Source organism: Lolium perenne, chromosome 1 (genome assembly GCF_019359855.2).
Source record: "Lolium perenne isolate Kyuss_39 chromosome 1, Kyuss_2.0, whole genome shotgun sequence".
NCBI lineage: Eukaryota > Viridiplantae > Streptophyta > Magnoliopsida > Poales > Poaceae > Lolium > Lolium perenne.
In genome coordinates this window covers 19757361-19901539 of record NC_067244.2, presented here as the reverse complement: position 1 = coordinate 19901539, position 144179 = coordinate 19757361, and the positions used below count along the sequence as shown (strand labels likewise).

At 44.5% G+C, this 144179-nt stretch overlaps 2 protein-coding genes, 3 long non-coding RNA genes and 1 pseudogene across 13 annotated transcripts; 3 read left to right on the top strand and 3 right to left on the bottom strand.

The window, feature by feature from the left end:
- Window positions 1-62103: 62103 nt before the first annotated feature.
- Window positions 62104-76841, top strand: LOC127343542 (uncharacterized). The gene is made up of 7 exons (XM_071820959.1): window positions 62104-62180; window positions 73438-74089; window positions 74207-74409; window positions 74503-74576; window positions 74661-74736; window positions 75205-75289; window positions 76613-76841. The coding sequence occupies exons 1-3, from the start codon at window positions 62104-62106 to the stop codon at window positions 74387-74389; spliced, it is 912 nt and encodes a 303-aa protein (XP_071677060.1). The 3' UTR covers window positions 74390-74409; window positions 74503-74576; window positions 74661-74736; window positions 75205-75289; window positions 76613-76841.
- Window positions 76842-86683: 9842 nt separating this feature from the next.
- LOC127343531 (isoflavone reductase homolog) lies at window positions 86684-91605 on the bottom strand. Its single transcript, XM_051369658.1, has 5 exons — window positions 91574-91605; window positions 90714-91152; window positions 89953-90193; window positions 88059-88262; window positions 86684-87105 (listed from the first exon to the last, which is right to left on the bottom strand). Exons 1-5 carry the CDS (start codon window positions 91588-91590, stop codon window positions 86945-86947), a joined length of 1062 nt encoding a protein of 353 aa, XP_051225618.1. The 5' UTR covers window positions 91591-91605; the 3' UTR covers window positions 86684-86944.
- Window positions 91606-95648: 4043 nt separating this feature from the next.
- LOC139836101 (uncharacterized) lies at window positions 95649-97254 on the bottom strand. Its single transcript, XR_011752174.1, has 2 exons — window positions 97209-97254; window positions 95649-96075 (listed from the first exon to the last, which is right to left on the bottom strand). It is a non-coding gene; the product is annotated as an uncharacterized lncRNA (long non-coding RNA).
- A 4490-nt stretch (window positions 97255-101744) lies between these two features.
- Window positions 101745-105831, top strand: LOC127328904 (uncharacterized; annotated as a pseudogene).
- Window positions 105832-110484: 4653 nt separating this feature from the next.
- LOC127343446 (uncharacterized) lies at window positions 110485-114141 on the bottom strand. Of its 5 annotated transcripts, XR_007877254.2 has the most exons (7): window positions 113667-114141; window positions 113230-113388; window positions 112478-112571; window positions 112105-112273; window positions 111308-111877; window positions 110931-111021; window positions 110485-110729 (listed from the first exon to the last, which is right to left on the bottom strand). It is a non-coding gene; the product is annotated as an uncharacterized lncRNA (long non-coding RNA). The 5 variants fall into 5 exon arrangements; XR_011752162.1 differs by having other exon boundaries at window positions 110931-111877; XR_011752163.1 differs by having other exon boundaries at window positions 110485-111084.
- Window positions 114142-124347: 10206 nt separating this feature from the next.
- On the top strand, window positions 124348-135902 carry LOC127343508 (uncharacterized). Of its 5 annotated transcripts, XR_011752155.1 has the most exons (13): window positions 124348-124537; window positions 124929-125119; window positions 125898-126016; window positions 126630-126744; window positions 126817-126986; window positions 127258-127439; window positions 128609-128749; window positions 131027-131210; window positions 133575-133691; window positions 133758-133916; window positions 134003-134236; window positions 134859-134971; window positions 135134-135902. It is a non-coding gene; the product is annotated as an uncharacterized lncRNA (long non-coding RNA). The 5 variants fall into 5 exon arrangements; XR_007877304.2 differs by having other exon boundaries at window positions 133823-133916; window positions 134859-135902; XR_011752157.1 differs by having other exon boundaries at window positions 133823-133936; window positions 134859-135902.
- Window positions 135903-144179: the final 8277 nt, after the last annotated feature.

Here is a 144179-nt window from a genome sequence, read left to right as displayed (position 1 = left end):
AAGAAGAGTATTTATGCCCCCGAAGGGATCCTGCCATTGGAGAGGTCTGACCGGTAGTACGGGCCAGGTTGGGCCGGTACTACCGGCCGGTGTTGATTGGGTGCGTGAGTCAGAGGCGGCCACATGGCCTGGCTGGCGTTGGAGCCGCGGGCCGGGAGGGGGAGGCCGGAGCCTCCGGCCGTGGTACCGGCCGGGGTACCGCCGAGCTCCCCAAGAGCCCTGGAACATCACTGCCTCTCTCGGCTATTTTTCGATACCACGGGCTGTACCATGCCCGGAGCCTCCGGCCGTGGGCAGGCCCGGTGGTGCCGCCCGAACCTCCGGCGGCAGCCCTCCTCCTCTCCTTTTCTTCTTTTCTCTACTTCTTCCTTTCTCTTCTTTCTTCTTTTCTTTTTTTTTTTCTTTTCTCTCTTCCATTCTTTCTTCCAACTCAGTCCAACGAGGAAAATCATTTCATTATCCGAAATAAACTCTTCACGCTCTTCAACTTTTCGGCACAACAATCATCCCTATATCCTTCAATTCTTATACAACAAAATTAGTCGGATATAATTATTGTCATCAACACCAAAACCACTTACTAAAGGAGATATGTTCTTTCAATCTCCCTCTTTTTGGTTTCTTGATGACAACATAAGATTTGCATAAGAATTGAGTATTTGAGCAACGAATTATAAGAGGATATAATAAGCACCCTCTAGACATGTGCATCCAATTAACATTGCATTTGAATAAGAAGCACATCATCTAGGATCAAAAAACACTAGCATTTAATAGATTAACCAACAAGTGCAAGTTGTAAAGGGTAAGCAAACAAATTCATCACTTGCACTTGAGAAGAGACAAAGCATATGTGTGTAAAGACATGTGTTGAGTCATGATGCTCTTCTGGTGGCACCGAGCTTTCTTCTCGGCCACATAGGAGTCATACATACGCTCCTGAATATCCAGCTGGAGACAGAAGGTCTTCTTCACCTTGATCTTGATCTTGGTGTACCAAGATGGCTCGAGTAGAGAGTCATATATGGAGTTGGGATTTGCCCCAAGTCCCATATAAACAGTAAATTCATCGATCTTAGGAGCGGGAGGACTTGGAGGACCTGTTGTAGGTGCTGCTGTGGCTGTGGCACAATCTGGGAGCCCATGATCTTTGATAAGGAGGTTCTTGCGAGGATGCTTGGTAAGGGGTAAAATTGGTTCAAGAATTGCACCATCAAATTTCTGATGCCACACCTCAGAAATGAGCTTCATGATAAATGGAGCAAATGAAGGAGACCTCTTTTCCACCATACGCAGATAAATCTGGTTCCACAAGAAATCCATAACATCCAACTGCACACCCTTGCCCCTCCGGAGGTGTGTCTCAAGCAGCAAGTCAATGACAAAAGAGTGAATCTCATCAACGTTACCTACTTTGAAGGCAACGGTCTCACGGTAGATGCGAAGCATGATATCATATACGGGATGAAGACCGGAAGTGAACCCAAGCTTGCATCTGCCAGGCATATAGAGGGGCTCAAGAGCATCCTTAGTGCTTGCATTAGTGTTTTGGTGAAACCTCCAACCACTAGTTTCGTCCTCACAGTTTTCCGGAATGGGATAGCCAAGAATCTATCCAAAGTTGATCCAAGTGGTAGTGAGATCACGAGTCATCCATGCAATGGAGCGAGCTTTATCATCATGAAAATAGACCGTGGCATAAAACTGAGTCACAAGGTAAGCATCATAGTTGCATTGGAAAGACATAATGGGAAGCAGACCAAACTCCTGGTAAATCCCGAGTGCTTCAGAAAGTATGCATCCTTCCTCAAACGGTCAATGTTGATATACCGTTGATCAACCACTTTTACCTTGGGAGGATAGACTTCATTGAATATCTGCTCTTGAACTTCAGTGTAGAAGTGACGATTGCGGACTCGAGAAGCCCGTGGCCCCGCATAGGGGTTAATGGAGCGAAGAGCCATGTACTCATGAAGACGTACCTTGCTATAGGATGCAATAGCCTTCTTCCCCTTCTTCTTATTGGCCAAAGATGCACCACAAGCAGTAGTGGCACGGGGCAAAACTTCATCGTGTTCGACAATCTCGTCCTCAACAGACAGAACCCCTCTTCTCTTCCGCGATATCGCCGAACCCGATCCACTAGCACCTGTGAAATAGACGAACATCGTAGAGGGACATATGGGATAAGTGCACAAGCTCATTTATATGAAAAACAAAAATGTCTTGACCCAAAAAACTGCATGATGATGATAATTTTTTTTGCCACACATCAGAGGTTAAGGGTACTACATACTAGAGGAGACATTGATCAACAAGTGATACAAGCTCTAGTGCAAGATTTAGCCAAAAATTGGAGCAAATAGTACCTAGAACCAAAAAAACGTATGAACCTAAAATATGGCCAAAATACACGGGGAGAGGGACTAATACCGGAGGCCATGGGGTAGGTGAGGATGGGGAAGGCTCCCACGGAGCCGATCAAGTAACAAAATCTCGCTACATCAAGAGGCTTCGTGAATATATTCGCAAGTTGGTCATGGGTACCAATGAATGACAACTCAATATCACCCCGGGAGACATGATCTTGAATGAAGTGATTGCGAATATCAATATGCTTCATTCTTGCGTGTTGTACGGGGTTGTATGCAATTTTGATGGCACGTTGGTTGTCACATAAAAGAGGCACTTTGTCACAAGTGACACCGTAATCCTTTAAAGTTTGCCTCATCCATAAGAGCTGTGTGCACCCACTAGAGGCCACCACGTACTCGGATTCGGCGGTAGAGAGAGGTATGCAATTTTGCTTCTTAGAAGAGCAACACACCAAGGACCTACCAAGAAATTGGAATGCCCCGGAGGTTGATTTCCTATCATCCTTATCTCCCTGCCCAATCCGAATCCGTATAGCAAGCAAGTGAGAATCCATAACCCTTTGGGTTCCATAATCCAAGTCTTGGGGAATGAACCAAATATCTAAAGATTCTTTTGACCGCCACTAAGAGCAAGTCCAACAGCTCCCCAATATTTCTCCCCCTATATCTTCCTGTAGGGACTTCCCCTATAAAGATTCTTCCCCTAAATTTTGTTCATCTCCAACAGCTCCCCTATACTATCTTCCCTATACCACATTCACCTATATTTTAAGAATATTTTGTACCTAACTTCACAAATAATAGAGCATCAATGATCTAAGTAGGCACTAACTCTATTATTACTTGTATAGGGGAGGCTTCCACCACCCCAATGTATAGGGAAGAAGGAGGGGTGGGTTGGGGATGTAGATTTATTGGGGGCATGTGTAGGGAGTCTGTTGGAGGGTGTTTTCTCCTATTTCTCCCTTATATTTAGGATTGGGGAGGCTATAGGGTGCCTCTTGGACTTGCTCTAAGTGGCTTTCTTTAGGAGAGGCTTGATACCTTGCACATACACCTATACTCAACACAATATCCGGTCTAGATGCGCAAAGGTAAAGCAAGGAGCCTATCATGGAGCGATATACCTTTGGATCCACGTCCTTACCATCGGGATCAATAGCAAGATGGCAATTGGTTACCATAGGAGCCTGATACGTCCAATTTGCATCACTATTTTATATCATAATTTGCTGTTATTCATTGATATATTTCATATTGGGACACAATACTTATGTTATTTCATCTATTTTGCATGTTTCATCATTATTGGAGGATCAAGCACTGGAGCCAGGATTCTGCTGGAAAAAGCGCCGTCAGAACGCAATATTTCGGAAGATCAACTGTGGAAGGAAATTATACCAAAAATCCTATTTTTCAAGATGACGAAGGAAGCCAGAAGGAGGAGCCAGGAGGACCCAGGGTGGGCCCACACCATAGGGCGGCGCGGCCCATGGCCTGGCCGCGCCACCATGTGGTGTGGGGGCCCCACAGCCCCTTTCGCCTCCTTTTCTTCGCGAAACCCTTCGTCCCGAAAACCTAAGCCACAGAGGGTACCTCGCGAAGAGTTACAGCCGCCTCTGCGGGGCGGAGAACACCAGAGAGAAAAGAGCTCTCCGGCGGGCAGGAATCCGCCGGGGAAATTCCCTCCCGGAGGGGGAAATCGACGCCATCGTCACCATCATCGAGCTGGACATCATCTCCTTCACCATCATCATCATCTCCACCATCATCACCGCCGTCTCCACCGCTGGACACCGTCACCGCCGTAGCAATTTGGGTTTGATCTTGATTGTTTGATAGGGGAAACTCTCCCGGTATCGATCTCTACTTGTTGTTGATGCTATTGAGTGAAACCATTGAACCAAGTTTATGTTCAGATTGTTATTCAGCATCATATCACCTCTGATCATGTTCCATATGATGTCTCATGAGTAGTTCGTTTAGTTCTTGAGGACATGGGTGAAGTCTAAATGTTAGTAGTGAACTATGGTTGAGTAATATTCAATGGTATGATATTTAAGTTGTGGTGTTATTCTTCTAGTGGTGTCATGTGAACGTCAACTACATGACACTTCACCATTTATGGGCCTAGGGGAATGCATCTTGTATTCGTTTGCCAATTGCGGGGTTGCCGGAGTGACAGAAACCTAAACCCCCGTTGGTATATCGATGCAGGAGGGATCGCAGGATCTCAGAGTTTAAGGCTATGGTTAGATTTATTCTTAATTACTTTCTTGTAGTTGCGGATGCTTGCAAGGGGTATAATCACAAGTATGTATTAGTCCTAGGAAGGGCGGTACATTAGCATAGGTTCACCCACACAACACTTATCATAACAATGAAGATTATTTAGCCGTATGTAGCGAAAGCACTAGACTAAAATCCCGTGTGTCCTCGAGAACGTTTGGTCATTATAAGTAAACAAACCGGCTTGTCCTTTGTGCTAAAAAGGATTGGGCCACTCGCTGCAATTGTTACTCTCGCACTTTACTTACTCGTACTTTATTCAACTGTTGCATCAAAAACCCCTGAATACTTGTCTGTGAGCATTTACAGTGAATCCTTCATCGAAACTGCTTGTCAACACCTTCTGCTCCTCGTTGGGATCGACATTCTTACTTATCGAAAATACTACGATACACCCCCTATACTTGTGGGTCATCAAGACTATTTTCTGGCGCCGTTGCCGGGGAGTGAAGCACTATTGGTAAGTGGAATTGGTAAGGAAAACCTTTACTGTTTGTGCTGATTTTATTTCTGCCTGCTGCTATAAGTCATTATGGAGAGATCTTCTATTCAATTTTTATTTGGGAAATCTACTACTACTGCAACGGTAGTGGATGAGGCGCCAGGTGAGGAAGTGATACCATATAAAATACCTATGAAAATTATTGAACGTGTTATGGATAACCGCTATGAAGGGGATGGAACTGTCCACCCTGGAGATCATTTATTGTTCTTACATGAATTATGCGGTTTATTCAAGTGTGCAGGTATTGCTATGGATGAAGTGAGGAAGAAACTATTCTCTTTATCGCTGTCTGGTAAAGCGGCGCATTGGTATAAATTACTGGATAATGGGGACTCTCTTGAATGGAATGATATTGTGCCCCGGTTTTATTCTAAGTTCTATCCTCCAAGTGAAATTCACAAGGATCGGAATCGCATATATAATTTTTGGCCTCATGATGGAGAGAGTATTGCCCAAGCTTGGGGGAGATTGAAGTCTTTAATGCTCAAATGCCCCATTCATGAGCTTCCTGGTAATGTTATTATTGATAATTTCTATGCAAGACTTTCTTTTCAAGACAAGACCTTGCTGGATACTTCTTGTTCTGGATCATTTACACGTAACAAAGAAGAGTTTAAAAGGTACCTTCTTGATCGGATCCAAGAAAATACTGAAGGTTGGGAGAACGACAAGGATAGAGAATCAGGTATAATTTATGATTATAAATGCATTGAAGCTTTTATGGATACTGATAAATTTCGTAATATGAGTGCTACATATGGTCTTGATTCTCAAATTGCTGCAAATCTTTTTAAAGCTTTTGCCTCTCATTATGAATTGCCAAAGAAGAATTTTGATAAGTATCATGAACCGTATAAAGATAAAATTGATTCATCTATTAATAAATGCGTTGTAGTTGAAACTGCTAATCATGTTATTCCTGAAGCTTATATTGAAAAAACTCCTTTCCCTGCTAAAATGAAGGAGTACTCTGTTATAAATAGTGCGGTTCATAAAAGTGAAAAGAAACCTGTAGAACCTGAAGAACAAATAAAAGTTGAACCTGCTGTTGCAATAGTTAAAGATCTTGTGACTGAAAATGTGGAGGATGGTCATATTATTTTCTATGAAGATGCATCTAATATTGTTTCACATCCTAATAAACCCAAACAAGTTAGTGTTCCTATGCTATCTGTTAGAATTGGTGATCATTGCTATTATGGTTTATGTGATATTGGTGCAAGCGTTAGTGCTATTCCTTATGAGCTTTACACGGAGATTATGCACGAAATTGATTCTTGTGAACTTGAAGATATTGATGTGGTTATTCAGCTGGCTAATAGAGAAACTATTTCTCCAATTGGTATTGTTTGAGATGTGGAAGTTTTATGCAGTAAGATTAAATATCCTGCTGACTTTTTGGTACTTGGTTCTGCTGCTAGTGATTATTGTCCTATTATTTTTGGCAGACCTTTTCTAAATACTTGTGGAGCTATTATAGATTGCAAGAAAGAGAAAATTTTGACTAAATTTGTTGGTGAATCTTATGAGTTTAACTTCTCTAAATTTACCAAAACTCCTTATAAAGCTGATTTGCCTAGTGATGATTTTAAAATGGAACAGTGTGCATCTATTGTTCTTGTTCCTAACAATCCTTTGCAGCAACATTTGGAGGATAGAGAGAGTGAAGTTTTTAGGAAAGAAAGAGATGAGCTTGAGGAAATTTTTCTTCGCCAACCTATTCTCAAGCATGATTTACCGGTGGAAGATTTGGGTACAACACCGCCACCAAAGGAAGATCCTGTTTTTGAATTAAAGCCTTTGCCTGATAATCTTAAATATGCTCATATTGATGATAAGAAAATATATCCTGTTATTATTAGTTCTAAGCTTTCAGAGATTGAGGAAGAAAGGTTATTGGAAATATTGAAGAAGCACCGAGGAGCTATTGGCTACACTCTTGATGATTTGAAAGGGATTTCTCCTTCTATTTGCCAACATGCTATTAATATGGAAGATGATGCAAAGCCTGTTGTTGAACATCAGCGTCGTCTAATTCCGAAGATGAAGGAAGTGGTAAGGAATGAGGTATTAAGACTTCTTGAAGCTGGTATTATATATCCTATTGCTGATAGTAGATGGGTTAGTCCTGTGCATTGCGTTCCCAAGAAAGGAGGAATGACTGTTGTGCCTAATGATAATGATGAGCTCATCCCTCAAAGAGTAGTTGTAGGGTATAGAATGTGCATTAATTTTCGAAAAGTTAATAAAGTTACTAAGAAAGATCATTACCCTTGTAACGGCCCAGGGTAGCACCCCCTATTAGATTTGTTTGTGTTTTTATTTTGTGCATCATCATGGCATCATGCATGCATCACATCCATGTTTTAACAAAATAAAATTATTTTATTAAACCCTAACTCTTTATTTTCCTCTCATATGGTTTTAATAAAACCTCCCCTTGTCTTTTCATTTAAGAAAAACCCTAAAGCAAAACTATTTTATTTGCAAAAATAAAATGTTGGCAAAGTTTTGTATTTGTCTTATCTCTATCTCCCCCCCTCTTCTCCTGAACCATCCACCGCTCGGCCCACCTCCCTTCTCCTTCTGGCCACTTGGCCCAGCCATCCTGGCAGCTCACCTCGGCCCAAGGCCACCGTACCCGTTCGCAAGCGGAGACGCTCCTCTCTTCGTCTTTTTCCCCAAGCACACACGCAGCGAGCGTGAGCTTCACGCGGTCGACGTCACAGCGCACCACCTCCACCAGCCTGGCTCTCACCTGCCCCTCCTTATCTCCTCGCGCTGGACCACGCCTCCCTCTCCACGCCTCTCTGTTTCTTTTCTTCCACTCCACGAAAGAAACCAGGAGGAGAAACCCCATCCCCGGCCACCGTGAGCTCCTCGCCGGCACTCCGCCGATTCCGGCCGCCCCGCGCCAAACCAAGGCCACCACGAGCTTCGCCTCCCTCTCCTCGTTCACCTCCTGCAAGGAATTGTGGCCGGACGCTCCCAGTCGCCCTCAAACTCGCCGTTCCCCCACCACGGCCTCCTTCTTCCGGCGGCGATTCTGGCAACCTCCGTCACCATCTCTCCATTCTGAGCACAGGTTGAGCACCAGGGCGTCTGCGCACCCCCTGGACCCCTTCTCCTCCTCCCTCTCTTCCTGTTTCTTCTTCTCACAAAGTTGCCGGCCGCTATCCCCACAGATCCTCGCCGCCGGCAGAGTTCCGGCGACCCCCTGCAAGCGGCGCCGCCACCTTCTGGTCGAGCTCGACGAGACGCGTCGAACGGTACCCCGCACGCATCCAGGGACCCTCTACATCGGCCGCGCGCGCGACGTCTGCCGCCGGTGACCACCGCGTCTGGAACGCGCGCGGCACGCACAGCGCCGAACACCCTCCGTGCAGCAGCACAAGCTTTGCCAGCTCAGCGCCACGTCGTCTGCCCTGGCCCCCACCCGTCAGCCGCTCGGGCTAGACCCCGCCACGGTGAGAAAACCCCCCTCCAGATCCAGATCTATCCGTTTTTCAGATAGGCCCCTGCACTTCTTTTTCCATCAACCCGCAGCCCCTGCCCCTAACAGTTTTCATCAAAACCCCCTGCAGCTTTTCAAAATAAACCCGGGGTCCTCCCCTGACCTAGTATTTGTTTTCTGGTCCTTTTTCTATTTAAAATAAATCTGTTTTCTATATTTACACACTAAAAACTATTCTGCTAATAACTTTTAAATGGTAATTCAAAATAAAAAGTGTTATATATGAAAGTTGATCAGAAAAATACGAGGATCATGAATATGCCATCCATGCTTGCTGTTGCATCATGCATCATATAATTTCGTGCTAGTTCGCATTATCACCTAATATGTAACATATGGAATATGTGGGATATTGTATAAATGTTGTCCCGGTTCCATTTAACTTTGATGTAGCTCACCCCTGCCATGTTTGCTATGCTAATCCACCCTTAAATTTGACGATAGAAAATGCAACTCCAACCTAATTTATGTGTCCGGGGTTTCGACTCCGATTAATTTGGATAAGTTGCATCGCCGGATCATGTTTGCCATGCCATGCATATCATATCATGATCATGCAGATTCTTTTGCCGTAGTAGTAAGATGTGCATCTGTTGCTTGTTGTAGCGCTTTGATTCTTCCCGGATAGGATCACGAAGTGGTGCGGTGAGATACGCCAAGTTCTCCGGATGTCCCTCGGCAAGCTCTAACAGGCAAGCATTTCCCCTATACTCCTGCCCCTGCAGAAGTCGCTCACCTATTTTATTTTTGCCTTCTCCCTTATGCTATCCTTGAGTTGCGTTCTTGTCACGTGTCCCTTCCACTCTTTACCTCAAGCAGCCTATATTGCCTCCACCAACCACCTACAGCTATTGTTTGGTTATCGGGTCCGCCTTGCGAGTCGTAGTGCATGCTAGCGCTGTTTATATCGTGTTACCATTACTGCTATCTTATCGGGTTATCTGTTGGGGAACATGACACATGGTTTATGGATATATATGTTAAGGATATCATGGTTACTTGTTAATAGTTGCTAGCGGAGGCATCGGTGGGTCAGTTGCTCGTTTTATGACGGCTCACTTGTGTTTCCATGAAATCTAGGACCCCGAGTTCTTGTTATCTGTTCCGAGACTGAGCGCTCTAACCACACGTGGGTATGCTTCTGGGTCTCCCCTCGACCACTGCCGGAATCTACAGCTTTGTCCAGTGGCCACAACTAGTTTGCAATGTTTTACCATTTGTTGTTGCGTGCATGCCAGCCTGTTACTTATTTATTTTGGGAAGCCCCTGGGTGCCTTGTATCCCTTGTTTCTGGTATGCACGTATAGGTCGCGGAGCCGCTGCGAAGTGGTTTATCGCCCCAGTGTGTGTTTAAACCACCTAGTACGCTGTCGCAAACAGCTAGGCCCGCTTCGGAGATACGGCCGGACTTCGACACGGGTTTAACTTAGTTAGGTGGCTTCCTGGACATTGTTGTCGTGAAGGAGAGTGCGAGTCGTGATATCCACCTGTCGCAAGTGGGTTGATCGTGCGTGTGGGTACATTTGGGCAACCCCTGCAGGGTGTACATCTTATCGATAAGCCGTGTCCGCGGTTATGTACGACTTGGAGTTGTATGACTCGACCATAGACAACTTACACCTGCTGTTTCAATCATAATAACTTGTGTAGTAAGCTAGCACAACTCTAATAATAAATGGTTAAAACTTGACAACCGTGTGAGTGCCTTTGCAAGTACTTCTTGGCGAAGGGGGAACACATCGGCTGTGTTATGTTTGCAGAGTATAGATCTGTTAGTTATGCGCTCTCTCACCTTCTCTGATAGACGAATGTTGTAGAGTGTCTCTATAGGTTTTTAGTGCTTGCGCGCTGCCGCTTAACCCCACCATATTGCCTATGACGTTCCTCTTGCGTCCTCTAAGTCCCCTGCGTGCCTCAAGTACAAAGGACGACTGGTTGACGAACGCTTATACGTCTTGAAGTCTTGTTAAGTACGAACCCGTACTTATTGCTGCTTCTACGGGATATAACCGGGCAGGTATGAAGATATGTTCGATGAAGACGACGCTAGCAAGGTTACCCTTCCGGCTTGGCCTGGGCAGGGTTATGGACGCCACTGGTTATCTTCAGGACTCTTAGTCCAAATTTGTATCTTGTCCGTACTCGGATGTATTTGATCTTCTGTATGATTTGGATCTTATGTTGTATATTTGTATCTTGACTCGTTGGAGTTGTTGTTGTAATATATCTGTTTCTTGTGGGCTCTATTGTAATCCTATTGTAATGTTACTGCTCGTGATTGATCCCACCCGCATCGCGTGCATGCTTCGGCGTGTACGAGGCGCTTGGTGGTGCGTCTCCTAGAATCGATATCGTGCGGATTTCGGCGGATTCGCTGGGATCCTCATGGTACCGGTTTTGGGGCGTCACAAGTTGGTATCAGAGCATCAGGTTATCGATACCCCACTAGTCCAGCCTGTAGGATAACCTTGCCAACGGACGTTGTTGTGTCTAGTGTCAAAACTATTTTCTAAAATTCGTTGGATAGTTCTGATTAGCTCTGATTTTCTCCTTACCTAAATTCTTTCTCTCTTATCTTTGCGAGTTTTGATTCTTCTCTCTTATCTGAGCTTCTGAGTCTTAGGTTACGACGTGGGTTGGACGATCTATGCCTTCACCTAATAGGTCCGATCTTCGGAGGTCCCGATGAAAGCGCATCATCGACATCGGAACAACGACTTCTTGTTAGTGGTGTCGACCGACCAGCATGGAGCAAGAATTCTTGTTAGTGGTGTCGAGAAGATTAACACTTCGCCAGAAGAAGGTTCCACCTTGAGGTCGGGTGATTGTCAACATGGTACAAGAAGACTCGATAGTTTAATCAACTCCCCCTTGGCTTGACGTGGAACCTCGGGGCGAGGTTCCTTGTTAGTGGTGTCGATTGTAACGGCCCAGGGTAGCACCCCCTATTAGATTTGTTTGTGTTTTTATTTTGTGCATCATCATGGCATCATGCATGCATCACATCCATGTTTTAACAAAATAAAATTATTTTATTAAACCCTAACTCTTTATTTTCCTCTCATATGGTTTTAATAAAACCTCCCCTTGTCTTTTCATTTAAGAAAAACCCTAAAGCAAAACTATTTTATTTGCAAAAATAAAATGTTGGCAAAGTTTTGTATTTGTCTTATCTCTATCTCCCCCCTCTTCTCCTGAACCATCCACCGCTCGGCCCACCTCCCTTCTCCTTCTGGCCACTTGGCCCAGCCATCCTGGCAGCTCACCTCGGCCCAAGGCCACCGTACCCGTTCGCAAGCGGAGACGCTCCTCTCTGCGTCTTGATCCCCACGCACACACGCAGCGAGCGTGAGCTTCACGCGGTCGACGTCACAGCGCACCACCTCCACCAGCCTGGCTCTCACCTGCCCCTCCTTATCTCCTCGCGCTGGACCACGCCTCCCTCTCCACGCCTCTCTGTTTCTTTTCTTCCACTCCACGAAAGAAACCAGGAGGAGAAACCCCATCCCCGGCCACCGTGAGCTCCTCGCCGGCACTCCGCCGATTCCGGCCGCCCGCGCCAAACCAAGGCCACCACGAGCTTCGCCTCCCTCTCCTCGTTCACCTCCTGCAAGGAATTGTGGCCGGACGCTCCTGGGCCGCCCTCAAACTCGCCGTTCCCCCACCACGGCCTCCTTCTTCCGGCGGCGATTCCGGCAACCTCCGTCACCATCTCTCCATTCTCGAGCACAGGTTGAGCACCGGGGCGTTTCGCGCACCCCCTGGACCCCTTCTCCTCCTCCCTCTCTTCCCGTTTCTTCTTCTCACAAAGTTGCCGGCCGCTATCCCCACAGATCCTCGCCGCCGGCAGAGTTCCGCGACCCCCGCAAGCGGCGCCGCCACCTTCTGGTCGAGCTCGACGAGACGCGTCGAACGGTACCCCGCACGCATCCAGGGACCCTCTACATCGGCCGCACGCGCGACGTCTGCCGCCGGTGACCACCGCGTCTGGAACGCGCGCGGCACGCACAGCGCCGAACACCCTCCGTGCAGCAGCACAAGCTTTGCCAGCTCAGCGCCACGTCGTCTGCCCTGGCCCCCACCCGTCAGCCGCTCGGGCTAGACCCCGCCACGGTGAGAAAACCCCCTCCGGATCCGGATCTATCCGTTTTTCAGATAGGCCCCTGCACTTCTTTTTCCATCAACCCGCAGCCCCTGCCCCTAACAGTTTTCATCAAAACCCCCGCAGCTTTTCAAAATAAACCCGGGGTCCTCCCCTGACCTAGTATTTGTTTTCTGGTCCTTTTTCTATTTAAAATAAATCTGTTTTCTATATTTACACACTAAAAACTATTCTGCTAATAACTTTTAAATGGTAATTCAAAATAAAAAGTGTTATATATGAAAGTTGATCAGAAAAATACGAGGATCATGAATATGCCATCCATGCTTGCTGTTGCATCATGCATCATATAATTTCGTGCTAGTTCGCATTATCACCTAATATGTAACATATGGAATATGTGGGATATTGTATAAATGTTGTCCCGGTTCCATTTAACTTTGATGTAGCTCACCCCTGCCATGTTTGCTATGCTAATCCACCCTTAAATTTGACGATAGAAAATGCAACTCCAACCTAATTTATGTGTCCGGGGTTTCGACTCCGATTAATTTGGATAAGTTGCATCGCCGGATCATGTTTGCCATGCCATGCATATCATATCATGATAATGCATTTTCTTTTCCCGTAGTAGTAAGATGAGCATCTCTAGCTATTTGTAGCGCTTTGATTCTTCCCTGATAGGATCACGAAGTGGTGCGGTGAGATACGCCAAGTTCTCCGGATGTCCCTCGGCAAGCTCTAACAGCAAGCATTTCCCTATACTCGCCCTGCAGAAGTCGCTCACCTATTTTATTTTTGCCTTCTCCCTTATGCTATCCTTGAGTTGCGTTCTTGTCACGTGTCCCTTCCACTCTTTACCTCAAGCAGCCTATATTGCCTCCACCAACCACCTACAGCTATTGTTTGGTTATCGGGTCCGCCTTGCGAGTCGTAGTGCATGCTAGCGCTGTTTATATCGTGTTACCATTACTGCTATCTTATCGGGTTATCTGTTGGGGAACATGACACATGGTTTATGGATATATATGTTAAGGATATCATGGTTACTTGTTAATAGTTGCTAGCGGAGGCATCGGTGGGTCAGTTGCTCGTTTTATGACGGCTCACTTGTGTTTCCATGAAATCTAGGACCCCGAGTTCTTGTTATCTGTTCCGAGACTGAGCGCTCTAACCACACGTGGGTATGCTTCTGGGTCTCCCCTCGACCACTGCCGGAATCTACAGCTTTGTCCAGTGGCCACAACTAGTTTGCAATGTTTTACCATTTGTTGTTGCGTGCATGCCACCTGTTACTTATTTATTTTGGGAAGCCCACAGGTGCCTTGTATCCCTTGTTTCTGGTATGCACGTATAGGTCGCGGAGCCGCTGCGAAGTGGTTTATCGCCCCAGTGTGTGTTTAAACCACCTAGTACGCTGTCGCAAACAGCTAGGTCCGCTTCGGAGATACGGCCGGACTTCGACACGGGTTTAACTTAGTTAGGTGGCTTCCTGGACATTGTTGTCGTGAAGGAGAGTGCGAGTCGTGATATCCACCTGTCGCAAGTGGGTTGATCGTGCGTGTGGGTACATTTGGGCAACCCCTGCAGGGTGTACATCTTATCGATAAGCCGTGTCCGCGGTTATGGACGACTTGGAGTTGTATGACTCGACCATAGACAACTTACACCTGCTGTTTCAATCATAATAACTTGTGTAGTAAGCTAGCACAACTCTAATAATAAATGGTTAAAACTTGACAACCGTGTGAGTGCCTTTGCAAGTACTTCTTGGCGAAGGGGGAACACATCGGCTGTGTTATGTTTGCAGAGTATAGATCTGTTAGTTATGCGCTCTCTCACCTTCTCTGATAGACGAATGTTGTAGAGTGTCTCTATAGGTTTTTAGTGCTTGCGCGCTGCCGCTTAACCCCACCATATTGCCTATGACGTTCCTCTTGCGTCCTCTAAGTCCCCTGCGTGCCTCAAGTACAAAGGACGACTGGTTGACGGACGCTTATACGTCTTGAAGTCTTGTTAAGTACGAACCCGTACTTATTGCTGCTTCTACGGGATATAACCGGGCAGGTATGAAGATATGTTCGATGAAGACGACGCTAGCAAGGTTACCCTTCCGGCTTGGCCTGGGCAGGGTTATGGACGCCACTGGTTATCTTCAGGACTCTTAGTCCAAATTTGTATCTTGTCCGTACTCGGATGTATTTGATCTTCTGTATGATTTGGATCTTATGTTGTATATTTGTATCTTGACTCGTTGGAGTTGTTGTTGTAATATATCTGTTTCTTGTGGGCTCTATTGTAATCCTATTGTAATGTTACTGCTCGTGATTGATCCCACCCGCATCGCGTGCATGCTTCGGCGTGTACGAGGCGCTTGGTGGTGCGTCTCCTAGAATCGATATCGTGCGGATTTCGGCGGATTCGCTGGGATCCTCATGGTACCGGTTTTGGGGCGTCACAACCCTTTACCATTTATTGATCAAATGCTAGAAAGATTGTCTAAAAATACTCATTTTTGCTTTCTTGATGGTTATTCTGGATTTTCACAAATTGCTGTTAAAACTAAAGATCAAGAGAAAACCACTTTCACTTGTCCCTATGGAACTTATGCTTATAGACGTATGCCTTTTGGTTTATGTAATGCTCCTGCTACTTTTCAAAGATGCATGCCCGCTATTTTTCATGGTTTTTGTGAGAGTATTGTAGAGGTATTCATGGATGATTTTTCCGTCTATGGGAATTCTTTTGATAGTTGCTTGCGAAACCTTGATAAAGTTTTGCAGAGATGTGAAGAAACTAACCTTGTTCTTAATTGGGAGAAATGCCACTTTATGGTCAATGAAGGAATTGTATTGGGACATAAAATTTCTGAGAGAGGTATTGAAGTTGATAGAGCTAAAGTTGAAGCAATTGAGAAGATGCCCTATCCAAGGGATGTTAAAGGTATTCGTAGTGTTCTTGGTCATGCTGGGTTTTATAGGAGATTTATTAAAGATTTCTCCAAGATTTCAAAACCTCTTACTAATCTTCTTCAAAAAGATGTACCATTTGTTTTTGATGATGATTGTAAGGAAGCTTTTGAAACTCTAAAGAAAGCCTTAACACCTGCTCCTATAGTTGAACCTCCTGATTGGAACTTACCATTTGAAATTATGTGTGATGCTAGTGATTTTGCTGTAGGCGCTGTTCTTGGACAGCGAGTAGATAAAAAATTGAATGTTATTCATTATGCTAGTAAAACTCTTGATGCTGCTCAAAGAAATTATGCTACTACTGAAAAAGAATTATTAGCTGTAGTCTTTGCTTGTGATAAATTTAGATCTTATATTGTTGATTCAAAAGTTACTATTCATACTGATCATGCTGCAATTAGATACCTTATGACAAAGAAAGATGCTAAGCCGAGGCTTATTAGATGGGTACTTCTTTTGCAAGAATTTGATTTACATATTGCAGATAGGAAAGGTGCTGATAATCCTGTTGCTGATAATTTGTCTAGATTGGAAAATATTGCTTATGATCTTGTTCCTGTTAATGATAGTTTTCCAAATGAACAATTGGCTGTGATAAAGGTGAGCTCGCGAGACAGTCCTTGGTATGCTGATTATGCTAACTTTATTGTTTCCAAGTACTTGCCTCCAACCTTTTCAGCTCAGCAAAGGAGGAAATTCTTTTATGACTTGAGGCATTATTTCTGGGATGACCCACACTTATATAAAGAAGGAGTGGATGGTATTATGCGAAGGTGTGTTCCTGAATATGAACAACAAGAGATATTGAGTAAATGTCATGGTAGTGCTTATGGAGGACATCACGCCAGAGAAAGAACCGCGCAAAAGGTTCTACAATCAGGTTTTTATTGGCCAACTCTCTTCAAAGATGCGAGAAAGTTTATTTTATCTTGTGATGAATGCCAAAGGGTTGGTAATATCTCCAGACGTAATGAAATGCCTATGAATTATACTCTTGTCATTGAACCGTTTGATTGTTGGGGATTTGACTTCATGGGACCTTTTCCGTCTTCAGAAGGTAACACTCACATACTTGTTGCTGTTGATTATGTTACTAAATGGGTGGAAGCTATACCTACAAAAAGTGCTGATGGTGAGACCTCTTTAAGAATGCTTTTAGACATTATTTTTCCTAGATTTGGAGTGCCTAGATATATTATGACTGATGGAGGTTCTCATTTTATTCATGGAGGTTTTAGAAAAACTCTTGCTAAGTATGGTATTAATCATAGAATTGCTTCCGCTTATCATCCTCAAACTAGTGGTCAAGTGGAATTATCAAATAGAGAAATTAAATCTATTTTGGGAAAGACTGTTAATAAAACTAGAAAGAATTGGGCTAGTAAATTGAAGGATGCACTATGGGCTTATAGAACTGCTTATAAAAATCCCATGGGAATGTCACCTTATAAAATGGTTTATGGGAAAGCTTGTCATTTACCTTTAGAACTAGAGCACAAAGCTTATTGGGCTGTTAGAGAATTAAATAAAGATCCTAAACTTGCTGGTGATAAGAGGTTGTTGCAATTAAGTTCTCTAGATGAATGGAGAAGTGAAGCTTATGAAAATGCTAAACTCTTTAAAGAGAAAGTTAAAAAATGGCATGATAGGAGGATTATCAAAAGAGAATTTAATATTGGGGATAAAGTCCTATTGTATCGGTCTCGTCTCAGATTCTTTGCAGGGAAATTACTCTCGAAATGGGAAGGACCATATGTTGTCGAGGAGGTGTATCGTTCAGGAGCAATCAAAATTAGCTCTCTCCAAGGCAATGCTACGCAAGTGGTGAATGGACAAAGACTCGAGCATTATATCTCAGGTGATTCTTATAATGTTGATGTTGATATTATTCAAGTGGAAACACCGGAGGCTTTCATCAAAGGGCAAATTGACAGTCCGCCAGAACTCGACTTTGAATAGGTAATAAAGATCGGTAATGAAAAGTACGCAATTTACTTTCCGAACAATATTTTTGCTGTTTTTGGAAAATATGAAAAATTACGAGTTCGAAACGGAGTGGAAAGGACGCACGAGGGGGTGCCACCATAGGGCGGCGCGGCCTGACCTGGGCCCGCGCCGACCTATGGTCTGGCCGCCCCGTCGCCCCTTTCCGACTCTAGTTCGATCTGGTACTTTTCGTTTGTCGTGAAAATTTTTGCTATATAATCCCCCGGACCCCTGGAGGTCCGTATATCGTTTTCTCGACGTGTTTTATTTCGAGCTGTTTCTGCCAGGATTTGCTTCAGATCTAGAGCCATCATGTCTTCGTCGGAAACTCCGAAGGACAGCTCCTGCAAGGATGTTGGCAACTTGTACATGGAGGAGCTGAGGATGCACCCCAAGGAGTTGCTGCTTGTTGAAGGAGAACTGCAGGTCAAGGATGTCCAGGGTCCTAAAGGAGAAGGAAGCTTGGAAGATAGGATGGAGAAGTTAGAACAGGAGGTTTTCAAATACAAGAAGATGGCTGAGCGTGAGGTGGATATCTTCCACAGGATTGTGTCTGAACTCATTGCTGAACATGAGAAGGAAACTGCAAAACTTTGGGGCGACATCCTCTCACTTCACGACACTGATGTCTACGTTCCCCCTCCTTTCCTGTAGACAGTGTTGGGCCTCCAAGAGCAGAGGTTTGTAGAACAGCAGCAAGTTTTCCCTTAAGTGGATACCCAAGGTTTATCGAACTCAGGGAGGAAGAGGTCAAAGATATCCCTCTCATGCAACCCTGCAACCACAAAGCAAGAAGTCTCTTGTGTCCCCAACACACCTAATAGGTGCACTAGTTCGGCGAAGAGATAGTGAAATACAGGTGGTATGAATATATATGAGCAGTAGCAACGGTGCGTAAAAATAGCTTGCCGGGCGTGTAGTTGATGGTGGTAGTATTGCAGCAGAGTAACGCAAAGAAACAAGAAACAAGCAGTAGTAACGCAGCAGTATTTAGGAACAAGGCCTAGGGATTAGACTTTCACTAGTGGACACTCTCAACATTGATCACGTAACAGAATAGATAAATGCATACTCTACACTTTTGTTGGATGATGAACACATTGCGTAGGATTACACGAACCCTCAATGCTGGAGTTAACAAGCTCCACAATAATGCTCATGTTTAAGTAACCTTATAGTGTAAGATAGATCAATAGACTAAACCAAGTACTAACATAGCATGCACACTGTCACCTTCATGCATATGTAGGAGGAATAGATCACATCAATATTATCATAGCAATAGTTAACTTCGCAATCTACAAGAGATCATGATCATAGCATAAACCAAGTACTAGCACGGTGCACACACTGTCACCTTTACACACGTGCAGGAGGAATATAACTACTTTAATAACATTGCTAGAGTAGCACATAGATGAATAGTGATACAAAACTCATATGAATCTCAATCATGTAAAGCAGCTCATGAGATTATTGTATTGAGGTACATGGGAGAGATGAACCACATAGCTACCGGTACAGCCCCGAGCCTCGATGGAGAACTACTCCCTCCTCATGGGAGCAGCAGCGGTGATGAAGATGGCGGTGAAGATGGCAGCGGTGTCGATGGAGAAGCCTTCCGGGGGCACTTCCCCGTTCCGGCAGCGTGCCGGAACAGAGACTCCTGTCCCCCAGATCTTGGCTTCGCGATGGCGGCGGCTCTGGAAGGTTTCTATGGTTTTCGTCGAACGCCTCAGGGTTTTCGATCCAGGGGCTTTATATAGGCGAAGAGGCGGCGCAGGAGGGCTGAAGGGCTGGCCAAACCATAGGGGGGCGCGGGCCCCCCTAGGCCGCGCCAGGGTATGGTGTGGTGGGCCTGTGCCCCCCCTCTGGCCCCTCTCGTGTGTTCTGGATGCTTCCGGGGATTCTAAGATCTTTGGCGTTGATTTCGTCCGATTCCGAGAATATTTCGTTACTAGGATTTCTGAAACCACAAACAGCAGAAAACAGGAACTGGCACTGTGGCATCTTGTTAATAGGTTAGTTCCGGAAAATGCATGAAAATGATATAAAGTGTGAACAAAACATGTTGGTATTGTCATAAAACAAGCATGGAACATCGGAAATTATAGATACGTTGGAGACGTATCAGCATCCCCAAGCTTAGTTCCTACTCGTCCTCGAGTAGGTAAACGATAAAAGATAATTTCTGAGGTGACATGCTACCAACATAATCTTAATCATACCATTGTAAAGCATATGAGATGAATGCAGCGATTCGAAACAATGTAAATGCAATGAGTAAACAAGTGAATCATATAGCAAAGACTTTTCATGAATAGTACTTTCGAGACAAGCATCAATAAGTCTTGCATAAGAGTTACTCACAAAGCAATAAATTCATAGTAGAGACATTGAAGCAACACAATGGAAGATTAAGTTTCAGCGGTTGCTTTCAACTTGTAACATGTATATCTCATGGATAGTTGTCAATGCAAAGCAATATAACAAATGCAATAAGCAAGTATATAAGAATCAATGCACAGTTCACACAAATGTTTGCTTCTTGAGGTGGAGAAAGATAGGTGAACTGACTCAACAATAAAAGTAAAAGAATGGTCCTTCAAAGAGGAAAGCATCGATTGCTATATTTGTGCTAGAGCTTTTATTTTGAAAACATGAAACAATTTTGTCAACGGTAGTAATAAAGCATATGTATCATGTAAATTATATCTTACAAGTTGCAAGCCTCATGCATAGTATACTAATAGTGCCCGCACCTTGTCCTAATTAGCTTGGACTACCGGATTATCACAATGCACATGTTTTAACCAAGTGTCACAAAGGGGTACCTCTATGCCGCCTGTACAAAGGTCTAAGGAGAAAGCTCGCATTGGATTTCTCGCTATTGATTATTCTCAACTTAGATATCCATACCGGGACAACATAGACAACAGATAATGGACTCCTCTTTTATGCATAAGCATGTAACAACAATTAATAATTTTCTCATATGAGATTGAGGATATTGTCCAAAACTGAAACTTCCACCATGGATCATGGCTTTAGTTAGCGGCCCAATGTTCTTCTCTAACAATATGCATGCTTAACCATAAGGTGGTAGATCTCTCTTACTTCAGACAAGACGAACATGCATAGCAACTCACATGAAATTCAACAAAGAGTAGTTGATGGCGTCCCCAGAAACATGGTTATCGCACAACAAGCAACTTAATAAGAGATAAAGTGCATAATTACATATTCAATACCACAATAGTTTTTAAGCTATTTGTCCCATGAGCTATATATTGCAAAGGTGAATGATGGAATTTTAAAGGTAGCACTCAAGCAATTTACTTTGGAATGGCGGAAAATACCATGTAGTAGGTAGGTATGGTGGACACAAATGGCATAGTGGTTGGCTCAAGTATTTTGGATGCATGAGAAGTATTCCCTCTCGATACAAGGTTTAGGCTAGCAAGGCTTATTTGAAACAAACACAAGGATGAACCGGTGCAGCAAAACTCACATAAAAGACATATTGAAAACATTATAAGACTCTACACCGTCTTCCTTGTTGTTCAAACTCAATACTAGAAATTATCTAGACCTTAGAGAAACCAAATATGCAAACCAAATTTTAGCATGCTCTATGTATTTCTTCATTAATGGGTGCAAAGCATATGATGCAAGAGCTTAATCATGAGCACAACAATTGCCAAGTATCACATTACCCAAGACATTAATAGCAATTACTACATGTATCATTTTCCAATTCCAACCATATAACAATTTAACGAAGGAGAAACTTCGCCATGAATACTATGAGTAGAAACCAAGGACATACTTGTCCATATGCTACAGCGGAGCGTGTCTCTCTCCCACACAAGCATGATGTAATCCAATTTATTCAAACACAAACAAAAACAAAAACAAACAGACGCTCCAAGTAAAGTACATAAGATGTGACGGAATAAAAATATAGTTTCAGGGGAGGAACCTGATAATGTTTTCGATGAAGAAGGGGATGCCTTGGGCATCCCCAAGCTTAGACGCTTGAGTCTTCTTAATATATGCAGGGGTGAACCACCGGGGCATCCCCAAGCTTAGAGCTTTCACTCTCCTTGATCATGTTGCATCATACTCCTCTCTTGATCCTTGAAAACTTCCTCCACACCAAACTCGAAACAACTCATTAGAGGGTTAGTGCACAATATAAATTTGACATATTCAGAGGTGACACAATCATTCTTAACACTTCTGGACATTGCATAATGCTACTGGACATTAGTGGATCAAAGAAATTCATCCAACATAGCAAAAGAGGCAATGCGAAATAAAAGGCAGAATCTGTCAAAACAGAACAGTTCGTATTGACGAATTTTAAAATGGCACCAGACTTGCTCAAATGAAAATGCTCAAATTGAATGAAAGTTGCGTACATATCTGAGGATCATGCACGTAAATTGGCTTAATTTTCTGAGCTACCTACAGGGAGGTGGACCCAGATTCGTGACAGCAAAGAAATCTGGAACTGTGCAGTAATCCAAATCTAGTACTTACTTTTCTATCAACGGCTTTACTTGGCACAACAAAACACAAAACTAAGATAAGGAGAGGTTGCTACAGTAGTAAACAACTTCCAAGACACAAATATAAAACAAAGTACTGTAGCAAAATAACACATGGGTTATCTCCCAAGAAGTTCTTTCTTTATAGCCATTAAGATGGGCTCAGTAGTTTTAATGATGCACTCGCAAGAAATTGTATTTGAAGCAAAAGAGAGCATCAAGAGGCAAGTTCAAAACACATTTAAGTCTAACATGCTTCCTATGCATAGGAATCTTGTAAATAAACAAGTTCATGAAGAGCAAAGTAAAAAGCATAGGAAGATAAAACAAGCATAGCTTCAAAAATTTCAGCACATAGAGAGGTATTTTAGTAACATGAAAATTTCTACAACCATATTTTCCTCTCTCATAATAACTTTCAGTAGCAACATGAGCAAACTCAACAATATAACTATCACATAAAGCATTCTTATCATGAGTCTCATGCATAAAATTATTACTCTCCACATAAGCATAATCAATTTTATTAGTAATAGTGGGAGCAAATTCAACAAAGTAGCTATCATTATTATTCTCATCATCAAATATAGGAGGCATATTGTATTCATAATCAAATTCATCCTCCATAACAGGTGGCAACAAAAGACTACTATCATTATAATCATCATAAATAGGAGGTAAAGAATCATCAAAGAAAATTTTCTCCTCAATGCTTGGTGGACTAAAAAGATCATGCTCATCAAAACCAGCTTCCCCAAGCTTAGAATTTTCCATATCATTAGCAACAATGGTGTTCAAAGTATTCATGCTAACATGTTCCATGGGTTTTTTAATTTTCGCATTAAACCATTCATGTCTTGACTCAGGAAATAGTACAAAGAGCTCACAGATGTTTTCCATTATGCCTAACTAGTGTAAACAAGAAACAAAAAGATGCAATTGCAGGATCTAAAGGAAATAGCTTCGAGCACAAACACAATGGCGCCAGAAAAGTACTTTACCTGGAACCTAAGTATGAGTGCCTTTTACCTTTCCTCCCCGGCAGCGGCGCCAGAAAAGTGCTTGATGTCTACATTCCCCCTCCTTTCCTGTAGACAGTGTTGGGCCTCCAAGAGCAGAGGTTTGTAGAACAGCAGCAAGTTTTCCCTTAAGTGGATACCCAAGGTTTATCGAACTCAGGGAGGAAGAGGTCAAAGATATCCCTCTCATGCAACCCTGCAACCACAAAGCAAGAAGTCTCTTGTGTCCCCAACACACCTAATAGGTGCACTAGTTCGGCGAAGAGATAGTGAAATACAGGTGGTATGAATATATATGAGCAAGAGCAACGGTGCGTAAAAATAGCTTGCTGGCGTGTAGTTGATGGTGGTAGTATTGCAGCAGTAGTAACGCAGTAAAACAGTAAACAAGCAGTAGTAACGCAGCAGTATTTAGGAACAAGGCCTAGGGATTAGACTTTCACTAGTGGACACTCTCAACATTGATCACGTAACAGAATAGATAAATGCATACTCTACACTTTTGTTGGATGATGAACACATTGCGTAGGATTACACGAACCCTCAATGCCGGAGTTAACAAGCTCCACAATAATGCTCATGTTTAAGTAACCTTATAGTGTAAGATAGATCAATAGACTAAACCAAGTACTAACATAGCATGCACACTGTCACCTTCATGCATATGTAGGAGGAATAGATCACATCAATATTATCATAGCAATAGTTAACTTCGCAATCTACAAGAGATCATGATCATAGCATAAACCAAGTACTAGCACGGTGCACACACTGTCACCTTTACACATGTGCAGGAGGAATATAACTACTTTAATAACATTGCTAGAGTAGCACATAGATGAATAGTGATACAAAACTCATATGAATCTCAATCATGTAAAGCAGCTCATGAGATTATTGTATTGAGGTACATGGGAGAGATGAACCACATAGCTACCGGTACAGCCCCGAGCCTCGATGGAGAACTACTCCCTCCTCATGGGAGCAGCAGCGGTGATGAAGATGGCGGTGAAGATGGCAGCGGTGTCGATGGAGAAGCCTTCCGGGGGCACTTCCCCGTTCCGGCAGCGTGCCGGAACAGAGACTCCTGTCCCTCAGATCTTGGCTTCGCGATGGCGGTGGCTCTGGAAGGTTTCTGTGGTTTTCGTCGAACGCCTCAGGGTTTTCGATCCAGGGGCTTTATATAGGCGAAGAGGCGGCGCAGGAGGGCTGAAGGGCTGGCCAAACCATAGGGGGGTGCGGGCCCCCCCTAGGCCGCGCCAGGGTATGGTGTGGTGGGCCTGTGCCCCCCCTCTGGTCCCTCTCGTGTGTTCTGGATGCTTCCGGGGATTCTAAGATCTTTGGCGTTGATTTCGTCCGATTCCGAGAATATTTCGTTACTAGGATTTCTGAAACCAAAAACAGCAGAAAACAGGAACTGGCACTGTGGCATCTTGTTAATAGGTTAGTTCCGGAAAATGCATGAAAATGATATAAAGTGTGAACAAAACATGTTGGTATTGTCATAAAACAAGCATGGAACATCGGAAATTATAGATACGTTGGAGACGTATCAGACACCACCAACAAGCTCCAAGCACAACTCTATGACGTTCAGAATCAGAACTGTGAGTATGAAAACAGGTTTAAATACATAAGCCGTGTTGCTAGTTTCAGGATTCCCGAGACCAAGATGTCGTTTCTTGATGGAGAGCCTCTTCCTTTGAAGTTTGATGACGGGAGTTCATCACCACCATCGCCGCAGGAGTAATTCATCATCGGTATTGGCATCCCCTTGGTTTGTTCCAAGCTTGGGGGAGTGCCGCGGTATCACATCATCACTACCTTTTACTTTTTTTGTCAAGTAGTGACATATCATGAGTAGGGAAATTATCATATAAGATTGGGTTGCAGTTTGGAAGTATCTCTCCTTTAGTTGGTTGTCTATGTATCCCTTGGTGTGAGTTATCATTATGGAATATTAATGAGAAGTCTTATCATTTACATATTGCACATCTTATTTTAGTTTGCAATCTCTACTATATGATTTACCTTGTCATTAGTATTGGTATCACTTTGGGAGCATTGAATAAATCTATTTGGTTTTGGCAAACTTAGCATTGGTCAATAGCAACAACACTTTGAGGTTTAAGTAGAAAAGAGAAATACATGTAGATGTTTCATTGTCTTTCTTTCTTGTTAGCTCATAGCTTATTATTCTGAAGTTAAAATTGTTTGTGCTTACAAGGAAGATGCATGATTGTTTCTATCACATGTATATTTGTTTGTTTCCCTCAACTCTTATGCTTGCTATTTAACCTTGCTAGCCAAAAACCTGTACTGAGAGGGAATACTTCTCGTGCATCCAAACCTTAGCCCAAACCTATGCCATTTGTGTCCACCAGACCTACCTACTACATGGTATTTTCTGCTATTCCAAGTAAATACTTCATGTGCTACCTTTAAACAATTCAAAACTTAGTATCTCTTATTTGTGTCAATGTTTTATAGCTCATGAGGAAGTATGTGGTGTTTTATCTTTCAATCTTGTTGGGCAACTTTCACCAATTGACTAGTGGCTTCATCCGCTTATCCAATAATTTTGCAAAAAGAGCCGGCAATGGGATTCCCAGTCCCAAATTAATTAAACTAAATAGACACTCCTCCATGGTATGTGATTGATGGACGGCACCCGAAGGATTCGGTTAGCCATGGCTTGTGTAAGAAAAGGTTGGGGGGAGTGTCATCATCATAATAAAACTAAAATAAAAAGGCACTCCTTCATGGTATGAGATTGTTGGCAGGCACCCGAGGATTCGGTTAGCCATGGTTTGTGAAAGAAAGGTTGGAAGGAGTGCCACACAAAATAAAAATAAAATGGGAGCCGCTCTTTGAAGGTTTGTCTGGCAAGGGGGTTAGAGTACCCGCTACCAGTCGTTGACAACAACAAACACCTCTCAAAATGTTACTTTTATTCTCTTTATATGATTGCAAAACTGAAAAAGCTCTATGATACGTCTCCGACGTATCGATAATTTCTTATGTTCCATGCCACATTATTGATGTTATCTACATGTTTTATGCACACTTTATGTCATATTCGTGCATTTTCTGGAACTAACCTATTAACAAGATGCCGAAGTGCCAGTTGCTGTTTTCTGCTGTTTTTGGTTTCAGAAATCCTAGTAAGGAAATATTCTCGGAATTGGACAAAATCAAAGCCCAGGGGCCTATTTTTCCACGAAGCTTCCAGAAGTCCGAAGACGAACGAAGAGGGGCCACGAGGTAGCCAGAGCATAGGGCGGCGCGGCCCCTGCCCTGGCCGCGCGGCCCTATGGTCTGGGCCCCCCGTGCCGCCTCTTGACCTACCCTTCCGCCTACTTAAAGCCTCCGTGACGAAACCCCCAGTACCGAGAGCCACGATACGGAAAACCTTCCAGAGACGCCGCCAACGCCGATCCCATCTCGGGGGATCCAGGAGATCGCCTCCGGCACCCTGCCGGAGAGGGGAATCATCTCCCGGAGGACTCTACGCCGCCATGGTCGCCTCCGGAGTGATGTGTGAGTAGTCTACCCCTGGACTATGGGTCCATAGCAGTAGCTAGATGGTTGTCTTCTCCCCATTGTGCTATCATTGTCGGATCTTGTGAGCTACCTAACATGATCAAGATCATCTATCTGTAATTCTATATGTTGCGTTTGTTGGGATCCGATGAATAGAGAATACTTGTTATGTTGATTATCAAAGCTATGTCTATGTGTTGTTTATGATCTTGCATGCTCTCCGTTATTAGTAGATGCTCTGGCCAAGTTGATGCTAGTAACTCCAAGAGGGAGTATTTATGCTCGATAGTGGGTTCATGTCTCCGTGAATATGGAGGGGTGACAAGAACCTCTAAGGTTATGTATGTGATGTTGCCACTATGGATAAAACATTGGTGATATGTTCAATGATGTAGTCACTAGTTACATTACGCGCAAGACTTATTGCATTTTTCTGTTTTTAGCAACTTAATACTGGAGGGGGTTCGGATGATAACCTGAAGGTGGACTTTTTAGGCATAGATGCATGCTGGATGGCGGTCTATGTACTTTGTCGTAATGCCCAATTAAATCTCACTATACTCATCATGATATGTATTTGCATGGTCATGCCCTCTTTATTTGTCAATTGCCCAACTGTAATTTGTTCACCCAACATGCTGTTTATCTTATGGGAGAGACACCTCTAGTGAACTGTGGACCCCGGTCCAATTCTCTTTACTGAAATACAATCTACTGCAATACTTGTTCTACTGTTTTCTGCAAACAATCATCTTCCACACAATACGGTTAATCCTTTGTTACAGCAAGCCGGTGAGATTGACAACCTCACTGTTTCGTTGGGGCAAAGTACTTTGGTTGTGTTGTGCAGGTTCCACGTTGGCGCCGGAATCCCTGGTGTTGCGCCGCACTACATCCCGCCGCCATCAACCTTCAACGTGCTTCTTGGCTCCTCCTGGTTCGATAAACCTTGGTTTCTTTCTGAGGGAAAACTTGCTGCTGTGCGCATCATACCTTCCTCTTGGGGTTCCCAACGAACGTGTGAGTTACACGCCATCAAGCTCTTTTTCTGGCGCCGTTGCCGGGGAGATCAAGACACGCTGCAAGGGGAGTCTCCACTTCTCAATCTCTTTACTTTGTTTTTGTCTTGCTTAGTTTTATTTACTACTTTGTTTGCTGCACTAAATCAAAATACAAAAAAATTAGTTGCTAGTTTTACTTTATTTGCTATCTTTTTTGCTATATCAAAAACACACAAAAAATTAGTTTACTTGCATTTACTTTATGTAGTTTGTTTTATTTACTGTTGCTAAAATGGCCAACGCTGAAAATACTAAGTTGTGTGACTTCACAACCACAAATAATAATGATTTCTTATGCACACCTATTGCTCCACCTGCTACTACAGCAGAATTCTTTGAAATTAAACCTGCTTTACTGAATCTTGTTATGCGAGAGCAATTTTCTGGTGTTAGTTCTGATGATGCTGCTGCCCATCTTAATAATTTTGTTGAACTATGTGAAATGCAAAAATATAAAGATGTAGATGGTGATATTATTAAACTAAAATTGTTCCCTTTCTCATTAAGAGGAAGAGCTAAAGATTGGTTGCTATCTCTGCCTAAGAATAGTATTGATTCATGGACTAAATGCAAGGATGCTTTTATTGGTAGATATTATCCCCCTGCTAAAATTATATCTTTGAGGAGTAGCATAATGAATTTTAAACAATTAGATACTGAACATGTTGCTCAAGCTTGGGAAAGAATGAAATCTCTGGTTAAAAATTGCCCAACCCATGGACTGACTACTTGGATGATCATCCAAACCTTCTATGCAGGACTAAATTTTTCTTCACGGAATTTATTGGATTCAGCTGCTGGAGGTACCTTTATGTCCATCACTCTTGGTGAAGCAACAAAGCTTCTTGATAATATGATGATCAACTACTCTGAATGGCACACGGAAAGAGCTCCACAAGGTAAGAAGGTAAATTCTGTCGAAGAAACCTCTTCCTTGAGTGATAAGATTGATGCTATTACGTCTATGCTTGTGAATGATAGGACTAATATTGATCCTAATAATGTTCCATTAGCTTCATTGGTTGCACAAGAAGAACATGTTGATGTAAACTTCATTAAAAATAATAATTTCAACAACAATGCTTACCGGAACAATTCTAGTAACAACTATAGGCCATATCCTTATAATAATGGCAACGGCTATGGTAATTCTTATGGGAATTCTTACAATAATAATAGGAACACACCCCCTGGACTTGAAGCCATGCTTAAAGAATTTATTAGTACACAAACTGCTTTTAACAAATCTGTTGAAGAAAAGCTTGGGAAAATTGATATACTTGCTTCTAAAGTCGATAGTCTTGTCAGATGTTGATCTTTTGAAATCAAAAGTTTTGCCTAATGAGAATCATCATAATAAAATTGTTACTACAGCAAATGCCATCCAAGTTAGAATTAATGAGAATATAAGATTAATGGCTGAACTGCGTGCTAGGTGGGATAGAGAAGAAAATGAAAAACTAGCTAAAGAGAAGAATGTAGCTAAAATTTGGACTATTACCACCACTAGTAATGCTAATGCTACACATGTTGCTGCACCTCCTACTAATACTAATAAAAGAATTGGTGTTAGCAATGTTTCCACTTCTAATGCAAAGCGCGAAAAACTGCCTGAAACTGCTAAAACTCATTGAAACCGCTGTGATAAAGTCGCTGAAATTTTTTCCAACATTGGGGATGATGATCCCATTGCTTTAGATTATAATGGTTTGAATTTTGATGATTGCCACATCTCTGAAGTTATAAAGTTCTTGCAAAAACTTGCTAAAAGACCTAATGCTAGTGCTATAAATTTGGCTTTCACGCATCATATTACAAATGCTCTCATAAAAGCTAGAGAAGAGAAACTAGAGCGCGAAGCCTCTATTCCTAAAAAGCTAGAGGATGGTTGGGAGCCCATCATTAAGATGAAGGTTAAAGATTTTGATTGTAATGCTTTATCTGATCTTGGTGCAAGTATTTCTGTTATGCCTAAGAAAATTTATAATATGCTTGACTTGCCACCACTGAAAAATTGTTATTTGGATGTTAATCTTGCTGATCATTCTACAAAGAAACCTTTGGGTAAAGTTGATAATGTTCGTATTACCATTAACAATAACCTTGTCCCCGTTGATTTTGTTGTCTTGGATATTGAATGCAATGCATCTTGTCCCATTATATTGGGAAGACCTTTTCTTCGAACTGTTGGTGCTATCATTGATATGAAGGAAGGTAATATAAAATATCAATTTCCTCTCAAGAAAGGTATGGAACACTTCCCTAGAAAGAGAATGAAGTTACCTTTTGATTCTATTATGAGAACAAATTATGATGTTGACACTTCGTCTCTTGATAATACTTGATACACACTTTCTGCGCCTAGCTGAAAGGCGTTAAAGAAAAGCGCTTATGGGAGACAACCCATGTTTTTACCTACAGTACTTTGTTTTTATTTTGTGTCTTGGAAGTTGTTTACTACTGTAGCAACATCTCCTTATCTTAGTTTTGTGTTTTGTTGTGCCAAGTTAAGCCGTTGATAGAAAAGTAAGTACTAGATTTGGATTACTGCGCAGTTCCAGATTTCTTTGCTGTCACGAATCTGGGTCCACCTCCCTGTAGGTAGCTCAGAAAATTAAGCCAATTTACGTGCATGATCCTCAGATATGTATGCAACTTTCATTCAATTTGAGCATTTCCATTTGAGCAAGTCTGGTGCTATTTTAAAATTCGTCAATACGAACTGTTCTGTTTTGACAGATTCTGCCTTTTATTTCGCATTGCCTCTTTTGCTATGTCGGATGAATTTCTTTGATCCACTAATGTCCAGTAGCATTATGCAATGTCCACAAGTGTTAAGAATGATTGTGTCACCTCTGAATATGTTAATTTTTATTGTGCACTAACCCTCTAATGAGTTGTTTCGAGTTTGGTGTGGAGGAAGTTTTCAAGGATCAAGAGAGGAGTATGATGCAACATGATCAAGGAGAGTGAAAGCTCTAAGCTTGGGGATGCCCCGGTGGTTCACCCCTACATATTTTAAGAAGACTCAAGCGTCTAAGCTTGGGGATGCCCAAGGCATCCCCTTCTTCATCGACAACATTATCAGGTTCCTTCCCTGAAACTATATTTTTATTCCATCACATCTTATGTGCTTTTTCTTGGAGCGTCGGTTTGTTTTTGTTTTGTTTGAATAAAATGGATCCTAGCATTCACTTTATGGGAGAGAGACACGCTCCGCTGTAGCATATGGACAAGTATGTCCTTGGTTTCTACTCATAGTATTCATGGCGAAGTTTCTCCTTCGTTAAATTGTTATATGGTTGGAATTGGAAAATGATACATGTAGTAATTGCTATAAATGTCTTGGGTAATGTGATACTTGGCAATTGTTGTGCTCATGATTAAGCTCTTGCATCATATGCTTTGCACCCATTAATGAAGAAATACATAGAGCATGCTAAAATTTGGTTTGCATATTTGGTTTCTCTAAGGTCTAGATAATTTCTAGTATTGAGTTTGAACAACAAGGAAGACGGTGTAGAGTCTTATAATGTTTTCAATATGTCTTTTATGTGAGTTTTGCTGCACCGGTTCATCCTTGTGTTTGTTTCAAATAAGCCTTGCTAGCCTAAACCTTGTATCGAGAGGGAATACTTCTCATGCATCCAAAATACTTGAGCCAACCACTATGCCATTTGTGTCCACCATACCTACCTACTACATGGTATTTTCCGCCATTCCAAAGTAAATTGCTTGAGTGCTACCTTTAAAATTCCATCATTCACCTTTGCAATATATAGCTCATGGGACAAATAGCTTAAAAACTATTGTGGTATTGAATATGTAATTATGCACTTTATCTCTTATTAAGTTGCTTGTTGTGCGATAACCATGTTCACTGGGGACGCCATCAACTATTCATTGTTGAATTTCATGTGAGTTGCTAGGCATGTCCGTCTTGTCTGAAGTAAGAGCGATCTACCACCTTATGGTTAAGCATGCATATTGTTAGAGAAGAACATTGGGCCGCTAACTAAAGCCATGATCCATGGTGGAAGTTTCAGTTTTGGACATATATCCTCAATCTCAAATGAGAAAATTATTAATTGTTGTTACATGCTTATGCATAAAAGAGGAGTCCATTATCTGTTGTCTATGTTGTCCCGGTATGGATGTCTAAGTTGAAGAATAATCAATAGCGAGAAATCCAATGCGAGCTTTCTCCTTAGACCTTTGTACAGGCGGCATAGAGGTACCCCTTTGTGACACTTGGTAAAAACATGTGCATTGTGATGATCCGGTAGTCCAAGCTAATTAGGACAAGGTGCGGGCACTATTAGTACACTATGCATGAGGCTTGCAACTTATAAGATATAATTTACATGATGCATATGCTTTATTACTACCGTTGACAAAATTGTTTCATGTTTTCAAAATCAAAGCTCTAGCACAAATATAGCAATCGATGCTTTTCCTCTATGGAGGACCATTCTTTTACTTTCAATGTTGAGTCAGTTCACCTATTTCTCTCCACCTCAAGAAGCAAACACTTGTGTGAACTGTGCATTGATTCCTACATATTTGCCTATTGCACTTATTATATTACTCTATGTTGACAATATCCATGAGATATACATGTTACAAGTTGAAAGAAACCGCTGAAACTTAATCTTCTTTTGTGTTGCTTCAATGCTTTTACTTTGAATTATTGCTTTATGAGTTAACTCTTATGCAAGACTTATTGATGCTTGTCTTGAAGTGCTATTCATGAAAAGTCTTTGCTTTATGATTCACTTGTTTACTCATGTCATATACATTGTTTTGATCGCTGCATTCACTACATATGCTTTACAAATAGTATGATCAAGATTATGATGGCATGTCACTCCAGAAATTATCTGTGTTATCGTTTTACCTGCTCGGGACGAGCAGAACTAAGCTTGGGGATGCTGATACGTCTCCGACGTTTCGATAATTTCTTATGTTCCATGCCACATTATTGATGTTATCTACATGTTTTATGCACACTTTATGTCATATTCGTGCATTTTCTGGAACTAACCTATTAACAAGATGCCGAAGTGCCGCTTGTCTGTTTTCTGCTGTTTTTGGTTTCAGAAATCCTAGTAAGGAAATATTCTCGGAATTGGACGAAATCAAAGCCCAGGGGCCTATTTTTCCACGAAGCTTCCAGAAGTCCGAAGACGAACGAAGAGGGGCCACGAGGCAGCCAGAGCATAGGGCGGCGCGGCCCCTGCCCTGGCCGCGCGGCCCTATGGTCTGGGCCCCCCGTGCCGCCTCTTGACCTACCCTTCCGCCTACTTAAAGCCTCCGTGACGAAACCCCCAGTACCGAGAGCCACGATACGGAAAACCTTCCAGAGACGCCGCCAACGCCGATCCCATCTCGGGGGATCCAGGAGATCGCCTCCGGCACCCGGCCGGAGAGGGGAATCATCTCCCGGAGGACTCTACGCCGCCATGGTCGCCTCCGGAGTGATGTGTGAGTAGTCTACCCCTGGACTATGGGTCCATAGCAGTAGCTAGATGGTTGTCTTCTCCCCATTGTGCTATCATTGTCGGATCTTGTGAGCTGCCTAACATGATCAAGATCATCTATCTGTAATTCTATATGTTGCGTTTGTTGGGATCCGATGAATAGAGAATACTTGTTATGTTGATTATCAAAGCTATGTCTATGTGTTGTTTATGATCTTGCATGCTCTCCGTTATTAGTAGATGCTCTGGCCAAGTTGATGCTAGTAACTCCAAGAGGGAGTATTTATGCTCGATAGTGGGTTCATGTCTCCGTGAATCTGGAGGGGTGACAAGAACCTCTAAGGTTATGGATGTGCTGTTGCCACTAGGGATAAAACATTGGTGCTATGTTCAAGGATGTAGTCACTAGTTACATTACGCGCAATACTTAATGCAATTGTCTGTTGTTAGCAACTTAATACTGGAGGGGGTTCGGATGATAACCTGAAGGTGGACTTTTTAGGCATAGATGCATGCTGGATGGCGGTCTATGTACTTTGTCGTAATGCCCAATTAAATCTCACTATACTCATCATGATATGTATGTGCATGGTCATGCCCTCTTTATTTGTCAATTGCCCAACTGTAATTTGTTCACCCAACATGCTGTTTATCTTATGGGAGAGGCACCTCTAGTGAACTGTGGACCCCGGTCCAATTCTCTTTACTGAAATACAATCTACTGCAATACTTGTTCTACTGTTTTCTGCAAACAATCATCTTCCACACAATACGGTTAATCCTTTGTTACAGCAAGCCGGTGAGATTGACAACCTCACTGTTTCGTTGGGGCAAAGTACTTTGGTTGTGTTGTGCAGGTTCCACGTTGGCGCCGGAATCCCTGGTGTTGCGCCGCACTACATCCCGCCGCCATCAACCTTCAACGTGCTTCTTGGCTCCTCCTGGTTCGATAAACCTTGGTTTCTTTCTGAGGGAAAACTTGCTACTGTGCGCATCATACCTTCCTCTTGGGGTTCCCAACGAACGTGTGAGTTACACGCCATCACTCTAGCACATGATTTAATCCCTGCTTCCCTCTGCGAAGGGCCTGTCTTTTACTTTATGTTGACTCAGTAAACCTATTTCCCTCCATCTCCAGCAAGCATTTGAGTAGTTGTGATCAAACCATTATATTGTGATTTGCTTCATCATGTCTTTTATTCTTCCTTGTTTAGTACAAGTTTTATCTGAATGAATATAGCTTTGCAAGTTATCAATGACCATGAAGAGACTATTATGATTGAGTATGCAAGTTGTGCCTTATAAACTTTAACATGAGAGCGCTGCTCAATGAGATAAGTATAATCTGTTAATTGTTCTCTGACCAAGAACGAAGTTTGCCATCACCAATTATGATTTCTTATGCACCTTTATTTGTGATTACCTTATACTTGTTTCAAGTTGAGTTATAAGAGGAAGTTGACTACTATAATGTCTTGTGCGAATGAATATGATGCTTCTTGTCCGTATTTTATTTATCGACTCTTCACTCCATAAACATGTGGTCCTGTTTATCGAGCTCAGTTTCGCTTGGGGACAAGCGAAGTCTAAGCTTGGGGGGAGTTGATACGTCCAATTTGCATCACTATTTTATATCATAATTTGCTGTTATTCATTGATATATTTCATATTGGGACACAATACTTATGTTATTTCATCTATTTTGCATGTTTCATCATTATTGGAGGATCAAGCACCGGAGCCAGGATTCTGCTGGAAAAAGCGCCGTCAGAACGCAATATTTCGGAAGATCAACTGTGGAAGGAAATTATACCAAAAATCCTATTTTTCAAGATGACGATGGAAGCCAGAAGGAGGAGCCAGGAGGACCCAGGGTGGGCCCACACCATAGGGCGGCGCGGCCCATGGCCTGGCCGCGCCACCATGTGGTGTGGGGGCCCCACAGCCCCTTTCGCCTCCTTTTCTTCGCGAAACCCTTCGTCCCGAAAACCTAAGCCACAGAGGGTACCTCGCGAAGAGTTACAGCCGCCTCTGCGGGGCGGAGAACACCAGAGAGAAAAGAGCTCTCCGGCGGGCAAGAATCCGCCGGGGAAATTCCCTCCCGGAGGGGGAAATCGACGCCATCGTCACCGTCATCGAGCTGGACATCATCTCCATCACCATCATCATCATCTCCACCATCATCACCGCCGTCTCCACCGCTGGACACCGTCACCGCCGTAGCAATTTGGGTTTGATCTTGATTGTTTGATAGGGGAAACTCTCCCGGTATCGATCTCTACTTGTTGTTGATGCTATTGAGTGAAACCATTGAACCAAGTTTATGTTCAGATTGTTATTCATCATCATATCACCTCTGATCATGTTCCATATGATGTCTCGTGAGTAGTTCGTTTAGTTCTTGAGGACATGGGTGAAGTCTAAATGTTAGTAGTGAACTATGGTTGAGTAATATTCAATGGTATGATATTTAAGTTGTGGTGTTATTCTTCTAGTGGTGTCATGTGAACGTCGACTACATGAAACTTCACCATTTATGGGCCTAGGGGAATGGATCTTGTATTCGTTTGCCAATTGCGGGGTTGCCGGAGTGACAGAAACCTAAACCCCCGTTGGTATATCGATGCAGGAGGGATCGCAGGATCTCAGAGTTTAAGGCTGTGGTTAGATTTATATCACAAGTATGTATTAGTCCTAGGAAGGGCGGTACATTAGCATAGGTTCACCCACACAACACTTATCATAACAATGAAGATTATTTAGCCGTATGTAGCGAAAGCACTAGACTAAAATCCCGTGTGTCCTCGAGAACGTTTGGTCATTATAAGTAAACAAACCGGCTTGTCCTTTGTGCTAAAAAGGATTGGGCCACTCGCTGCAATTGTTACTCTCGCACTTTACTTACTCGTACTTTATTCAACTGTTGCATCAAAAACCCCTGAATACTTGTCTGTGAGCATTTACAGTGAATCCTTCATCGAAACTGCTTGTCAACACCTTCTGCTCCTCGTTGGGATCGACATTCTTACTTATCGAAAATACTACGATACACCCCCTATACTTGTGGGTCATCAGAGCCTTTGCACCATTCAAGTCCTTCATATTGAATCTCTTGAGCATGTCTTGAATGTACTTTGCTTGGCAAATGAATGTTCCTTCTCTCAATTGCTTGATCTCAAATCCAAGAAATAACCTTAATTCACCCATCATGGACATCTCGAACTTGTTGGTCATAAGCTTTGAAAATTCTTGAGCCAAAGATAATATCATCAACATATATTTGGCAAATGAAAAGCTCCCCATCAACCCTCTTAGTAAAAAGAGTGGGGTCGATTAGCCCGAATTGAAATACACGGTCTAGTAACAACTCTTTAAGGTGCTCATACCACGCACGTGGGGCTTGCTTAAGGCCATAGAGTGCCTTGTCGAGTTGATAGACATGGTTAGGCAACTCTAGATCCTCGAACCCGGGAGGTTGCTTAACAAAGACCAACTCTTTTAGAGGTCCATTAAGAAAAGCACTTTTAACATCCATTTGTTGCAATTTACTTTTAACACCCAGGATACGGATGGACTCAAGGCGAGCCACGGGAGCATAGGTTTCACCGAAATAAATTCCTTCCACTTGAGAGAAACCTTGAGCCACCAATCTTGCCTTCTTTTGAATGACAATACCATGTTCATCTTTCTTGTTCTTGAATATCCACTTCGTGTCAATAACATTGCGGCAATCTTTGGACTTATCTACTAGTCTCCATACTTTGTTGCGCTTGAAGTTATTGAGTTCTTCATGCATATCATCCAACCAATCCGGATCTTCAAGTGCATCAAAGGCTTTCTTTGGTTCCACCATGGAGATATAAGCTTGATGATCACTAAAGTTGGCTAGTTGTCTCCGGGTGGTCATTTGCTTCCTCAAGTCACCAACAACTTTGTCAATAGTGTGACCTCGAAGTTCCAAAGTTCTTGCAACTCTTATTTTGCGATGGGCTTCAATGTCTTCAAAACACCTTTGAGACATCACTTGGTCTTCTTGACTATTTTGATCCCCGTCTTGACCATCAATTTGAGCTTGCTCAACTTCTTGAGTTTGCTCTTTATCATGAGGTTGATCATGGGCATCAGTTGGAGTTGCACCATTATCATTGGGTTGTTCTTGTTCAACACTTGGTGCTTCTCCATCAATCTCATTAGGTTGATCTTGTCCTTGATCTTGCTCATGAGCGGGAGGGTCTTGAGCTTGTTCTTTGGTTGTTGTAACATTGTCCACAAGATCCGGAACTTGTTGAGCTTGTGAGGATGAGGGCTCCACTTGAGTAGAGCATAGTCCTTCCCGAGGCGCCACACCGTGTCCCTCAATGGGTAGGTGAATTCCCGTCCCCATTCTTACTATGGCGTCTTGAGGTATTTCATCATATGCACAAACATCAACTTGCCCCACTTGGGAGCCATCATTTTCTTCGAATGTCACACTACAAGATTCAACGACAATAGCCGAGACTTTGTCAAAGACTCTATAAGTGTGATATTCGGCACCGTAACCAACAAAAATACCCTCCAAAGCTTTAGGTGCAAATTTAGACAAACAAACTCCCTTGATTTTATAGAAACACTTAGAACCAAAAACATGATAGTAGGAGATATTGGGCTTGTTTCCGGTGAGGATTTCATAAGGAGTCTTTGAAAGGATACGGATGTCGCCTAGAGGGGGGGGTGAATAGGCGGTTTAAAACTTTTCCGAGATGGGATTAACAAATGCGGAATAAAACTAGCGTTTACCTTGTCAAGCCCAAAGCCTATATACTATGGTTCACCTATGTGCATCAACAACTTATTCTAAGCAAAGGTTCACCTATGTGCACCAACAACTTATGCTAAGCAATACAAGCAAGTATGTGATAGCAAGATATATATAACTTCAAGCACGATGGCTATCACAAGGTAAAGTGCATAAGTAAAGAGCTCGGGTATAGAGATAACCGTGGCACACGGGAGACGAAGATTTATCCCGAAGTTCACACTCTTGCGAGTGCTAATCTCCGTTGGAGAGGTGCGGTGGCTTAGTGCTCCCGAACGCCACAACAGGCTCACCTTGAGGTGTGGTTGCTCGATGCACACCAACGCCACAAAGGCCTCACCCCAAGATGCGGTACTCACACCACACACCGAACGCCACGAAGGCGCCTCACCTAAATCTCCGGTGACCCTCGCCACAAAGGCCTAGGTCACGGTTCCACTAAGGGATTTCCTTCGAGGCGGAAACCGGGCCTTACACAAAGATTGGGGCACACATCCACAACTTAATTGGAGGCTCCCAACAAACCGCCACAAAGGCCTAGAATCCGTCTAGGGTTCCAAGAACCCAAGAGTAACAACCTTCTTGCTTTCACCACCACGAATCACCATGGAGAACTCAAACCGATCCACCAAATGCAATGGCAAGAACACCACAAAGATGCTCAAGTCCTTCTCTCTCAAATTCCAACAAAGCTACAAAAGCTATTGGGGGGAATAAGAGAGGAAGAACAAAGGAATTCACAAAGAACACCAAGATCAAGATCTAGAGAGTTCCACTCACAAAGAGATGGATTTGATTGGTAGAAATGTAGATCTAGATCTCCTCTCTCTTTTCCCTCAAATGGGGGCAAGAATCATGGAGGGATTGAGAGATAGAGCAAGCTTCTCTAGTTCAACAATGGAGGAGAGAGAGAGAGAGAAGCTACAGCCCAAGGAGGAAGAAGGGGAGTATTTATACCCCCCAAGAAAATCGAGCCGTTGGGCAAAACCAGGGCCGGATAATCCGGCCTAAGTAAGGGCCGGATAATCCGGCCTAAGTAAGGGCCGGATTATCCGGGGGGCGGATTATCCGGCCTCAGGGACAAAACCTGGTCAAAATCCGGCCAAAAATCTGGCCCCTATCCAGAGCTGCTTTTCTTCCAGTCCTTAGCCGATTTGGGGGGGGGGGGGGGATATTTCCGAAATATCCGGTCCGGATAATCCGGCCCGGATATTTCTGAAAAATCCGGCCTGGCAAAACTGCAGAAACACCAAAACTAAAACGGGCATAACTTTAGCATCCGGACTCCGATTTTGATGATCTTGGGCTTGTTTTGAAGCTAGGAACAAGCTCTACAAGATCATGCAGGAAACCATCATAGTCCAACAAGGGAGGATAGAGACAAATGATGAAAGGTTTGACCTATCTAAAAAAGACATACCGGTAAAACCTCCAATCTCGAAAATGCAACAAGTTGCCCGTGCAAAAACCATTCTTGATGAACTAGAGCTTGTCATGAGAATAAGCACAAGCTCTAAATCATCACATGGATAAGATACAAATAACAACCAAGAAAGATGATGAATCAAACTCGAAAACGCAACAAGTGATCTATGTGAAATCCGTTTTCGATGAACTAGAGTTTGTCATGAGAATAAGCACAAGCTCTAAAACATCACATGGATAAGGTCCAAATAACAACCAAGAAAGATGATGCAAGGATGCAAAGGTTTGAGCTCTCTCCGAACGATACAATCGAGTTACTCACTCGAGAGCCCTCTTGATAGTACGGCAACTAAACTATAAACCGATCTCCAACTACACTATGAGACCGGTGAGAAAGAAACCCTATCAAGAGCAAACCTTATACTTGCGCATTCCACTTGAGCTCGATGACGACGATCTTGACCTCAACAAGATGGAACGCCTTTCTTGCTTGTGCTTGCTTGACGAAGTCTTGTGGATTGCTCCCCCATAATCCACCATGGAAGAGCTTCTTCTTCGGCGCATCTTCACATAACCATGAACACCATGTGGATTGCTCCCCCATAATCCACCATGGGAGAGCTTCTTCTTCGGCGCATCTTCACATATCCATGATCACCATATGGATGGCAAGACTCAAGCAAAGGATCTCTTCGAGATGGCTCATCTTGAACTTGCACTTCATTCTTCATCATATTGATGTCTTGAAGTAACTTGAGGGCTCACTTCATCTTCATCTTCAAGACATACTTGACACTTGATATCCTTCATCAAATTCTTCTTATTGCAACCTTGAAGCCAACATATGGTTCAAGAATTGCCTATGGACAACTCCTACAAATATAACTCAAATGCAAACATTAGTCCATAGGGATTGTCATTAATTACCAAAACCACACATGGGGGCTCCATGCACTTTCAATCTCCCCCATTTTGGTAATTGATGACAATCTCTTTGAGAGGGTTTATATAAGGAATTTAAGTAACAATAAGTTGAATATATAGAGCAAACTCCCCCATAATATATGCATGCGTGAATGATCTTGACTTTCATTGCATATATTGGCATTCAAAGCCTAGTGGATTTTCCTCTAAATATTCAACTATGCAAAGCAACAAGATGCAATGCAATAAAGGCACATGCCTAAGCACAAAGCAAAGACATAACACATGCTTAAGCACAAAGCAAAGACATAACCAAATTCCCTTAAACCCTCCAAACTTCTCCCCCATTGGCACCAATTGCCGAAATGGGTGAAAAATTTAGAAGGTCAATATAGTGAGAGTTCCTCCATAGCGTGTGCATTTTTCATAATTTGAGTGGAATCAAATGCACATATCCAATGACGAATATTCAGAAGGAATCACACTATAGATAGGATCAAAGATTGCAAAGAGATAACAAAGTCAAGAAGCTTCAACAAATGAAGCAAGCAACCAAATGAACCACAAGGAAGATACCAAAAGAAAGATAGATATTATGATAAGATCAAGAAGATTGCTCTAAATAATATGAGGAAGCTCCCCAAGGTTTGTGCACAAAACTAGACAATTTGCATTGGAGTATAAAGTGCACAAACATGGAATCATCACTCCCACAATATCATTCAAAAACAAAAGATACCAAGTGAATCAAACTCTAATGATCACCAAAAGATAGTGCTCTAAATCAAATGAGGAAGCTCCCCAAGGTACATGCATAAATTAAAATATTGCATTTGAATACAATATGCATAACATGGAATCCTCACTCCCTCATTACCATTTAAAACACAAACATTTGCAATAGATCATAGATAGAAAAATAAGCTTAACACTTGCAACAAACAAATAGTTGAGCAACAAGTAAGAGGCACCATAATAAAAAGGTTCAACCAAGAGGATATGTGAAAGGCATGATAAAGCATATTATAAGACTATTACAAGGATGAGCAAAAAGCATCATCATAGTCTTCAATGAATTATATGTTTAGCATGACCAATCAACACACAATAAATAAATAAGATATCAAAAGGTGATGTATCATCTCTTATGTGTATAAGTTTCTCTAAGTGGGCAATATCACAAAGATATTTATCCACAAAGAAACATGCACACACAAAATAGATACGCAAAAAAAATTAGTATGATATCCAAGACGAAGTCATGCAATATACCAATAAGAATTTTTGCTTAATAGCATGGCCCAAGGCTCAATTTTATCTTATTGTACATTCATGAACTTCAACCACAAACAACTAAAATACATCACAAATATCAACAAGGGAAAGAAGATAGTTGGGATGCATTTGAGAAAGGCAACAAGTATCACAAACGAGGATACCAAAAGAAGTAACTAAATTTGCACTTTCATCTATATTGCACATGTGAGAGCCTTGAGGAATTGATATGCAATAAAATTGCTAGATAGGCATAGTTGGGATGGATGAATCATGAGCCTGATTTAAAATACTTCCCAACAAATGCACTCATCTCAAATTACTCACATTCACAATAAAGAGGTTTCATTAAGACTTTTGCAAGAAGCACAACATTTGCAAATCAAGAGATTCATGCCAAGATGCAACCACATGGTTGGATGCTAGAAAAATATGCATGAGAGGATACTTGTTACCAAGATAGCATTGGTGTGGATGTAGTAGATATGTGTTCGTTGACCATCCTAGCTTGCCTCAAGTTACCATTGAGTCACCACTTCTTTCCAAGAGTGAGACAAGCATCCAATGCATATCCATTGTACCTAACACAAAGGTGAGTACAAAATGGTCCCCAAAATAATTGGGTCCGAAGTAGTTAGACACACTACAACATATAGGACAAACTCCACAATTCTATGTGCATATAGATATGAAATTGAATTTCATGCACATCTTCCAAATAAGGATTTGATGGAGTTTACCCTATATATTGGATCAATGAAAGTGACACATGCCATAAGATATACATATATTAAATATGCATGCACAATACTTTCAAGGACCAAAGGAAGATACAATTTGGACAAAACACCAAATAAATCAAGAGACAATGGTTGCCCAAATTATGTCAAAGAATCAAATCAACACAAGATTGACTCCAAAGACTTATCTCATTATAAGAAGCTAATTAAGCCTAAGCACAAAGGAATGAGATAACCAACTCCCAAGAGAGCAAGGTTCCAACAAATAAACCAAACCCTCGACATTTTTTTTTATGACGGTACAAAGTACCAAAAAGAAAATTTATGTCTCCCAAAACCAAATTTTCGATAATGATCAAGAGAAGTTTAAACATTATAACAAATATAGGAGAGCTCCCCCAAGATTAGTGCATTATCTAGGATTTAGAATATGGATACAAAATGCACAAAACTAGGATCATCACGCTACCTATATGTACTAAAAATGCTAAGAAATTTTGAATAGACAAATTAGATCCATAAGATGCAAAGAAGACACATGGGAGTCAAAGCACAACAAATTCATGGCAATAAATAAGGCAATTTTAAACACAAGAGCCAATGTAGATATGATCAATAAACATCTACCTCATCATTGATTACCACTTGTCCTAGGACAAGAGGTATTAGGAAATATTTCCCGGTGGTAGTTTGTAAGTATACATAAGATCATATTTACAACGAACAAAGCATATGGTAAAAGATAAGATTTAACCATCATGCAAAGATAGCTTCTTGATAGCTTCATTTAGTCATACCAACATGCAAGGCAATTAATAGTATTCATACCAACATGCAAAGCAATTAATAGTATTCATACCAACATGCAAAGCAATTAATAGTATGACTTGAAGCACATGGTTTTCCAAAAATGTATTGAGGGACACCTTGTGAAAACCATGCCAAGAAAAACTTTCACACATAAGATCCACAAAGATATTAGCAATGAACCTATTTAAGCAAATTGGAGCTTGTTTGAGCAAACATGCCACATAGGGGAGAGATAATTTACGGTATAAATTCTATGTGACACAACCTCAAATGTTCACATTTTCTAGGCTTGTAATATGCACAAAGCTTATTACTCCCCCATAATGTGATAAGGAAATTATTTTCACAAGAGGCAAATAAGATCGAAGAAGAGATATTAATGGACATTAGAATTTGAATTTCTCATGAAGATGACATACCACATAGCGACTAGATAATCTCGCAATATCAATTCTAAGTGATATTCCTCATGTACACACATTGTTTAGGATCATGAAATTCCCAAAGGAATATCACTCCCCAAAAATGGGATTGTCCATTAATCGCTCATAAGAGCCATATAAGATACAACAAGATGCAAAGAGGCTCCAACACAAACACAAATACATGGTGTGCAACCCGACATGCATAGACTCGATTTCTCAAGCAAAACAATTAGGAAGCACAACATATACAAACACATGTTAGGAACAAAACTAACACATGCAAAGGGGCGAGTAACTTTCAATATAAATGAGTTGAGCACATGTTACCGCAAGGAGGAACATTGATCATATGATAGAAGCAAGATAACAAAGACTTGGCTTGAGATAATATAAATGATGAAGATCCCTTAATTCTTCATGATGTAGCCAAGTCTCCAATGCCCTCCAACAAGCACCTATTGATCAAGTTTTGGATTGTTGGTCCCCAACTAAGTTGGGTCCTAAGAGGTTAGTCACAATAGGCTTGGCAACCCAAATGGTTCTTTTCTTGACACCACTTTGAGCACCAACATATTTGGCAAACACATTGCCACCCTCATCCTTACGAAGAGAATAAACATCATCAACGGTGATAGAGTTGGATGAGGTACCAATAGTGCAAAAGGAGGAGATGTGGCCCTTCTCGCGGCATATGTAGCAAGTTCTTTTCTTCTCCTTCTTCTCACTAGATTTCTCCACAATGGGAGCATTGGCTTGATTCTTCTTGGGAAGTGGCATTTCTTCAACTTGAGGTTGAATATGTGTTTGAGCTTGAGGCCGCTTCCCTTTTTGCTTCTTCTTCAAAGGGCAAGATCTAACATGGTGCCCTTCAATTTTCCACTTGAAGCAAACCATCTTGGCCGGGTCTTTGACTTGTACTTGGCCCTTCTTCTTATTGTTGTTCTTGGACTTGTTCTTGTTGTTGGAGTTGAATCCAAGTCCACTCTTGTTATTGGGGGATTGTTGCACACTTAACATCTTGTCAAGTTTGCATTTCCCTTCATGACTCTTTACCAAGTCGTTCTTCAAAGAAGAGACTTGGGCCGTGAGCTCTTTTATTTCCTCTACATGGTTAGTAACAACACAAGTACTAGAGGAAGTATAACCTTCATTGTTAGAGCAACAAGGCAAGGAAGATAATTCATCACAAGATTTAGCAATATTATGAGTGGATGAATTACTGGAACTAGCACATGGCAATATAACATTTTGAGTATTAGTGCTAGTACCCACATGACGCTCATAAGGTGTTGCCTTAGATATTATAGCCTCATGAGCTAACTTTAGCCTATCATGAGAGGCTAGAAGATCCTCATAGGAGCTAGAAAGCTTTCCATGATTTTCTTCCAATTTCCCATAATTGGTAGTTAGCAATTTAAGTTGAGCCCTTAGCTCAACATTCTCCTTCAAGATAGATGCTTCACAAGAAGTAGAGTTAGTAGCACAAGCATCATTATTAATAGAAATGGGAGAAGGCAAGTTGTCATGCTCTTTTAGATAAGAAGCTTTAAGTTGCTCATGCGACTCGGTGAGTTTGGTGAGCGCACTCTCAATAACCCTTGAGCCCTTTTTGAGTTGCTCAAAATCCTCAAGGAGTTTAGCATTAACACACACAAGCTTATCATTTTTTAGCTTTAGTTCATTTGCCACCTCAAGAACTTTATCATGGGTTTCCTTTTCTCTAGACAATTCTAGAGCAAAGGTTTCCTCAAGAGCTTCCTTGGTGGTTTGTTCTTCTTCAAGTTCATCCTTTAGAGATGCCACATCATTGGCGTACTCACGTTCAAGAGCATCCATTTTATCAATGGTGTTCTCATGCATCCAAATAAGTTTTTGGCTCTCAATAGCGGTAGTCAAGATTTCAAAGAAGTGAGTGCTAGCAATTTTATCTTTGCAAAGAACCTTGAATACACTCTTACCCTTATCGCGTAGAGAGAGAACCCAATCCTCTTCTTCATATTCATCCTCATCCTTATCACCACGAGACCTATTAGGTTCCATGGTAGGAGGTACCGTGGAACCCTTGGCCATAAGGCAAACATGAGGACCGTGAGATAAAGATGAGGAGATACTTGAGGCTCTTTTCAAGATCTTGTCTTGACCAATAGAATCTTGTGTCTTGACACACTTTGGTGAAGTGGATGAAGATGAGAACTCATCACGGCCGGAAGTGGAAGCAATACAATCATCCTCAATAATATTGGACACATCATATTTGTCTTGAAGCTTTGTCCATAATTCATGAGAGCTCCCAAAAGGCATGATTGACGAAGTAACTACATTGCTCACAACAATGGAAAACACATGAGAAGCAAGAGCATCGAGGCAAGAGTTTTTCTCCTCCTCAAGAGATAAATTTTGAGGATCCTTAGGCGAAGAAAAACCCATGCCAAGATATCGCTCCATGTCCGGGGACATTCCCCGTAAGATTTTAAGCACATAAATTTTCCATAGATCATAATTTGTGCCATCAAATATAAACAAGTTATTGTGCGCTAATCCCCTAACCGACATCTTTACTCTCAAGGTGGTGAAGCCTAAGAATGAAAGACCTTGCTCTGATACCAATTGAAAGGATACGGATGTCGCCTAGAGGGGGGGTGAATAGGCGGTTTAAAACTTTTCCGAGATGGACTTAACAAATGCGGAATAAAACTAGCGTTTACCTTGTCAAGCCCAAAGCCTATATACTATGGTTCACCTATGTGCACCAACAACTTATTCTAAGCAAAGGTTCACCTATGTGCACCAACAACTTATGCTAAGCAATACAAGCAAGTATGTGATAGCAAGATATATATAACTTCAAGCACGATACCTATCACAAGGTAAAGTGCATAAGTAAAGAGCTCGGGTATAGAGATAACCGAGGCACGCGGGAGACGAAGATTTATCCCGAAGTTCACACTCTTGCGAGTGCTAATCTCCGTTGGAGAGGTGCGGTGGCTTAGTGCTCCCGAACGCCACAAAAGGCTCACCTTGAGGTGTGGTTGCTCGATGCACACCAACGCCACAAAGGCATCACCCCAAGATGCGGTACTCACACCACACACCGAACGCCACGAAGGCGCCTCACCTAAATCTCCGGTGACCCTCGCCACAAAGGCCTAGGTCACGGTTCCACTAAGGGATTTCCTTCGAAGCGGAAACCGGGCCTTACACAAAGATTGGGGCACACATCCACAACTTAATTGGAGGCTCCCAACAAACCGCCACAAAGGCCTAGAATCCGTCTAGGGTTCCAAGAACCCAAGAGTAACAACCTTCTTGCTTTCACCACCACGAATCACCATGGAGAACTCAAACCGATCCACCAAATGCAATGGCAAGAACACCACAAAGATGCTCAAGTCCTTCTCTCTCAAATTCCAACAAAGCTACAAAAGCTATTGGGGGAATAAGAGAGGAAGAACAAAGGAATTCACAAAGAACACCAAGATCAAGATCTAGAGAGTTCCAATCACAAAGAGATGGATTTGATTGGTAGAAATGTAGATCTAGATCTCCTCTCTCTTTTCCCTCAAATGGGGGCAAGAATCATGGAGGGATTGAGAGATAGAGCAAGCTTCTCTAGTTCAAAAATGGAGGAGAGAGAGAGTGAGAGAAGCTACAGCCCAAGGAGGAAGAAGGGGAGTATTTATAACCCCAAGAAAATCGAGCCGTTGGGCAAAACCAGGGCCGGATAATCCGGCCTAAGTAAGGGCCGGATTATCCGGGGGGCGGATTATCCGGCCTCAGGGACAAAACCTGGTCAAAATCCGGCCAAAAATCCGGCCCCTATCCAGAGTTGTTTTCTTCCGGTCCTTAGCCGATTTCGGGGGGGGGGGGGGGGGGATATTTCCGAAATATCCGGCCCGGATATTTCTGAAAAATCCGGCCTGGCAAAACTGCAGAAACACCAAAACTAAAACGGGCATAACTTTAGCATCCGGACTCCGATTTTGATGATCTTGGGCTTGTTTTGAAGCTAGGAACAAGCTCTACAAGATCATGCAGGAAACCATCATAGTCCAACAAGGGAGGATAGAGACAAATGATGAAAGGTTTGACCTATCTAAAAAAGACATACCGGTAAAACCTCCAATCTCGAAAATGCAACAAGTTGCCCGTGCAAAAACCATTCTTGATGAACTAGAGCTTGTCATGAGAATAAGCACAAGCTCTAAATCATCACATGGATAAGATCCAAATAACAACCAAGAAAGATGATGAATCAAACTCGAAAACGCAACAAGTGATCTATGTGAAATCCGTTTTCGATGAACTAGAGCTTGTCATGAGAATAAGCACAAGCTCTAAAACATCACATGGATAAGGTCCAAATAACAACCAAGAAAGATGATGCAAGGATGCAAAGGTTTGAGCTCTCTCCGAACGATACGATCGAGTTACTCACTCGAGAGCCCTCTTGATAGTACGGCAACTAAACTATAAACCGGTCTCCAACTACACTATGAGACCGGTGAGAAAGAAACCCTATCAAGAGCAAACCTTATACTTGCGCATTCCACTTGAGCTCGATGACGACGATCTTGACCTCAACAAGATGGAACGCCTTTCTTGCTTGTGTTTGCTTGACGAAGTCTTGTGGATTGCTCCCCCATAATCCACCATGGAAGAGCTTCTTCTTCGGCGCATCTTCACATAACCATGAACACCATGTGGATTGCTCCCCCATAATCCACCATGGGAGAGCTTCTTCTTCGGTGCATCTTCACATATCCATGATCACCATATGGATGGCAAGACTCAAGCAAAGGATCTCTTCGAGATGGCTCATCTTGAACTTGCACTTCATTCTTCATCATATTGATGTCTTGAAGTAACTTGAGGGCTCACTTCATCTTCATCTTCAAGACATACTTGACACTTGATATCCTTCATCAAATTCTTCTTATTGCAACCTTGAAGCCAACATATGGTTCAAGAATTGCCTATGGACAACTCCTACAAATATAACTCAAATGCAAACATTAGTCCATAGGGATTGTCATTAATTACCAAAACCACACATGGGGGCTCCATGCACTTTCAGTCTTGTTCAAGCCCTTGTGGAGATAAAGAAGGTTTGAGGAATGACATGCGGTGGAGATGGCTTCGGCCCAAAAATCATAGCGAGATTTATACTCCGACAACATAGACCTTGCCATATCCATGAGAGTCCGGTTCTTCCTCTCCGCAACACCATTTTGTTGAGGGGTGTATGCAGCGGAATATTGATGTCTTATCCCCTCATCACTAAGGAAGTCATTGAGTGTGTAGTTCTTGAACTCCGAGCCGTTGTCACTTCTTATTGCCAATATAGTGAGGTTGTGTTGACGTTGCACTTCGGTGGCAAAGTCGATGAAAATTTCTTGAGTCTCATCCTTCTTCTTGAGAAAGAAAACCCAAGTATATCTTGAATAATCATCAACAATAACCAAACAATGTTTCTTCGCACCAAGACTTGCATGAGTAGTGGGACCAAAAAGGTCCACATGAAGGAGTTCCAATATTCTCTTGGAAGAGATGATGTTCTTGCTTGGATGCGGAGAATCATGCATTTTACCTTCAACACAAGCCCTACGAACACGATCTTTGGCAAAACAAACATTGTCCTTTAGTCCCACAATATGGTTTCCCTTGTGAAGACTTTGCAAAGTCCTCATGTTGACATGGGCCAAGCGGCGATGCCACAACCAACCCACGTCCGCCTTTTCGAATAAGCACATCACATTTGTAGTGGTTTTCCCCGAAAAGTCAACCACATACAAGTTGTTTTTGACGTACCCAACAAAAGTGACTTTTAGAGTCTTGCTCCACAAGAGAACCATAGTATCAATATCAATGAAGACGGCGAAACCCATCTTGCCTAGGGCATGAACGTACAATAAATTGTAACCAAGAGCCTTGACAAGCATGATGTCCACAAGAGTAATGTCGTGTGCAACCACAACCTTGCCAAGACCCAGTACCTCGGATTTGGAATTGTCGCCGAAGGTAACGGTCCACATGTCCAAGTTAGGCCTCAACTCCGTAACGAGGTCCTTGCCGCCGGTCATATGACGTGGGCATCCACTATCAAGCACCCATTTTGATCCTCTGGCGGCATAGTCCTACATGAGATCAAGTCTTTGTTTTAGGTCCCCATTTCGCATGGGGTCCTCTTTTGTTAGTAACAAGGGTCTTAGACCCAAATAGACCAAGCAATATAACCATCATATGGACCAACATATTGAGCATAGACATCTCCATAGTAATCACAGAATAGCACATAATGAGGGTTATATTTTCCCGCAAAATTATTATGAGTGGTATTGTCCCTAGTGACATCACCACCCACAACATTTTTCTCCTTTGCTTGTGTGGGCTTGGCCTTCTTGTTCTTGTTGGTGTTTGGCTTATATCCAGTCCCATCCTTCCCATTGTTTTATCTTTGATTGCTCAAAAGATCATCCAAAATTTTCTCACCTTGGGGAGGAAAGGACATAGCAAACTTGGCCTTCAACCTAGTGTTCTCCTTAATAACATTCACATGATCACAAGAATAAGTAGAAGAACTAGGCATATGATTTTTACTTAATTGAATTTGAAGTTGCTCATGAGACTTGGTAAGGGTAGAGAATTCACTTTCCAAGGCCTTGTGAATCTTTTCAAGTTTCTCTAACTCCTTAATTAGTTTAGCATGATCAACACCAAATTCAACCTTTTCCTTTTTAAGCACATTAGATAAGGCAATAGCATGATCATGCTCTTTGGTGAGGTTGGATAAGGTTTCATTGTGAATTTTCTCAATGGAAGACAACTTTTCCTCTAGAGCTTCTCTAAGCTCTCCTTGAGATCATAGTTTTAGAAACCGGGCCGGTGACCGAACCGGAGAGGTTATCGGTTCAGGTTTTTACCGGTCGGACCACTGGTTCACCGGTTCATTGTCTGGTTTTTTAAGAGAGTAGTATATTTTACTTACAAATACTGCAGTAAATAAATAATCATCTATATAAATATATTTTGGACTTGCAATTTGGCATAATAATCCATAAACTAGGCAACAACTTACATAACTTTGCCGCCAAGCACCTAACACAGGCTCATGTATTTCAATTATTTGCATCCAGCATATAGAACACACACACACGTATGCCATGCAGCGGAAAAGACAAAGCCCCTATCGTGTGAGATCTGTATAAAAGAAACTTATGTCTTCTCTTGTCATCAAGCAGTTATTAGCTTAACTGGGGTAGGCGAGGTTAGGAGTGCTAGAGGTGTCAGGATCGAATCCTATTCATGCAGTTAATTTTTCACGCGAAGTAATGCTTCCACTGGTTGGACCGGCGATTCAATAGTCCGGTTTTCTTCCGAAACCGCCGGTTGAGCCGCGATTCATTCGGTTTTCACCGGGTCAGGTGTGCGAGCGGTCTAGTGCGCCTAAAAGACCGGTGGAGGCTCCAGTTCCGGTTTTTTCCGGTTGAACCGCCGGTCCGGTCCGGTCCGGTTTTTAAAACTATGCTTGAGATCAAGGAGATCATTGGCATGTGCAAGCCTATCCAAGATAACTTGAACATGCTTTTTGGGTTCACCTTGCAAGTTAGAGATAAATTCATCTAAGCTAATAATTTCTCTCTTTATCTTGAGACTCTCAACATCACACTCTGAAACAATAGTCTTAGAGGTGAGTTTGGATGAAGTAGTTACCTCGGAAGTCTTGGCCATGTTGAGGTTGAGTGAGAGGTCCTCATTGGGATATTTGAAGAGAGATGTCGTAGGGGTAGAGGCACTAGTGGCCTTTTCACTTAATGTGTCTTCGTGAACATCTTCTTCATCTCCAGAAGTGAGAACATGAGAGGCCTTGACCATGAGACATCTTGCATTGTTGGAGGAGTCCTCATTGGGAGATTAAGAGAGATGATGAAGGTGTAGAGGTGATAGAAATGGCGGCCACCTCACTTCTTGAGTCGTCTTTGTCATCTTCTTCTCAGGAAGAATACTCCTCACGGGCAATCAACACATACTTCGATGGCTTCTTGGTAATGTCATAGCCACTTTTCTTGACAAATGGCTTCTTGTGAGGGACCTTTGACTTGTCCTTGAGGGTGAGCTTTCCACCATGATCTTCTCTATTCTCATATGGGCACTCGGCAATGAAGTGATCTTGATTGCCACAATTGTGGCAAGTTCTAACTCTTGGGCCCTTGGCATCTCCTCTTTGGTTTTCCTTTAACTTGTACTTGGAAGGATCCCTCCAAAAGGATTTTGGGAGAAGAGCAATATGACCATGTAGATCACGTTTGAGTTCTTCGGAGTGTCCTTCATACTTAGTTTCCATCAAATCTTCATCATCCTCAACACTAACACGTGCCTTCAATGCAAGGTTTTCACTTCTCTTCATCCCAATAGCCCGGGCACGACTATCATCCGCAATTTTTGACTCAACCTTGAAAGCATCCATTTCTTGCATGACACCATTGGAGGTCATTTTCTCAAAGTTGTGCTTGTTCTTGAGAATCCTTAGATCGGCATGTTCAAAGGGCAATAGAGCATTGATGTACTTCCTCTTGATCCAATCATCATCAACATAAGTGGCACCAAGATCTCGAAAGGAGATAGCAAGAGCCTTGAGATGGCGGTACATATCCCGATGATGTTCACCATCTTCCATGTAGAATACTTCGGCTTTGTTGCTAACCTCTTGGAACTTATTTTGCCTCATGCTTGAGCTTCTAAGGAGTACTTCGGCGAGAATATCCCAAGCATCCTTGGCGGTGGTTGCTTTCTCGATGTAGGGTCTGTCATCTTTGCTAACGGCTTATTGAATCATATATAAGGCGGTGGCGTTGAGTTGACAAATCAACCACTTCCCTACAAGAAAAACCATTAGGATTGTGAGGCTTGTATCCTTCCACAACAATTCTCCATAGTTCAATAGATGAGGAATTTAAGTAAGACTTCATCTTGGTTTTCCACAAAGAAAAAGCATTAGGATTAAGTGATGGTGGATCTCCTCGTGGATTAATGCGAGGGTGAGGAATGGGAGGATCCGGAGAATACAAGAGCGGAGGAGCAACCGTCGAGTACACTCCGGTGGCATTAGGATCTAACTTGGGAGGGGACTCACCACTACCCTCTCCATCCTTGGTTTCGGCCTCCGTAGGGGCACCAAGGGAGGTTTTATCTACGACAGGAGTGACAACCTCGGTAGTGGTGGTACGAGGGATAGGAGGTTTATTAGCTTGCATAAAGCTCATCATCATCTTCCTTAATTCACTCATGGAGTCATTCATCGAGGAGATTGACGATTTCAATTCCTTGATGTCCTCCATGGATGCGGGCTCCGAACTAGAAACCCCCACTTCGGCCATACTCTCTTAGGCGGTAAAGCCCGAAAAAGAGCCGAGGCTCTGATACCAATTGAAAGGATCGTATGACACCTAGAGGGGGGGTGAATAGGTGTAATCTCAAATTTTAATTATTTTCCAAATTAGGCTTGACACAAAGGTAAATTCTCTAGATATGCAACTAAGTGAATTCACCTATATGACAAGATAGCAAGCAACAATACAAGATACAAGTAGTAAAGTTGGTGTGAGGAAAGAGGTAACCGAGGTGGAGCACATGGAGAGACGATGATATGATTCCCGTAGTTCTTTCCTTGTAAAGGGAAGTATGTCTACGTTTGGAGGGGTGTGGTGCCACGAAGGCCAACCAACACCACGAAGGCTCACCCTATTCTCCTGTGAGCAACGCCACAAAGGCCTAGCCCATGCTCCACTAAGCAGTTTCCTTGAGGTCGCAACCGGCACCTTTACACGAAGCTTGGGGCACACATCCACAACCAAATTGGAGGCTCCCAAGATGTAACCACGAAGCTTTACACGAAGAGAAGCTTTGAGGTCACCTCACAAAGATCCACTAAGAATGTTGATGAAGCACAAATCCCTTTGGTGGAAGAGTAGATCTAGGTCATCTCTAGCAAATCCTCAAATATGGTGCAGTTTGAGTGGAGGGGTAGAGAGATCTAGGCGATTGGAGCTCAGCAATGGTGGTCTCAGATTTGGGCAAAAACGCCGCCTGAACCATTGGAGAGGAAGAGTATTTATACCCCCGAAGGGATCCTGCCGTTGGAGAGGTCTGACCGGTAGTACCGGCAAGGTTGGGTCGGTCTTACCGGCCGGTGTCAATTGGGTGCGCGAGTCGGAGGCGGCCACGTGGCCTGGCTGGCGTTGGAGCCACGAGCCGGGAGGGGGAGGTCAGAGCCTCCGGCCACGGTACCGGCCGGGTTACCGCGGAGCTCCCCAAGAGCCCTGGAACAACACTGCCGCTCTCGGCTATTTTCCGGTACCACGGGCGGTACCACGCCCGGAGCCTCTGACCGTGGGCAGGCCCGGTGGTACCACCCGCACATCCATCGGCAGCCCTCCTCCTCTCCTTTTCGTCTTTTCTCTACTTCTTCCTTTCTCTTCTTTCTTCTTTTCTTTTGTTTCTTTTCTCTCCTCCATTCTTTCTTCCGACTCAGTCCAACGAGGAAAATCATTTCATTATCCAAAATAAACTCTTCAAGCTCTTCACATTTTGGCACAAAGATCATCCCTATATCCTTCAATTCTTATACAACAAAATTAGTCGGATATAATTATTGTCATCAAAACCAAAACCACTTACTAAAGGAGATATGTTCTTTCGGAGAGGACCTAGAGCACACCTTCCCATAGGGTTCAAGTTCACGACGTGGTGGTGACGAAGAGGAGAGGGCATCGGCATGCAAGGAGGCAGGGCTGGCATTAGCGTTAACATGCGGGGCGGCGTTGTCGACACGCAGGGCGGCGGCGACGTGTCGGGAGGCTAGGATTTTGGTCGGGTGGTAGTGCGGTGGCTTGTGGAGGTAGGGCTCCGACTTGTGGTGCTTTTGGCGCTCACTTGTCTTCCTTTGATATGTGGAAAAGGCTCGTGGGTCGTTCAAGACCTGCCTCCAAATTTGGGAGAGTTTCGGTAGGATTTTGCCATCTAAAACCCGCTAGAATTAGGACTATTTTGCTTATTCCAAATTTTCCTAACGGGGAAACTCCTTGAACCTCAAGGCAACGTGGGTACACCTGTTATGGAACCCCCCAAACTTTCTTAGACAGTCCGGGTTGTCCCGGACATTTCCGGAACATTCCTAATATTGCGGACCCTTCTGGTCCTTCCAAAACCTTCCATATATGCCCAAAACTATTCCGGACACTCTCGAGAACATTCCGGGAACTTCCGAGATCATACATGAACTCTTGGTGCCATTCCGTTATTACCCGAGACACTCTCGAAACCCATATCTCTTATCTTCATATAGAACTCATGTTTCTAAAATGTCGCTAAGGGTTCGGATACATGTGGACATGCCTGGAAAACATTCTGAGACAACGATTGATGTCGAACGCTTGATAACTAGATCAATCCCCACACATAACACGAACATCATTGCCGTGTGAAAATTTAGTATTACTTTCAATACATGTCGCATTGCTTCTCGATACTTTACACAAACCGAGGTGAGACTCTAGGTTATCCTCGTTACCCGACATGTACTCCTTTGCTCTTCCCACGCCATCGATGTTCCTGTGATATAACAACTTAGTCACGTGTCCGGCCAGACAATGACGAACATCATGATGGATGACTGGGCGCCCAGAGTGTATCTCTTCATCGTTGGGGTAGAAATTTCCATGATCACATAAAATGACACTACAACATATTATCCGTTATGCACGAAGACCAACTTGTCTTTTATGGATTAGGATTTTCATGGGAATCCTCCCTCGGATACTCCTACGCATGTCTCTCTTCTGTGTCTAGCGTAGAGGGAGAAACAAACAGAAGGGTGTGAAGGGAAAGCCAAGAAAGGTAAAGTTGTGGCTAGGACGGCACAGACAGTGCCCCTTAGTCCGCTGACTGGATAACGGGACTAAGACCCCAAAGCCCCCACGGGCTCCAGGATGCGGTGGACTGAGCTACATGATGAGGTGGCCCAGGGTAGATCCTGGTCCCAGGCAAAGGCTCTGGCCACTAGGGAGAAGACAAAGTAGGACAGAGAGCACCCTAGTCCTTTTTGGTATTCCCTGGTGCTATAAAAGGAGGACCATGGCCTAGCAGAGAGGGGGAGGGATAACGGGAAGAGAGCAAGAAGATATGAGGAGGACTCCAGAACTAAAAGTGAGAGTTAGGATAGCAGAGAGAGGTTCCCAGAGAATATTTTCCTTCCCGGGAATCCCGACAAGATCTTTTCCTTCATTGTAATCCCCTATTCTTCCACAACCAAATCAATACCACTCAGACATGCATGATGTAGGGCTGCTAGCCTTCGGGCGGCCTGAACATGGGTAAAATCCTTGTATGTTTTCTTGTGTTTTTGCAGCGCGATCCATAACCTATTACTTGCCGCCCCCCTCTGAATCTCTAGACGTGGGTATGTTGTATCCTTGATGTTTGAGTTCCGACCTCGACATGGTACATTGGAACATCTCAATTTCTATGTAAATGTAGTTTAGGGTTAGCATTGTTGCCTCTATTAGTACTGTCAATCAATAATCACAATTTACGCTAACTGTAGTTCTAACATCGTGCAGACATTAGTGCCACACTCGTGAATCTTCAACAAACATCCAAATGCAATAGACGTCCTACAGTTAGCAGCACAAATACAAAATTACTAAGGGATTTGAATCATTAAACAAAATCGCAAACGATATTTGAATTACTAGACTTAAAGTACTAGTAATAGCGCACTGAACGGGCTCCAGAAATGCAAAGCCTCTAGTATAAAACAAAACCTCATAAACTGCAGAACTTTAGGACGGCACAAGCAAAAAGTACATGCAAAAGGTTTTTGCTAGAGGGATGCAATTTCTCAGCGCAAACAAGAGCGATGGACATATATGTGCCATCCTACACACCTTGTAGTCCAACATGAACGCCATGTTAGGTTGGAGGAAAGCTCGACGCTCTTTAGTGTCATGGTAGATGGAATGGAGGCATTTATAGTTGTGTCACCATTTTATGCCACATCAAAAGCTAGGCCAAAACTAGAGAATGGTCAAGCATGCCCCATTGAGTTTCATCAACATCTAGCTGACAAGTGCGGCCCACTTCTGCTCTGAGTTGTGCATTGGCTTCATATGGGCCATCTGTGCAAAACCGGCATGCTTAGCTATCTGCACTTGTTCTAGAGTACACAAACATACCCTAACCATCACTCATGAGCCTGTTTCCTATATAATACATGGAACCCTCACTGCCCACTGCCCAACCCACTCTCCGTACGCCATCGCACTCACTGTTAGTCACAAACCCTAGATGGGATTATCATTTAAAAGGAGAATTAGTTGTCAGCAACTCCGATCTTTGTTACTAACTTCCCTCCCTACGACAACATTGTGGCAAGGACATGAAGCACAAATTGAAAATTCGAAGACTGTCATGTCAGGTACTATCTCTTAATCGTAACCTACGAGTCACAATCTTCCACCTATGTTCCTGACTCTAATGGTATGGTCTTATCTATTCAATAGACCGTATTGCATATTATTCTTTCAACTCCACCTTTGTTCCCAATTCTAATAGATATGTTGTCCCTTTCAGATCCAAGCGTGCGTTGATAATGGCGGGCATCTAGACATTGTCGCGGGTGTTAGGCGCGCATAGGATGACAAATATCTAGACGGCTTTTTCATTATTTGGCACGTGGAGGGTGGATGTCGTGTTGCTGCCACCGTCATAGTACCGTGCACGTTAGATGGTGCCCATGTCGCTGCTGCCGTCGTAGTGCAGTGAGCGAAGGATGACACAGAATAGAGAGGTGCTCAGGAATAGGATTTAGAGATGTTTTTCCATTTATATAAATGAAGAAATCTCTGAGAATAAGTGGAAAAACCTCTGAGAATAAGTGGATAAATCTAGGTTTTTCCATTTATCCTTAGAGAAACCTCTAAGGATAAGTGGAGAAACCTCTAAGGATAAGTGGAGAAACCTCATAGGATAAGTGGTGAAATCTAGTAAAGTAGCACCTAATGTGCTTTATTTCCTAATGGAAACAAAATTACTATCTTGAATGAAAAATATCACTCGATTATGGATTATAGATGATGATTAACTTAGATGCCATAAAAATGTACCGACGATGGCATATTTATGCGCTGCACTTATGTATTCCCTCCATCTCAGTTTACTAGTCTTCCCCGTATATCTAGGTCACCAATTTGACCTATATAATATAAATTATATAATGTAAAAATTATATCATTAGAAAATAGAACATCTAAACTTTCTAATGATATGATTTTTATAACATATAACTAATGCTAACTTGATCAAATTTGCGACCTAGGGGTACGCGCACGCCTAATAAACTGTGAGAGAGGGAGTAGTAAGTTTTGCACCATCTATTAATGTACCGAGGCATTTCAATTGTGGTGTCGCGATGCTGAGAGTACGCGCCAGATCCTAATTGTTGCTCGAAGCAATGTTGTTTCTGTGGAATCCCACTGCACTTATCCATGACAACTTTTATTTTATCGGGTCAGCACGAGTGCACTTAGCGGTGTGCCATGTCATTTAAAACTGCCAAGGCCCGCATGTGATGTTGTAGTGTTTGTTGCTTGCACCCTCTACCCTTGCGTTGCCTACACACAAGATCTCCAACCGCCCAACCGGGTCGGATCCATATCCGCACCTATATCCGCTTCACATCTACCGTGGAAGTCCTCCCAATGGCGACCGGGGTGTGGAAAGACACATTCAGAGTTTTCTCCCTTTTGTTTATGTCTATGTGTTTATGAAATGAATGAGAAAAAGCGATGACTAGATTATAATTAAGGACGCAGTTGATTCCTGGTCAACCGGGAATTAGCTTAATTCCAAGTCAACCTTGTTTCATGTGTAATTCACGTGCAACTAGGACAAAGGATATGCAATTGCACATGCATGTGAAATTACACATCCATATGTAATTCTCGTATGCACGAATCACAATGCAAATCTAACGGTCATCGAGTTGATCGGACTCTAACTTAGTTCCCGGCTAACCCGGAGTTAGCAATCCGGTATAATTAATAATAATTTCATGGACTGTGGAACTCCTTTGATGTGAGAAACGGATCCAGATTTCCCACACAAAAATTAGCAGTGTGACATGGTATTTAAAACCACCGGGGCCTGCTTGCGATGTTGTATTGTTTGTTGCTTGTGTCGCATGCCCTTGCGTTGCCCACACACAAAATCGCCAACCGCCCAACCGGGTCGGATCCGTCTCCGCACCCAGATCCATTTCACATCCACCGTGGTAGTCGTGTCAATGGCGACCGAAGCATGGAAAGACACATTCAAAGTTTCCCCCCTTTTGTTTAAGTCTATGTGTGTATGAAATGAATTTGAAAAGGCGACAACCAAATTATAATTAATAATAATCCCCTGGAATATGGAACTCCTGTGATGTGATACGTTTTTTTTTTTGAAACGAGGCAAAAGCTTTGCCTTTCATTGATATAGGAGAAAAGAGTTGACCCGTTTATGAGGAAAACTGGCCGAAAAAACCGTTACAACACGACACCACACGCCAGCCCCGAGGCTGCGCTCCACACGGGTCGACGACCATCCAGGTCGACACCACACCTCAACGCAACAGGCGGAGGCGAAAGACCGGAGCCACCGCTCCAACTACCACGCCGACCCCAAGGCCGCGCCCCGCCTGACCGAAGACGAACCCGACTCCGTCGAACCACCAAAACACTCCACAAGTCCCTCTGTCCGGTGGACATCCAAAGCGAGGCCCCAAGAGGCAAAGCGACACGAGAGCGCCGCCCACGCCCGAACCCGCGAGGGGTCTAGGGTTTCCCCCGGAGAGCCCGAGCGGAGAACAAGAAACTCCCGCTTCGACGACGCCTTCAAGAAGTATGTGGCGCCCACGGGCGTCACCATCGTCGGTCCTGGCCGACCGCCAAGACAGAGCTTTCGCCCAGCAAAGAGTTCCGGGACCTCGCGCCCGCCCAACAGGGACCGGCACAAACCCCACCTGCAACCGCTGAGCATCCTCCTGGCCAAACCTGTAGCCGCCGACGCGCAGGGGTCTCACAGCCTGAAGCCAACGGAGTAACGCCAAAGATCAAGCAATACGAAGCAAAGACTGCCCAATTGGTGAGCCCTTTCCTATATCTTGTGAGATGCAGTGGATTGGACAACACATGACATGTATGACTTAAAATTATTAGTAGCAGCCAGCGCGCTTGCTGCACGTAAGGCCCGGCCGCAAAGAGCATCACCCATACACACAACGCACCGGTTAAAACTCAGAGATCGAGATAGTATAGCTAGAGAGAAAGAGAAGGGGGGACAAAGTTGGGACGGCAGTGGGAGGGAACCGAAGGTCGAGAAAGCCGGCGACCTCGTTGGGCACGCACCATTTGCATACAAGCGGCCAATATATGCACCGAGACAAAAAAAAAAACAAGAAAACCATTTCTATGCAACAGTAGAAGAAGACCTGCTTGGTAATTCAAAGAAAACAGTGTGGAGACAGACAGACCAGTTCGAGTAACAAAAGGTGACCAAAGCATGGCAGTGGTAGCAGCTACAGTAGCTACCCACATATGTAGGTGCGTGTGTGGTTCACTTATATGGCCATGCATGTACGTACGAAGCGAAGGCACGCAGTCAGTGAGGCAGGCAGGCAGACAGGCACCGGCATCGCATGCATGTGTCGACCTATCGTGAATGGATGGATCGATGCAGGTGTGTTGTAGCGGTAGGATCTTCTGGCGATGTGACCACTCTCCTCATCATCTCTTAAATCATCTCTCTCTCATTCCTCCCTCGCTGCATTTTCCTCTCCCTCACGCTACCTTCTGCCTCCGCGGCCCTCTCACTAACAGTAGACAGAGAAGCAGGGTGATGCATGTCTCTAGAGAGAGAGAAGATACTGGCTTGTGTGTGTGTCTGCCATGGATGCAGCTAGGCAGCTGCAGGAAGCTAGTCCAGGTAGAGGAGGGCCGGATCGTCCTGGCCATGGCATGCACGCCGAGCGAGTGAGCTACATCATCAGGGCATCTCCAGCGGCACGACGCAAATTGACGCTGAGCGACCGTTTTCATCCGCCGTGACCGGAAATGCGTCTGGCACCACCTCCAGCGGGGCGACGAAAAGTGACCGGGCCGTCCGCGGAGACGCAAACCTGGCCCAAATATGCGCCAGGTTTGCGTCGCGGCGGACGCTCGGCGGACGCGCAAAGTGTCTGCTCGCTTCCCCACCGGGCCCGCCTGGCAGCGAGTCTGCATCGAGGGCATCGATTCAGGCGGTCAGCGCTTCCGCGTCTGCGCCGCAGCCTTCGCCATAGATTCAGGCGGTCAGCGCTTCCGCGTCTGCGCCGCAGCCTTCGCCATCAATGGCGCGGCTGCCTGTTCTGCGCGCGCACTGGCGGGCGGCGGCTAGGCTTCTGCGCCGCCTTCAATGGCATCGTATCCCGCGCGCGCCCGCCCATAAAAGCCCACCGGCCGCGCCGCTCCTTCGACCACACCTCCACAACCACCACCACCGCCGCAGCGCCATGGGGAAGAAGAATGACTTCGAGGCCTCCGGCAGCGGCAGCAAGAAGATCCCGCTCCCCGTCTCGGTGGGGAGGCTCATGCACGGCTAATGGATGTCGTGCGACGACGCCTGGTCCGGCGTGCAGCTGCCTGGTGGCTGGCGGCTCAGCTGCCGCCGGGTGCCTATCCCTCCAGTACCTGCGCGTGAGCCTGATCGGACCGCGGAGATCCGACGTAGGAGGCGGTATCTGCCGGCGGACCTCCGCGACGATCCGGCGTACGCCATCGACTCCGAGCTTTGGCGTACGTACCTGTCCACGGAGACGGACAGGAGACGAAGGGCAGGCTTCATGGGCGACAGGGATTACCCCTTCGGCCCTGCATCGGCGGCTCGTCGTGAGCAGGCGCCGACGCGTCGTCAGCAGGCGCGGACGCGACGTCAGCAGGCGCGGACGCGACGTCAGCAGACGCAGCACAACGACGCCGCCGACGACGACGAAGCCTACGCTGTGTACGACGACGACGACTACGTCGAGGCGCTCGCGTACCATAGCGAGGAGGCGAAGGACGACAGCGACGACTTCGTCGCTGTCGTCTTCCACGAATGGCAGCAGGCCTTGGCGGAGGGCCGGAACTTCGAGTTCCCGGAGAACATGACGGACGACGAGATGGCGAAGGTCGCCGTCCTCGTCTCCGAGCACGACGCGCCTGTGCAGCCGCCGGTGCCCCGCTACGCCATCGGCGTCATGCCGCCGGGCCTGTCGGCGGATAAAGCACTTCGACAGGCGCTCCTGGAGTCGGCGGCGCCTCCGCCACAGCCGCAGTACTGGGCGCCTCCACCGCCACAGCCGCAGTACTGGGCCCCTCCACCGCCGCCACAGCCGCAGTACTTGGCCCCTCCACCGCCGCCACAGCCGCAGCCTCCTCAACCTCCAGCACCGGCAGCGCGCCCGGCGTACGCTCCCCCGGATGCCAACTGGCCTTGGGTCGTACCGGACTTCATCGTGATCGACAGCGACGACGAGCAGCACAGCGGCGAGGAGCAGTAGGCGTTTTAGGTTTATTTTACGTATGTAAACTATGTTTCATGTTAAAAAAAAAAGGACTCGTCCTAAAAAATGCGTCGTGCCGCTAGAGCCACCCCCGACGCAAACGGACGCGCGGTCGATTTCGACCAAAAGGATCGATGCAAACGGACACGCGCGGACGCTAAAATGTGTCGTGCCGCTGAAGATGCCCTCAGTTCAATGCCCCCTGTACGTACGTGTCCCAACAGTGCGCATGGCTGCAACTCTCTGCCTCGGCCTGCGAAGAAGAGAAGAAAAAGAAGCTGGACCACGTACTTCTGAATTCTGATGACCTCTGCGTCTGCTTCTGCACGCGAGGAGAGGAGGAGATCTCGATACTTTGTCTGTCTCTCCGCCCATAAACATTCCGAGTGTTGTCATCTCGCTCGCCGCCCACACAGTAAAACTGCGTTTACAATTTGGCTTCTCCTCTGCCACCACCACCATTGACTTGCTGTGCTGCTGCACCAGCCGCCGGGCAAACAGTAGTAGTGGAGCTGTAGCAACGTATATTTAACAATTGGCTTCTTCTGTTCACATACGCGTTCCCGGCTGGCCTTTTGATTAATGAATTTGCTGGATTTTTGAGCATTGGCCTTTAGCACATGATCCATTATCAAATTCTAAAACTCACATGGTCCATTCCAAAAATCAGTGGCCGCACTAGTGGGGGCTAAAGTTTAGTCCCACATTACTAGTTGGAAGAGAGTTGGAGTGATATATAAGGTGGGTTGTTCTATTCCTAGTGAGTGAGAAGAGAGAGAGCCCTCGCGCACTCCTCTTCCTCTTTTTGCTGTTTGGAAAATTAATTGTGTAATTAATTAAGAGTCATTAACGGACATTAACACAGCCGTTTTTGTTCCGGTTTTTCTGGACCGTGAACTCGTACGTGGGCTGAGTCCCACGACCTTCCCGAACCGCACTATATAAGCGTTGACGCAAAACCCTAGCCAGTACTAGACGCATACACGACTACCTGTTTCCAGTTCATTGCACTGCCGCCGCCGCCTTTGTCTTCCTCATCCCGTCTATCGGCGTGCACCGACTACCGGGACAGTAGGCCTCCGGAACCCTGCCTCTCGTGAACCAGTACGGGTGAGGGGCAATCAGATTTTTGGGGAGCACTCCGGCGCGACTACTGGCATCACGACGTCGTCATCGGACGACGAGTTCCTCCACACCGACAACTTCTTCGCGGACCTCAGTGACTTCTTCAGCAACCTCAACATGGGCGACAACGACACTGCTACGAAGTATGTGATCTTGTCGTTTCTCTTTCAGTTTTTGTTAGAGTTTCTTCTTCTAGTTTCTGTGGTAGATGCGATCGGTTTATCTTGTTTAGATGTGATCTGTTCATCTATCTTACTAGTCTACAGGATTAGTTTATTTGTTGTTTTCATAGTCATGATTTATCAATTACTTCTACGGATTATTTCATATGAATATTTGCTTAAATATTCAACAATCCAAAAACCTGATTATAGGCAAATCAATTCAAGCAGCGTTGCTGCCGCTAATCGACCTCCCCTCTTTGATGGTATGCATTACAAGAGGTGGCGCACAAGGCAGTTCTATGATTTACAAACGTACGATGTTTTAGCGCCACAGATGCTAGACCTGAGGGGCCTCTTTCTGCAGAGGAGCAGGAAAAGTTTGAGAAGGTCGATGACATGTTTAAGGCGGCCTTGTTCAGCATTCTTGGGGACAACATTGTTGACCCGTACATAGCTTTCGACCATGGTAAAGATGCGTGGGATGCGCTCGAGGCCAAATTTGGGGTCTCGGACGCTGGCACTGAATTGTATGTCATGGAACAATACTATGACTAGATGAATGTTGAGCGCTCCGTGGTTGAGCAGGCTCATGAGATTCAGTCCCTTGCCAAAGAACTCGAGCAGTTTAAGTGTACCTTACCAGACAAATTTCTGGCCGGTGGCATTATTGCCAAGCTTTCTCCTTCGTGGAGGAACTTTGCTACTTCCTGAAACATAAGAGACAAGAGTTTTCCGTTTCGAATCACATTGGCTCGCTTCATGTGGAAGAGAAGGCGAGAGAAAATGACACACGCATTCGTAGTTTTGAGGGAGGTTCTAGTGCCAATGTGGTACGGAAGAAGAACTTCCAATCTCACAAGTCTAAGAATAAGAACAATGGAAAGGGCAAGTTTGACGAGAAGAACAAAGCCTCCAACTCAACCAACTTCAAGAGGAAGACTCCTTATACGAAGAAAGGGAATTTCCATGTTTGTGGCGCTCCTGGACATCGGGCTCCTGATTGCCCAAAACGCCATGATCGGCGTGGGAACATCGACAAGTCCGCAAATGTTGTTATTGGCGTTGGTACTGAGATGAAGGAAGTTGGGTACGGTATTTCTCCTACTGTCCTTTCAGTATGTAACTCTCCTGATTGGTGGATAGACACTGGAGCTAATACACATGTATGTTTTGATGTTTCTATGTTTTCTTCTTATCAGGTCGCAAGGACTTCCTCCGTGCTGATGGGAGACGACTCACGTGCTTCTGTTCGTGGAGTTGGCACGGTGGATCTGAAGTTTACTTTGGGAAAGACCATCCAGCTGAAGAATGTGTAGCACGTTCCCTCCATTAATAAGAATCTCGTTAGCGGATCGTTTTTATGTCGAGATGGTTTTAAGTTGGTTTTTGAGTCCAGTAAAGTTGTAATTTCCAAGTGTGGACAATTTATTGGAAAGGGTTATGTGTGCGGAGGCTTGTTTCGCTTATCTTTGTCAGACTTATGTACTCAAATTATTAATCATGTTTGCAATGATAGTGAGTCTGATATTTGGCATTCATGACTTTGTCATATTAATTTTGGGTGCATGACGCGACTAGCGAATATGAATATAATTACAAAATTTGCTATTGTCAAGAAATCCAAGTGCCAAGTATTTGTGCAAGCTAAGAAACCACGTAAGTCTCACAAGACTGCGGAGGCAAGAGACTTGGCACCGCTGGAGCTTATACATTCGGATCTTTGTGAAATGAATGGTGAATTGACAAAAGGAGGGAAAAGATACTTCATGACTTTAATTGATGACTCTACTCGATATTGTTATGTGTACCTCCTGAAATCTAAAGATGAATCTCTTAATCACTTCAAAATCTTTAAAGCTGAAGCAGAAAACCAACTTGATCGAAAGATCAAGCAGCTAAGGTCTGATCGTGGCGGAGAGTATTTTTCCAACGAGTTTGATTCTTTTTGTGCGGAACATGGTATTATCCATGAGAGGGCACCTCCCTACTCACCTCAGTCAAATGGGGTGTCCGAAAGAAACAACCGTACTCTAACTGATTTGGTTAACGTCATGTTAGATACATCGGGTCTATCCAAGGCATGGTGGGGGGAGGCGATATTGACTGCGTGTCATGTCCTAAACCGCGTGTCCCCACAAAGAACAAAACCGTTACCCCTTTTGAGGAATGGGAAAGGAAAAGGTTGAAACTCTCTTACCTACGAACTTGGGGTTGTATGGCGAAAGTAAATGTTCCGATACCCAAGAAGTGGAAGCTTGGACCAAAAACCGTGGATTGGGTTCTTTTGGGATATGCATTTCATAGCATTGGCTACAGATTTTTGATAGTAAAATCTGAGGTATCCGACATGCATGTTGGTACAATTATGGAGTAGAATGATGCGACTTTCTTTGAGGATGATGGCGTGTAACTCACACGTTCGTTGGGAACCCCAAGAGGAAGGTATGATGCGCACAGCAGCAAGTTTTCCCTCAGAAAGAAACCAAGGTTTATCGAACCAGGAGGAGCCAAGAAGCACGTTGAAGGTTGATGGCGGCGGGATGTAGTGCGGCGCAACACCAGGGATTCCGGCGCCAACGTGGAACCTGCACAACACAACCAAAGTACTTTGCCCCAACGAAACAGTGAGGTTGTCAATCTCACCGGCTTGCTGTAACAAAGGATTAACCGTATTGTGTGGAAGATGATTGTTTGCAGAAAACAGTAGAACAGTATTGCAGTAGATTGTATTTCAGTATAGAGAATTGGACCGGGGTACACAGTTCACTAGAGGTGTCTCTCCCATAAGATAAACAGCATGTTGGGTGAACAAATTACAGTTGGGCAATTGACAAATAAAGAGGGCATGACCATGCACATACATATTATGATGAGTATTGTGAGATTTAATTGGGCATTACGACAAAGTACATAGACCGCTATCCAGCATGCATCTATGCCTAAAAAGTCCACCTTCAGGTTATCATCCGAACCCCCTCCAGTATTAAGTTGCTAACAACAGACAATTGTATTAAGTATTGCGCGTAATGTAATCAGTAACTACATCCTTGAACATAGCACTAATGTTTTATCCCTAGTGGCAACAGCACATCCATAATCTTAGAGATTTCTGTCACTTCCCCAGATTCACGGAGACATGAACCCACTATCGAGTATAAATACTCCCTCTTGGAGTTACAAGCATCTACTTGGCCAGAGCATCTACTAGTAACGGAGAGCATGCAAGATCATAAACAACACATAGACATAACTTTGATAATCAACATAACAAGTATTCTCTATTCATCGGATCCTAACAAACGCAACATATAGAATTACAGATAGATGATCTTGATCATGTTAGGCAGCTCACAAGATCCGACAATGAAGCACAATGGGGAGAAGACAACCATCTAGCTACTGCTATGGACCCATAGTCCAGGGGTAGACTACTCACTCATCACTCCGGAGGCGACCATGGCGGCGTAGAGTCCTCCGGGAGATGATTCCCCTCTCCGACAGGGTGCCGGAGGCGATCTCCTGAATCCCCCGAGATGGGATCGGCGGCGGCGGTGTCTCTGGAAGGTTTTCCGTATCGTGGCTCTCGGTACTGGGGGTTTCACAACGGAGGCTTTAAGTAGGCGGAAGGGCAGGTCAGGAGGCGGCACGAGGGGCCCACACCATAGGGCCGCGCGGCCAGGGGCCAGGCCGCGCCGCCCTAGGGTGTGGCCACCTCGTGGCCCCCCTTCGTCTCCTCTTCGGTCTTCTGGAAGCTTCGTGGCAAAATAGGACCCTGGGCGTTGATTTCGTCCAATTCCGAGAATATTTCGTTACTAGGATTTCTGAAACCAAAAACAGCAGAAACAGAAGCGGCACTTCGGCATCTTGTTAATAGGTTAGTTCCAGAAAATGCACGAATATGACATAAAGTGTGCATAAAACATGTAGATAACATCAATAATGTGGCATGGAACATAAGAAATTATCGATACGTTGGAGACGTATCAGCATCCCCAAGCTTAGTTCTGCTCGTCCCGAGCAGGTAAAACGATAACAAAGATAATTTCTGGAGTGACATGCCATCATAACCTTGATCATACTATTTGTAAAGCATATGTAGTGAATGCAGCGATCAAAACAATGTATATGACATGAGTAAACAAGTGAATCATATAGCAAAGACTTTTCATAAATAGTACTTCAAGACAAGCATCAATAAGTCTTGCATAAGAGTTAACTCATAAAGCAATAAATCAAAGTAAAGGCATTGAAGCAACACAAAGGAAGATTAAGTTTCAGCGGTTGCTTTCAACTTATAACATGTATATCTCATGGATATTGTCAACATAGAGTAGTATAATAAGTGCAATATGCAAGTATGTAGGAATCAATGCACAGTTCACACAAGTGTTTGCTTCTTGAGGTGGAGAGAAATAGGTGAACTGACTCAACAATGAAAGTAAAAGAATGGTCCTCCATAGAGGAAAAGCATCGATTGCTATATTTGTGCTAGAGCTTTGATTTTGAAAACATGAAACAATTTTGTCAACGGTAGTAATAAAGCATATGTTTCATGTAAATTATATCTTACAAGTTGCAAGCCTCATGCATAGTATACTAATAGTGCCCGCACCTTGTCCTAATTAGCTTGCACTACCGGATCATCACAATGCACATGTTTTAACCAAGTGTCACAAAGGGGTACCTCTATGCACTTTGTACAAAGGTCTAAGGAGAAAGCTCGCATTGGATTTCTCGCTATTGATTATTCTCAACTTAGACATCCATACCGGGACAACATAAACAACAGATAATGGACTCCTCTTTTATGCATAAGCATGTAACAACAATTAATAATTTTCTCATATGAGATTGAGGATATATGTCCAAAACTGAAACTTCCACCATGGATCATGGCTTTAGTTAGCGGCCCAATGTTCTTCTCTAACAATATGCATGCTTAACCATAAGGTGGTAGATCTCCCTTACTTCAGACAAGACGAACATGCATAGCAACTCACATGAAATTCAACAAAGAGTAGTTGATGGCGTCCCCAGTGAACATGGTTATCGCACAACAAGCAACTTAATAAGAGATAAAGTGCATAAGTACATATTCAATACCACAATAGTTTTTAAGCTATTTGTCCCATGAGCTATATATTGCAAAGGTGAATGATGGAATTTTAAAGGTAGCACTCAAGCAATTTACTTTGGAATGGCGAAAAATACCATGTAGTAGGTAGGTATGGTGGACACAAATGGCATAGTGGTTGGCTCAAGTATTTTGGATGCATGAGAAGTATTCCCTCTCGATACAAGGTTTAGGCTAGCAAGGCTTATTTGAAACAAACACAAGGATGAACCGGTGCAGCAAAACTCACATAAAAGACATATTGAAAACATTATAAGAATCTATACCGTCTTCCTTGTTGTTCAAACTCAATACTAGAAATTATCTAGACCTTAGAGAGACCAAATATGCAAACCAAATTTTAGCATGCTCTATGTATTTCTTCATTAATAGGTGCAAAGCATATGATGCAAGAGCTTAAACATGAGCACAACAATTGCCAAGTATCACATTACCCAAGACATTATAGCAATTTACTACATGTATCATTTTCCAATTCCAACCATATAACAATTTAACGAAGAAGAAACTTCGCCATGAATACTATGAGTAGAAGCTAAGGACATACTTGTCCATATGCTACAGCGGAGCGTGTCTCTCTCCCACAAAGTGAATGCTAGGATCCATTTTATTCAAACAAAACAAAAACAAAAACAAACCGACGCTCCAAGAAAAGCACATAAGATGTGATGGAATAAAAATATAGTTTCAGGGGAGGAACCTGATAATGTTGTCGATGAAGAAGGGGATGCCTTGGGCATCCCCAAGCTTAGACGCTTGAGTCTTCTTAGAATATGCAGGGGTGAACCACCGGGGCATCCCTAAGCTTAGAGCTTTCACTCTCCTTGATCATGTTGCATCATACTCCTCTCTTGATCCTTGAAAACTTCCTCCACACCAAACTTAGACAACTCATTAGAGGGGTAGCGACAATAAAAATTAACATGTTCAGAGGTGACACAATCATTCTTAACACTTCTAGACATTGCATAAAGCTACTGGACATTAATGGATCAAAGAAATTCATCCAACATAGCAAAAGAGGCAATGCGAAATAAAAGGCAGAATCTGTCAAAACAGAACAGTTCGTATTGACGAATTTTATCGAGGCACCAGACTTGCTCAAATGAAAATGCTCAAATTGAATGAAAGTTGCGTACATATCTGTGGATCACTCACGTAAATTGGCATAATTTTCTGAGTTACCTACAGAGAAAACAGCCCAGATTCGTGACAGCAAAGAAATCTGTTTCTGCGCAGTAATCCAAATCTAGTATGAACTTTTCTATCAACGACTTTACTTGGCACAACAAAACACTAAACTAAGATAAGGAGAGGTTGCTATAGTAGTAAACAACTTCCAAGACACAAAATAAAAACAAAGTACTGTAGGTAAAAACATGGGTTGTCTCCCATAAGCGCTTTTCTTTAACGCCTTTCAGCTAGGCGCAGAAAGTGTGTATCAAGTATTATCAAGACGAAATGTCAACATCATAATTTGTTCTAATAATAGAATCAAAAGGTAACTTCATTCTCTTTCTAGGGAAGTGTTCCATACCTTTCTTGAGAGGAAATTGATATTTTATATTACCTTCCTTCATATCAATGATAGCACCAACAGTTCGAAGAAAAGGTCTTCCCAATATAATGGGACAAGATGCATTGCATTCAATATCCAAGACAACAAAATCAACGAGGACAAGGTTATTGTTAACGGTAATGCGAACATTATCAACTTTCCCCAAAGGTTTCTTTGTAGAATGATCAGCAAGATTAACATCCAAATAACAATTTTTCAGCGGTGGCAAGTCAAGCATATTATAGATTTTCTTAGGCATAACAGAAATACTTGCACCAAGATCACATAAAGCATTACAATCAAAATCTTTAACCTTCATCTTAATGATGGGCTCCCAACCATCCTCTAGCTTTCTAGGAATAGAGGCTTCGCGTTCTAGTTTCTCTTCTCTAGCTTTTATGAGAGCATTTGTAATATGTTGCGTGAAAAGCCAAATTTATAGCACTAGCATTAGGACTTTTAGCAAGTTTTTGCAAGAACTTTATAACTTCAGAGATGTGGCAATCATCAAAATTCAAACCATTATAATCTAAAGCAATGGGATCATCATCCCCAATGTTGGAAAAAATTTCAGCAGCTTTATCACGAGCGGTTTAATGAGTTTTAGCAGTTTCAGGCAGTTTTGTACGCTTTGCACTAGGAGTAGAAACATTGCCAACACCAATTATTTTACCATTAATAGTAGGAGGTGCAGCAACATGTGTAGCATTAACATTGCTTGTGGTGGTAATAGTCCAAACTTTAGCTACATTCTTCTCTTTAGCTAGTTTTTCATTTTCTTCTCTATCCCACCTAGCACGCAGTTCGGCCATTAATCTTATATTCTCATTAATTCTAACTTGAATCCATTTGCTGTAGTAGTAATTTTGTTATGATGATTTTCATTAGGCATAACTTTCGATTTCAAAAGATCAACATCAGCAGCAAGACTATCGACTTTAGAAGCAAGTATATCAATTTTCTCAAGCTTTTCTTCAACAGATTTGTTAAAAGCAGTTTGTGTACTAATAAATTCTTTAAGCATGGCTTCAAGTCCAGGGGGTGTGTTCCTATTATTGTTGTAAGAATTCCCATAAGAATTACCATAGCCGTTGCCATTATTATAAGGATATGGCCTATAGTTGTTACTATAATTGTTCCGGTAAGCATTGTTGCTGAAATTATTATTTTTAATGAAGTTTACATCAACATGTTCTTCTTGTGCAACCAATGAAGCTAACGGAACATTATTAGGATCAACATTTGTCCTATCATTCACAAGCATAGACATAATAGCATCAATCTTATCACTCAAGGAAGAGGTTTCTTCGACAGAATTTACCTTCTTACCTTGTGGAGCTCTTTCCGTGTGCCATTCAGAGTAGTTGATCATCATATTATCAAGAAGCTTTGTTGCTTCACCAAGAGTGATGGACATAAAGGTACCTCCAGCAGCTGAATCCAATAAATTCCGCGAAGAAAAATTTAGTCCTGCATAGAAGGTTTGGATGATCATCCAAGTAGTCAGTCCATGGGTTGGGCAATTTTTAACCAAAGATTTCAATCTTTCCCATGCTTGTGCAACATGCTCAATATCTAATTGTTTAAAATTCATTATGCTACTCCTCAAAGATATAATTTTAGCAGGGGGATAATATCTACCAATAAAAGCATCCTTGTATTTAGTCCATGAATCAATACTATTCTTAGGCAGAGATAGCAACCAATCTTTAGCTCTTCCTCTTAATGAGAAAGGGAACAATTTTAGTTTAATAATGTCACCATCTACATCTTTATATTTTTGCATTTCACATAGTTCAACAAAATTATTAAGATGGGCAGCAGCATCATCAGAACTAACACCAGAAAATTGCTCTCGCATAACAAGATTTAGTAAAGCAGGTTTAATTTCAAAGAATTCTGCTGTAGTAGCAGGTGGAGCAATAGGTGTGCATAAGAAATCATTATTATTTGTGGTTGTGAAGTCACAGAACTTAGTATTTTCAGGGGTAGCCATTTTAGCAACAGTAAATAAAGCAAACTAGATAAAGTAAATGCAAGTAACTAATTTTTTTGTGTTTTTGATATAGCAAACAAGATAGCAAATAAAGTAAAACTAGCAACTAATTTTTTTGTATTTTGATTTAATGCAGCAAACAAAGTAGTAAATAAAACTAAGCAAGACAAAAACAAAGTAAAGAGATTGGGAAGTGGAGACTCCCCTCGCAGCGTGTCTTGATCTCCCCGGCAACGGCGCCAGAAAAAGAGCTTGATGGCGTGTAACTCACACGTTCGTTGGGAACCCCAAGAGGAAGGTATGATGCGCACAGCAGCAAGTTTTCCCTCAGAAAGAAACCAAGGTTTATCGAACCAGGAGGAGCCAAGAAGCACGTTGAAAGTTGATGGCGGCGGGATGTAGTGCGGCGCAACACCAGAGATTCCGGCGCCAACGTGGAACCTGCACAACACAACTGTAGCGACCCAGGAAAAATCCCCATATTAGATTTGGTTGTTCTTTTTATTTTATGCATCATATCATTCATGTTTTAAATAAATAAAATTATTTTATAAATCCTAATTACTTTATTTTACCCTCTCATATGGTTTTTATAATAAACCTCCTCTTTTCTATTCATTTAACAAAACTCCAAAACCAAACATTTTTAAATCTTTCAAATTGTTTTGTTGCAATTTAGTTTGCAATGCAAACCTAAAGTCTCAAAGTTCTGGCCTTGCTGTATCTTCTATAAACGATATCTAATCTTTCTCTCTTTTCATCTCTTGCAAATTACCAAATTCTGGTAGTTAGCAAAAAAGAGTGCATGCGGCCTCTAGCCCAATCTCTCTTTTGTTCCAACGAACCAAACCATCCTCCATCCTGTTGCAACTAATCAGCAGCTCAGCCCAATAATCATTTTTGGCCCACGGCCATCTATCTCAGTGAGACCAACTTCCTGTGTTTCTTTTTCCCTGTACGGCAGAGCATCCGTGCTCCGGCACATCGCTGTCCAAGCGATGGGACGGCTGCCATGCACCACTCCCCTTGTATAAAACTCGCTGCGGCCTAGACCAAACCCTATCCCTCTAGCTGCCTTCCTCCCCGCCGCCACTCTCTTCCACCCCTCCTTTTTCTCCCGCTCGTTTCCATGCTCAACCACATCCATCGCCGCTAGACCGCAGCAGCTCACCATCCCGACCTGGACCTCCCCAGCGCCTCCGTGCAGCACCTCGTCGAGCACGTCCACCATCTTCTTCTCCGTCCCCGGCGCGCACCAGCACGTTCTGTCGCGAGCGCGTACGCCCGCGTTCTGCGCGCGCACCTGCTCACCGTCCTCGACGCCGCCCGGCTCTCCCCGGACCCCGCCGCCAAGCACGTCTCTGCCAAGATCGTCGTCCGCCTGGTTACAGCGCGTACGCCGGAGCTGCTCTTCGTCGACCTCCGCCAAGCTCTGCGACCGCCGGCGTCCGCTCGACCAAGATCCTCCCGACGTGCTCAACCGCGCGCGCGTCCTGCGCGACGTCCCGGTCCCGGCGCCTCGCCAAGGTCTCCGTCCTCGTTTCCGTCCGTGTACCTTCGGCGGCAGTGCTGCGTCTCCGTCGTCGCTCTACGACCATGTCCGCCCTCAGCAGCCGCGAGCGCTCGCTGTTTCTCTCGGCGTCTTCGTCTCCAATTCTCTCCGGTTTCTCGAGGACGTGTCGCTCCACGCCACCCCCTTCACAGTGAGCAGCTCTTGCCCAATCCAGCTTTATCCCTCCGTTTGTTTTCGTCCCGTGCATGGTCGGCATGGAAACGAGTTTGATCTCGTGTTGATGCTGCTGTTGTATTCGCGCATGCAGCAGGCCAGCAGCGTCCGCCAGAATCCAAGCCACGGCATGGCCAAGCGCAGACCGCCGTCGACGCCTCCGGCCGGCTGGCTCCGTCTGCTCCCGTCGCTCCTCCATCCGTGGGTATCGCGTGCAGCAGGAGGCAAAGAGCTGCTTTGTTGGTTCCATTTGATGCAGTACTCCACGTCAACTTGATCTGAAGCTATTCCAGCTTGGTTTGTCCCTTTGTTTTTCCTTGGAGAGATCTTTGTTCAATGTCCCACTCCGGCTGAATACTCCAGCCTTATATTCCTTTGTTTGTGTGTCAGATAACTCTTTTGGAGATGGTACAAAAGAGGCCAGCACTCCATCATGTACACAAGATCAACGAAGTAGCCATCTGGTCTGTTCTTTGTTCTGAAGCTGTATGTCGCTTGATCAAATCTGGTCATAGACAAAATACTCATATTTTATTCTTTTCCCTCAGGCCGTAGCCATCTCAGCATCTGTTGCCTGTTCATCGTCCAGTCCCCCTGGCAGCCCACCGTCAGTCATTCCTCTGGGTATAAAACGTTTACTTCATATCCCTGTTTTCCGAAAGTAAAACCATATCTTTTAATCCGTAGTTCGGAATAGAAAGTGTTTTATATGAAACTTTATCAGAAAAATGTGAGGAATAATAATAATTCATCCATATTATTGTTTGCATCTCGCATCATGTCGTGTCGTGATAGTTTGCATCACACCTAATAACTAATATGCGGAGTATTTGGGAAAATACCGGATATGGTTCCCCGCTCCGTTTAACTTTGAAGTAGCGCACCCCTGCCATGATATGCCATGCTAAACAACCCTTAACTTTGCCGGTAGAAAAATAACGTGAACCTAATAATTGTTTGTTCGGGGTTCCGATCCCGCTTAATATGGATAAGTTGCATCGCATCATAATTGGCATGTCATGCATATCATCTTGATCATGCTGGATCTTGTTTATCCGTAGTAGTAAGACTTGCATACGTTGTGTGTTTCAGCATTTGCTTCTTCCCGGATAGGATCGCGAAGTGGTGTGGTGAGATACGACAAGATCTCCGGATGTCCCTCGGCAAGCTTTAACAGGCAAGCATTTTCCCTTATACTCCACCTTTCTGAAGTCGCTCACCTATTTTATTTTGCCTTCTCCCTCATGCTATCCTTAAGTTGCGTTCTTGTCACGTGTCCCTTCCACTTGTTACCTCAAGCAGCCCATATTGCCTCCACCAACCACCTATGACTATTGTTTGGTTTCGGGTCTGCCTTGCGAGTCGTAGTGCATGCTAGTGCTGTTTATATCTCGTTACTGTTATTGCTATCTTATCGGGTTATCTGTTGGAGATCATGACACATGCTACATGGTTATATCCGTTGAGGGTATCATGGTTACTTGTTAATAGTTGTTAGTGGAGGCATCGATGGGTCAGCTGATCGTTTTGTGACGGCTCACTTGTGTTTCCTAAATATCTTAGGACCCCGAGTTCTTGTTATCTGTTCCGAGACTGAGCGCTCTAACCACACGTGGGTATGTTTCTGGGTCTCCCCTCGACCACTGCCGGAATCTACAGCTTTGTCCAGTGGCCACAACTAGTTTCGTAATGTTTTACCATTTGTTGTTGCGTGCATGCCAGCATGTTACTTATTTACTTTGGGAAGCCCCTGGGTGCCTTGTATCCCTTGTTTCTGGTATGCACGTATAGGTTGTGGAGCCTCTGCGAAGTGGTTTATCGCCCCAGTGTGTGTTTAAACCACCTAGCACGTTGACACACATAGCTAAGTCCGCTTCGGAGATACGGCCGGACTTCGATACGGGTTCAAATTAGTTATGTGGCTTCCTGTACATTGTTTTCGTGAAGGAGAGTGCGAGACGTTAAATCCAACTGAAGAAATTGGGTTGATCGTGCGTGTGGGCACATTTGGGCACCCCTGCAGGGTAAAATCTTATCGATAAGCCGCGTCCGCGGTTATGGACGACTTGGAGCTGTATGACTTGACCATAGACAACTTACACCTGTTGTTTATTAATAATAACTTGTGTAGTAAGTTAGCACAACTTTAATAATAAATGGTTAAAACTTGACAACCGTGTGAGTGCCTTTGTAAGTACTTCCTTGCGAGGGGGGAACGCATCGGCTGTGTTATGTTTGCAGAGTATAGAACTGTTAGTTTATGCGCTCTCTCACCCTCTCTGATAGACGACTGTTGTAGAGTGTCTCTATAGGTTTTCTAGTGCTTGCGCGCTGCCGCTTAACCCCACCATATTGCCTATGACGTTCCTCTTGCGTCCTCTAAGTCCCCTGCGTGCCTCAAGTACAAAGGACGACTGGTTGACGAATGCTTATACGTCTTGAAGTCTTGTTAAGTACGAACCCGTACTTATTGCTGCTTCTACGGGATATAACCGGGCAGGTATGAAGATATGTTCGATGAAGACGACGCTAGCAAGGTTACCCTTCCGGCTTGGCCTGGGCAGGGTTATGGACGCCACTGGTTTCTTCAGGACTCTTAGTCCAAATTTGTATCTTGTCCGTACTCGGATGTATTTGATCTTCTGTATGACTTGGATCTTTGTATTGTATATTTGTATCTTGACTCGTTGAAGTCGTTGTTGTAATATATATGTTTCTTGTGGGCTCTATTGTAATCCTGTTGTAATGTTACCTCTCGTGATTGATTCCACCCGCATCGCGTGCATGCTTTGGCGTGTACGAGGCGCTTGGTGGTGCGTCTCCTAAAATCGATATCGTGCGGATTTCGGCGGATTTGCTAGGATCCTCATGGTACCGGTTTTGGGGCGTCACAACAACCAAAGTACTTTGCCCCAACGAAACAGTGAGGTTGTCAATCTCATCGGCTTGCTGTAACAAAGGATTAACCGTATTGTGTGGAAGATGATTGTTTGCAGAAAACAGTAGAACAGTATTGCAGTAGATTGTATTTCAGTATAGAGAATTGGACCGGGGTCCACAGTTCACTAGAGGTGTCTCTCCCATAAGATAAACAGCATGTTGGGTGAACAAATTACAGTTGGGCAATTGACAAATAAAGAGGGCATGACCATGCACATACATATTATGATGAGTATTGTGAGATTTAATTGGGCATTACGACAAAGTACATAGACCGCTATCCAGCATGCATCTATGCCTAAAAAGTCCACCTTCAGGTTATCATCCGAACCCCCTCCAGTATTAAGTTGCTAACAACAGACAATTGCATTAAGTATTGCGCGTAATGTAATCAGTAACTACATCCTTGAACATAGCACTAATGTTTTATCCCTAGTGGCAACAGCACATCCATAATCTTAGAGATTTGTCACTTCCCAGTTCACGGAGACATGAACCCACTATCGAGCATAAATACTCCCTCTTGGAGTTACAAGCATCTACTTGGCCAGAGCATCTACTAGTAACGGAGAGCATGCAAGATCATAAACAACACATAGACATAACTTTGATAATCAACATAACAAGTATTCTCTATTCATCGGATCCCAACAAACGCAACATATAGAATTACAGATAGATGATCTTGATCATGTTAGGCAGCTCACAAGATCCGACAATGAAGCACAATGGGGAGAAGACAACCATCTAGCTACTGCTATGGACCCATAGTCCAGGGGTAGACTACACCCGCATCACTCGGAGGCGACCATGGCGGCGTAGAGTCCTCAGGAGATGATTCCCCTCTCCGGCGGTGGTGCCGGAGGCGATCTCTGAATCCCCGAGATGGGATCGGCGGCGGCGGCGTCTCTGGAAGGTTTTCCGTATCGTGGCTCTCGATGCGGGGGTTTCGCAACGGAGGCTTTAAGTAGGCGGAAGGGCGGAGTCGGGGAGGCGGCACGAGGGGCCCACACCATAGGGCCGCGGCCGGGGGCCGGCCGCGCCGCCCTAGGGTGTGGCCACCTCGTGGCCCCCTTCGTCTCCTCTTCGGTCTTGGAAGCTTCATGGAAAAATAGGACCACAGGCGTTGATTTCGTCCAATTCGAGAATATTTCGTTACTAGGATTTACGAAACCAAAAAGCAGAAACGACAAGCGGCACTTCGGCATCTTGTTAATAGGTTAGTTCCAGAAAATGCACGAATATGACATAAAGTGTGCATAAAACATGTAGATAACATCAATAATGTGGCATGGAACATAAGAAATTATCGATACGTTGGAGACGTATCAGAGGACATCTTTCCTATGAAAGAAACGTCTAGCTCATCAATTCAGGAGATGCCCAGTTCATCTACTCAGGAATTATTTCCTGAACCTACCAAAGCTATAAAACACTTTGATAATCCTGTGGAGGATGACAATGAAGCTCCCAAAAGGAGCAAGATAGAGAGGACTGCAAAGTCCTTTGGACATGATTTCATTGTGTACCTCGTGGATGACACTCACACTTCTATTTCAGAAGCCTATGCATCTCTGAATGCTGACTACTGGAAGGAAGCTGTCCGTAGCGAGATGGATTCTATCTTAGCCAATGGAACTTGGGAAATTACTGGTCGTCCTTATGGGTGCAAACCTGTAGGATGTAAATGGGTGTTTAAGAAAAAACTTAGGCATGATGGTACTATTGAAAAGTACAAGGCACGTTTTGTAGCCAAGGGTTATACCCAGAAAGAATGTGAATATTTCTTTGATACATACTCACCTGTTGCCAGATTGACCACCATTCGAGTGCTACTATCCTTGGCTGCCTCACATGATCTTCTTGTTCATCAAATGGATGTTAAGACTGCTTTCCTAAATGGAGAGATTGAAGAGGAGATTTATATGGAGCAGCCTGATGGATTTGTAGTAGATGGTCAATAAGGAAAGGTGTGTAAATTACTGAAGTCTTTATATGGGCTTAAGCAAGCGCCTAGGCAGTGACATGAGAAGTTTGAAAGAACTTTAACCGCGGAAGGCTTTGTTGTAAACGAAGCTGACAAGTGTGTATACTATCGCCATGGTGGGGCGAGGGAGTTATTCTTTGTCTCTATGCCGATGACATATTGATATTTGGGACCAACCTTACTGTGATTAAGGAGGTCAAGGAGTTCCTATCTAGTTATTTTGAGATGAAGGACTTGGGAGTAGCTGATGTGATCTTAAACATCAAGCTACTGAAGGATAACGATGGTGGGATTATATTGCTTCAGTCCTACTATGTGGAAAAGATCCTGAGTCGCTTCGGGTATAGCGACTGCAAATCTTCTCCAACGCCTTATGATCCTAGTGTGATAATTCGTAATAATAAAAGAATTTCTAGAGATCAATTGCGATATTCGCAGATCATTGGCTCGCTTATGTATTTAGCCAGCGCCACGAGGCCTGACATCTCCTTTGCTGTAAGTAATCTCAGCCATTTTGTGTCTAGACCTGGAGATGTTCATTGGTATGCTCTTGAGAGAGTTTTGCGCTATTTGAAAGGCACTTCAAGTTATGGCATTCACTATACTGGGTATCCAAGGGTACTTGAGGGTTATAGTGATGCAAATTGGATATCTGATGAGACTAAGGCCACAAGTCGTTATTTGTTTACACTTGGAGGTGGCGCTGTTTCCTGGAAGTCTTGCAAGCAGACCATCATTACGAGGTCAACTATGGAAGCAGAACTCACATCATTAGACACAGCCACTGTTGAAGCGGAGTGGCTTCGTGAGCTCTTGATGGACTTACCTGTAGTTGAGAAACCAATACCCACTATTCCTATGAACTGTGATAATCAAAATGTGATCGTCAAAGTAAACAGTTCTAAGGATAATATGAAATCATCAAGGCATGTGTAGAGGAGACTGAAAACTGTCAGGAAAATGAGAAACTCCGGAGTTATATCGTTGGATTATATCCATACGGCTAGAAACCTGGCAGACCCCTTCACAAAGGGACTATCACGGAATGTGATAGAAAATGCATCGAGGGAGATGGGTATGAGACCCACACTATGAGCTTCCCACGGTGGAAACCCACTCTATGTGATCGGAGATCCCGTGAATTAGAGCTGGGAGACAAGCTGTTGGTCAGCTGGGAGGAGAGTATATATCCCTATAGCAATTTTACCACTCCGTAAGATGCAATATTCTCCTACTCTACATGGCAGGTTGATAATTATCTTAATGTGTTCTAAGTGGCTTATTTTAGCAGAGATGTTGTCCTGCAGAACATCTTTTGAAGAACACACATATGTGAGTCTGATTGTTAAACGTCGCAATCTATGAGAGTTGAGTGCTCTCTAGTAAACTCATGAAAGGCCCTGGAGTATGACATATAAGCTCCAAACCGCGAGGAAGCCTTGCGGCAGCCTAGTATCGGTCTAGGCTTTGTATGAAGCTAGTGCGCAGAAAACTTGTAGTTCAAAGCATAGTCCACTATCCAAGTTGCAATCTAGTGTAATATGAAGTTTTAGGTGGAAGTTCAACTTAACAGTCTCCACGACATACCGGTATATAAAACAATGTTCTGGAAACTTATTGATGAGATGTGCCAATGAGAGTTTGTGGGGGATTGCTGGAATTTTGGGCATTTGGCCTTTGGCCCATGGCCCATTATCAAATTCTAAAACTCACACGGCCCATTCCAAAAATCAGTGGGAACACTAGTGGGGGCTAAAGTTTAGTTCCACATTGCTAGTTGGAAGAGAGTTGGAGTGGTATATAAGGTGTGATGTTTTAGTCCTAGTAAGTGAGTGAGAAGAGAGAGATCCCTCGCGCACTCCTCCTCCTCCGCCGCCCGCCTCGCCACGCCTCGCCTCGCCTCGTCACGACGCGTCCCGACGCACAGCAGGTTGCGGGAATCTCGCCGAGCCGAGCTTATCTTTTTGCTGTTTGCGAAATTAATTGTGTAATCAATTACGAGTCATTAACGGACGTTAACATAGCCGTTTTCGTTCCGGTTTTTCCGGATCGTGAACTCGTACGTGGGCTGAGTCCCACGACCTTCCCGAACCGCACTATATAAGCGCTGACGCAAAACCGAAGACAATACTAGACGCATACACGACTACCTGTTTTCAGTTCATTGCGCCGCCATCGCCTTCGTCTTCCTCATCCCGTCCGTCGGCGTGCACCGGCTGTCGGGACAGTAGGCCTCCGGAACCCTGCCTCTCGTGAACCTGTACAGGTGAGGGGCAATCAGGTTTTTAGGGAGCGCTCCGGCGCGACTACTGGCATCACGACATCATCATCGGACGACGAGTTCCTCCACACCGACAACTTCTTCCCGGACCTCAGCGACTTCTTCGGCAACCTCAACATGGGCGATAACGACACTGCTGCGAAGTATGTGATCTTGTCGTTTCTCTTTCAGTTTCTGTTAGAGTTTCTTTTTCTAGTTTCTGTGGTAGATGCGATCGGTTTATCTTGTTTAGATGTGATTTGTTCATCTATCTTACTTGTTTGCACGATTAGTTTATTTGTTGTTTTCATAGTCATGATTTATCAATTACTTGTACGGATTATTTCATATGAATATTTGCTTAAATATTCAACAGAATTATGATGTATTAATAACCAATGGCACTCTTCATCTGATCGAAATTACCGGGGCTAGCATCTGGAAAAGTGCAAATAATGGACTGATGAACAGACAAGTGTTAGAGGCAGAGAGAGTGCAGATTCAGACTTTCAGGGTGCCTTGCGAGTGTCGCTTGAAACCGAAACATAATCCATGGAGAAGGTAAAATTAATTGCGCCTACAAACTTCACGCAATATCAATCCTTCCATCTTTATCGAAAAAAATATCAATCCTTCCAACAAACTTTGGATGAAACCAAAACTATGTTCTAACCTCCTGGAGAAAATCATCTGAAAGGGTCGACTGCATCTTTGCTATATATTTTGCTCTCACTTCTCTCTTCCTAATAACCAAATAACACTCCATGTGAAAATCCTTGCATTCTTTTCTCGGGGCGAGGTCCAAAGGTTTCTAATTCCTCGTTTCAAAGTAAAGCATCACATATGGTGTTAGATTCACACGTATCCGTGGCACTTGTTCGGGAACGGATGGAGAACTTGAGGATTCATATGATTTATTTTTTATGAGGTTGCAAGCTTTCGACTTGACGAGATTTATGTACTATACCCAGTATTTCCTGGAAGGGTTAATGAAGTTCTAGAGTCCCTTGCATAATTGCACTCTCTGCAATGATATCATTCCATCAGAATAGTTAAAGGTGCAATAATGTACCATCAATATACAGGAATACACCCCTCATTTGATTTATGGGCTATATGTCAGAGCTTCTACTCCCTCCGTCTCGGCTTAGAGGTCTCGGCTTAGAGGGCAACATGACTAAGGCATTGTTTCATTGGATGAGGAAAACTCTCCGGAGCGTTGCCTTCTCTCTTGCTACTTTCAATACTAATGAAGTTGGTAATCGAATTACAAAGCCTGCATGGAGCCGAGAACATGCCCCCATGCAAATTTGTCCACCAGCATGCACAAGGCTGTTCCCAGCGAGTAGAAAAAGAAGAAAAGGGAAGGTGGAGACTAATTCGAGAAGGTTATAACTTCTAATTTAAATACATGCATGCCTTAGATGAGAGGTAATATGGGACACATATTTTTTCAGATTAAGCCCTGTGAACCGAGACAGAGGGAGTAATACTCACCAAGATACATGAATACATCCCCCCATTTAATTTATGTAGTATATGTAAATCATATGGTGCCGTGGTGGTACTTGTATTGCTTAAAGAGGAGATGTAGTACTTCTGTAGGGAGTCTTCAATTTCTACAATTTAGTTCAAAATTTAAACTTAACACCAACGCTACTAAAAGAACCTCTTATCCAAACACCTCAACGTAACCTTGAGATATTTATTATTGGACATACAGACAACAAATTATCACAGAAGCCTGTGCTTCACATATATGTCTCTTGGCTTCAATATGTAGAGTGGAGAGGGAAAAAAATTCGAGTGGGTGTCCACCTGTCCATTGTGGATAACAAAAGGGCTACTTTTCAGCAAAAAACTTATATGGCCCATCTCATTGGGCTTCACATTGTGCGTTGGGTTATATAGCCTCCGCTTGTGCGAGAGGGGACCTGGGTTACACTATGCACAAGAGAGAATTACTGGCAGCCCATTATGGCCCAATACTCCCTTTGATTTACATGGTATGTACTTTTTCTCTCTAAAGAATTGAGTCAACACTCTCGAAAAAGTCCTCATGTGGAGCGAGCGGGATGTTCCAGAAACTCCGGGCAGGGAGGTGCTTGTCCGTTTTGATTTTGCGTTTTAAAATATTTTTTCGGCCACGACTCTAAATTATGGACTTTTTCCGTGACTATAGCTCAACATTAGCTTCCACGTCAATAGGTGTAGTGATTTCTCAGATGCGCAAATCTACATCTTATTAGGTGTATGATACAATTGTTTGTATTTAATTTTTTTCCGATATGTTACTTAAAAATTTAAGCATTAGCTCGGCCTCTGCATAAGTAAGATGCACAAAGCTACACAAGTTCAAAAATGTCCAAACAACGAAAATCAAAGATGCATTACGAGTATTTATCATTGAATTTGTTTAGGCGGTTGTAGTGATGGCGGACAAATTCATAGTACGCCGACATCCACGTTAGGTAAAAAATGTTCCTCTTCGTATCTTTAATCATGTAGCCACCTCCATCGCGATGTTGTAGGGTGTGTGTTTATTGTGACAATATATGTGTACTTCCCATGTTCATGTGTATGTATTTTTGTGAGTATATGTGTCTACTTCCCATGTTATCCATTCCAATGTTAATGTGTACATAACGCACTCATCAAGCTCTTTTGTGGAGTCGTTTTCTTGGTCGCATTGGGGCAGGGGGCAAAGAGATTTCAGAAGCACGCTGAACAAAGAAAAGTTGTAATGGAATGGATAGTAGTGGTATCTCCCTCGGTAAGTCCTAACCTTGTATTTCATATGTTGGGGAAGCATGTGTCGACGGTGACTGAGCTCCCAAAGGCAGCTATGCTGGAGCCATGGATGTTTGTCACGGAAGAGTTCAAGGCTGGTGAATGGATCAAGGTGGAAAGGAAGAAGCGATCCAACATTCATGGTCTCCAGTTGGTGCCGGTGAATCTTTCCCGTCGCCTCCGAGGATACCTGATCTCTTCGTATGCATATTTTTGATGCAGGTACAAGAGTTGTTCCCAAATTAAAAAAATAACTACAGAAAACAGTAACAACAAAGCAAAACGTGAAGAAAAGCAGAGGACAAACAAGGAAAACTAGATGAAGAACGTAAACATCCACACAAATATAGTCCGCCCTGCCCAAAAATTTGGGAGCGGTGCTCCATATGACAGTATTATTTGTATTGTTAAAAAAACTATTTTTTGCATAACTATGTATAGTTGATCATGCGCCTGTAGAACTTCATGAGAAATGTGTTAATTCACATATCACACAGAAAAATGCATCTTTAGGGATCTAATTCATTATTATAAATCTACATATTTGATCTTTTAGATCACAAATTAATAAAAATGATACTAACAAAACTTTGTAGGTATGTAGAACCGTTCTTCAGATTGTATCTCAGATCTTTTCTTAAACTCGAAAACATACTAGGATAAAAATCACCACTTAGTGTTGACATCTTGACGTGTGTGAAGGCACTAGTAGAAAAAAAGACCTTCCGTTCGGAGCTTTAGGTTCGGCCGTTTTTGAGGCCGGGACTAATGTGAGCATTAGTCCCACGGGCACGGCCAGCTTTAGTCCCGGTTGGAAATTCCAACCGAGACTAAAGGGGTTGTGGCATGCTTCGGCTGGTGCGAGCCCATTTAGTCTCAGTTGGAGATACCAACCAGGACTAGGGTGTATCTTTAGTTCCGGAGACACCAACCGGGGCTACCGACTTTCTTGGTTTTTTTGATTTTAATCTGAATTCAACCACCTATGGTTGTTTAGCATTTTTTTATTTTTAAACTTCCAAAGGGAAATATTAAAAAAAAAACAGATTTTAGGTTTTGCGAAAAAAGGATTATTTGAAATTCAAAAAATAAGATTCAGATTTTATTTATTCAAGATTATTATTACTTCATTATTTTTGTTTATTGAAATAATTATTTAGAATTCAAACAATGAAGAAATGTGACATTGTGACCAAGAGGTTAATAGGATCGATATGATACTAAAATATAGCAATAAGGTATGCTGATGTACTTGGAAGCTTATTCGGAAGGAACTCAAAAGTTAAGCGTAGTTGGGCTGGAGTAGTTTGAGGATGGGTGACCGATCGGGAAATTTAACCATGAGTAAGTAATTTGACTAAATATTAAGATTAGTTAGAGATCACTAAATTGGTCAAATAACTCAAATATTGCGCCGGTGTAGGAGGCGCATGAGGAGGAGGGGAGGCGCGGTGTAGGTGGAGGAGAAGGAGGCCGGAGGTGGAGGAGGAGGAGGGCGACGCCGTTGGAGGAGTAGGAGCCCATCAGAGGCTACTAGAGGAGGAGGATGCCACCAAAGGAGGAGGAGAGGAGGAGGCGGAGGAGGCCATCGGTGAGGAGAAAAGAAGGAAGCGGAAGAGGAAGATGAGGGAAGAGGAGAAGTAAGTCCGTTTCCCATATATACGATAGGTTACCTCCAACGCACCACCATGCCCGTGCGCCGGCAGTATTTTTTATTTTTTGAGATTTTTTCACCAAAATCTAAAACCTCAGAAAAACTCTGTTTCGTATTTAATTTTGGGAATCTAAAAATCGCTTAACGCATGGACGGGTTGAAATCGGATGTAAAATTTTACGTACATACATTTTGATATAAACAAATTTTTCATCGAAGGTCGTACGCAACCAGAAATTCCGTTTATCAAAACATGACGCAATTTTGCATAATATATAGAAATTCATGTTTTAAAATTTTCGTTGAAACTAGAACACATAAGTTGTGGTCATCTCGGAGGATTTTATTTTTTGAATTTTTTAAACTTTTATTTTATTTTTAGCAAAATTGACAAGGTCATTCGCGGGGGGGGGGGGGGGGGGGGGGGGGGTGGGCGGTTGCATGGACAGGAACCACACCACTATGTAGGTGCGCCGGTGGTAAGTGTGGTGCACGTCCATGCACTCTCCCGAACCAGGCCTAGGCTTATGGCCGGCGTGCCAAAATGGACGTGCGCCGGCGATATGAAGTTATTACGGGCGCACCAAAAAGGTTGTGCGCCAGCGGCAAATACCACCGACATGCACTTTTTTGTGGTGCGTCGATGGTAACTCTGAGCTTATAGTGTATTTCCTAGTAGTACGTGCAAGGACATGGAAATCTAGCGAACTGGACCAATACTCTCCCAACTAGTTTGAAGATACATGGTCCCCGAGCCTAGAGAAACCGGTCTCTGGAGGCGAGGTAGACCGACTAAATTGGTTAACAATGTTGATCACAAATATAGGATAACAAGTGAAATGTGTTTATTTTGTTATTTGGTATTACGTTTCAATGGAATCTGGAGGTACTTCAACACCCATGAATTGGCTGAATTACAATTTAAGTAAGTCTGCACATATTTTCCGATAAAGGCCATTTTATTACTCATAAGATAACATCACCCGGATACAATTCATCGGATATTACACCCGACAACTACATAACAAGGATGCACAAATACAAGAGTCATGTATAGCTGGTAGAACGCCTAGGAAGTCTGCAGATGTAATAAGGTAACTGGGAAACTCATTTTCCAATGCAAAAAAAAAATCTGTTTTAGTGCATATATATGTTGCCTAGCTTGTGTTGATAAAGATGTTGAGGTTCATATATTATTTTATTACAAATAGCGTTCCATGTACTTGTCCATCAGAGTGTACTGAACCTCTGGGTAGAGTAGAGAAGCTTCTTCATCGTCCGCAATTTCAAAGTTTGTCAAGCAGCCCTCGTAGAAAATGTGGTAGACATGTCCGACTACTATCTGATAAGTATGGTCCGCACCTGCATGATGCAAGTAGAAAATTAGGTATTCAATTACGAATATCAGCATATCTATGAGCCTTGTAGAATTTTTTTTGTTTCCAAATAGTAGAAATAATTGATGGATGTGTAAAACATAATGAAAATATATTTTGTCTTACAAAAGAGGAGAGGTAGACCATTTTATTCACGGACTCGGCTTTTATTTATTTTTAGATTTCGACATCTTCTTGTGTATGGTTTTGAAGATTTGTTGTCAACAATTTTATCGTGCAATTTCATCTAGCTATCTACGTGATGCAAATATTATACCTCTATATAAGCTATCAGTATAGAAGTTTGACTGCATGATTTTGAGAACATTGCCATTGGAGAGCAAAGTCATATCATTCGTATTTTATACTGTTACCGATGGGTAGAGAAAGATCATGCATTCAGTTTAAAATTTTAAATTCCATGAGAGACACATGCAGAGTAGTAGGAAAAGCAACAACCTTCTATTAGGAATCTAGAACATCCGAAGTTGACAATAAAACATGTTATTTACAGTAGGTTATTCTTCTTGCTATGTATATGCTAAAAGTATGTGGTGACTCAAATGGGGAAATCATGTGACAAGGATTGACTTCCGGTGCAGCAGAGAATAACATGATCTCTTAGGAAGTAAGATCATTCATTGTAATTGAAATCAAGCTTATCACTCTTCAGCCTGACAAATTTTAAAGAGTGGTTTAATATAATACTGTGCTACATGCCTTAAGACATCTTTTCACAAGGATTTATTGTTACTAAAACATTGTAGGGATATTTGAAAAATGTGTTCCACAACTCTACTTTATTTGTTAAGAACATGACTTGAAAGAGCAATACAGCTTTTCCAAGAAACTCTCTGTAGCCCTTCGACCATTTTAGTGCGACTAAAAGTAACATCTTTAATAATGTGACTTCATCCAAATAGATTATTATCCTCTTACCTTCCATTGACGCCAAGAATTCATCAGACGGAATGGGAATCTTCTCAAGAACTTTTCCTGATAGCTTTTCCCATTTAGCAATCAGCTCATTTTGACTAAGGATGTTTTCTGGCGGTCTTATGTATATTGTCTTGTTCAATGACCGAGGATCATCAATGGACTTGATTACGTATGTCGCAGCATCATCCTCGTCCACGAAAATCACTGCACATTACAATAAAACTAAACAAAGTGAGATGTGATTATTGTATTTCTTCTTTTCCCATAAAGGGAATATATTAATATCAAAAGATACCAATTACACCCTTCTGCAATAACGCAATACCCTAATGGCAGTACGGATGCACACAGCCAAAAAAAAACTAAGAAACAAAAGTCTCGCTATAGCATCCTAGGCTTAGCAAAAGCAATACAACCACCACCAAGATAACACCTGAAATACAGAATCTCCAAAAACGACGACTCTAAGAAGGAAACGGTGCACCAGCGCCGTCGTCGCCCGACCAAAGACCTTAGGTTTTCACCCTGGAGATAGTCCCCGCTCTCAAAACAATGCCTCCAACAAGGTCAATGACAGGCACAACCAGTTAAGGCCAGACCTTGTGTTTTCACCCTGAAAGGTATGACTCTGAAATTCACCTGTGCTGCCGCCCCCACTTCCATACGACTGTTGCGCAGCCCGGGTCACCAAGCAAGTCCCTCAACAACGCGGAGACTTGACCCTCCCTTAGCTAGTCTTCCGACCGGCCTTCATGTTATTCCCGTTATCTGACTGCAACGTGGACCAAATGTCTCTTGATGCTAACACAGACCAGAGCTTCGCGCCGCTCCCTCCAGAACCAATCGGCCGGAATAAAAGCATGCGCACGACCGAATACCACCGATCCAGCAAACTCCAGGTAAAGAAAGCATTGTTACATTCGCCAGCGACACCATCCGAAACTCAACACTCCTGCCAGATCGAGAAGAGCAAACCTCAGGAAAGTCTTCATCTTCGCCGAAGAGAGATCCTAGGACCACCGCCTTTATTCAGGTCGGACCCCCACGCCGGCGACCATCCCAGGCTGGCCACAGCTGCCGCCGGAGACACCAAGCGCAGATCGCATTGTCCGGAGACATCGCACACGCCCTGGGCACCGCCACAGCCGAACGCCAGCCCTCCACCGGCGACATCCATCGCCAGCTTCCACACCTCTCCATCTCGCCGCCGAAACACGGTGGTAGATCGAAAGATCCACCACCAGCAACCGCAGGCCGACCCTCTCCAGCGAAGAAGAGGGCCACCACCACCGTCGAACCCAAGGCTGCTGCCCCGGGCGACCTCGTGTCGCGGGGGAAGACCGAGATCGCCTCCACGCACCGATAAGAGGCGGGGGGAAAGAGGCGCAGATCAAGGCCTGGACGCTGCCCGCCACCATCCCCTCTAGCGTGCTGTGGTGAAGATCCGGCGGAAGGTGGGGGGCGCCGTGTCTGTCCGCCGCCGCCCATCACCAATCCCGACCGGCCGCAGCGAGCGTCGAGGATCCCGGTCGCCGTCCCAGCGCGGCAGCGAGGAGAGGCCGCCGCCGCTGCCACGCCGCGGTCTTTGCCCAGCGGCGCTACCGACGGCGGCGGGGAGCGTTTAGGGTTTGGGAGGGGAGCGGGAGGAGGGGTGCGGGAGGGTGTGCTGGAGCAAGCAGCAATTACCTAGTGTGGCGGGGCCGTTGATTTCTCCGCCATTTGGGGAATGTCCTTAAAATCATGTTGCAAATTTGCAATAGTTTGAAAAATTGACATTATGTTGTTGTGGTTTAAAAAAAGATAGCTATGATTTACAGAATCTTGAACTAAATGTTAGTCTGCAAGATAGATTTGCAACAAGAAATACACAGTACAAGTAGTAATACTCGTATACCTTTGGCATTGCCATCCCCATATACGTGAACTTTCTCTTTGGGTGGGAGAAGAGTACCAATTTGAGAGAGGTTAGCAGCAAAGTAAGCCGCAAAGCAGTTAGCAGAGACATAGGTGTGAGGAATATTTGCTTCCTCTATTGCCTTTCTTATCACCATCTTGTCATCAAACGTGACCCTCCCTGGTGCAAGAGCATGCCCCATCCTTGCGGGGTCCATGCCAAATTCAGATGGTAGGAACCGCTGCATGACAAATTTAATCAGTTTATTAGTGTCATTTTCACCAACTTTAGAAGAGAACATAGAAGAGTTTTTTAGCATTATCTCGTAGTCAGTTTGTTTAGCACCAGACGTTCTGTTTAAACCTGGAAAGAATAGACTTCCTGTTGCATTTTACGGCAGACGTATCTAATCTGAAACCAGCTGTGTACCAGAAGCGTGTGTGTCTACCTCTCTTAGATACTTCCCAGCTCCAAATTATTTGAATTCCTAGCTTTGCTATGGGCCAAATTTATATGTATTTATTAAGTTAATAGAAGCACATGCTAATATCTACAACATTGACTACACGTTTTTTGATAAATTTACTCAAACTTGAAAAGTTAACTTAGCCCAAAATTAGAACCTCAAATAATTCAGAACAATGATGAACTAGCTAGTCCAAAATCGTAAAATACTCCCGTTCTGATTCTGAACGAATCTGACATATCCATATAGTCATCTGAATCAAGATCTGCTTGAGTAAACAAAGAGACCGACTAACCTGGACATTCCCAGCTTCTTTGATAGCCTCCACGAGCTTGAGCTGCTGCAGCAGGTGTGGACCGCCCATGGCGGACACGACGACGTCGACCTGCTTCACGGCGGCAACGAGGCTCCGGTGGTCGTCCATAGACGCCTCAACGAGGACTGCGCCCTGCGCCTTGAACGAAAGCAGGAGCTGGAGCTTGTCGATGTCCATGCCGACCTTTTCCAGACGCGTCAGGACGAAGGTCCGGTGGCCCTGAGCCAAACTCGCCCTCACCATCCTTCTGCCGATGTACCCCGTGCCGCCAACCACTAGGACCTTGCTCTTCTCCATGTCTGAAGCAATGGGTGCTCTTGGTGCAGGCGCGCGCGCGTGTGGGCTATATGGGCACGGAAGCTCGCTACCGATGTGTGGACGCCTGGTTGTGTTCAGCGACAGGTGTTGAGGAGTGTACCTTCGAGAAAACGAGGAGATCACTTTTGTTCAAAAAAGGCGCGCGGAGAAACGGACGTGACGGGAGAAGTGGTCGAGAAAGGCGACGTGATGATCACCAACCACTACTAGGATGTCACTCTTGACTCTTCTCCGTGCCTAAAGAAACTGTTGCGAATAGATGTTTGGGTTCTACTATCTAGGTACAGAAGTTGGATACTGATGGGTCTGAGTGCACTCGTTGTATTCAGCCAAAAGATATCCAAATGTATGTACCTCCAGGAAAAAGCACGTACGGATCAGTTTCTAATAAAAAAAACACGATATCTGGACGAGTTGTCTCGTCTGGAAGAAGCTTTTGTATACAGAAACTAATCAAGGTGCGATGGATCCATTTGCCGCGGGCGCACACGTAACTGGATCAAACTTGTCCTCAATCCTACCTTGCCGTCAAGTACATGCACCGACCTAGGTATATACAAGGCTGCTCTACTGCATGCAGCATTGCAGCCTGCTTCTTCCTCTTTCTTTCTTTCTAGAGGGGAGCTGTGACGTCCGGCTGCTTGGTTCCGGCCGGCTCTGCCGCTGGCGGTGGTGCTACTGCATGTTTCAAGTCTTGTTATGATATTCTATTCAGTAGTTGTCGAATATATATATTGTAACACAATCAACCACAAATTCTACGGTTTTTCTAGGGCGCGCGGCTGCATAACAACCACGAATTCTACGGTTTTTCCAGGGCGGCTGCGCGCGCGCATACTTTCTCTAGAATGTCAAAGCTGTGACAACAGCTAGGTGTCGTGGCTGCCACTGTTTGGGCAATCCGTAAAGCTAGGAATGTTTTCTGATCTTCCAACCAGAGCCGCCATTGTGTGCATTAGGGCAGCAGCGACGGATGGCGACGCCTGAACCTCCCACGCCCAGAATCGCCACGGACAGTTCAGGTGCCCCTTCTGGATAAAACTTGGGGCAACGTTCAGTTTTAGCCACCCAGCATCAGGTTCAGTCCCGAGACATGCACATGGGCTGCGTGCGTGTCTTCATCTAGCCACACGCTTCATTGTTAACTCGCATGTTCAAGGGCAACTCATCGCATGATCTGTCAACACATCGGCATGCTCGCTCGCTCTGGCCGATGAGCCGGTCGTTGTTCAGGTAGCGTCTCTGGCAGACCACGTCCACCAAGTCCGTGTAGCTTCTCCGAAGCCGGGTGCACGATCTTCAGACCTCGTGCCTCGCGGTACACGTACCGTACATGTTCTGTTTTACAAACAAGAGAAATCAAAAGGTCACATCAACAAATTGTATTACGTATTCTAGTAGATGCAATTACTGGTACTAGTATATGAATCTGTGTCATGTATTGCAAGTGTTGATAATCCTCCATGACAGTGCCCCAGCTCTTTCTACCACTCTTGTCTTTTACAGACTCTCTATGTCTGACATTGGGATGGACTTACAGGCCGTCGTCAACTCTAGGCTCCCGAGTGGCTCAAGCAGGCATCGTCTCATGGCATTTGAATGGAATAGCAGAGTACTGTCGAGACCACACACACAAAAAGAACAAAAGGATGAAATAAAGCAGTAATATATCCTTTAAAGCAACCATCTCGTGTCCTTCCCCTCTATTCTTCTGAGCTTTGTCAAAATCGATTTTACAAAATTGAGCATAATGACCCAGGTGCTCATAATCCAACAGAGTTCACAAACTTCTTTGACAAACCACCCTTAACTTTCCATCATCCGTCTTTACCACTAGTAGAAAACAGGCCTTATGTCTGGAGTTGCCCGAAGCTTTAACATCGGTTGGGCTACGAACCCAGACTAAAGGGTGCATTACCACCGGTTCGAGAGGCCAGGGCTTTAGCACCGGTTCGTGCGGGACCGTTAGCACCGGTTCGTGGCACGATCCAATGTTCACCTTTTTTAGCTTTGTAAAATACAAAAGAAAATGATAAAAAAAATCAAAAAATAAAATCTTTTCAGATTCCTGTATGTTATGCAACCTACTATTACAGAAAATTTTAAAAAATTGAATTTTGACTTATTTTTGCCAAAAATGTTTAGAAAAAAAGTAGTAAAACGGTTTTTCTGGTTGCATACGATGTCGGAAAAAAAGTATAATATATCAAAATGATCGTGGGAAAAAGTTAGATCCGAATTCACCCTCTGCCGTTGTGCGAGAACCAGACCCTGACCCTCCGTAACTAGCTAGGAATAGATATCCGAACTAGAAGGACCTAGCATGCTTTGCCGCGCAGCCAACTACACATGCAGATATGAAGTCTTCGGAATTGGCCAACCAAATGTGTAGATTTTGGGATTCGCATGACCAAATTTGGTAGGAATGTCAGCTGAAATTTGGCCGAGAGCACATTAGCAGAAAGAGGTGAAGTGTTCTGCAATGTGCTCCATGCCTGTCTGGCCTCCATGGCTAGATTAAAAGAATGCAAATCGCTAAACCCCAATTCACGTTCTTTCTTTGGCTTACATAGCTTCTCCTATGAAACCCAATGATTGTTTCTATGCTTATCCATGTGACTCTTAGCAGTAGCTCCCTATTATAGAGCTGAGATCATCACAGAGCGATTTTGTGATGAGAATTATTTTGCCTTTCCAGCCTTGTATCTTCTTCCACACCTTCTCTTTTTATATATTCAAATATCTTTGTTTTTTATATACCCCCCCCCCCCCCCCCCCCGCCCCTCTCGATATTTAGAAGATAACCCTTCAGCAGAGATACATAAAATGCTTCTCATCTTGTCCTTATTAAGTGGGATCATAATGGCGAAGGTGAGAGAGTTAACAATGCATACATCAATATTTGAGAGACGAAACAACCATGTTTCTTGGTCAGTTTTCATCCGATTTTTATTGGATTCCTGCGAAGCCTTGGCCTGGCCTCCCTATTTTTTGTGTGGTAGCTAACAAACTGAAAAGGAGGGAGTAGGGTTTTAAGTTGTACTATATTAGGTTTGCATGCATGGATGAGTGCACGGTTTGTAGAAGAGATTTTTAAATTATCATTCCATTGGTAATTAATTCCATCCAAACCCAAAGCAATGTTCTGCGTAGCAAATTAGAGGAAATGCCAATGTTTGATCCTTGCTATTTAATGTGTGCCTAAGATCAGAAAGTCCAATTTATTATGAGGTGCCTAACAGAATGAAAAGAAGGGAGTACCACTAGCTTTTTTCATCTCTTAGTCTATAAGATACATGTGTGTATTGCTATATTATTCTATTATCTCTTGATTACAAACTAAATGTGTAGCCTGTAGTCGAGTTACAGTGTTTGAAAGAGCAAAAGTATTGGTTTATTTTACTTTCTGTTATATGCAAACAGAGCTAAACAGAATCAGCAAACAGAGCTTTGCTCTAATGGTTAGATCCCTTGTGGCCGTCAACAGCGAGGCGCCAGTGGTGACTTTGTCAACCTCAAGATATGCCGGCTCAGTCCCTCGGAGGTGCTCATAGGGGTAGGGTGTGCGTGCGTTCATAGGGGTGTTTGTGAGCGTCTGCGTTGTACTTTGTTCTCAAAAAAAGAGTTCAACAGAATCATGTAGGGTGGACTTATTAGAACAATAATTCATTTTCTTTTTTGCTTATATAAAAATACTTGCAGGAATGGCAAAGGAAAGAGGTTTACGAAGTAATGCAAAGGCGTGTAAGTGTCGATGTGGCACAGTGAACCATCCAAAGAAGTGTCGATTCTCTGATGTGCCGAGTAGGGAGTGTCGTGGCTGTAAAAGGGAGATTCGTATATTTTCATATCTTTCCCTTGTTCTTTTCGTTTTAATTTGAGCATTGGTGATCTCTAGTCTCCAGATGGCCATTATTGCAAAGGAAGCAACTAGCGCTGTCATAAGTGTTGATATTTTTTTCTAATAAGCATTTCTTTGGTGTTGAGATGGTCATGGAGCGGGATCCAAAAGAAAGATTTGATTTTCACGGTACATTTGGACTTCCAAATCCATTTGATAATGGGTGTTGTGTGTGTACGCATATAATGATATAAGCCCTGTCTTTTAATGAAATGAGGCATATTTCTTGTTCCGCAACGTGTATTAGCAAATGTAACAAATAACAATACCCAAGATAAACTTGCTGGCTACCAACGAAATACAAAGCCTAATTTAGAATAGAAGTACTCACGATATTTTCCTTGATCCCAAACTTCACCATTCAATGAGCAGTCGTCAATTTCTATTTCTCCTAGACAAAACTTGAACCTACCTTTGAACTGCAAACAGAGGAGAAATAAATAATGGTCAAAACGCAATGCCAATTTAGCAAAAGATGGTGCAGCCATATCAATGTCGATCTCAATGAAGACCTGGTTACTGCAGACATGCTCTCCTCTGTTAAGAGCAACTTTAACAAGCCCTTCTTCATGGAAGCTTTTGCCACCGCCACCTGGGCTATAAGGAAAGCTAGAAATGATAGAAATGCCAATTAGCAAAGTCACCAGAGCAGCCTCCGAGGAGAATACCCCAGTGCAGGTTTGTGGACAGGATGATGAGCAAAAGATGTTCAAAATCCATACAAAGATTTGCCTCGCCAAGTGAGGACAATAATATATTACATATATTGCCGGCATGGAGAATTGAAAGATATCTCAATTACTAGATGGAATAGTACACAATCTATCACCAAATTTATAAAATAATAGATAGAGGAGAAGTTCCTAGGGCCGATGCATTTTGCAGTCATTGCAGCATCAAAACCACCTTAATACTTGAAATCAGTAACGTACATGAAATCCTCATCCACTGCCCACATCCGCTGGACAGCCAGCTCGTTCTGGCAGATAAGCATGTCGTTGTTCAGAAAGCGTTTCCCGCAGATCACCACATCAAACTCACTGCCTCCCCCGTGTAATTTTTCAGAAGCCGGGTGCACGATTTTCAGTCCGTCTGCCTCGCAGTACACGCACCGCACATGCTCTGTTGTACAAAGAAGAACAATAAAAAGGTTGCCTTCACAAATGATATTTCGTAAAAGATGCTGTTATGCTATGTACCACCATTCTTAGTATCTGTCATCTATAGCAAGTGTTGATTACAAATGCGAGTTTCCATCCAAGAGCGGGATACCGTGTCCGTGTGCAACTACAATTTTTCACTTCCGGGCTACCTTCATCCAACAATTGCCACCTCTAATCGAACAAATGCATAAGATAATCCTACATGACATAGCCCCAGCTCCCTCTTGCCTGTCACAGACTCTCCATGTTTTGCCATTGGATGGACTGTGTTTTGGGCATGGTCGACTCTAGGCTGCCAAGTGGCTCAAGAAGGCATGGCCTTGTGGCATTTTGAATGGAATAGCAGAGCACGGTCGAGACAACAACAAAAAAGAACAAAGGAAAAAAAAGGACAGATCCGGTGCACACTTCCTATTGTTTTAATAGGTATGGGATAGTTTAGTAACAACATCACACTGCCTATGTTATGGTTTTAAGGGTGCACCGGTGTAGGACAATAGCCTACATGGTTGATTCTCTATATAATGAGCCTTAGTTCTATGGATTTTTTTTTACTGAAAACACAGCACGCTGTTGATTTTCATTATCTAGAGAAGGAGAGAATCAAGTCTTACAATTGGTCAAAAATAGTGTTTGAAAACAAACTAAGAGCGACAATCTTAGACATCGGTCACCGTAAACTTCTCTGCAATGTGAGTTCGTAAAGGCAATTGTGAGGAAGGGCATCAATGTGAGTTTGTAAAGGCAATTGTGAGGAAGGGCATCAATGTGAGTTCTTTTTACCGGCACCTCACAGTTTATGGTAGTATGGTCATGTTGAACTTCTCTGCTCTAGACCCTTCTCCTTCCCTATGTGATCCATTTTGGTACCTCTGCAAAAACAGTCATGTTCTTTGTAGCAGAATTTTTGCGTGAGTGCAACACAATCTACTTGCACTGTTTCATCCAGTCGTGATATCCTCGTGCGGTTTGCTAAGATGGCCGCATACTGTCTCACGTGCTTGCTAACTAGTAAGGACTCATAATTTACATTGATAGATAAGTAGATGACAAGAAACATACATGGGAACCTTGCAAGAAAGAAGAGCATACCAGCAAATGGTGTTGGCACATCCACCGGACAGCACAGAAGGGGTTCTGGTAGAGACTAGGGTTCTACCGGGTTTAGGGCGGAGGTTGTAAGGGTGGAAGTGAGGGCGGAGAGGTTGGGGAGCTCGGCGCCGGCGGCTGGGCACCGTCGCGGAGGAAGAAGGAGGCGGCTAGGGTTGGTGCGGCGGGGGCTAGGGTTCTCCCGTCTCCCTTCAGGAGACGAGACAGTAATGATACTGAATTATTGTCTGATTAATCTTGAAGGGATACAAGTGTTTATATAGGAGGACGGCCTCCTCGAAACCCTAATTTACTTGGGCTAAGCCCCTAATTTACTTGGGCTAAGCCCATAACTAGCCACTAGTGGACTTCCTACGTGTATAGGTCAGACCGACCATAACATCTCTCCCCGCCTTCTCAAACAGCTCGTCCTCGAGCTGAACTTCTGGAAACTGCTGGCGGAGATCTTCAAGCTTCTCCCAAGTCGCCTCGTCCTCGGGCAGGCCGGTCCAATGCACCAAGACGTGCCAAACACCACGGCGCTGCTGGGCCTTCAACACGCGAGCCACACTCGCCGGGGCAGGCTCTAGACGCCCATCCGAAGTAGGTGGAAGAGCTGGTGGTGCAGAAGGAGGGTCGCCCCGGTAGGCCTTCAGGAGGCCGACGTTGAAGACGTCGTGGAGGCGCGAGCCTGCAGGCAACTCAAGGCGGTAGGCGAGCGTGCCGATGCGCTCCAGCACACGGAAAGGACCAGCGTAACGAGGTCCCAACTTGCGCCTGGAGCGTGGGTCCAAGGACTGGGTCGTCCGGTGAAGAAGGCGTAGCCAGACCCAATCGCCCACCGCGAACTCCGCCTCGCGATGGTGTGCATCATAGTATTTCCTGGCCAGCTGCTGAGCCTGAAGAAGTCGCTGGCGCGCCTCAGCCAGTATCTCGTCGCGGGTACGCAGCAGGTCATCCGCCGTCTCAGTACGGGCCGTGCCAGCCGTATAGGGAAGCATCGCCGGTGGTGGCCTCCCGTAGACCACCTCAAAGGGAGTAGCGTGCAGCGCGGAGTGGTAGGACGTGTTGTAGCAGTACTCGGCCCACGCCAGCCAGTCCACCCAAGCTCGTGGACGATCCCCGGTGATGCAGCGCAGGTACATGGCGATGATCTTGTTGACGACCTCGGACTGGCCGTCCGTCTGAGGATGAAACGCCGTACTCATGCGGAGCTTCACGCCCGCCAACCCAAAAAGGTCCCTCCAGACGTGACCCGTGAACACAGGATCACGATCACTGACGATGGAGGATGGAAACCCGTGGAGGCGAACGATGCCGTCGAAGAAAGCGCGTGCCACGGACGCCGCCGTATAGGGATGGCCGAGGGCGATGAAGTGCGCGTACTTGGAGAAGCGGTCAACCACCGTGAGGATGACGGACTTGCCGCCAACCTTCGGCAGCCCCTCAATGAAGTCCATCGAGATGTCCGCCCACACCTAGGACGGCACGTCCAGTGGCTGTAGCAAGCCTGCCGGACGGAGCGTCTCCGTCTTGTTCCGCTGGCATGTGATACACGCCCGCACCCAGTCTCGCACCAGGGCGCCATCCCCTGGAATGTAAAAATCAGCGCGGAGACGGTGCAGGGTCTTCTGGGCGCCCTCGTGACCTGCAGAATGCGCCAAGGACAAGGCCTGGTGGCGCAGGTCTCCATGATCCGGCACGAAGATGCGGCGGCCATGGAGGAGTAGTCCCTCGTCCAGGCGCCAGGGCGCAGCCAGCTCGCCGTCGGCCAGGCGCTGGCGTAGCTGCTGCGCATCCGCAGCCGTGGCAGTAGCGCGGCGAACCTCGTTGATGAAGGCGAAAGATGGCCCGGAGTGGATGCAGAGGGCTGCACCGACTGTGGGTGCGTCCGCAGCATCGTCAACGTCTCGGCGGGACAGGGCGTCGGCGACTGTGTTGAGGCGGCCAGGGCGGTACTCGACGGTGAAGTCGAAGCCGAAGAGCTTGCTGATCCACTGGTGTTGCGGCACGGTGGAAAGGCGCTGATCCAGCAAGAACTTCAGGCTGTAGTGGTCCGTGCGCACACGGAATGTCCGGCCCCAAAGATACGCCCGCCAGTGGCGCACTGCCTGGACCAGCCCGATCAGCTCGCGCTCATATGCGGCGAGCTTGTGGTGGCGCGCGGCGAAGGGGCGACTGAAGAAGGCGAGTGGACCCTCGCCCTGGTGAAGGACGGCGCCGAAGCCGATGCCGGAGGCTTCGCAGTCCACCACGAACGGCTCGTCGAAGTCCGGCATCTGAAGAACGGGACCCGTTGTGAGTGCCCGCTGCAGGGCGGCGAAGGCTGTGGCCGCCTCCTCATCCCAGGAGAAAGCGTCGCGGCGAAGCAGGCGCGTGAGGGGCGCGGCGATGAGACCGAAGTCCTGGATGTAGCGCCGGTAGTATCCGGCGAGGCCCAAAAATCCGCGAAGAGCTCGTGGCGACTGGGGCGTTGGCCAGGCGGCGACGGCAGCGACCTTGTCCGCGTCCATCGCGACACCGTCGGCGGAGATGACGTGGCCCAAGTATGCGACGGAGGTCGTGCCAAACGAGCACTTCGAGCGCTTGAGGTGAAGACGATGCGCTCGAAGCTCGTTGAAGATGATGGCCACGTGCTGCAGGTGCTCCGCCCAGGATGCGCTGTAGATCAAAATATCATCAAAGAAAACAAGCACAAAGCGGCGTAAGTAGGGGCTGAGCACGTCGTTCATCAGAGCCTGGAAGGTCGCCGGCGCATTGGAGAGGCCGAACGGCATCACCAAAAACTCGTAGTGGCCATGGTGAGTGCGGAACGCCGTCTTGGCGATGTCGTCCGGGTGCATGCGCACCTGATGATAGCCCGAGCGCAAGTCGAGCTTGGGGAAAAAGCGCGCGCCATGCAGCTCATCCAGGAGCTCATCCACGACGGGGATGGGGAACTTGTCCTTGGACGTGACGGTGTTGAGGGCGCGGAAGTCGATGCAGAAACGCCACGTGCCGTCGGTCTTGCGCACCAGGAGCACGGGGGCGCAGAATGGTGACGTCGAGATCCGAATGATGCCCTGTGCTAGCATGACCGCCACCTGGCGCTCGAGCTCGTCCTTCTGCAGCTGGGGGTACCGGTACGGCCGCACAGCTACGGGTGCCGTGTTCGGCAGCAGGTGGATGCGGTGGTCACAGGGTCGCGAGGGAGGGAGGCCCTGCGGCTCGTCGAAGAGGTCGCCGTGCTGCTGCAGTAGGGCGGCCAGGAGCGGATGCGCCTCGTCTAGCGCGGCGGCCATCAGGTGTAGCTGCGGGGATGTGCCAGTGCTGCCCACGCCCGTCCAGTGAACACGGCGGCCGCCCTCGCGCCAGAAGATGAGGGACAGCACGTCGAGGTCCCACAGGATGGGGCCTAAGGTGCTCAGGAAGTCGAGGCCGAGGATGAAGTCGTAGCAGCCCAAGTCGATGCCGACGCAGTCGATGGAGAACGGCTCGTCGCCTACGAGCACGGGAACCTGTCGCGCCACGCCCTGGCACGTAAGACGATCCCCGTTGGCGACGGTGACGCTGTACTTCTCCGATCCCGCCGGCTGGAGAGCGAGGTGGCGCATGGCGGTGTTGGACAGGAAGTTGTGCGTGGAGCCCGTGTCCACCAGCGCAGTGAGACGCTCCCCCTTGATCGTCACCGGAAGAAGCATCGTCTTTGCCGTTTTGATTCCCGCCATAGCATGGAGAGACACGACGAAGGCGGACGCGTCGACTGGCGCGTAGGTCGTGACACCGGCCTCCGTGACGGTGGCGGGCGCGAGCTCGGCGGTGAGGGCCTCAACGTCGGCGTCGTCGACGGTCTTCAAGTAGAAGAGGCGGGCGCACGTGTGGCCCGGCGCGTACTTCTCGTCGCAGTTGAAGCACAGCCCCTGGCGGCGCCGCTCAAGCTGCTCCGCAGCCGTCAGCCGTTTGAAGGGGCGAGTTGGCGCAGGAGGGCCTGCGGGCGCAGCGGCCGGTGCGGGGCGTGGCGGGGCGGCGGGCCACGGAGCGGGGCCGGGCGCGGGACGAGCGCTGCCACGCTGCGCGTAGACCTGCTGCATGGCGAGGGCGCGCTGCTCGTAGGCTCGTGCGTAGTACATGGCCGTCTGCAGGTCCGCTGGCTCGCGCATCTCGACGTCGACGCGGATGTAGTCGGGGAGGCCGCCGACGAAGAGATCGGCGCGCTGGCGTGCCGAGACGCCCGGGGCATGGCACGCGAGCGCCTGAAAGCGGTCGGCGAAGTCCTGGACCGTGGTGGTGAAGGCGAGGCGTCCCAGCTCGGCGAGGCGGCTGCCACGGAGGGTCGGCCCAAACCGCTGGAGGCACAGGTCGCGGAAACGCTCCCAAGGCGGCATCCCGCCCTCGTCCTGCTCGAGGGCGTAGTACCAAGTCTGCGCGGCGCCCCGTAGGTGATAGGAGGCGATCCATGTGCGGTCGGTGCTGAGCGTCCGCTGCCCCCGAAAAAACTGCTCACACTGGTTCAGCCAGTTCAGGGGGTCGGTGGCGCCGTCGTAGGTGGCAAAACGGACAGATGAGGCTGTGGACGTACTGCTTCATAGGATGTCTGAGCTGGGTTGCGTCCCCAATGTTATCTCATACAACATAGTTCTCAAGAGGTTATGTGAAGATAGAAGGAGCCAGCAAGCACTTGACCTGCTCCTTACGCTGGCAAGAGAAGGAGGTGGCTGTTCCCCCGACGTGGTGTCATACAGCACGGTCATCCATGGCTTCTTTAGGGAGGGTGAGATAGGCAAAGCATGCAATCTCTTCCATGAAATGGTGCAGCAAGGAGTTGTGCCCAGTGTGGCAACATACAACTCGGTTATTGATGCATTGTGCAAGGCCAAAGCAATGGACAAGGCAGAGCTAATCCTTCGGCAGATGGCCGATAATGGTGTTCGGCCGAATAATGTGACATACAATTGCATAATCCATGGATATTCCACATCAAGGCGGTGGAAAGAGGCAGCTAAAATGTTCAAAGAAATGACAAGCCTGGGTCTTGTACCAAATTTTATTACTTGCAACTCGTTCATGGTCTCCCTTTGCAAGCATGGAAGAAGCAAAGAAGCTGCAGAAATTTTTAATTCCATGGCTGACAAGGGACACAAACCTGATATCATCTCGTACACTATTTTGCTTCATGGATATGCCAGTGAAGGGAGCTTCGCTGATATGATCAATCTCTTTAACTCAATGAAAGACAACGATATTGTACCCAACTGCCATGTTTTCAGCATATTAATTGGTGCATATGCTAGGTGTGGAATGATGGATGAAGCGATGCTCATTTTTGCAGAAATGCAGGAACAAGGAGTGACTCCGAATGTAGTCACCTATTCAACTGTAATAGCAGCACTTTGTAGAATGGGTAGGCTGGCCGATGCTGTTGACAAATTCAATGAGATGATTGCTGTGGGAATACAACCTAACAATGCTGTTTATCAGTCCCTAATTCAGGGTTGTTGTATACATGGTGATCTGGTTAAAGCTAAAGAGTTGGTTTCTCAAATGATGAACAAAGGTATCCCGCCCTAACATCGTGTTCTTCAATTCAGTAATAAACGGTCTATGCAAAGAAGGAAGGGTTGTGGATGCACAAGATATATTTGACTTAGTTATACACATTGGTGAGACGCCGGATGTCATTACTTTTAATTCACTGATTGACGGGTATGGCTTAGTCGGCAAGATGGATACAGCACTTGGAATACTTGATGCCATGGTATCAGCAGGTGTTCAGCCTGATGTTATTACATATAGTACACTTGTGAATGGATATTTTAGAAATGGAAGGGTCGATGATGCTTTGGCTCTATTCGCAGAAATGCTGCATAAGGGAGTTAAACCTACAACTGTCACATATGGCATCATATTGGATGGGTTATTTCGTGCTGGGAGAACTGATGATGCAAAGAAAAGGTTCCGTGAGATGACCCAAAGTGGAATAACTGTCAACATTTCCATATACAATATAATTCTTGGAGGGTTTTGCAGAAATAATTGTGCCGGCGAAGCAATCACGTTGTTCCATAAATTAGGTGAAATGAATGTGAAGTTTGATATCAAAACACTCAATATCATGATCGATGCAATGTACAAGCTTCAGAGAAGAGAAGAAGCTAAAAAATTATTTGCTGCAATATCAAACAGTGGGTTGGTACCTAATGCTTTTACTTATAGCATAGTGATAAAAAATCTTCTAAAAGAAGGATCACTGGAAGAAGCTGACAATATATTTTCATCAATGGAGAAGATTGGTTGTGCTCCGAGCTCCTGTCTTATAAATGATATCATTAGAATGTTGTTGGAAAATGGCAAGATTGCCAAGGCCGGAGATTATTTGTCTAAAGTTGATGGGAAGAGCATCTCACTTGAAGCTTCAACTACTTCATTGATGCTGTCTCTCTTTTCAACGAATGGGAAATATCGGGAGGATATGAAATTGCTCCCTGCAAAGTACCAAATCTTTGATGGACTTGGTTGAGTAGTTGATTGATCGCATATGAGACCACCTCATGACAAATCACATGGATTTTTTTTCCTCACATAAAGCCCTCCTGCCAGCATAAGAAATCCAAATTGTCTGCTTGGACCAACACAAATACACCAAGTTTGCATAGGAGACGGGGTCAAAGCATTTGCATGATGAGAATGTCTTGCTCTTGTACACATGCAGTGTGCATTACTCTTCATTTTTTATATCTGGTACCTGAATTCCACGTCGGTGCTGCTATGCCTCGGTAAGGGTTCCAAAAATCGAAGTTTTGACCTTGACCTTCACCATTCGATCTTCCCACGAAAGTTGTCTGAGATTCGTCAAAATTTGGATGTATCTTGATACACCCAAATTTGTCAAATCTGAGACAAGTTTGATGAGATAGAGGTAGTAAGCAACAACTGTGTTTCAAGTGTAAACTTTCATGTAAATTGATATTTAAAATTTTTTTCTGGCATCATTTGTGATCATGGCCTAGTTTATTAAACCCATTGACATTGATATACATATTAGATATCCATCCGTCGAGACAGCTATGAATAGCATCATGTGAATACTGAAAAAAAGTTATCCGACAGGCTTGTACTTTCGTCACTGTTCTTGCCGTTATAAACTGGTAGAATTGTTTAACTTGACCATGCTTCTTCTTAATAGTTGTGCTCTGTTTGCCATGTCAAGCTTCTCAAAAGAAGCCTGGTGACCGGGTGTATACGTGAGCACGCATCCAAGCTTTTGGCCTAAACTTCTGTTCCAATGACTTGGAAGCATCCGGACTCCAGAGTTCCCAGAAGATTGTCAAATTTTAGCGGTGAGTTTAATTATTTCCTGGAAACCCCCAAACTTATTTTGCAGAACACGTAATAGGTGACTGTACTTTGAGCATATTTCTTGTGCTGATGATGCATAAATATTTCAGAGCTGTCCCTGCACTTACGGATGGAGAAGAGCTTACTGCAAGTGGAACTCACAGTTCTAAAGGAAATCCCCAAATAAAGTTCCCTTTTACTTTCCAAGATCCAGTGAGCGGAGATTCGAACCCGACTCACCTATCTAAACTAAACTGAAGATTTACTGTTGAACGATGCAAATTCAATGAAGACTATCCAGTTGAAATCAACATAGTCGACAAATGAGTGTGTTCCCCAGAAGAAATATCCTTTTTGAACCAGCAGTTGTATCTTCTCACTTGTACTGACAGCAAAGACTTGTTGGATGCCAAAGCAAAAATACTGCCAAAGCAAAAATACAGAATCAGTCAAGTAAGAGCACAGGCTCCATGGAGTGGGTGTCGGGATTTCTGCAAAGTTGCCAACACTTCCAGACCAGTGTTGGTTTGTGAGCAGGATCTGACCATCCATCCATCCATCCATCCATCCATCGAGGAGTCACTCCTGAGTCCTGCCTTTCATGTCTTGTTCAGAAGTTGATGATGCAAAACCTACCTGAACCCAAATGCTCGGGGAGCCAAACATTTTGTGAAGGAAAATAAAATGTGATGGTGGGATTGCCATACCCATGAAGCTTTTGTGGCACGTGTTTTCTGTACAAGCAGGAACATGATGAACTTCTGATGTTTTTAAAGCTGCAGAACGATCGTGCTGCTGCCATTGCCGATCTGAGCGATGTGCAATTGCGGTTTCATCCTATATATGAGGCCATCCGATTTGATACTAGAGGAGGAGCAACAAGACAGCAGCTCGCAACCGGAAATATGTTATGATCGCAGGAATCAGCCACCAGGTAGGTATGATCATTCGTTCTTCAATTCAATCCGACCGCAAGCAGTTAGTTTCCTGCATCGATTGATGGATCACCTAGACAGAAGATGTACTGCCGTGAAGCAAGACATTGCGAATCCCATCGATCCCCATGATGCACCTGGACCTGGAGTCCTGGACGCACGGTCGCTGCAGTTTTCTTTTTCTTCAAACGAAAGAAAACAAGCCACAAGTCACACGTAGTGCGTGCATGCGTCCAAGACCACTCACAAAATGGATTAATGCCCTACAGAACGGGCGGGTGCTACCATCAATTAATCTTTTTCTTTTCTTTTCCCTGGTTCCGGATCGATCGAGGGAATAAGTGTCGTGATCGGAATCATACAGGGCTCCAAATCAATCTAGACTCGAAATATGTATGCGCAATGTACTGCTAAAAGTTCTGTCTCACTGACAAGGACATAAATTCTTATGCCCCCTCCCTCCGTTCCTAAAAAAAGGCTTCTTTAATTTTTCTAAATATGGCTGTACATGTAGCTAAAATGTGTCTATACACATCCATATATATATCTACACAAAGTTGAGAACGGCCTAGGTTCTATGCCCCATCCTTCTAGAGGCTTAGGCCATCTCCAACGGGGTGACAGCATAGGGGGCAACATCGTGCACCCAGCGTCGACGGAGTTCCACGGCCGTGACAAGGAGTTCGAAGCGGCGGCGCGCGGCGGGACGCAGGTTCAGCAGCTGCACCGGAACGAGGAGATCATCCAGAGAAGCGATCACGATGCGCAGTGCATATACTACGACAGCGACAGGCGAGCAGCGACGGCGATCGAGACCTTCTTTCTATGTGTGAATTCGACGAGTGAATTGCGTATCCACATTTAGTCTAAACCTTAGTGTGGCCGCCAGGTGGAGAGGAAAAGAGCCCACTAGTTCAACACTTTTGTATTTAATAAAGACAGAATATTAGTACTGTATGAGAATGAGTTAGCATGGCTTGGAAATACTCAGAAATCCAACCTCACGGAGTACTCTTTTCCTGAAACTAATCTCGCGTTCAGCATGACTGCAGATAGTAGCAAATATCTAGGTTGCTTATTCAGTTACCATTTCTGAAAATTCAGCATGACTGCAGATAGTAGCAAATATCTAGGTTGCTTATTCAGTTACCATTTTTGAAACTGAGTCTAACTCAGAAACTCAATTCGGCACATGGGAGCATATGCTCCTGCCACCGGAAAAACATTTTGAAATGTCAAAAAAAATTAGAACAAAAATTTCCGCACTTATGTATCGACATTCTACGTACGTACATCAACACCACTCCCTAACTCATGATGCATGACTACTAAGCTAATGTCAAATGGACGATGACTTAAAATAGCGCAGCAATTAGAGCAAAAGGGGAAAAAACACATGTCACCTGACTCATGATGCATAGAGAATGTATGCTATCCGGGAGCTGCCCTGCCCAATCAACAAAAAAAACCATCCATCTCTAAAGCAAATATCATCTCATGCCGCCCAAAATCAACAAACAAAGTGGAAGCATGCAGTCCATCAGGACGAAACATTCTTGGAGCTGAGCAAGTTTGCGCTGCCTCCCTAGAGCTCCTCCGCTGTTAAACCAACACATACACAAGTCACATCAAACTTGACATCCATATTACAGAAGGAAATAATAGAGCGCCATCCAGAAGAAAAATCAAGGAGAATTACCTATGCCATTGCCACCTCGGTTATCATCCCTTTATCAAGAAAACCGAAGAGGCTCAGCAAACAAATATTTGTACTTCATATGGACAACTTCACATTATTATGCATATAATGAGATATACTAAATTCAGGTACCAACAAATTGAACCCGGGAGCATATTGAACCATTCTGAGTTCATAATTCAACCAAGCTACTAGCTTTTGTGCATTGCCACAGATCAAGAATAACTTTCATGCAACAGTAGCCAAGAGTGCTACAGATCCAGACTAACTTTTGTGCATTTTCTACGAACGCACATCTACCAGGACATAGTGAAAATGGGTAATTTGGTAACCAGTGAAATTCCCAGCTTTGGACCAAGTCGATTAGACTGAATGAACCAGGGCCGGTAAATGATCTCGGAGGTATAAAGGGGCATACAGATTATATCAAAGTACCAATTCTCACAGCAGAAAACTAAACAAAACAACCTCATGAGACACCGGAGCATCCTCACAATGACACATGCAAACACTATATGCGGAGAGTTTGTTTTCTTAACGCATTGGGTCACAGCCAGAAATCGGAGGATCACTTAGTTTCTGAATTCCAAAGAATGACACAATGCGCACACGATCCATTCTTGCTCATTGCAAATTAAGGTGAAGCAAACACAAAATTCTGTTTAAGATGCCAACTCAGAATCTTTGCATGCATCTCCAATCAAGTACTCCAATCTCATAGACTTACTACAGTGATACATTTTGTTAAGATGTCCAACTCTGAATATTTGAACGCATCTCCAATCGAGAAATACAATTCTCTGAATTACAGTGCTAAATCTTAGAATGCATCTCCAATTAAGTTGTACAACTCATGAATTACAGTGATACATTTTTGTTAAGATGTCCAACTCTGAATCTTTGAATGCATCTCCAGTCGAGTAACACTGAATTACAGTGTTATTAAACTTTGCTAAGATGTTCAGCTCTAAATCTTTGAATGCATCTACAATCAAGTAATACAATTCACAGAATCACAGTGATAATTTCTGGAAGGATAAAGCTTCGGGGCTTATCTCCTTCCTCTGGTCGACATGGTCGTCCACCTCAAAGAAATGCCAGCTCGTCTCGTTGAACGCACGGGCGAACCCGTCGTCCTCATCCACGTCCCCGGCCTCGTCGACGCGCTCCTCCCACGCGAGCCGCTCCGCCTGGAGGCGCGCGGCGGGGGAGGACTCGAAGCTGCCGACGCCGAGGAGACAAAAGTGAAACCCTCTCAAGAGTCAAGAATCAAGATCGACCTCGAGGCTCGATCGTAGAGGAAGAGCTTCTCGCCATTTTTCTCGACGACTAGCCTGCTCCCCTTGATTCAGTTTGATCGGTCCGTGACAGACTGCACGTTGGTTTCAAGTTTTCAACCGAATCCTCCTCTAGCGTCGGCGGGGCCCGAGCGCCAGCGGGGTCCGCCGTGTCCATTTGGAATACGTATTCCGCGATAAACGCTGCGGGAAGGAAGGAAGCCGCATACAAACTTGCCGGCCAGTCTTCCTCTTTGGCGTACACATCGGGAGGAAAGGAAATGCACGGGAGGAAGCCAATTAATTAATATTAATACGGCGGGATTCTTTACCCGCAAAAAAAAATACGGCGGGATTTTCTTATTTCCTTTCTTTAACCTAAATTAGCTCAGCCACCTTCTATGTGCAATCTTTTCTGCCTGCCTGCCTGCCTGTAGCGTCTCCAAAATATTCCCCACATCCAAAATTAAACTGACATCTGCCACGACACCTCTAAACTTGGAAATTCTCCTTATTTTTTTTCCCATCGGAGACTTGTACACACATCATCTACAACGGAATCCATCCATCCATTCTCTCCATTCTTTCATTTCCAGTCGAAGAAGGAATCTTTATATTTGGCATGATCGACAAGAGCTAAATTTATTGGGTGCTCGGCCATCGGTCGGCTAGATCTGGCCGGTCCGTGTGCCGACGCTCTTGCTTCGGGTTAGTCGGACAGCGGCAAGTCGGTGGCGGCAGCGTCCTCGAGCGTGCGCGTCAGACCCGGGCCAGGCGGGCCTAGGTTTGGGGCTGCTTTGCGGGCCTGATGGGCCCGAGCTCTACGGATGGTGCGCCCGGCGTGCTTGCCTTCCTACTGCTGTTGCGTCCTCCTGCTTGTGCACGTGTGCGCTACTGCTAGACCTGAGTGGTTTGGACCTGGCGGCGTCTTTGGGGTTTCTTGGCCAAGATCCTACGGGTTTGTGTGTTGGGGGAACGGGAGAAATCCCTGCCGCCGTGTCCGGCACCGACGTGGCGCCGCCTGTGGGTGTCGTCCTTCCTCCTTGGAGGGCGTCGTGGTTTCCCCCTCTCCATTCCCCGTCGAGTGCCGGGCGAAACCCTACAACAGCGTCATGATGTCGCATCCCTTCTTGAAGGTGCTACCTTGGTGCTCGAGGATCTGTGGCAAGAAGTGTGGTGGTAGGGCAAGTTCCGAGGACGGCATGATGGTGGGCTATTATCTCGCTTACTCGCTTTCGTTCGTGCAATCTCCGAGTTGTATCTTTTCTTTTTCTGTTGGGCATGTTTTTGCTGCTGGACAGCACTTTTCGTGTGTGTGCTTTTCGTGTGTGTGCTTTTCTTGTATGATCGTTGTTTTATTTACAAACAGGGCGAAAGCCTATTTCGAGATCGGAGCTACATTTATTAAATACCACCAAATGACCCAAACAACGAAAAAAGATAAAGCTCCGCGCTTCATCCAAACGAAACAGGGAACCAAGTCGCTGCACTAATTGCAGCTATGCTCGGCCACACCACCTGAAAACTCTATAATAATCTACTACTCCCTTCATCCCGTGAAAATTTATCAAAAATTTCTTTTTAGTGTCCGAATTTGGACGACTTTCATGAAACGGATGGACTAGTATAAACATACTGAGGCTCACTAAGTAAGATGGTTTCCAAATTAGAGCTCAACTTGCCAATTCAAGCTTGCCACCAATTCTTTAAGAAAAAAAGTGCATCAGTTCAGCTAATTAACCAGCTGCTCCTCAAAACCAAACGTGAATGTCAACCATATGATCTGACTCCAATCACGCGCCATAACCCCATCTTCTTCTCTTATTTTGCCCCAAAGTGCATCGTCACCTACAGAACCAACGGTATTTAGTTGACGCAGATTTGTCTGTACACATGTATCTAGACGTGCTTGCACAACTAAATATTTTGGAGCACCAGTGCTTGGTCTAATTATTAATCAGATAACTAAAGCTTAATTCAGCAGCTTCTAAATCGCAAGGCTCATCCAATCATTCGAAATATTGCAGCTACCATGCGAACTCGCACGCTTGCTATTACAGTACAACAAACTCTGCTCTGCCATCCGGAGCATGAATGAATATTATTATTACACACACAATTCATCGGGCTACTACCACCTCTGGATGATGAATATGACAGCACCAACACAATTACCCAACCGGTCCTAGGCCAGCACGGCAGCGGCTCCGCCTGAGCTAGCCGGCAACACAGTTCTACAATGTCGTCGTTTGGTGCGTCTGCCTTGCCCGCGCTTCACCGTTGGCTTGCCTCGCTGCACCTGCACAAACAAACCGCAGCGAGTTAACCGATTTCTTCTTCTTTAAGAAACCAAAAGCACTAGCTAACTAACAAACTCTTCAAGTTTAATAATCATCAATGGTGTTGAAAAACTTGACATGGCCTTTGCCTCTTTTTGGACATCCAGAGACCACAATTCATATAGCAGAAACAGTTAAAGTGCATATACCAGCACACCTACCTCTAGATGCATTCAAACACGCAGTCCAGCTTGACTAGCATGTTAAATGCTGAGAATATCAACTAGTACCTGCAATGGCACGATTCCAGTACTACCAGAAATCACCCAAAAAATTTCATCAACTTCACCGAATTGTAGCAACAACTCTTCTTATCTGATTGATTGGTGGTAGAAAAACAACAAAATAAAACCCACAGCTTCAATAAAACTCCTTCGACTTGAATACAAACCGCAACAACAACAGTGATATTACTAAACGTTATAAATTATGTTGACACAAAACTGGATACTCCAGCCCAGCAATGGGCATGTGGAGAGGCTACATGGTCAACTACATGCACAAGAGTAAGAAATCACAGAGAGGACCAGAATCATACCTAAACACATGGGGTCACACCAAGGCGACCGCTCTCATTGTTTAGCCCTCCTAGTTATCCTCGAGCAAGAACAAAGCATGGTTAGGTAAAAAAAACACTTATATTTATAGAAGGATCCAAATAACAGCCACTAATAAACGCACATGTACCCAACTTAAGCATCCAACAATCGACAATTAAGAACCTATTGTTCCCAACTTAGGCATAACTGGAATCACGCTACACCATTTGCATGCAACAAAATAATAAGGGGATGAGATACTGTAAGCAAAAGTTCAATTATGACCGAACCATTTGAGATTTAGGGAACCATTTGAGATTTACGGGACCATTTGAACTATTGTCCAACCAATATAGAACCAATTCAATCGTTAAATCCAGAAGAACAAGTGGAAGCTCCGTACACTAAAACAATCGCAATCAGTAGACTAGTCCATTCACAACCACCTGAGCGCCTCCACGATGCACTATTTGATGTCGCAGATGGTGTTCGCCACCACACCTCCTCCTCCCGGTTCCACTGCGACGCCGGTTCTCGCCCTTCAGATCCTCCTCCGACATGCTTTCAACCTGAAAAATATGCATGATTTTCAGCAGTGCCTATGCATATCAAACATCAAGCAAACAATTGAACACATACTATTTCCTACACATCTACTGCCAAATTGCCAACGCACAACAATTTTTCCTTGACTGAACCAAGTTGCCATCTATACATGCAAGCACATTCGATTAAACTCAAAAAATGAAACAATTGTTAGCAACAACAGATTGCAGGAGGGTAAGAGGGAGCTCACCGGCAGTAGCTTGTTGGGGAGGTGGTCGTTAGAGCCATGTCGGAGTCATGGCAGCCCACGGAGTTGTACAATGTCATCAATTTTCTGCGGCTGACAGCCCACTCTTCCCTGTTGGCTGGCTGTATCTGTTGTCCTTGCACAGCTCAAATGCATCTTCCTGTACGACTGCCTGCATAAAGCAAGATACTTCAAATGTTCAAATTAAGAACCGAAATTTAACATATCATATAACATGGCATGAACATGAATAGCTTCCGATATTTGACAACTGAGAACTTAAGGTTCTCCACTTTGCACATAAAGGTATGACGCTCTTTCTAATCAAAGCAGATGGATACAACGATGATGAGTACAAAGTATCAGCCAAGTATACCTTGACAGGATAAGCATCTGCGAGTGAACTTGAATGGATCTCGGTGTTTTGAAGCTGTCCAACAAAATCAATAACATGCAGCAGCTCGACCTATCTGAAAAGGCAGAAAAAAGGAAGTTAAGTACATGTTGAGGGAAGTATTGAAGTATGAAATCTTAATAGCGCAACACCAACAGCCATTTCTGTCAAAAGAAAGTTCAGAGTAAAATCAAGATGGCTCCTACCATAAATAAGCAGGAATGTGCATCACCAGAGTTTAATCATAAGCAGGAAGTTGGGTCCCAGAACAACAATGACTCAGCAATGTGCATCACCAGAGTAAATTGTGTTTATCCCATTTTAAAATAAAAGAAGAAAAAGAGTATAGTACTGAATGTTATGGCCAGAGCAACGACACTTGCAGAAACATAAAAATTTATCAAGTTTCAATGCTTAATCATGAAAATGGAGAGATGCTCACCTCTACAAATTTCTGCACTATATGTAAGAAACAATTGCACTAATTTGCATTTCAACAAATACAATAAGTGGCCACACAGAGTCATTAAGCTGAATAGGAAAGCAGGTCAAACACCCTATTTTTATATGCAATGAATGGGCAAAGCAAAGGTATGGCGACAAGTGAATGAAGCTCTATATCTTACAGAATATATCGACGTGTTGCACCATACAACAACGATTTGCACAATACCTCTACACCAATTGAAATAATCACTTCCAAACGCCTAGGCGGCCAAAGAGAAAATTTTGACCTTTGTTGCTGATGTCGATGATCTCCGGAACAGCGTCCAGGTAGCCGCAGTGGGCCTTCGGGCATGCTCCTGCACACCGTGGACGCCTGATCTCGAGCCAGCCACCCTCCTTCAGTTCCTGGCAATGACATCATCAGCCACGGGCAGACTCCCAGCAACCTGGAAATTAAAATGAGGCTAGATATCAGGACCATAATAAAATAGAGCTCATAATTCTCATGGCAAGGCACTGAAAATTGACATCATCAACACTGCTAATGCAGCTACTTTTTAATTTTTCGTGCATCATGATTTAATTACCGAACAGTAATGTAGCTACTTTTTCTTTTTGCATGCATCATGGTTTAATTACCGAACACTACACAGGCCTAATGCTGCTAAATACAGAGGACTCTACTAGAGCCCCTAAGCTGACATACAGAAGAACAAAATTCGACCTTTGATTCTCCACGCAGACGGAGGAAACAGGAGCAGCTGCTGCCGGAATGGCGGGCCTGGGGAGACCACCGAACAGCGCGGTTCCCCTCCTCCGAGGAGACGCCCTCCTTGCAGCGCGTGGAGGACGACGGCCTTCCGCAGCTCGCGACTTGGCGGCCGGCGCGTCCTGGTGGCCGGAGACACCTCGCCGGCGTGGAACACTGCAGCACTGCATCGGCCAAGCTGCGACGGAGTCCGGCCAGCTCGACGGAGCCGCGCGCATAGGGTGCACGCGCGCGCCGGCGAGCAGGCAGGCCGCGACGCCATGGTCCTGGCTGCGCCGGCTCTCTCGTTGCCGGCGCTGGGGGCGGGAGCGGATGACGGGAGGAAGTGGGGTCGTAGGGGGAGGAGGCTCGAGATGGGGTGGCGGCGCAGGGGCGCAGCCGGCGACGGCGAGGGAGGAGCGGCGGCGGAGAGGAGAATGGGGATTAGGGTTCTGGCCAGGACTAAACTAAAAATGCAGCCTTGATTACCCAAACAATTTGGCCCAATTTGATAATGGACTCCGACCCACGATAACTGGAGTATTTTATTTTATTTTACTGCAGCCTTGATTACCCAAACAATTCGGCCCAATTTGATAATGGACCCACGATAACTGGAGTATTTTATTTTACCTCTTCCCGCCCATTTCCGTAAGCCTCCGGTCGTTTGTGCTAACTAGTAATATTGCACGTGCAATGCACGTGTTTCTAAAATACCCCATTCACATATCTCATGACTTTCAGTATACATCCTAAAACAATAAAGGTTATGAATCCCAAAGAAATAGATTAACAATTATTATCATCCATACCATTCAAGTTCACTGAGATATAATAATAGGCTATTTATAGCACAAATGAAATTTCTCTTGAATTAGTGCACTGCAGTCCATCTAATCCTAAAGAAAAGAGGTATTTGGACACGACCATGGCCCCGAACATATAATTTGGTACAACAATTTTTTGCATGTGCTAGTACATCAAAATTATATTATTATGGTAAAATGAAATTATTTTTCATGACAATATAACCAATTGGAATTTCCCGGTGAGATAATCTTGGTACTCATTTGTAAGATATGAACCAAATTTGACTTCACACTATCTAATCTTCCATCTGCTTAACAAATGTGCAATACGGCAATACCTGGTAGCATTGGGCTCCTGCATTACGACTGTATGGGCACAACAAAATATTCACGCAAGAAGTAACGGCGCCAAGAAGAGCCATCTCTCCCTCCTAAGAATTCCATACAACTAACCTGAATATATTGTAGGCCATCTCTGAAACTGCTCCCTCCTAAGCATTCCAAACACAATCCTGAATATATATGATATCTCATATGTGAAACTGCTTAATCCAGTCTCATGAGCAAGTCAATCCAACTGAATCGAGACAGGCTGCATGTGATAAGAGAATATAACACTGAATTGAAATAAACTGCATCATCATTAGTACTAAATTCTTGTACAAGAGGAGGTGCATAGAACTGAACAACCCATCGAGGCGGCGTGTGATCTGTGTATAAAATAAAAATATATGTCGGCGTTTGTGACCTGCATCAAACACAAACATCGGGATCAACAACTCAACAACGGCGTCGTTCCCATCCCTCGAGTCCACGTTTGATCTCATCCGGAGAAGCAACGCCCCGCGCCTCCATTATCCTGAGTCCGCCCACCTCACCTTAAATATATTCATGATTTTTCAGAAGCGAAGCTGGATGCCCTGATCGAGCAGGACAGGGCGAGGTCGTGCCGGCGAGATCGGCCATGGAAGTGCGCCGGCAGCTCGCGGCGCGGGGGTCGGCGTGTAACATCCCAAAAATTTCAAAACAAACAAAATGAATTTCCCTAGTTCCAAATTTTGGAACCAACAAAAACCTTTATTAAAATAAGATTGATACATATAGATCTGGTTTAAATCTTGTGTTTTGCCATGATGAGTGTTGTTATGCTTATGTGCTAAACCCTAAAACCCTAATGTGATCAAGTGAAGGTCACCAACCCAATAAAATAAAAGAGAAAGAAATCAAATAAGAAAAACCTTAAACCCTAATCTTCTCCAGAAATCATTTTGGATCTATTTTGAGAAATCCAAAATAAAATAAAAGACATATGGGGGCATCTAGCCCTAATAGGTAAATCTTGAACCCTACCTTTATTATTTATGCTAAATGGTGGTGAACCATTGTGAACCCCACTAAACCCTAAACCTCACCCCTCTTTTCACCACCCTAGTTAAATTAAAATAAAAGGGAATTAAATAAGAAAGAGGCATATGTGCCTAGGGCTATAATTATAAAACTTTACCCTAAGCCTTTCCACTTTGCTTAGAGGTTTGGAAAACCTTCATATACCTTACCTAGTACTTATCAAACCAAATCCAAGTGGTTTCCAAAGAAAATAAAAAGGAAACTAAAAATGCCATAGAGGCATATGAAAGTAAAATAGCAAATATGTGAATTTAAGAATCTTGACCCTAATACATGTGGTGAATGGTTGGATCACTTCCATATACCATTTCAACACTCAACAACACCATTTTGGGTCAAGCAAAGTCAAAGTAAAACACAAATGCAACATATGCATAGAGGCATATGTGACACATAGCCATAATATCCAATTTTTGCCCTATGACTTTAAAACTTGACCAAATGTTGGGAAACCATCTCTCAACCTCATATAATACTAAATTGACCCTAACCCATGCCCAAGTAAAGCAAGGTGAACAATTTACAAAAATAATAAACTTTAACACATCACCTCTTATGTGTTATGGCCAATTTTGCAACTCTTTGAGCAAGACCATTTGAATTGGTTTCAATGGTTGGAAAATGTTTCTAAACTAATAAGAACCACTTTAGAGTCAACAAAAGTCAACTCAAATGGAGAGAAATCAAATAGGGAGAAAATCCCATTTTTACTCACATACACATTTAGCCATTTTTGCAAATCTTCACCCAAGGCCACTTTGGCTTGTGCCATTGCTTGTAAAACCCTTATATATGATAACGGCGTGCCGTCGCTGACGACAAACGGGGGAGGAGTGCAGGGGCATGCGGGCTGCCAAGAGTGACGGCTGAAGACGATGCTATTGGCGGCGGAGGCGTGGACATGGACACAGGGTGCGGTTGCTTGATGAGATTATCGTGGGGCAAAACAGTTTGCATGACATGCGATTTGCGGGGCGTCTGACACTGTTTTTCCGCAAATCACGGGGCTAATTTTTTAGCGTTGATGCAAGGTTGTGCGGTCAGGATGTATTGGATCTGCCTCCTCTCGCTCTTTTTATATTGGTATAGATATATGAAGCTAAACTAGTACTAGCCACACATGGTACTACAAAATTTTGGGCTAACTATGTTGAGTTCGGACGTATAATTATCTTGGATTTTCTAGACAAGTTCCAAGTAAAACTCAAATCCAGTATAAATCAGGTCGGAATTATTTTAAATTTGAAAAGGAAAACGATAGAATAACTCTGAAATAATTCATGAGGTTTCCTTGATTTTGGAGGGTCATGGAATTTTTCTAGAAACAAATCTCAAAACCATAGTTCTTGTTATATGTACGCCCACCATTAGAAACTGATAGAGCCATTCGCCCGCGTCCGAGATCACCTAGCATTCCATGTGCCCTCACACACCATTATTTTATGTTAGGGGTCAGAGATCACCTATCATTTCATGTGTCGGGGTGGTAGTGGTTAGGGTAGGTGGGGCCGCTGAGGTGGAATAAAAGTGTCGGTGGCAAGGAGATAGTCAGACGGGGCCAGGCCGGATGGCAATGGTGGTGGCAATGGTTATTATAAATGGTACAGGCATGACTGTGGCGACGACAACGGCCAATGATGTCTAGATTTTCTATAGGCATGACCCTTGTAGAATAGTAGCGAACTTGACCGTGAGGACACTAGCACGCTTAACTTTCGAGTTCCTTCCGTCTAGCTTCCATGTACTTTGTACACACCTTATTGATACTACTATCATATCAATCCTATTAACCTCTTGGTCACGATATCACACTTCTTTATTTTTTGAATTCCAATTAGTTATTTTAATAAATAAAAGTAATGAAGTAATAATCATATTGAATAAATATATAAATAAATAATATGTTTTTTGGCAAAACATAAAATCTAAAAAAAAATCATATTTCCATTTGGTAGTTTGAGATTCTAAAAAAAATGTCAACTGGGCTTAGTCGGTGAAATCGGATGTAACTTTTTGCGTAGATAGATTTCCATATATTAAACATTTTTTCGAGTTCGCATGCAAAAGTTATTGCCATCTCACCCAAAATACAATTTTTTTTTGCAAAATAAGTCAAAATTCATGTCTGGTATTTTTCATAATAACTAGATCACCTAACCTACCTACATCTAAAATGTTTTTTATTTTTAAATTCTCTATCATTTTCTTTTGTATTTACAAAATTTAAAAAAGTGATCCACCAGGGGGTTGTGTGTGGAGCAAAAAAAATCTGGAAAGTCTTTAGTCCCGGTTGGTGTCTCCAACCGCGAATAAATTAAGGTAGACCCTTTAGTCCAGGTTGGTATCTCCAACCGAGACTAAAGGTTTCGTTTGAACCGGGACTTAAATCGTGCGACATCCTAGCCGTTTGAACCGGGGCTAATGCTCCCTTAGTCCCGGTTCCAAACGCGACCAGGACTAATGCTCCGGGCAGCTTCGAACAAAAGACTATTTTTCTACTAGTAATGTATAGACGGGACATTGTCCCTGCAAAGGGGCAACACCTAGGAGGGTGGGAAGTGGTCAAGGTGAAGATTGGTGGATATGACATCTAGGTAGCTTGTTACTTGTATGGGTAGTAGTAATAGACTTGGGCACATATGTATGTACCACCAGAGTCCAAATGCATCGAGAGACCAAATAGAGTAGTCATGCTGAACTTAGCGTGTGCTTCTTGTCGGAGTACAACAACAAGGTCCTTGTTCTGCACAGCGCGTGGATCAGTACTTGCCAATGGTCCATATTCTAGGTTGTGTCCTAGCGCTCTTGTGCAAAAGAAATAAGATTAGAACTCTGGCTCATGCGTAAGAGGGGAGGAACATATTTAGTGGTGCTCTTTAGAATGTTGATCTATATAGGTGTATCGTCGTCGTTCGGCATTGTCCATGTCGTCGTCCCCAATATATATGTTGCGTGGGTGAACATAAGTTGGCATTGCTAAACCACCAACAAAGCCCTTCTCCACACGCAAACTCTTGATCTACTGGTAAACAGGTTAGATGGTTGTTACTACAATGGGCGCGCGATAGACCCGCCGTGCCCGGCGGACGAGCCCACAACTTTGTTATGGATCTACTATCTTCTCACAAGTCACAGTAGACCCCTCGACTATGACCTAGTGGTAATAAACCTGGTAATACTATGGATCACCGCTTGCCACACACCACTATGGATCTTTGTGTGATCTCATCGTTCTAAGGATCATTAGATTATGTGCTAGCCATGCATTGCCTAGCCTGTGGCCTCGGTAAGGGGTCACCATCGATACATGTTGCCACTGGTTGCTGGAGGTGCCATCAACCAGCCGCAACACACCCACACATAGCACACGAGTGCTATGTCTATTAGGGAAACAACCTATGTCATGCCTCAAGCTTCATCATCCTGAACGTAGGAGTTGGCAGCGTGTCACGACCTATGACCACTGTGCACGAGTATAGCTTCCACGGCCGGACGAGGTAGTTGGTCATGGCAAAGGTCGTATTGCCGGAGAGCTCCAGCGTGACAACGATGGAGCAACCCTGCATGGTGGTGACCATGTTCTAGATCGAGTAGGTGCATCCCTACACCATCACGGTGTTGCTCTAGCTAGCCATTTGGAGCTGGCTATGGAGGGTGCAGTCTAGGAAGATGATGGAGGTGATGCCGAAGATGTAGTCGACATCACCGTAGATGTCGCATGCCCGGTAGAAACTTATAGAACCATCCGTGTGTGTTTGAGGTCACCTAGCATTCCATGTTTCATCACACACCCTTATTTTATGCTAGGGGTTCGAGATCAACTAGCATTACATGTGCCGGGTGGTGGCGGTTAGGGTGGTTGGGGCGGTGAGGTGGAATAGAAGTACCGATGGCAAGAAGACAGTTAGGCTTGATGACAATGGTGGTGCCAGCTGTAAGTATAAATGGTACAAGCATGATTGTGGTGATGGCATAAGCCGAGGATGTCTAGGTTTTCTCTAGAATGACGATTGTAGAATAATAGCGGAATTGAACATGAGGGAACTAGATTCCAACACGGACGACCCCCACTTGTTATCCCAAATAATTATTTGGTTCTTACAATAATTACACTATACTAATTATTATATTTGCGAGAGTTGATATAAAAGTTAACTAAAATTTATTATCCAAAAATTATGCCCTCTATTAGTTCATTTGCAATACATTGTAATAAAAATTAATTAATATTACACTCCCTATTTGAGTAAGCATTGTTTGCACGATCCGAAGTCAATCCGGTCGGAGATGGGTTTATTTGTTCGGCAATGGGCTCATAGCAACATATTTGGATCAAACACATGAAGACAATGATGAAGAGAGATTTTACTATTGGTATGATCACAAGATTGTACAAGACTTAGATGTTGAACTCCATGGTATTACAGATGCACCCGATGAGGTTTATAGATTGGTTCTAGGGTTCATGCTTATGGAGTCAACGACGGTGATTTGGTGTAGTGGTTTGACCTCATTTCCATGACGAATGTGCTTTTGTATATATAGGCGCAAGTGGTAGGAGTCTCCATGTTGCACTCGTGCCCATATATGCTTTTCCCTAACAAATCCTTGTGATCACCTCAAATAAGGATACACATGCATTTTCATCTTGTTTTACTATTTTTGGCAAATACATGAACAATTTAAATATTTTATTCCCAATCTTTTCAATTTCACAAATGAATACATAAAATATGAGACATTTAGTTTTGACATCAACATTCCATGAAGGATGACCAACACCATTATTATACATGAACCAACAACGCCCCACCGCATTGTCCCCTCCGACAAAGGACATGGACATGGTATGTTAGGAGAATATGCATGCCATCATCTCAAAGACACGATGATAATGATGAAAGTTTATCTCAAACTTTATTATAAGTATGATCACAAGATTTTACAAGACTTACAAGATGAACTCAACGGGCTTATAGATGCACCTGACGAGATTTATAGATTGGTTCTAGGGTTCATTGCTATGGAGTCTACGATTGTGATTTTGTGTAGTGGCTCGACCTCCTTTCCATGACGAATGTGCTTTTGTATATACGGAGGTCGGTGATAGAATTCTCCATGTTGCACTCATGCCCATATACTTTGTCCCTATCTAATTCTTGTGATCACCTCAAACAAGGATACACATGCATTTTCATCTTGTTTTACTATTTTTGGCAAGTACATGAACAATTTAAATGTTCTTTTTGTTCCTAATCTTTTCAACTTCACAAATAAATACATAAAAATGAGACATTTAATTTTAACATCAACAGACATTTATTCCCATGAAGGTTATGTTGACGATACATGCCCATTATTATACATGAACCAACGATGCCCAGCCGCATTATACCCTTGGACAAAGGACATGGACACGGTATGTCAGGAGAATATACACGCCACCTCGCCACCCCTACACAGTGGAATCAATGGGACGGAACTCGCCGATGCGTAGCTCTCGGTTGCCCGTGTCCACTGACCTGTCACGTCATTCTCACCACGGGATACTACATCAGATGAGTTCAATTCCTTGTTCCATGATTTATTGTTGGAGCACCGCCCGCCACACCACTATGGATTTACTCGTGATTTCATCATTCTAGTGATCATTAGACTATGTGCTAGCCATGTATTGTGTAGCATGCCCCCCTCCCCCATTGGTAATGGTTGCCACCCGTTGATGGCGCTTCCATCGACAAGCCGCATCATGCCCATACATTGCACATAACTGCTATGTCTCCGGTTTCCTCATGCTCATGTAGTAGGAGGTGGCTAGGGGTGTGCAAAACTAAAACCGGTGGAAACAGTTTCAAACCGGTTGGTGGAAGTAGTTTATTTTTCTTTCATAAATCAAATCTTCACTTCTACTTTAGTGATTTTTTTAACTAAACTAAAACTGGCCAAACTGTTGAATCGGTTTTACCCACCCCTATAGGTGGCAGCCATTCGTAAAAAGACCGAGCCATCAAGCCTGATTATTCAATTTGGAGATATACACGTGTGGTGTGCACTGCAGCTAGGTAATCCGACTATATTCAGATGAGCTAACTCAATTTAGAGCAGCCTAGCTAGCTAGCTGAATTACTCGTGTGCAAAAGAAAAGAAAAAAAAGAAAGGATGAACGATTGGTGGCTAATGTGGTTAGGGCATCTCCAGCGGCGCGACGCATTTTAGCGTCCGCGTGCGTCGGCCCTTTTGGTCGAAAACGACCGCGCGTCCGTTTGCGTCGGGGGTGGCTCCAGCGGCACGACGCATTTTTTTAGGACGAATCATTTTTTTAAACTGAAACATAATTTACAAAAACTGAAACATAACTTACATACTTGAAAACATAAAAAAAAAACCTAAAACGCCTACTGCTGCGCATCGTCGCCGTGCTGCTCCTCGTCGCTGTCGAGCAAGATGATCTCCGGTACGTCCCACGGCCAGCAGCCATCCAGGGGAGCGTACGCCGGGCGCGATCGCAGTGCTCGAGGTTGAGGAGGCTGCGGGCCGAGGCGGCGGTGGAGGCGCCCAGGGCTGCGGCTGTGGCGGCGGATGAGGAGCCCAGCCATAAGGCTGTGGCGGCGGTGGGGGAGGCGCCCAGACATAAGGCTGTGGCGGCGGTGGGGGAGGCGCCCAAGGCTGTGGCGGCGGTGGAGGAGGCGCCGCCGAGTCCAGGAGCGCCTGTCGAAGGGCTTCATCGGCGGACAGGCCAGGCGGCATGACAGCGGTGGCGTAGCGGGGCAACGGCGGCTGCACCGGCGCGTCGTACTCGGAGACGAGGAGGCCGAGCTTGGCCATCTCGTCGTCCGTCATGTTGTCGGGGAACTCGAAGTTCCGGCCCTCCGCCATGGCCTGCTGCCATTCGTGGAAGACGAGGCCGACGTAGTCCTCGCTGTCGTCCCTCACCTCCTCGCTATGGTACGCGAGCGCCTCGATGTAGTCGTCGTCGTCGTCGTAGACGGCGTGAGCTTCGTCGTCGTCGTCCTCGTCCTCGCGGTCGTTGTGCTGCTGCTGCTCACGTCGCGTCGGCACTGGCCGACGACGCGTCGGCGCTGGCGACGACGAGCCGGCGGTGCAGGGCCGAAGGGATAATCCACATCGCCCATGAAGCCAGCCCGTCGTCTCGCTGTCCGTCTCCGTGGACAGGTACGTGCGCCAACTCCCCGAGTCGATAGCGTACGCCGGATCGGCGCGGAGGTCCTCCGGCGGATATCGCCTCTGCGCCGGATCTCCTTGGTCCGCTCGGGCTCGCGCGCAGTGCCAAGGGATGGGCACCCGGCGGCGGTGAGCCGCCGGCCGCCCGGCAGCCGCACGCCGGACCAGGCGTCGCACGGCACCCATTTGCCGTGCATGAGCCTCCCCACCGTGACGGGGAGCGCCACCTTCTTGCTGCCGCTGCGGAGGCCTCGAAGTCCTTCTTCTTTCCCATGGCGCGGCGGCGGTTGTGGTGCGAGTGGAGCTGTGGGCGAAGGAGCAACGCGGCCGCTGGACTTTTAAGGGCGGCCGCGCACAGGATACGATGCCATTGAAGGCGGCGCAGAAGCCCAGCCGCCGCCCGCCAGTGCACGGCAGAACAGGAAGCTGCGGCATTCATGGCGGAGGCAGCGGCACAGACGCGGAGGCGCTGACCGCGGAAGCGATGGCCGCGGAAGTGATGCCCTCCATGCGAGCTCGCTGCCGGGCGGGCCCGGTGGAGACCGCAGCGGACACTTTGCGCGTCGCGCAGCGTCCGCCGAGACGCAACCTGGCGCACATTTGGGCCAGGTTTGCGTCTCCGCGAGCGGCCGGTCACTTTGCGTCGTGCCGCTGGAGAGGGTGACAGATGCATTTACGACCAAAGCGGACGCAAACGGTCGCTCAGGCGCCGCTGGAGATGCCCTTATGCGTTGAGGGATGGAGAAGAGTCGAAGACCAGTCGGTCATGTAGGCATGCTAGCTAGCTCGATTGCTTCAAAAACGCCAGCCCTTCTTTTTCCAACGGAACGAGTGATGCATTCGATTGATATGCTGCATATCACGGGCAGAAGAAACTATCGGTGATTAGTTATGTCAAGGTGGCGCCAAACCAAAATGTTAGGATCGCCAAAGTTTCGCTTATTTTGGAGTAATAAAATTGGGCTGACTGATTTGGCGCTGTTTCTGCCTGGAATTGTGGAGGCAGTTTAAATGGACTGCCAAATTTAGGTTGAGTGTCCTCCATATCTCGCCTGATGGGATCAGCCCGATTCAGATCGCATCTCGCCGCCGATTCATTTTTCTGTAAATTTTCTTCCTAGTAGGGATCAGCCCGATTCCTATCTCGCCGCCGCCGGCGCCACCCAGCTCAGCCTCGCTGCTCGCCGGCTACCCCCACGCAGCCTCCTTCTCACAGGCCGATTCCCCTACAGCCGCCGCACTCCCACGCCCGCCCCGGTCGCACCCACGCCAAAACCCTAGCGCTCCACTACCGGCCGGCGTCGGCAACGAAGCAGGACGCCCTCGTCTGGCTTCTGCTCCTTCTCCGACCACCACGCGCGACATGGACCCCCTCGTCGGTGGTCCGGTCCGGTGCTCTCCTCCACGGCTCCGACCCATCCGCGCCGAGCTCACCCGGCCGTGCCCGCTGTAAGCTCCCGATGTGAACCCCTTTCCCTGTCCACGCCTAAAAACACAAGATTTCAGGCCGTGACGCTTAAAAGATGAGATTGTTAATGGACCACGGTCTTGCCGGCCACACAACTGTTTTGGATACATGTACCATCTATCACCATCAAGTCCAAACGATGTGAAACTGCCACATGTTCACAGATGCTAGTTTATTTTTCCACACACTAGGACAAATACCTAATCTACATGTGCTTGTCTGAAAATTTGACTGAACAAAAGCACGGGAAGGGTTTCTGATGCTTGTATATAAGTACGAGTTGATCGTATTGTTGAATTCATCTCTTGAAATTTTGACTCTTCACTGCCTTTTTGTGTGTTAATCCAGTGGACCTGAATGTTTTGATCGCAGGGGGATGTTCACCTGGAAATTCATGTACTGAATATCAACCAAGGATGGGCAGCGGCATGGCGGCTAGACCACTGTGGAGCTGATGCGGCCAGCCAACGAGCCATGGCTGCAGGACCCTGACGGTCGGTCGGATGCCGGTGTCCTTGGGGCCTCGATCATCTGCAAGTGCAAGGAGTTCAACCGGAAACAAGGTAAAATGCCTCTGCATACCGTTGGTGATATATACATGATTTTCCAGCAGTTCAATCGGAAACTAGGTGACAAGTTTTATTGCACTATCTATGTGGCTTGAGTGGAGTAGCTCTGGAGTCCATATCTTCTTTATATAAGAAATTACAGGCTTTCTAATATGTGTTCAGCTTCAGGTAATTTGGGGAATTTCCCCGCAAAAAAGGTAATTTGGGGAAATGGATAACATATGTTGTTCAAGAATGTTGTACTCTCATACACTTCTAGTGTGCACATTTGACAACAACATGTGAATTCAAAGAACCATGTCTCGTTGGATCTGTAACTAAAACTGAGTGGTCCTCAGGCATGACACATCCACAAGAACTTTTATCGTTACTGATTCATATGGTTCAACTTAGTTACAACTCTATGTATTATTAGGGTGTTAGCTTTACATGAATTTTCATCTGCTTGGAGAATCTCCGTTATGTGTGTTTTGATAATTGTCAAAAAGAATTTGGCAAACATCTTCCCCTTTCATTAAACATAGTAACAAGTACAAGAGAGGTATATACAGTCTTTTATTACAAAGCTCGGAACGAGATACAAAAGTTCCTAGAACCCACAATTGTCTATGGTAAATTGCTTGACGTTGAAGTGTTCCCAGACAAATTGTAGTCTTCTAGCTATTTTTTAATGTGCTTTATTGCTAAATTTTGCTACATTTTTATGGTATTGTGTTGGTGGTGCAATTTATTATTATGCTGCCGAATTAATCACCTCCTTCACGAAACGCAGCTTGGGGTTGCCTCCATCCAGTGGCGACAGGGCACCCTCCTCCCCACGTTCTCCTCCTCCGCAGCAGGTTTTCACAATGCACTGGCTTCGTCCTCGACAGTAACAAGGCCATGAAAACAGTGAGACATCTACTATTCTCTCTATCCCTACAACAAACCGAGTTGCAGGGAGCCGACTGTTTGTAAAATGATACGATCTTGCGCAGCTTTTAGTGTTGTACGATTGGAACCTGTGAGCTTCTGTTTGTAGACCTTGTTTTAGTTAAAACGGGATATTGGATGCACAAACTAGAACACAACTATAATATGTAATATAATTAATGAAGATTTTCAAAAAACCTGAACAAATTCAAGTTATTCGAAGTAGAGGCTTATTCGGAAGCAAATATTTGTTACTCCATGGCCTATTTAAATGGACGTTCCTGAACATGGAGGATTTGTGAGCATTTCAATGCATAGTAGAAAAGGAGTATTGGAAAACTCGGGTATATTGTGCCCTCCTTTGATCTTTAGTCCAGGAAGGAACTATGCATTTTCAGGCATTGAGTTCACATTTTAATGCATAGTTTCTATATATATTATCTTGGTCTAAAATTGCAAAGAGATATTTTTGTTGTTCACTCAAAATAATTGATGAGTTTTTTTAACTATTTGTAGAAAGATGGGCTTGTTCTACTTGTTGCCCTCTTACATGTATTTAGATTTTAATGGTTTATCACATTTTCTTCTGTAGCTGATGCGCGCAATTTACTTTTATCTTGACTCCGCGTTGTTGTGTCGTATGGCAACGGTCGCAATTTATAGCCTTCTCGTCATCAACAAGTCTGGTCACTTATATAGTACAAAAGGTACCTTTGTGTAATCATCCTCCTCTTCTACATTACAAAAATGAAGTCTAAACAACCTGCGTATCTCTCAAGGACTATGGGTTGGCCTGGAGAATGGACACCAACGGCAGTCTACAATTTGCAAGCCACTGGCATTTGATGCATGCTATCTCGCATCAGTTGTCCCCTACCATTGGTTGTAACGGCATTGATATCCTAGGCCTGCAGCTTCGACCTCTAGTACTTCTTCCAATCTCTCGAAGGTATTTACTTATGTCATGTTTCTTGTAACTTGCTTGACAATTAGTGTCTGCATGGGTAGTTTCAGTATTTCTTTTAGTTGGAGAGGATTCCATATTAGTGGACTCGTGAATTATAGAAAAAATCCTGTGCTCCCTAGCTATCCATTTTACTCCTTATCAGTGTTAAGGTTATGTTTTGAACACCAATTATGATAGTTAATCTACAGTTATGGCAGTATTAATTACTAAAGCATCTTCTATGAATTGCTCGCGATTAACTTCGGTCTTACAGAGGTGCAGGAAGAGAAAGGTTTGATCTTTGGCGTCCATGGCCACAACATAGCAACCGACTGGAACACGTAGAGCAGAGCTGATGTGGTCAGCCGACAAGCCGTGGCCCTTGGACCCTCACCAACTCAGCCATCCTCGGGCCCTGAACTATCTGCGAGCGTTAGGATTTCAATTGCAAACTAGGTGAATCGCCCCTTCCTATGTTGCACGGTTATATTTTTTTTCCAGCTGTTCAATCGGAAACAAGGTGCCAAATTGGTATGTTTCTGTGGGTTAAGTCCAGTAACTATGGAGTCCATAACTTTATATAAGAAATTCAAGACTTCGTATGTCAGCTTCATGAAATTTGGGGAAATGGATTATAGCGTCGACGCCACACCACGCCCTCTCCTACTCAGGCCTCCCCGCAGCCTGAGCCGAGAGTCGGGAGGCATTCAAAGCACCCCTGCCCCGTAGTAGGTCTGCTTGTTTGTTTTTCTTCCTTTAGCGGGACTGGACACAACCATGTACATCTTTATTTCTGTTTTACAAACATACTCGTGGCCATGCTTATTTTTGTCCGATGTAGCTGCCCAACAAGCTGCGGCACTAGGACCCTCGCCGGCTCCCTTGGAGCCTACACCATCCGCAAGCGCACCCGACTGTTGTGGATGTCTCCGGCTCCGGCCGCATTACCCGTCTCCAAGTTGGCACCCATCACCAACTGTAGATTGTATGGGTAATCTGTTGGTGGGAGACACATAGATTGAGCAGGAACAGCTCATCAGCTGGTGCCGACCACAACCATGCTCTTGCCTCCGCACCATGTGCCCTCCTTGTCGCAACCCTGCGTGGTGCTCCTAGTTGATGATTTATTGCTGGGCTTACACTAGACAATGTTGTTCAAGCAACAAGTCCGTCTGAAGGTGATGGACTTACTTCTGCTTACTTCTGTTGCATGTTTGAAAATTGTCCCTTAAAACTGGTACTAATAGGCAGGGCATACTGTAGTAGGATACATGGTATCTTGTGTTAGTTTATTAGAGGTTTTCATAGACGTGGACAAGTTTGTGGTCTTGGTGTGAAACAACACTATGTGGATTTTTAAAGTATTACGTGTCATGTCTTTGGTGGGTTGACATTTTTAAACTATAATGTGCAGATTTTACTTCCACGGTATTTTCTAGTGTAAGTCTGCCTGCACTTTGAAGTGGGTTGTCTAAAAATTTGCAGCTGGAATATTTGATTCTTTTATTTATGGCATGTTAATTGGCCTGCAGCTGTTTTGTATGCACTATTCGTAGTAGATTTGTCAAAAGTTCATGTTCGTATTATTGTCTATTTATTTATTTATTTTGCTTAATTTGTTGCAGGCTTGCAGCCATCGGACCTGGAGAAATACTCAGCTAGGTCTGGGGCATAGCTATAGCAGTCCGTCCTGAACATCAGCAGTTTCAGCACTTCTCTGATGACCACTCCAAATATCTTCTGCAGCGGCGTCAGCGGTGATACAGGTGCATATCTCAGTTCACGAGTCTGTTGTACATCAGTTTGGAGACAATCAGACAACAATAATAACTTGCATGGGGATAATATTGTAACACTAGAAATTGAGCCCGTGATGTTTGGAAGTAGGCACCCAAAGTTTGTTGACCTATATGGTGACCAGCTTCCATCCAGGAAGTGTAGTTGATCATTATTGGAGCTCTAGTCCTACAAATAATCTGCCAATGTATGTCACTCAGTTCTAACTTAACTATCACTACATACCCATAGTATATAGAGTTCTAGTGTATTCATGTTACCTTTAGCTTAAAGTTTCTTCATGTGATATATGGCCCTCCACTTGCACATGATCTATATTCATGCATGCTGCCCAAGTGGTTTGAGTCATTTATGTCCTGAAATAGGAACTAGCTTTCTTTTGCCTTACCTTTTTTTTATGAAATTAATCATCAATTAGCGTGCCTTGAAACTCCTTGTTTCAGTAATATATGACAATGTTTATTTTGGCTTCCTTTTGAGAGTGCTCCCAGCCAACCATATTTTTGTAGTTGGTTACTTATCTTTGTAGTTGATTACCCAGATTATGCAATTATTTCTTTATGCAGATCTGGGATGTTTCTAAAACTTTCACTAGCTACAAAGTACCCTCTATGCCTGTTATGAGGAATATGAGTAGCACTATTAGGATTTATGTGATCGTCTGATGGAATCCCTTGAAACAAAAGCTCCATTCGTAGTAGAACACCCATCAGACTTTATCACAAATGTTGTCCCAAAGGCTCATGGTCGTGCTATGTTATAACTTTGTTCTTCACTTACTTTTCTCAGATGCATACAGTAACAAAACATAATATGTATGTGTGTAGTTCTATGCTTTTTTGTACCTGATGGTTCATTCTATGCAGTATGATTTTTTATTCTTTTCAATACCATGTTAGCCACCTGGCAAGGCTGTTGCTTGGTGATTCGTGCATGGGTTTAACCACTATCCCTCCATTACTTACTTTGAAATGAACTTTGTTAAACTTGGTGCGATCCAGGACCTATAGTTGTCTGTTAGAGTTGATTCGTTCTTATGCATTTACAAAAGTTTGGAATATGTCCTAATTCTTTTTATTCTCATGGAGTAGCAGAACCTTTGTGGTGTTGAAATCGCCCATAAATACAAAAAGTATGTGTACCAAGGTTCATAAATAGGAATGCCTTCTTTCTTCTTTCTATTTTCATATCAACATTCTAATTTTGTTATAATTAGGTACATTCCGTCACACCTATTGACCTATATATATTGACATCGTTGTAAAATACTGACCATGCTAAAAGTCCACACTTCTATCACTCGAAATCGAAATGAACTCGGGTAAACTTGATAATATCGTGTTCCTTAGAAACAAAATATTTCTAAACTAGACGGCGTTCTAGATTTGCAGTTAATAACAAATTAAACAACACTTGTAAGAATTTCCTAGATATGACTTTATTCTATAAATACCTTATACACCAAATACCCTTAGACAAGTTTTAGTCCATTCAAATGTTATGTAATGTAATAGTAGCCTATAAGTTTGAATTACAAATAGTGTTCTATATTGTATCATAATCCATGAGGCTAGTTTGACTCAGTGGTTGTTAACTGTTGTTTGTTGTTGTCTGTTGCAGGCCGTACTATACTGTCTGAATTACAAATAGTGTTCTATATTGTATCATAATCCACGTGAATGTGTTACTTGTTAAGATAGAATCATCTCGTTTATGCTTTATAGTGGCTTTGACTAGCTAGTTGCACACGACCTGTAATAAAAATGTAATTTTGTCTCTACTGATAGTTTCTTGTCCATCATGTTATATACTAGTAGCTCAAGTGACACAGGGCTTGATTGTAACGAGTACCCCATGAAGTGATAGTTTCATCTTGTTTTATCTTCCTTTTATTGGTCACAAAACCAACTAATGGAGAACCATTAATGCTGGTGTATTAGCGAGCTGATAACTGGCTAGATGCATAGTTTATATTTTTGTATGGAAGCATGATGTGTGAAACTGTTGATGGGGTTAATCTTAAATTCCCAAGCTATATTTGCCACCGTATTTATGCATGGTTGATGATTAAGAGTTCCCTGAGGGGATCGATGTTATTCGAGTTGGTGATTTTCCGTGTTAGTTATGTTAAACTTTGTAGGCTCCTTATCTAAAACATCAATTATATTGTCCTGGTAGATGCATAAGAATTACCTAGGGATCGATGTTATTGGAGGTGGAGATAATTTTTCCCCTTATCTGGCCAGGGGTGCGTGGGGTTGTCAAGGACAAGGGGACCTACTGCAAGAGGTAAATGGTTAGTTGCAGCAGCAACTGCGGTCTCGGCCTCGGCTACAAATCCCTGCTGGTGAACCCCGGTAGACCTAGATCTGTTGTCGACGTCTTCCGATGACCACATCCCGAAGAAATTGCTATGAGTAACTAACAAAGGTTGGTAATGTAATCAATATTAAATCCACCATATTTTAAGTCCGTGTCAGCATGCTGGTTTGATATACTCAACTAGCATGTGTGTAGTGTCTGATGTTAGTAAAAACAGTGAACTAGTCATTGATGTCCTCTGTTTATATTACTACTTACAAAATTAGTGGTTGTATTGTATAAGTATTTTCGGTATAGTGAACTAGTGATTGATGTATTTTACTTGACTAGTAATATCTTGTCTAGTTATGCTTCTCCTATAGTGTATCTCTTATATCGGTGTCACTTGATCTCTCCTTATGTATATAGAACATGGAAAACATAATATACTTTTATGCTAGGCCAAATAGCAAACAAGAAGCAGAAAATCCGAGGTCTGAATTATGTAGGTAATTTGTTGCTATTACACATGCAGATGCTTTTTTCACTTATTGTATGTATTTGAGTATGAATCAGATGTCTTAGCGACAAATACAAGATAGATTATATATCTTGTTTGAATTGTCCACCACCAATCCGAGTTACAAACTGAGTTGTTGTTTGCATTACTCTTCTACTGTGATCATGTACAAGTTGTTGGGATACTGTCTATTATCTAAAATATTCCCCATATGAAAACACTCTGGTGCAAAATAGGTTGTATTCCCTTGCTGTTCTGTAGTCCCCGTATGTCCATAAAATTGAATAATCATGTAGTTCTTCCTATCAAGGATTAAGAGTCGAGGAGTCGAGCCGAGTCGTTGGGGTACCTACTCATAGACTAGTCGTGACTAGTCTAGACTAGTGCTCGACTAGTCGATATGTACCACAGCAGTAGCTAGTACAAAATACTATCGTATATAGTAACTAGATAGGAGATTTAGTAACTAAATCGACATTAGTTCAACACAAGTTACATAACATAATAATGCTAGAACCTAGAAGTTCATGGCATAGGCCTCAAATTATCTTGTCTAGATGATGAAACAATGTCTTTGAGCTTCAGCTTCATCCTCCACGTCTAAATATTGCTCCATAACTCTAAACTTCCTTGTATGAAGTTGTGGATTTCATTCTTAATTTCCACCAACGCCTAGTCGAATACCACGACTAGTCTAGACTAGTCCATAACTAGTCGCTTGACCGCTCGAATCTTCAAACTAGTCGTGCCGAACAAGCGAGTCGACAGTCAAGTTATGATTCATAGACTAGTCGCACGACTAGCCTAGACTAGTCGTTACTCATAATCCATGGTACCTATCATCTTTAAAAACGGATATGTGTTATCATGCTTTAGACAATCATGTTTTCAGATTTCCACTACTTTGTTGTCATGTGTTTCACCTTGTGTCCTATGGAAATCTAAGGAATCACCATTTTCTCTTCTGAAATTATGCTCGAGCTATGTGCATTTTTTCACACTTATTTATCATAGGTATGTTTGGATGAGCGAAATGTTTCTTTCAAAAGTTTTGTTGTTTGCTCTGATGAGTTTATTTTATAGTCTTCTCTAATTATAGTAGTATTGTTCCGCGTTTCCTCCTGTGTATGTGTTGTGCAACAGTGAATTGGTTTCCTTTGCACATTTGTAGTAGTGCTCTGCAAAGACCATGCTGAATTGTTTTGAATGTGGAACTGGCCTTGTAAAAGCGATAAGCTGGATTACTAGATGTGGCTATGAGTAGGAGAAAAATGTGCAGCGAGTAGTGCTACGAATATATTGGATAGCTGCTTTGGTGTATTCTAGTTGAGAATTTTCCATTGATATCAGCAGCAGGTAGTTTTGACAGACACACAGTGGATTTGTTGTTGTGTGTATACCACTTACAACTAGAATTTTCCGTTGAAAGAAACCTTTATTCTTGCTGATATATTTTTTGCAGAATCACTTGCTGGTGCTTATGGTGCTGGTAATATACATAACACCTCCTTGTCATTGATAATCAGGATTAACTATGGATAAAGCATGAATGTTTGCGTGTCATTTTAGGAAATTTTATCTGAATTATAGTGGAAGAATGTAGTGCATGTTTGGGTGTCATTCTGCTGCTTCAGCTACAATTTGTATATTGGGCTAATAAGTTATCTCACTTCTCTTTTGGAATATGTAAATCAAGTTTGAATACAACATGCTTGTATTGCTCAGTATTTTTTTTACATGTAGCAGTACTTAATGCAATGGCAAGTTTTATTTTGTATTGCTGATTTGACTTTACTATGGACATGATTTATCTTGTGATTTGGATTTATCTTTGTTTCTTTAGTTTGGTTCAAGGGCTTACTTTCAATTTGGTTTTCCTATGAGGTGGAGTATTGACTCATCAGCTATTTTAAATATATATATGTGTGTAAATTTGATGTGCTTATATGAGTGTGACGTTGGTGAACTTGCAGGTGTAGCCGAATGCACAAAAATTGTGGAGCGCTGCAGGAAGTACGAAAAGTTATGGTAGATGGAAGAAAAGAAATTTGAGTGTGACCGGCTTCATCGTACTAAAATTCCAACTCCTGGTAGGAGCTTTGTAAGCTTACAATTTTCATGGTTAGATTTGAATTGATGTCATGCGCTTTCGGCAGTCCTATCATAAGAAGACCAAGAAGGAGAAATTGTCATTCCGCTCATCTAGAGATGCATCTTCCAGGGGCTTCTCAGAGGCACGCCAGGTCGAATAACTGGCTTCGCTCGAGGAATAGGTGGTGGTATGCCTGGAGCTGGAGGTGCTCCTGGTACTATTGGTATGCATGTCATCGTGAATGTAAGCACTTGGACACTGCATATCTTTGTTTGTGCAACTAATTGAATCTTTTCTTTGTTGTACAAGACCTTGACCTCATGACAACATTTGGTGACTCTGAGGTCATGTCGGCTCTTCAAGACGGTATGGGTTCCCTCAAGTAGTTCCCTTGTTATTGTTAATAATGTGATGTCCTGGATGTTGGGTGCCCTCTTTATAGTTCGAACTATCCCTGGTCATGAGCCCCGCTCCACCTGGAGTTGTTGTTGGCGTCTTGTGACGACCATGTCCTCAAGCAATTGCTATGAGTAATTGAAAAAGGTTGGTAATGGAATCCTTAAATTCACTATATTTTAACTTCATGTTAGTATGGCAGTTTGATAAACTCAACTAGTATGGGTGAAGTGTCTGATGATGGTAAATAAAGTGAACTAGTGATTGATGTCCTCTGTCTATATTGCTACTTGCAGAATCAATGGTTGTGTTCAAGTAATTTGTATATCGTGCTGATAAGTTTATCTCATTTATTTTTGAATATGTAAATCAAGTTTGAATGCAACATGCTAAATGTGTTGATAGTATAGCAGTCCTTCCTAAATGTGTTGTTTGTTTTAGAGAACATAAGAAGTTGTTAATATGATGTGCTTGGCTGGTTATTGATTGCCCTTTTGTAGTTATAACTTTTGACATGTGGCATAGTTATCTCAGTACTTGATGCATTGCCAAGTTCCATTTTTATGGCTGATTTGGCTTTATTTGTGGGCATGATTTAGCACGTCATTTGGCTTTATCTTGGTTGCTTTATTCTGGTTTTCTTACATTCAATTCGGTTTTATGTTGATTCAGTAGTTATGAAGATCGAATATTGATTCAGTAGCTATGTTAAATCTCTATGTATGTAAATTGCATGGTTTATATGATAGTGATGTTGGTGATCTTGTAGGTGTAGCCGAATCCACAAAAGATTGTGGAGCTCCACAGGAAGTACGAAAGGTTATGGTAGACGGAAGAAGAGAAATTTGAGCATGACCGCTTCGTCGGCATGTCGAGCCAAAGGTTATTTTCGTGTCAAAATTCCCACTCCTGTTAGGAGCATTCTAGGTGTACCGTTTTTCATGGCCAGATCTGAATTCATGTCATGTGCTTTCAACAACCTAATTATAAGAATGCCAAGAAGAAGCAATTGTCGAGCCGCTCATCTAGAGACGCATCTTCCAGGGGCTTCTCATGAGGCACGCTGGGTGGAATGGCTAGCTTCGTTGGAGGAATGGTTGGTGGTATGCCTCGGGGAATGGGTGGTGGTATGCCTGGAGGGGCTCCCGATCCCGATGTTAGCATTTGGTGACCGTGTGGTCACATCAGCTCTTCAAGTGGCTACAGTTTCCCTGAAATAGTTCCTCCGCTTCCTTTATGCAATTCCCTTGTTATTTTAACTAATATACTATGTGCTGGCTGTTGGGTCCCACCTTTATGCAACTTGGATGATATGTTTGCTACTTGTGCCTTGTTGCTTTTTTATGCAGCAGAAGCATACTGCATATCCTTTGGGTGCTTGAACAGACGTCGAGTTGTTCGAGGAAAGGAAACCTAAAATTGATATCATGTAGGTGTGGATGGGATATTTCCACTAAATACTTGACAGCGGCAGCAATCCCAGTTGAGTTTAGTTTCTTACTTTACCAAGTATTAGGCTTCCACTGTTAGGAGAAACTATGGAGTCGATGTGATCTATTAGAACTATCTGTTTGTACCTTGGAAGAGAAGAATTTATGAAAAGCATCAGGCTTCGCTCTTAGGTAGAAGCCTAGAACTAGTGTTACCATCCTGCTGTTTCATTACATGTCCAGTTGCCATCTTTGCTTAAGCATGGGCTCCTTTTGAATGTACCATATGATTGTTTAGTTGCATATGGTTTTCCTTTTAGATATGGGCATTTTCATGTAGATGGTTGCTCTGACATGTACCTCCGATGTGGCTATAAAATTATATGTACATGTTATAGCTTTTGCTTGTCGTTCTTGGCTAGGTTTCCACTTTCACCTATTTCGATCTTGCCATCTTTTCTTATGCCTGTCCAGTTGCCTTATGTACAGGTGTTACTTGCTCTGGTCCGTTGTCATGCTGGTGCCGAAGGAGGTGTCCTTGTTAAACCGGGGGCTTGTGGAGGCGATGGAGCGGCGGGTTGGCGTGTCGCTTGTGAAGGTGCGAAGTGGTCTTTGCGTTGGAACCGCCGACATGCTTTCTTCTATGATATTTCTTGTAGTTGGTTAGGTCAAATGCTGGGCTCGAGCATCTTTTAGTTTTGCCGTTGGATGTTTGTTTCCTAGAGACATGAGCTAGCTTATTGATGTCGTGGACCTGGTGCGTTGGCTCCACTTTAGGTTTATAAGCTACATGTAGATATGTTTATTCTGTGCTTTGGCAAGACAGACTTGTCATGGCCCATGAGTTGTATTGATACAAAATTTTAATTGAAATACAAGTTCTTGACGGTGTTTCAAGTTAATTTGTGTTGGATGCACAGTGTTTCTTACTTAAGGTGGCAGACATGGTCCTTGATGCACTCCGGTGTTTCACAATGAGCAAAATTGTGTACGGTACATGCATCGGCCATCAATTATACTTCCTCTCTGTTCCCTAATATAAGACTTTTTGGAATAGTAATTTAAAACTTTTTATAATAGGCAACAGGGGAGGAGTAGAAAAAATATGGCATATCATAGGAAACAAAAAATAGAAAGATAAGGCATCTCCCTTTGGTTGCCGTGTATCACAGGAAACAAAGCATGCATGTTAGATCCATCGATGCGCCCAGAACAACGAGGTAAAATAATAAAAGAGTTATGTGTCACAAATGACGGCCTTCCAATTAATGCTGTTGTTAGTTTGAGAGGCGATTAATTGTCCGCTTCCGTGATTTGTTTTGCTTCTCCTGGCGAGGGTCGGAGGAAACCGAAAATAGCGGCAAATAAACCAGCCAATATAAGGCATCTCCTTTTCTCCGGGGTGTATGCCTTGGGACAGAGGGAAACAAAGCATGTGAGATCCATCGTAGGCTCCTGATTTCATGCGTCTTTAACAACCACCCAGGTAAAATAAAATAGAAAGAATATTGTATCCCAAATCATAGCCTCCCAATTAAGGCAGTTCCTAGTTTAGAGGAGGGTTAATTGTCCGGTCCCGTCTGTATTTATTTCTCTCATGATGAAATTGAGTGTCACCGGCGGCAAGACAATCATTACTAGGAGGGGATGAAAAATAAGTGGTGCCAAATACCAAAAATTCGAACAAAAACGAACCCGTGGCTTCTAGTTTATGAATAGGGAGAGGGGTGGAACCATCGCGTGCGGCTGGCGCGTGCGACCGACTTAGTCACGGGTTATGGAGAGGAGAGGAGAGGCATGGCTATATGGAGATGCCCACGTGCAGAGGAGAGGAATTAGTAAATCTGACTAGCCTATGTTTTTTAACTTTCGAATTGGCGGGAGGAGGGGGGGGTTGGGGGTTGCGGCTGGCCAACGGTGCCCTCCTATTTAGGGGTTATGTGCGACACCCCATACGGTCAGGCGCGGGACACCGTATGGCGGTCACGAGTGGAGATGCTCTTATCAAAGTCACAACTCTAGATCTGAATTTTATGGTGTTTGTGTGTTGAACCCTTTTTGGTATGTTGTCGTGCATATGATGGACGGATGGGCCGGTCATCTTCGACCAATGGCATCTGCTTGTGACGGTGCAGCAATATAGAGAGCAGCAGGCTGCCGTGGCGCGCCCTCTAGTGGAGATGGACATCGGCGGAGATGGAGCTGTCTAGGAGGTAGTGAGGGAGGCATGGTCCGAATGGCTGACAGAACAGAAGATGCTTTATTTGTTAACTTCTTCAAGTAATGTTGTAGTTGGTGAGGTACTAGTAAGATGAAGGTTCAATGCTGCGGTCATCTTCAACTGATCTTCATTATTTATCTCGAGTGTTGGTAGAGCTATATATGTACGAGGTTTAACTTTGAAATAGATGTAGTCCTCTCGTTTGGGGAAAATGAAAAGCAATGCCTCACTCATGTGTTGACATTGATGTTTCAAAGGAGAAATGCTATATTTATACGAGGAATCACCCGAGAATTTGTGACTATTAGATGCCATTTTTTGGAATGCAAATACATGTGTCTTTTTGTCCGGTTCACAACTTTTGTTGTACCCAAGTCCAAAGCCACGATATGGTGGCTGGCCATGCCGCAGTAGGCAACCAAGCCGCCGCTGATACTTGTTGTGCCGATCTCGCCGGATTCGTCTCGCCTGTCTCCGGCCACGGCCTCCACCCAGGAATGCCGCTGCAACTGGTTCCATGGAATCTGAGATAATAACTACACAACAGAAAATTCATAATTAGTGGGATTCTTTTGACCAATTCTCAAACCATCGTAACCATGCATGTCAAGGAGATGCAAATATGTTTTATATTATAGATTTTCGATTTTTTCCTAAATATTTACTTAAAAGGTACAAAGTTTGACTTTGACTATTGTGAAAGGAGGGAGTACCCGTTCTTCAAAGAATTTATAGAAATATGTCTGCTTTAACACCCACGAAATACTAGCAGGTGTACTAATTTTACAGTGATGTTATCTCTATGTATGCGAATTGAAGTGATAAACATGTACATTTCCCTCAAATAGAGAAGAATAATTTGGTACATGAACTGCGACTTTAGAGTCGCGGAAAGTCCCTGGTTTTTAATTAGGTACTTCCTTCCGTTTGCTCCCTCGGTTGCTATGTAAACGGCGTAAAAATTCAGCCGCTAGGATTAAGGAGATCCAGGCACGTAAGTTTATTTCCAAACCCACCCGTACCTAATTGGTTATCCTTCCTGGTATTTCACCAATTTAACTCCCCTCAGAGCACACAGCCGGACTCCTAGTTTTTCTCCCGGTAACTACTCCACGATTTAGTAGGGGTAAATAGTTCTTAACTCTCCTCATTACTCCATTACAGACCAATAGATAGATACTGCTGCCTCCGAATACCAAATTATTCTCATTAAATAGGCAACAAATCCTCCGAATTAAAATCTGGCACAGTAGCGAAGATTGGCCAGGTAGTAGTATATATATAGCCTTTAATTAGTCCAATTAGCTCTCTCTCCAAAAATTCCGTAACGACCTTGTTTAAGGTGGCAATTAATTAGGTCATGCGAAGAGATGGAGTAGGCCCACGAATTTGCATGACCGCACAATTTTTAATCTCCAATTTATCCTCTTTGTTCGCCATGATCAACTACTTGGTAGCTCACTCGCTACACCGCCACTCTGAAAACTTGGTCAACGTGTTGGAGCGCCTCGCTCTGCGCGTGATCCAGGAAATCATGAGCCACCAGTACTCGCCGTCAGGACCAGCTCTCGGGACGCATCAAGGAGAGTTGCCACTCCAGTCCCGTCCACCGCTGCCATATGCGTTGGCAGCACCAGCGGAAGTGCCGGCTACACCGGCATTCGTCGTCTACAAGATTGGTGGTGACCCTAGTGACTACCAGTTCTTGGCTGAGGCGCCTAAGGAGATCCCTCAAGGATACGCGTGCACGTATGTGCCCAGTTGTAACAGCGGGCACCCTCAAACCAGGCCACAACATCGGGGACTCCGGCGAAGACAGGAGGAACGTCAGACAGAAGCTTGAGAAGCTGCGTGGCTGACTAAGTATGCCACCCCGACGAAACTCCAGAGCCCAGCTCCTGCAGTTGGCTCAGAGCTGGAAAAGCAAACATGGCTGGCTAAGTATGCCACCCCGGCGAATCTTCAGAGTGCAACTCCTACAGCCAGCACAGCGGATCAGATCAGTACCATACTGAGAGACCAGTTCGGGCATGGTGCGAAAAGAAGGGCAATCGGCTATTCCAAGCCGTACCCCGACGAGTACGAGATGATCCCGCTGCCACCTAAATATCGGCTCCCGACTTCTCCAAATTCGGTGGATCGGATGGCTCCAGCTCCATCGAGCACGTCAGGCGATATTTGGCGCAACTAGGACCGGCTTCGGTGTCGGATCAGCTACGCGTGAGGCTCTTTTCCACGGTCCCTCACGGGATCGGCTTTGGATGGTACACCTCTTTGCCGGCAAACTCCATCCGAGTCTTGGAAGAAATTGGAAGAACAATTCCATACGCAATACCATTCGAAGCTTCCGAGTCTAGCATTGCCGATCTAGCACAACTACGTCGAAGCGCGGAGAAACGGTGACGAGTACATCCAGCGCTTGGGAATCTTAGGAACCGATGTTATTCGGTTCGTATAAGCGAAAAGGAAGCGATCGAGTTGGCGATGCTGGCCTTGCAACACAGCTCAAGGACATGGCCTCCCAAGCGATTATCCCTCGCTGGCGCACATGGTTCGAAACTATCAGCATACGAACAGCGCCACCCGGACTGTACCAAGACAAGTTCAAGCGTGCGATAGTCCTGGTCGATGCGAGAGGAAGACGAAGCTCTGCGGGAGACCAAGAAGTAGCGGTGGGCTGAGTGGACTCGGGGAGGAGCCCCGTGTCCTGCAAATGGGTAAAGCCACCGGGGCCGCCCCAGGATTTGATTTTGACGTGACCAAGACTGAACAAATCTTCGACCTCTGCTCAAGGAGAAACAGATTGACGATTCCTGAAGGTCTCAAGTTCCCCACGGCGCAAGAGCTAAACGGAAAGCCGTCTTGCAAATTCCACAACTCGCTCTCCCATGCCACCAACGACCGCGGGGTGTGGCATCGGCACATCCAAGCGGCGATAGAGAAGGGCGTTTAATTTTCAACCAGTACGCCATGAAGGTCGACACCCAACCCTTCCCCGCCGTTAACATGGTGGAAGTCACCTACCCTGAGGATTGCCAGCCAGGTCCCTCGTTCAGTATCAACATGGTAGGACCTGGAAACCACTCTGGCAAAGATGGAGATGAGGGCAGCTGCTCTCATAGCAAAGACACAAAGGAGGCCGCTCCACGCGATCGGCTCCATCATGATGGCAAGCGCTACGTCACAAAGGGAGAGGTGAAGAACATAAGATATCAACGACCTCTTTCTGATCACCTCCTCAACAAATATGTGAGTCAGTATGACCAACGCCGACGGTCCAACTATGATGATGAAGGAGATCGTCTGGTTAGAGAAGCCAGAAGACATCGTCGGCAGGATCGCGATGAGGAGGAGTGCGAGCGCCGTGCCACGGACAGGTCAAGGGAGCAAGATGACGACGCCAGACACTGGGACTGCCCTTTCTTCAGACACTGCTGGGATTCAGGAATGGGCCGATTGCCCACAATCGGCAATTGCCCAGAATGCAACAAGAAGAAGAAGGAGGCAGCCAACGTGTCTGTGTTCGAGCGATTAGGGCCTCTCCCGCCACAGAGCAAACGTGCTGAGTCACCTCGTTGGGCAAATCTTGAGGATTCCGAAGACGAGGGACTAGAAGAAGAAGAAGACAGGTACCACCGTCCAAGGTGGTGCCCTGACGGACTCAGCCGTTCACAAAAACGCAGGGTTCAGCGGTTGCGCGGCCTGGAGGAAGCCGAAAGGTTATACCTGCATACGTTAAGGAAGGCACGGCCTGATGCGCTGCAAAGGTTCAGCGAGCCCTGGATGAAGAGGGTCGTCCACGGAGAATGGAGTGGCGTCCCAAGCAAAAGAAAGCCGATGATGAAACATCGGTGGCACAAACATGGTGCTCGTCTTGCCGACAGAGCTTAGCGCTCCACGAGTCTACGATGCACTCAAGGTGGACGACAGCAGGCGCATCAAGTCAGAGGTTGGGTTGGTTTTATCCAGCCTGACCGAGTAGTAAGATTAAACCAATGAGCAAACCGTGCGAGGCTGATCCTTGTGATCGGCCCCAAATATTTTTATGGAGGAACATTACAAAACCTTCATCGAACAAGCAATGTGGAGGCCGATTCCAGCAATCGGCCAAAATTATCCTCTGCACATATTCTGCTTGTGTTCAGCAACGATCCACTGGGCGGCGGTCACGTCGGCGGATGAAAGTCAGCATGAATCTTTGCGAAGCCGACGTGCAAGAGGAGTGCACGACTAACCATGAAGCCGATATCTGCAATCATTTGGCAAATATCGGCTCGGGGGGCATATAGTCAGATGAACATGTGCAGATAAACATGTGCAAACTTGCGTGCAGTGGAACATTGGGGGCCGATTAAGGAAAAATCGGCCAAATAAAAAAAAAATTCGCACGAAGCGAAGCCGATGCGCAGCCATCGACTAGTACAGTCACACAAGACCAAGACCGGCTGGTTATATGCTCAAAGTTCACATCGACATCAACGGTCGGTGCGGGGAAGGAGCCGACCTGGCACGCAAGGCGCGAAAAAGTTGACTGAAGAAGCTCGGGGGCAGCTCACCACGAAGGTTCTCTGCTTTGGGAGCCGATTTTGTTGAAATCGGCTAACTCTGCATAGGCGGCACATTCGGCTGATCCATTACCGGTCTTGCCTCGACTGAGACTCGGGGGGCAGCTGGCTTGGTGGCTGCTTTGTTTTGGAGAGCCGATTGAAGTCGCATCAACTGGCCCTGCATTATGATCTCCTCTGGATCGGGTTAGGAGGCCGTCGGCTTTTTGCAAGTTGGACCGTCACAGCCATTTGCAAAAGGAAGAAAGGAACTAGATTCTCAAAATAGCCGATGAGTAGTCATCGGCTAAGGGATTGCGAAAAATTGTGGTCGTATACCAAATCGCAGCCTGAAATTGAGAAGTTCTTGGCCTACGAGCTAACTGACATGGGGTCCGGCTTCATGGGCGTCCAAAAGAAGAGAAATCCGATACGCTACTATCGGTCTTGGCATGACAGGCGGGAGGAATGAAATTGGAATAATTGAAGGCTGAATCAAAAGACCGATTTCATTAATTCGGAGGAGCGGCTTTACAAGAAAGAGCCGATGGCTCTCAAAAGAGGGATCTAGTGCCTAGTACTGCTGCTACTACTAGTCCTATTCTACTAGTCGTCGCTGTCCTCGTCATCACCGCCGTCGATGTCGTCGGCGCTGCTCCCAGGGAGCTCCTCGTCGCTGCTGCCCCAGCCCGTGGCCGAAGCCTCTTCCTCCTCGTCATCATCATCATCCTCGCTGTCCGCCCAGGAGCGGAAGCGCTTGGTTGGCGGGTACCCGGCGGAAGAGGAAGGTTCATCTTCCTCCTCTTCTTCTCCTTCTTCCTCGTCATCTTCGTCCTCGCTGTCCGCCCACATACGCGAGCGCTTCTTCGGCGGGAGCTTGGTGGAGGGGGAGGTCTTGGCCTTCGCTACTTCTCCTTTTTTCTTCTCATTATCGGAGGAGAGGGGGTTCACCTCGGAATGAGGCTTGTCCTCGTTCTTCTTCTTCGGCGAAAATTGGGGGAAGAGGTTTGAGAAGGAGGAGGAAGAGGAAGACATGGCTGAGGGAGAAGAGGGTTTTTTGGGTGCCGATGGCTGGAACAAAGGAAGGGGATGAAGAAAGCTAATCGGTCGGCACAGTTAAATAATGAGGAGCCTGGTGGAAATTTAATGTCATTACAGTTTCCAAGGAGATGAAGCCAGAGCTATCGAATTTTGCAGAGAAGCTGAGGAGACAGGGCGTAATGATAACGGATACTGCAACAGCTCTGCTCTGCCACGACATGACCCGACGAAGGAAGGCATAATGATTTTGGAAAAATTATTTCCAAAACCAGGGGGGCATGTGTTATCACCAGATTTTGGACAAATCCAGAGGTGGGCCGTAAGAGAGATGGGCTTGGGAGACTACACGTGGAAGATCTCTGAAGCGGCCTTGCACGGAGAATTTGGGCTAGTTTGCCCGTGTATCTGTAATTTATTAGATCGTATCTTAAGTTAGAAGTTAGAGTTTTACTCGTGCACGGTTAGGTGCACGTCCGAATTAGAAAGTCCCCTGGACTATAAATATGTATCTAGGGTTTATGAAATAAACAACAACTCACGTTCAACCCAAAACAAACCAATCTCGGCGCATCGCCAACTCCTTCGTCTCGAGGGTTTCTATCAGGTAAGCGACATGCTGCCTAGATCGCATCTTGCGATCTAGGCAGCACAAGCCCCACGTTGTTCATGCGTTGCTCGTACTGAAGCGTCTTTGATGGCGAGCAACGTAGTTATCATAGATGTGTTAGGGTTAGCATAGTTCTTCGTATAACATGCTTACGTAGTGCAACCCTTGCATGTCTAGCCGCCCTCACACCTATCTCAGGTGTGGGGGCGGCACCCCGCTTGATCTTTATTTAGTAGATCTGATCCGT

What these genes read in the sequence shown, in the direction of transcription:
- LOC127343531 (XM_051369658.1), bottom strand. An exon ending in AAGAAGCTGGGAATGTCCAG is followed by an intron (nt 90,194 to 90,713) that starts GTTAGTCGGTCT and finishes TTTGTCATGCAG; the next exon opens with CGGTTCCTACCATCTGAATT. An exon ending in TGGGGATGGCAATGCCAAAG is followed by an intron (nt 88,263 to 89,952) that starts GTATACGAGTAT and finishes TGTAATGTGCAG; the next exon opens with TGATTTTCGTGGACGAGGAT.
- LOC127343542 (XM_071820959.1), top strand. Translation starts at nt 62,104, where the DNA reads ATGCCGCCGGGCCTGTCGGCGGATAAAGCACTTCGACAGGCGCTCCTG. An exon ending in GCGCCTCCGCCACAGCCGCA is followed by an intron (nt 62,181 to 73,437) that starts GTACTGGGCGCC and finishes GCTGCGGCCTAG; the next exon opens with ACCAAACCCTATCCCTCTAG. An exon ending in TCCACGCCACCCCCTTCACA is followed by an intron (nt 74,090 to 74,206) that starts GTGAGCAGCTCT and finishes TCGCGCATGCAG; the next exon opens with CAGGCCAGCAGCGTCCGCCA.